Source organism: Glycine soja, chromosome 11, assembly GCF_004193775.1.
Source record: "Glycine soja cultivar W05 chromosome 11, ASM419377v2, whole genome shotgun sequence".
In the NCBI taxonomy this organism is placed as follows: domain Eukaryota; kingdom Viridiplantae; phylum Streptophyta; class Magnoliopsida; order Fabales; family Fabaceae; genus Glycine; species Glycine soja.
In genome coordinates this window covers 44,821,165-44,965,343 of record NC_041012.1, presented here as the reverse complement: position 1 = coordinate 44,965,343, position 144,179 = coordinate 44,821,165, and the positions used below count along the sequence as shown (strand labels likewise).

The 144,179-nt window shown below is 31.3% G+C and overlaps 13 protein-coding genes and 1 non-coding gene across 18 annotated transcripts; 5 read left to right on the top strand and 9 right to left on the bottom strand.

Annotated features, from left to right (window-relative positions):
* Window positions 1–4,987: 4,987 nt before the first annotated feature.
* LOC114374517 (tRNA dimethylallyltransferase 9) lies at window positions 4,988–11,640 on the bottom strand. Its single transcript, XM_028332173.1, has 11 exons — window positions 11,341–11,640; window positions 10,658–10,711; window positions 10,478–10,520; window positions 9,618–9,726; window positions 8,816–9,014; window positions 8,195–8,426; window positions 7,907–8,001; window positions 7,092–7,186; window positions 6,001–6,076; window positions 5,416–5,555; window positions 4,988–5,308 (listed from the first exon to the last, which is right to left on the bottom strand). Exons 1-11 carry the CDS (start codon window positions 11,578–11,580, stop codon window positions 5,245–5,247), a joined length of 1,347 nt encoding a protein of 448 aa, XP_028187974.1. The 5' UTR covers window positions 11,581–11,640; the 3' UTR covers window positions 4,988–5,244.
* Window positions 11,641–12,836: 1,196 nt separating this feature from the next.
* On the bottom strand, window positions 12,837–15,025 carry LOC114376678 (multiple organellar RNA editing factor 8, chloroplastic/mitochondrial-like). Its single transcript, XM_028334903.1, has 4 exons — window positions 14,556–15,025; window positions 14,150–14,247; window positions 13,983–14,048; window positions 12,837–13,772 (listed from the first exon to the last, which is right to left on the bottom strand). The coding sequence occupies exons 1-4, from the start codon at window positions 14,933–14,935 to the stop codon at window positions 13,111–13,113; spliced, it is 1,206 nt and encodes a 401-aa protein (XP_028190704.1). The 5' UTR covers window positions 14,936–15,025; the 3' UTR covers window positions 12,837–13,110.
* A 1,776-nt stretch (window positions 15,026–16,801) lies between these two features.
* On the top strand, window positions 16,802–19,110 carry LOC114376046 (ABC transporter G family member 10-like). The gene has a single exon (XM_028333956.1). The coding sequence runs from the start codon at window positions 16,970–16,972 to the stop codon at window positions 18,842–18,844; it is 1,875 nt and encodes a 624-aa protein (XP_028189757.1). The 5' UTR covers window positions 16,802–16,969; the 3' UTR covers window positions 18,845–19,110.
* A 538-nt stretch (window positions 19,111–19,648) lies between these two features.
* LOC114376047 (protein DJ-1 homolog B-like) lies at window positions 19,649–23,060 on the bottom strand. The gene is made up of 7 exons (XM_028333957.1): window positions 22,640–23,060; window positions 22,083–22,232; window positions 21,806–21,991; window positions 21,085–21,165; window positions 20,700–20,900; window positions 20,478–20,618; window positions 19,649–20,065 (listed from the first exon to the last, which is right to left on the bottom strand). The coding sequence occupies exons 1-7, from the start codon at window positions 22,985–22,987 to the stop codon at window positions 19,859–19,861; spliced, it is 1,314 nt and encodes a 437-aa protein (XP_028189758.1). The 5' UTR covers window positions 22,988–23,060; the 3' UTR covers window positions 19,649–19,858.
* Window positions 23,061–28,993: 5,933 nt separating this feature from the next.
* LOC114374845 (increased DNA methylation 1-like) lies at window positions 28,994–39,166 on the top strand. 2 transcript variants are annotated; one of them, XM_028332552.1, is made up of 9 exons: window positions 28,994–29,342; window positions 30,999–33,672; window positions 35,453–35,576; window positions 35,856–35,938; window positions 36,793–37,034; window positions 37,206–37,292; window positions 37,559–37,658; window positions 37,906–38,098; window positions 38,172–39,166. In XM_028332552.1, the coding sequence occupies exons 2-9, from the start codon at window positions 31,198–31,200 to the stop codon at window positions 38,798–38,800; spliced, it is 3,933 nt and encodes a 1,310-aa protein (XP_028188353.1). In that variant the 5' UTR covers window positions 28,994–29,342; window positions 30,999–31,197; the 3' UTR covers window positions 38,801–39,166. The 2 variants fall into 2 exon arrangements, with proteins under 2 accessions (XP_028188353.1, XP_028188352.1); XM_028332551.1 differs by having other exon boundaries at window positions 28,994–29,360.
* An 853-nt stretch (window positions 39,167–40,019) lies between these two features.
* LOC114374169 (probable beta-1,3-galactosyltransferase 13) lies at window positions 40,020–44,485 on the top strand. Its single transcript, XM_028331779.1, has 7 exons — window positions 40,020–40,677; window positions 41,448–41,600; window positions 41,680–41,762; window positions 41,884–41,983; window positions 42,894–43,007; window positions 43,749–43,891; window positions 44,065–44,485. The coding sequence occupies exons 1-7, from the start codon at window positions 40,346–40,348 to the stop codon at window positions 44,148–44,150; spliced, it is 1,011 nt and encodes a 336-aa protein (XP_028187580.1). The 5' UTR covers window positions 40,020–40,345; the 3' UTR covers window positions 44,151–44,485.
* Window positions 44,486–49,825: 5,340 nt separating this feature from the next.
* TRNAS-AGA lies at window positions 49,826–49,907 on the top strand. Its single transcript has one exon. It is a non-coding gene; the product is annotated as a tRNA-Ser (tRNA).
* Window positions 49,908–67,801: 17,894 nt separating this feature from the next.
* Window positions 67,802–71,498, top strand: LOC114376632 (TPR repeat-containing thioredoxin TTL1-like). The gene is made up of 7 exons (XM_028334834.1): window positions 67,802–68,987; window positions 69,317–69,512; window positions 69,747–69,931; window positions 70,014–70,347; window positions 70,431–70,635; window positions 70,719–70,825; window positions 70,963–71,498. Exons 1-7 carry the CDS (start codon window positions 68,089–68,091, stop codon window positions 71,113–71,115), a joined length of 2,079 nt encoding a protein of 692 aa, XP_028190635.1. The 5' UTR covers window positions 67,802–68,088; the 3' UTR covers window positions 71,116–71,498.
* Window positions 71,499–75,497: 3,999 nt separating this feature from the next.
* On the bottom strand, window positions 75,498–79,656 carry LOC114377198 (ubiquitin-conjugating enzyme E2 35). The gene is made up of 8 exons (XM_028335615.1): window positions 79,499–79,656; window positions 79,104–79,131; window positions 78,810–78,896; window positions 77,619–77,677; window positions 77,071–77,112; window positions 76,538–76,611; window positions 75,934–76,031; window positions 75,498–75,822 (listed from the first exon to the last, which is right to left on the bottom strand). Exons 1-8 carry the CDS (start codon window positions 79,532–79,534, stop codon window positions 75,785–75,787), a joined length of 462 nt encoding a protein of 153 aa, XP_028191416.1. The 5' UTR covers window positions 79,535–79,656; the 3' UTR covers window positions 75,498–75,784.
* Window positions 79,657–81,840: 2,184 nt separating this feature from the next.
* On the bottom strand, window positions 81,841–83,068 carry LOC114373746 (olee1-like protein). The gene is made up of 2 exons (XM_028331266.1): window positions 82,840–83,068; window positions 81,841–82,360 (listed from the first exon to the last, which is right to left on the bottom strand). The coding sequence occupies exons 1-2, from the start codon at window positions 83,003–83,005 to the stop codon at window positions 82,029–82,031; spliced, it is 498 nt and encodes a 165-aa protein (XP_028187067.1). The 5' UTR covers window positions 83,006–83,068; the 3' UTR covers window positions 81,841–82,028.
* Window positions 83,069–85,675: 2,607 nt separating this feature from the next.
* Window positions 85,676–89,538, bottom strand: LOC114377052 (14-3-3-like protein D). The gene is made up of 6 exons (XM_028335428.1): window positions 89,337–89,538; window positions 88,242–88,548; window positions 88,046–88,133; window positions 86,818–86,927; window positions 86,597–86,745; window positions 85,676–86,083 (listed from the first exon to the last, which is right to left on the bottom strand). The coding sequence occupies exons 1-6, from the start codon at window positions 89,410–89,412 to the stop codon at window positions 86,022–86,024; spliced, it is 792 nt and encodes a 263-aa protein (XP_028191229.1). The 5' UTR covers window positions 89,413–89,538; the 3' UTR covers window positions 85,676–86,021.
* Window positions 89,539–96,691: 7,153 nt separating this feature from the next.
* Window positions 96,692–101,649, bottom strand: LOC114377353 (dol-P-Man:Man(6)GlcNAc(2)-PP-Dol alpha-1,2-mannosyltransferase-like). Its single transcript, XM_028335826.1, has 10 exons — window positions 101,219–101,649; window positions 100,329–100,416; window positions 100,086–100,245; window positions 99,675–99,892; window positions 99,202–99,497; window positions 98,174–98,288; window positions 97,943–98,078; window positions 97,300–97,496; window positions 97,103–97,192; window positions 96,692–97,024 (listed from the first exon to the last, which is right to left on the bottom strand). Exons 1-10 carry the CDS (start codon window positions 101,479–101,481, stop codon window positions 96,893–96,895), a joined length of 1,695 nt encoding a protein of 564 aa, XP_028191627.1. The 5' UTR covers window positions 101,482–101,649; the 3' UTR covers window positions 96,692–96,892.
* A 1,168-nt stretch (window positions 101,650–102,817) lies between these two features.
* Window positions 102,818–109,236, bottom strand: LOC114375715 (phosphoenolpyruvate carboxylase-like). 3 transcript variants are annotated; one of them, XM_028333565.1, is made up of 12 exons: window positions 109,106–109,167; window positions 108,852–109,001; window positions 108,564–108,764; window positions 107,536–107,927; window positions 107,337–107,421; window positions 106,912–107,134; window positions 106,709–106,812; window positions 106,521–106,614; window positions 106,176–106,330; window positions 104,985–105,983; window positions 104,128–104,514; window positions 103,251–103,547 (listed from the first exon to the last, which is right to left on the bottom strand). In XM_028333565.1, the coding sequence occupies exons 3-12, from the start codon at window positions 108,729–108,731 to the stop codon at window positions 103,251–103,253; spliced, it is 2,904 nt and encodes a 967-aa protein (XP_028189366.1). In that variant the 5' UTR covers window positions 108,732–108,764; window positions 108,852–109,001; window positions 109,106–109,167. The 3 variants fall into 3 exon arrangements, with proteins under 3 accessions (XP_028189364.1, XP_028189365.1, XP_028189366.1); XM_028333563.1 differs by lacking the exon at window positions 108,852–109,001 and having other exon boundaries at window positions 102,818–103,547; window positions 109,106–109,236; XM_028333564.1 differs by having other exon boundaries at window positions 102,916–103,547; window positions 108,852–109,172.
* A 13,375-nt stretch (window positions 109,237–122,611) lies between these two features.
* LOC114373874 (protein LIGHT-DEPENDENT SHORT HYPOCOTYLS 10-like) lies at window positions 122,612–125,010 on the bottom strand. Of its 2 annotated transcripts, XR_003658485.1 has the most exons (3): window positions 124,273–125,010; window positions 123,601–123,686; window positions 122,612–122,964 (listed from the first exon to the last, which is right to left on the bottom strand). XR_003658485.1 is itself a non-coding variant. In XM_028331432.1 (2 exons), the coding sequence occupies exon 1, from the start codon at window positions 124,875–124,877 to the stop codon at window positions 124,296–124,298; it is 582 nt and encodes a 193-aa protein (XP_028187233.1). In that variant the 5' UTR covers window positions 124,878–125,009; the 3' UTR covers window positions 122,621–122,964; window positions 124,273–124,295. The 2 variants fall into 2 exon arrangements, 1 of the variants encoding a protein (XP_028187233.1); XM_028331432.1 differs by lacking the exon at window positions 123,601–123,686 and having other exon boundaries at window positions 122,621–122,964; window positions 124,273–125,009.
* Window positions 125,011–144,179: the final 19,169 nt, after the last annotated feature.

Genomic DNA, 144,179 nt, shown 5'->3' with positions numbered 1-144,179 from the left:
TTTTTTATAGAGATCTTATTTATTCTATTTTATTTTTACATTGTTATTGGTTGGTATAAAATATCTACTTATTTTAATAATAACTAATTTTTGTTAAAAAATCTACTTGACTATTTTATGATGTGAATTTTTTTAATCATATTTTTTTATTTATAAAAATTTAAGTGAGTATCAATTATGTTAATATTGAAGTAATCTATTTTCACTTTTACCATTTTATATTAAAAAAATATTTAGAAGGAAATTCCTTGACATTCATTCCCTTAATTAACCCAACTCCACTAATACATTTGTTTTTAAAAAAGAACATTAATAATTAATTATTTTTTAAGTGTGATTACCGTCGCTATAAATTTGGATTAATGAGTTTTGACGAGAAGGAAATTGTCCTAACAAAAGGTTTGAAGATTACCGTCGTCATTAATAATTTGGTTGTATTTTAATAATCAATAAAATATGTTTTCACATTAGTGGTATTTGGATATATTCAAGTTTATGGTCCAATAGTCAATAGTCATCATTAATTCTTCCGAAAGTCAATGTGTTTTTTACTCGTTCTTTTCAGTTGGAGGTTGTTTCATGACATTAAGAAATGCAACTTATTTTTTTAATTCTTATCCTCTACTTAATTGATACATTGATTTTGAAGTGCCACACCACCTTTTTTACAATGACAACATTGAGAGATGGATAAATACAACCAAGGATAAGATCAAAATAATGATAATAATACATGCATTCTTAATCTAATAGCAGGATGACAATGCAAGCTAATAGTTTATAGAGTTCAGATAATTTTGTAGTTCAAAGGTAAGTGGCACAGTTGTGGGACGGTTATCACAAAGCTTTCTGAATGACACTATTTTTCTTAATTTTCTGACAGATTAAAAGTAAAATAAAACATTCTTGTATGAATAGTGCTCGAAACTAACGTTGCCTTGCTCGTGTACTACCTTAATATAGATAATCTTTAATATATACATTATGCTATGTACATCAAACCTTCAACTAATATATCCACTATGTTAAAAGAAAAAGAAAGCATTTTCTATTCCATGACAACTTAAGTAATGATAACAAGGCAATCCTCATTTCTCATGGCAGTTATTATATTAAAAATGTAACAGTATAGGACTTGTTTGTCTAAAAAAACATGGTATTCTATCATATAATAAGAAATGTAACAATAAGACTTGTTTGTTTGTCTATACATAAAAGAATCTTTCACCGTCATCTTGTTCAAAGTCGCTGTTAGCCATCATGTTTATTGTTTTTCAAGATACTTGTTGGTTGTGAGGCCGCCGCCATCTCTCTCTGAGGCTTAATTTGGCCATAAATATCAGTTTGTGTAAATGTATATTAAAAAAATGCCTTAATTATTTTTTTAAAAAATACAAATACAAGGTGAGGCTTATCAGAGTGTATTTTGTTTTTATTATAAAAAAAAAGTAAAAATACGTTGGTTAAAATTTAGAAAATATTTTTAAAAAAAAACTCAAAACTAAAAATAACAAATCAATCAATGTTTTCAACATTTTCTAAAGAAGTGAAAACACATGATAACATGATAAATATTTGTTTTATAAATCAAAATAAAAATATTTTTTAAATCTATAAAAACAAAAAATAAACACTCATGACAACCATCACCTAAGTTGTTTAAATTCTTTCCAAGAATTAATTAATCGTGTCTAGTGAAAAAGGAAGAGCCGAAAGTAAAATACCAAAAACAAAAACTAAAAAAGAAATTTTATAGGGACCAAAAGTTAAGTAAAAATAGTTAGCTAGAGACCGAAAGTAAAATACGACTATATTTGGAGATTAACATAAGAGATGATAATGGAATACTCATTATGTTGGCAAAGAAGAGTGGTGTTAATTTATAAGGATTAAATTGTATATCTCAACACAATGTAATACTTGCATCTTTCAATGAAGGGGAGTGTAATTTAGTGCAATGTTTAGATAACATTTCCTCATATTTTAAGTATCAAATTAACTTAAACATGCAGTAAACACTTTTATTAAATAAAAATAAATAAACACGAAAAGTTGATTTAAATAACTCGTGTAAAGTGAGTCAAAAGAAAAGGATCCAAACAGAGGAAACTCATGAGATTTTTATTCTGAATTTGCTGAAAGCTGACTTGGGACATCTTGAAAAGGGTCATTTTGATGCATTTTATCATTGGGCCGCATCCCATTTTCCGCTTCAAAAACCCAAGGGACGAATCAACAATGTCAGGAACCAAACAAATGATTACGCCTTTAACAAATTAATCCTGTAATGTAACATGTGATTTTCTGACGTATGACAAATTAAGCCTAATAAACACCTTGTTGGATTAAGCCATTTCTGACGTGGCCATGTGATTTTCTTTTTATCAAATTTTCCTTTTTAGAAGTAGTTGTGGCCATGTGATCGTGGAGCATAAGCATTTCCACGGCATAGATGCAAATTAAGGATTTCGGTTGGTCTAGAGAGAATTTTGTCTTTATTGCTTTCTTTGCTTCTTCTGAATTTAATCAATAGTATAAGGTTTTTGATGAAGAGGACAACATAAGATGAATCGGTTTGGTCGGCTTAGACATTCATTTATGTTTGAGAGGAAGAACCAGCCAAATTAACCTTAATCCCATGAAATTAAAACATTAATTATACATTTGTGATTCAATTGAACTTGAAGGAACTCAATTGAAACAAGACAAGTGTATCTGGGATATTATAGTTATCTAAACCTTAATTGGAATTAGGAGTATAAATAGGCTTCCCTTGCTATCTACTTCACTCACATTGCTATATTGTACTATATTCACATAGGTATTTGAGAGCTACTTGTTTTCTATCCATAATTTGAGTTCTTGTAAGATCATGATGACTACGTCAATGATGTCAAAAGTGTTTGTTGTTCTCTTCCTAATTTTTCTTCCATTAGTTGTTGTGAGTTCAGAGGCAAGACTCTTGCCTAAGTTTTCAACCATGATGAGTAAAAAAATTAACAGTGAACTTCTTTTACGTGAGATAGTAAGTAACGTAAGAGTTAGAGAGTATCACCATAAGAGGTCAATGCTTGGAGGAAGATTGGAGAGACTATCACCTGCAGGGCCAGATCCTCAACACCACTAGTGGGACAATATTGTTTATCGTTCGAGAAAACTTTGACTAAAATGTTAGTTGCATACTCTTTTGAGCGTATATTTTATTATTAATTAAAATTTATTAGAAATTACTAATTTTGGTGAGTTTCATTTATGATTGTATGAACCACTCTCCTTATTTTGTAATTTTTAATAAATTTTAACTAATAATATAATGTATTATTATCAACACACTTCTTTCTCTTTATCTTTTTTATTTCAGAATAAAAATATTATTGATTAGATGCTTAGATGGTTTTTCTTGTATGAAAGAATATCCCTGTAAGCATGCACAAAGTTTTATTAAAATAATAGTTTTCAATATTGTTTCTCTTTAAGAGTAAATGTTCATTTTAGTTGTTAAAATATGGATCGTTGATTAGTTGATATTCCATTTATCAAGTGATTCTTCAATGTCAGCGGTTGGTATCAAAAGTAACAATTTAATTGGTCTTTAATAAGAAAACACTTGTGATATTGACTCCTAACTAATTAACAAATATCTTTTCAATATTTCTTCCTCACATTAATATTAGAGAGATCTAACACTTGTAAATTGAAGAAATATTTATTAAGTCATGAGTCAATTATACAAATAAATGTGATACCTCAATAAAAATATTTTTATTTAGTGGGATACTTTTTGTGAATCTCCTATATGTATATAAATGTGTCAAAGTTAGATTATATATCTCTTAACTTTTACATTGTCAAAAAGACTATCCACATCCACTTCTGCCAGGACTTAATGTTTGTCTTAATATTCATGCAATTAATCTACGGTATGTATTTGACCAACACCAACTACTTCTAGTTTTATGTATGGAAGCATTAGAAAGTGCTAAAAGAAAAATAAACATGCACTTTGAGCGATATCAACCGTGGGTGCTCTTGAAAAGCAACTCAAACAGCATTTGTCTATCGTTGGATAGCAACTTATGTTATAATACCATACAGTACCGGCTGCTAGTAAGAGTTTCTGGTGCTTTTTAATATGGGTTTAATTTACAATGAATTACAAACAGTTAGTCTCATTAGAATACATCTATATTGAGACACATCCAAGTTCCATTAGAATATATCTAAAACCTTATCTAAAATGCCAATAAAGATAATTGTGGGCAGTTGTCTATCATAAACCTTTTCCACGAAAATGTTTATTAGTATAAGTATTGTTTGTTTCCTGTTTATTAGAATATATATATATATATATATATATATATATATATATATATATAAATAAATATAAAAGACATATCAAGTGAGATGAATGTTTTATTATGAGAGGTGAGAGGATTAAATATCAACCCTTATATATAAAGGACTTATTATTCATATTTTTAATATTTTGAACTAAAATGTTTGATATGTAACTAATATTAATTAAGTACGACAAAATTAATGACTAATTTAAATAAAATATTTGTTTAATTTATTAGAATATTATAATTTCATGACAAATGTGATTTATGTTGTATGTTAGTGAGGTATTAATTTATACATAATATAGATTAAGTGAGTAACACGTCTAGGATGACTAAGATGCATTACTATCATAAATTATGAAAAAATAAATAAAAAATAAAAGAAAGACATGGATTGACTAAAGCTTTTGAATATTTGACTGAAACTGTGAGTCAGTTATAGTGGTGCACTTGATATGGTGCCTTATTTTTCAACTTTCCACTATAATATAAAGCCCATTATGCATTATTCATTTTTTAATTCAATTAATGGGAGCTAAATTCCTTTCATTCTCAGTGTTACCTATTATTCACTTCTTACTTATGAAAAAACAAAAACACTTTTTTAATGTAAGCACTGTTTATGTATTAAAAGAGAAAAAAACTTTAGAAACAATCTCAAATAACTTAACATCGAGAGACAATCTCGTATATATATTGGTTTGCAGGTGAAAGGAGGGGAAAGAAATTGGCTTACAGATTAGGTTGTCATTACAGTATTCTATCGAAAAGACAGAAGGATGTAATCAAGAAACGGCAATAAGAATAAAACTTTCTCTTCAACCTGAAAACTTTATATAGCCGCCTAAATAATTCCAAATTTAAGGCCATTTCAAGGGAATGCATAAAGAAAGTATCCATCTCACCTTTGGGTCTTTCTTATCCAGTTCAGAATATGAGTACAATCTTCCCCGTTCACGAAATGCCTTCATAAGAAAACAACAGTTAAATCTTTTTGCAGCAAGGAATATAATCAATATTGTGACTTAATAAATTTGTACCTACATTCTGTACCCCGAAAAAAAAAACGTACCTATTTCTGGTGCGGTAAGCCTTAAGTTGTGCAGCTTGTCGGTGATTAGAAATATCTCTCGACATTCTTAGGTCTTCAGGCACAAGAATACTTCCATTCCAATCATGGTATGCGCCATGAATGAAGTCGAGAATGGTTTCCTGGCATTAGTAGTTCATTTCAAAATCAGCATACATAAGATAAATAAATAAAAAATGGATTGTGCAACAGAACAACAAACATTTTCAAGTTAAAAAAAGCTTTAAAAAAAGACTAAATACAGAAGGAAACCACTATTTAGGTTTAATAAAAGGACTTCAATAAGCAGCTTCTTCAAACCCATTAAAATAAAAAGTAAAACTACTAGCAAGGACATTAGCATTGCTAGTGTAACTATCTGAGCAAAAACAATTTAAAACATTGTAAAATGCAGGTAGAGTTGTTGGTATGTAGGAAGAGGGTGAGCCATAATTTAAGGGTTTTTTTTTTAATTCTAAATGAGAGACCAGAAGGTTGTTGGCTTTAGAGTATTATCAATATGAAACTACAAGAGATAACCATATTGCACAGGGTAACAGCCAGTGGCGAAAGATTCAATTGTTATACCAGAGGTTTAGAAGCATCGAGCCACTGGTATATGTTTTCATTACGAAACCAGGTCAACTGCCTTTTTGCAAAATTCCTGCAGATAGTATCAAAAATAAGATCATTGTTAACTAACTGAATTACACTTCTGTTCAATAGTAACAAAACATGGCAAGCATCTAAAACCAAATAAATTTGAAGTCCAGTGGAAACAAAATACCAAACAGCCGAGATAACATTGTGATGTGTTGGTGGGATAGCACTTCAGGTACTATAGGTTTCTTCCTAAAAAAAAAAATTTCAACATAGCAGCATGTATTTTCTGGGTATAAAAGATGGTAATAATCTACGTTAACCACATCAAAAATGGTAGCCCAAGAACTAGAAAGCAGAAACATGTTCCACATAAACAGAATGGCAAAGCACAAGCCGCCACCATTGGAGGATAACTTGTCTTAGTTGTACTTTTCCTCCTTTCTTTATAATTCTTTTTTTTAATTTATGAGGAAAACAATCAATTACAAGCTTGGAGTGAAGCAGGTGTGTAAATACTGAAGGCAATCTAAAGTAACTATCGATGGCCTTTAAGAAAAGAATGACTACAACACAATTATCCAGAACATTAACAGAAAAGCCCAATCAAAGTTTTGGAGAATTTGATCTAAATTACAATTTTTGGAACGAACCAGCATGGAAAAGTTCCTAGAAGAGGCAACATTGAGAATTGAAGCAGTGCTTCCTTTTGCACCTCTTTCAATTGTTGGTCCAAGTGATCTCCAATGGTTATTAGATACGAGAGAGAGAACATCCTCTTATGGTCTTAAAAGTTCTCAAACTCAATGGAAAGAACATGGTTTGTACTCTATATTTCTCATTTAATGCAATTTTAAAAACACAAATTATTCATGAACAAAGAAAAAAGAAACATCTTCTATATAGGATAACTTTTTATCAGTAGGAACATTTAATGAACAAAGATTTACTCAAACAAAAATTATTTAAAGACAAAATATTAAATTTTGATATACACTGAAGATTTTAAGTGAATAACTAAGGAAAATTAAAAATGCTCTGCTACCTTTATCAGTTTATACTATAAAAAAATGGATTACCGTGATGCTTTTTGAAATTCAAACAAGAATTTGTAAAATTCTTCAACAGAACTGTGACCCCCTTGCTCTCTACATCTTTGTAAGTACTCCATGGCCTGAAAGAAGTGAATCACATATACAAAATATAAGTAAATTCATTTCAACTATTTATATAGAAAATATAATGATCTAGTTAATAGACATTCTTTAGGCCATCAACTATTTTAAATCGCTATTACCCAATCTATCATTACAATATACATCCAAATTTTAACTATAATTTTATATTATACTTAAACATTAAAAAAGGGGAGAATTGGAGTTATACTACACTTGGAACATTATAGGCTAAGAGAGTTTGGTTCCCTCATTTTAATTTTTGGTTTCAATATGATCCCCTAAGTTTAAAAGTTTCACTTCAGTAACGTTAAAGTGTCTCTGTTAGACCAAGTTGATCATTTTGTCAGTTTATCACACACTAATTTGGTCAACTTGGTGACACGTGACAATCTGTGAGAGATACCACGTCAACCAAAATTAACACCATCAATGCAGAAATCTAACAAAATGACCAATTTTGTTGAATAGGCACTTTAAGGGACTAAAGTGAAACTTTTTAAACTTAGGAAACCAAACTGAAACTAAAAAACAAAATGAGGGAACAAAAATCTATTTTAGCTGAAAATTATACTATAATTTCAACCAAAAATATTTCTTAAGGCATAAAGAACTTCTTGCTGTACACAATATACAGATCGTTCAACCAGATATATTTCATCATCTGAAATTTGCAGATAGTAAAAGTGAAATGTAATATAGAAAATATAAAGGTATACTTGTCTGTAACCAATTGCTTTTGTTGCAGAATTGGAGTTTGGATGAAGACCTGTATCAAGAAGCCATTGAGCCTCAGACAAAATCCCATCCCTTCCTGCAGTTGAAGTGAACCAAGATTTATTGCAATCAAATATTCATGTACTATTGACAGAGAGCTCGGCATGTATTGTTATAACAGCAAATACAAACAGGTATGTGCAGTGCCCATGCATACACATGGAGAAGAATGTTCTAGAAAATGTATGGGATTCATATACAAATTGAGTGTTTCCAGTTCAGGATTATACCTAACAGCATATCTTCACACCGATAATCAATTGATTTATAGAGGTCAAGTCTGTGGCTAGAAAGGAAAAAGCACATAAACTCGTAGTCTAACTCTGATGAGTTGGTTTTTTCCATTGCATCACCATAAGTATTCATATCAGACAACTCAGAACCATCAGCAACACCATATTCGCCCTGTTCCCTGAAAGAATCATATGGTACCCGAAAAGCAGAAGGAGGTGATCCACTAGACTGCCATTCCAAAAAAGTATAAACAAATGGTGAATTTATAAATATATTTCAGATAATTCAATAAATCGTGAGAATCATGCATTTCAGATATATATCCACAGAAAAAATACAGGTATATACAGCTAAAGTAATCAGTTAGTTACAATTGAAGTGCATTTAAAAGAGATAAAAGCACCACGATCACATTGCCAAAAAAGTTAATTTTTGGACATTTTCATTGTGGTTGGTATGCATATTTGCACCAATGTGCAACAAATGAAAGAGAGAAAAACAGGTCAAGAAAGGATATTAAAATGTCAACATAAAGAGAGTTTTTTTAATCTTTCAGTAAGGCTAGTAGACAAGATAGAATTTAGAGTTATGAGTAACTTGAAAAATTGCAAGCATACCTTAATAATCTCTAGGCTACGTCGTAATCGGTACCAATCATTCACTGCTAGAAATTGAGCCTTTGGATCACCTGCTTTTACCACCAACTGCACAGCTGTATCCCAGTCATCATTCCTCTGCAGTTCAGCTAACTCTTGATATGCTTCAGATACAATCTCTGGAGAGGCTTTAGGTACATCTGGCTTTCCATATATGAACCTTATATTTCAAAATTCAAACAAAACTCATAGGTATAGTGTCCCACATTAGCAGGTCAACAACTACATAAAGAAAATAAACTCAATAATGGTGTGAAAAAAAACACTGATAATTCACTAATACAGTGGATGCCCATACAGCTTCCTGCATTTGACAGAAGTTTATTATATTCTACAAAGCCAAACTAATAATAGGACCTTTAGTTGCTTATCCTAGTGTAAACTGAACAATAACAACGATTAGAAAATTACCACAACATACTAAAAGTATATTCACATCCTTCAAGAAATTATGCAATGGCAAAACACTCAGAAAACCAAGTCTGCATCACTTGTTTTCTGATATATGATTATTTTGTCATTATCTTAATGACCAGCCATGCTACTTTCACCCGTTATTTTCTTTGTTAAGGATATAAATATAAATAGCCGTGAAATAACTAATGAAATGAATGACTTCATAAGCAGGTTGTGGAAACAAAACAAGAAAAGTGGATTTCATTTCCTATTTATGGTTTCTTGTATTACAGACTACAATTAAGGAGTTCCATTCAAAAGAATAAGTAGTAAACAAAGTCAAAATAGGTAACTGTAAAAGACATACCATCTTAAATACAATCCAGTGCCTCCAACAACTATGGGAACACGGCCATTGTCAAGAATACATCCTGTAGCTTGCCTTGCATCCTCAAAAAACTGCCCAACAGAATAGTCTGATAAATAATAATTAGTTTTAATAGGTGAAAATTAAAGTTCTTCAAACTTTCAATAACAGAAAAATCCAACACGTAGCTATGAATGACAGACAGCTCTTGTATTTAAAGTGTCATAGTGTCAAACACATTTTCAATATGAACACATTTTCAGACACATCTTATTAGGAATCCAGCTAAAAAAATATGTTTCAGCTCAGACACTTGCCAACACTGCATGGAGAGACTATTATTAAAAAAAAATCATTGTTTAACTTTTAGAAAAGTCTAACTTAAAATATAATACAAATTATTAAACAAAATGTCTCAACTTTTTTTTCAGACTCGTTATCATAGAAAAATTGTAAAACTTAGCATGTTTGTTTGAGAAGTTAAATATACCTTAGTTAAAAGATATAATTTCATCTTCTTAGTTTGGGATTTTCTTTTCTGAAGAGACCAAGAGCTTGCATTGTAAAATAAATTAATGTCTCTTAATATTCTCTTGTGAGGCTCACCATCATAGACGAATGGTGAATATACTAGAGTTTATAAATATTGTTTAAAAGTTTAGATCTTTTGTTATGTACTTAAGTTGCTCATATTTCATTTCATTTGTTATGTGGTATCTCAATGTCCTATATTTTGGACATTAGTCGTGTCAGATTATTTGGTGTCCGTGTCAAAGTTTGTGCTTTATAGATACAGAGATAATTGTGTATTATAAATATTATTTGTAAAAAAATATAGCTCAGTCCAACATAAAGTATACCTTCAGATGGGTGCAGTATGTCAACCAGATGATGTGGTACCTCCTAACAAAAGCAAACAAAACAAAAGTATATAAACTAAAATCAAATGTTCCAAAAATGATATATCAAGCAAATTAGGAAATCCAAAAACGTATAGCATAGACTAATGTAAACCAATGCATTATGACACAAACACACACCTTTCTTTCATTTGGGGAAGGCTTTGCAGATCCAACATCAAGCCCCCGATACACCTGTGGCACAATACAAGCCAATAAAGCCACTTAAATAAAGAGTTTATTTTTTATACACTATTAGCATAAAAAAATTACACTGTCAAACAATTACAAATCATTTTAGATATAACTTTCAAAGTATTTTTTTTTTTAAAAAAAAAAAAACTTTCAAAGAAATTATTACATAAATCAATTAATCAACAATTTTCAATTACGTGACAATTTATGACGGGATGACAATGTAAACAAACTTTTACACTATTGACGCATTCCAATTAAATTCATAAAGAAAACAACAAAACTCGTTCATTTACAAGATATATACATAGTTTCTATTTCTTTTCATGAAAAATCAACCATGTACATACGCATAACTGATTTATCACTTCGCAAACAACTGTCCTGCAACAATTTAAAGCAAGAACATTTTTCCTCATGAAATAACAACAACCACAATAATAATTTATCAGCAGCTAAACAAACTTAACTATCCACAATTTGGCTCAACAGCAATTTTAGTCGAAATTCCGGACAAGGGAACCTAAAATTAAAATCCTAAAACCCTACGAGTACCACTGCCACCTCATACGCAATGCAAAAGCACAAGAAGAAGCTGAATAAAATGTTTGTTTGAATGTGCATATTACCTGGACGGAGTCGGCACTGACGATTTCGCCGTTGAGGCGCTTTGCGAGTTCCAATGCGAGGCGGCTCTTGCCGGAACCGGTGGGTCCAGAAATCACAATCACCTTCTCTTTCTTCTTCGTTTCCGACGCAGTCACCAGAAACCGCTGCCGACAGCTGAACAAGCGCGGAGGTTCTCGGAATAGTGGTCTCGCTGGGAAACGGAGGCACGTGCGGAGAGTGCATACTCCATTGCTAATCATGCTCGGAGTTTCAGTGAGTGAGGCGGAAATGCGCGATAAGCGTGCCAAGTTCAAACCAAGGAGTATATAAATATTGGAATATTTGGATTAGATAACATGGCGATATTTCCTTCTCTCTTTCTTTTTTGTTTTTTTAAGTAATTTTAGAGTTCGAAATTTATCAAGATAATAAAGAGTCTTGTCAAAGAATAATAATTGACAAATTAATAAATAAAAATATGAACCAAAATTTATAATAGGATTATATTTAAAAAAATCATGATAAAAGTACATTTATAACACTTTTTTTATAAAAAAAATTCTGTTTATAATTCCTTCATTAATATCTTGGTTAATATTTATTAGCATTTTTATAGATTACAAAATATTTAAAATTATTTTGTCTTCTTATTTCATATTAACTAACTTATAAAATTTCTACGAGTAATCAAATAAAGGGCCTTTATTTCTTCCTTTTTATACACTTCTTTATTAATTTTATAAATAACTAAATAAAAAAATTGACCAGGTATTTGTAAATTTTATTTAAGTTTTAATTTAAACATATTTCAGACTAAGTAAATTAAAAAAGTCAGTTTTGTCAAAAACAGCTAACATCATTTTTATTTTATTAATCTCAATTAAAAATAAACATATAATCATTTGAAAAATAATTCTCTACCTATGTGATATTATTATCATTTGTAAAATAATTCTACCTATAGCCTATTTGGATATCAAAACCATGTTACTACCAAATAGTTTAACTTCTTTGTTAATTTTGTTTACTTTTTTCTGGACAAAGAAGCTACACCCACAATTCTATTTTATTTTTTGATGAATAGGTCTCTCATTCAACTAGCGGAAAACAACCACAATTCTACAACCGCTACGAATCACTGCTGAAATAATCCCCACTATATCTCAGGTAATGTAGATTTTTCCTAACTACCATCAACTAAACAAATATATTCTCGCTGCCTTTCAACAATTTCGTTCACCACTAGCCTACCCAAACTTCCACACATCATCAGCTCATTGGACAAATCTTATTTTTTTCATAAGAATACAAAAAATCAATGGGGGAAAGGGTGAGGAGTCGAAGGCTACCGCGAAGCTTTTCTCTACTAGGATATTCTTAACGACTAGTGCTTCTAATAGCATGGATCTCCACTAGGATATTACTAAACTGTAGGTGCTAATAGCCTGGATATGAATGACGGGTTCAAGAATAAGAGACAAACTTCTTTTTAATATACTAGAACCCTAAACAGGTATTATTACTAACAGTTACTTTATATAATAAGTCTGAAAGGCAACCTCAATCAGATAACAAATTAGACCGTCAACCTCACAAACAATAGAAACAAAATGATCGTATCTAGCATCAAAAAAATTGAACTTCGGATGCACAACATGCAGGTTCATTAGAAAATAGGAGTAACACGTAAGACTAATAAATTCTAATTCCTTGAGAAACATAGCATAAACTCTGCTTTCTTGGGCACAATTCTTCGTTATCTACATTGGCTAGAAAAATCTGCAGTGATCTCACCCAGAATATGGGTTCCCACCAGGTGGTCCTCCCATATCCCTGCTTGGCACATCTCTACTGGGAGCATTGTTCGACCATCCTGAATTTTGTTGAAACCCTCCCATGTTCTGGTTTGATGGTGGCCCTCCCATGTTCCCTGCGTAGTTATTCTGAGGCACACCACCACCAGGACCATAGCCACCACCTGCATTAGGAGGGTAACCTCCTGCGGCGTTCGGAGAAGAATATCCAGCTGTATTTGGAGGGGCATAGCCTGCATTGCTCGGAGGGGCATAGCCTGCATTGCTCGGAGGGTACCCGCCTGCATTGCTTGGAGGGGCATATCCTGCATTGCTAGGAGGGTACCCGCCTGTATTGCTTGGAGGGGCATATCCTGCATTGCTAGGAGGGTACCCAGCTGCATTGCTTGGAGGGTACCCAGCTGCATTGCTTGGAGGAGGACCGCCCACATTAGGGCCAGGATTTGGCGAAGGAGGCCTGCCCTGCATGTCTCTGTTTACCACATTTTCCCTCCTCCTCTCAAAGTTTCTTGACCTGTCAGCATTACGAGGCCTGTCATTGCGCCTGTTTCTCTCATTGGCACGAGCATTGTTTCTAACCCACTCTTCGTGATACTTGGGATCATAGGGAGCAGCTTGCCCGTTAATAAAGGGCTCACCTGGTCAGGAAAACATAAAAGTTAACAAAGCACGAGTTATAACCCATCTGCAGCAGGACATGCTATGCTAATGCAATCCAACAACATTCATGGATTCTTGAGCATGCTATTCCCTTTAGATGGCAAAGGCACACACAGTCAAGAACAACCATACCTCAAAAGTACTGAATGAACACAAAAAGAGCCAGGTAACAGAACAAGAGATTTTACCTCCATAATCCTTTTCCTTAACATTCAAGTAAGAATCAGGAAGCACCCACCGAACTCCAGGCAATTCTGCAATTCCAAAAAAACAAAAACTAAATTTTTTTTAAGAAAAAACTCACTAGCACAAAACATAAACAATACCCTAAGGTTGAAAACCACCACACATATACCTTTAATCTTGTAAGAAAGCTCTTCAGACACAAGAGCCCCAAACGCAAAGTAGTGCCTAGTCGAGACCGAATATATCTTCATTCTCGCCTCCTCTTCACTACAAAAACCAAACCAATCACACCAAATAATCAGCCAAAAAACATACAATCAGGTAGGAAATGCACCTCCAATAACCTCCATATAGCTCATTCAGGCTTATATTATCGTAGATTACCAAGCTAAATATCAAAATTAAAAATAAGAGTTTGATCAAGCCACTTAGCATACCCATCATATTATTCAAAACAAAGATGTAACCTTTTAATTTATTCTATTATAACACTTAATTAAACTAATTAAAACACATAAAACAAGAAAATAGATAATTAAATTGAAATTATGGATAAAACAAGAGGAAGTTGTTACCTTCCGATGACCTTGGCCAATGTTTTGATGTAGCTATCGATGATGTCATCGCGTGTGGGGTCTCCCTCGGGCTTCTCCATGACGACGAGCCAGTGTTCGAAATCGCAGCCGTCGAGCAAGATGGTTTCTTTCGGGGGACGGTTGGACCAGTTAGGGTTGGGGTCGTTGAGGGAGGAGGTAGTGGCGCGTGTGGAGAGGGCGCGGAGGGAGGGAGAGTTGGGGAGGAAGGCGCGGTGGAGGGAGGGGTTGGCGGCAACGGAGATGCGGCGGAGGAAGGAGAGCGCGGAGAGGGAGGGAGGAGAGGGGGCGGTGGAGAGAGAACGGGAGAGGAAGGGGGCTAGGGTTTTGGGGAAGATGCGAGAGAGGATCTGAGTCGCCATGTTAGAAGAGTGAGTGGAAGGGAAATGGAAGGGGTTTAGGGTTTTCTATCTGCCTTATAGAGTGATTGTGATTAGGGTTCTAGAATAGTACATAATAGAATGTTTGCCACAACAAAAGAGTGTAAAAGTAAAATATCTACTTGTGCCCTTTAATGGAATATCTTATTTTTCTACATTTTATTTTTGTCAAGGATGTGTTTGTCGGAAATAAGTTTTTTCATCAAATAAATGTTTTATGAGAATAAATAAAAAATTTGTTTGACTCGTCGTTTAAATCAGATAATTTTTTTAAAATAATATTTTTTATCATATTTTATAATTAAGTTATAATATTTAAGAATTAATTTAATAATTAATTATATTTTTAGATAATCAATTTGATATTAAATTGTAAAATTTAAAATTTATTTATTATTAAATTATTTATAAGATTAATTTATCATATTTTTTATATATTTATACACTAAATATAAATTTTCATCTTTTAAAAAATAATTTATCAGCATCTCATATCTTTAAAAGAAAAAATTAATTATTTATCCTACAAATTATTAATTATAGTCCACTAAACCTTTTGCCCAACGAAACTCATTGGACAGAAAATTATTCATCTTTTTCTCCTTTCTCAACATCTAATATCTACTGCATCATTTTTCACAAAGTAAAATTCAAGCTGGGAAGTTTTACACCGCCATTTTTATCTTACCCATATTGTATATTGTTTTATTTCCACGTGAAGAGTTTATCACTGCCTAAATTAATAAATGTTCTCAACTGCATTGCCTAAGCAAATTGAACCACTTGGACACAATTTGGCTGCACCATCATTACACTCATGAGAATGAGTGAAATCAAATAGTACAGTTTCTATTCCTCTATTCTCTAGTGTGCGTGAGTGTTAGATAGCAAATTTTTCTCATTTTTGTTTCCGCAACATGAGTCTAGAGTGTGAGGATTTTAATTTTGTGTCCCACTATTATCAGTTTGGGAAGGAGTTTCTCCGAGAGATATAAGATTGGATTAAAAAAAAAAAATAGATCTTATCATTTTCTTATAAGAGATGGTGCAGAAACAATTGCAGAAATAAAATAAAAAACCCTAAATCTAAAAAGTGGACAAAATTAAAAAATAGTAAAAAATAATGAAAATAATATATAATTATTTAAAAATTTGTGTATAAAAAAAATCTAAACAACTAGGTCTAATTTTAAATATAATTGTTCTAATTTTATTGGGTCAGATGAGATGGGATTGTTTAACCCCAGTTTTGATTTGGTTAATTTAGACAAATCCTACAAACCAATCCGTGAATAACATGGTTTAAAATCTAGTGTTAGAAAACATCACTTGATGACTCCAGCATAAGAATGTTGGTTATACAAATTATTGTATGTGTATCATTTTCTTTTTTCGGAAGAGTCATTTATTACAAGCACGAAAAGGACCCTTTTATTTGACTAACTGATGCTGGTCAAAACAAAAAACTAAGACACTGATTAAACAAATTTGATTGGGTTTTTACACATTCACGGCATAGTAGAATTATCAATCCATTAAATTAAGAAGTACGCAATGTTAAAATTTGTAGAGAAAATTCTAAATCACAGTTGAAAAGAATTGCAGTTAACTTGTGAAACTGAATTTGATAATCTTGATCTTACACCAACTAAACTCTGAAGCTACCTCAGCATGTGGGGGAAGATATGGTGGGGCAACCAAACACTAACACTGCACAGTCAAATATTCAGCTCACCAAAATGAAAACTTTCTACGTATGCATTATCTTTGGTTTTCTTGAAGCACTAAAACTCAGCCAAACTCTTTCCAAATCCCACACACTTGTAGAAACACAAGAGTACACCAAGTCAAGTCCCTTGTCCAAAGTCCAAACTTTCAAACCCCATTTGCATAATTACAAAGCCTATGTTGTTGGCTTCTTTATTAGCTCAAAAACTAGCATATAGTTTGGTGTGTTAGCTCATCTCCCTATATCTTTCTCTCTTTCTCCTCTTGTTCACATAACTTGGCCAATACATGCCTTTCTTCTCACTTTTGCATGCACACAAACACACAATGGAGTCACCATTCAAGCCCATCTCATGCACCAGAAAAACTCCATACAGAATTGAAACCAAGAACTTGTCATACAAGTTGTGCAGCCAGCTTGATGAGTGTAGAAGCCTTTGTTTTGGTTCCAATCCGGGGAGAGGTGCCAAGTTCATTTTGAAGGATGTGAATTGTGAGGCAAGGCCAGGGGAGATTACTGCTATTGCTGGCCCTAGTGGAGCTGGAAAAACCACACTGCTTGAGATTCTTGCTGGCAGAATACCACCATGTAATAAAGTGTCTGGCCATGTTCTTGTCAATCATAGGCCTATGGATGTGAACCAATTTAGAAGGACATCAGGGTATGTCACGCAAGATGATGCTTTGTTCCCATCACTGACAGTTAGAGAGACACTCATGTATAGTGCCATGCTGAGGCTTCCCGGGGGAAGAAAAGTTGCTGCCATCAGAGTTGAAGATTTGATGAAGGAGCTTGGATTGGACCACATTGCAGATTCAAGAATTGGAGGTGGATCAGACCACAGCATATCCGGCGGTGAAAGGCGTAGAGTTTCCATTGGTGTCGACTTGGTTCATGACCCTGCAGTTATTTTGATTGATGAACCAACTTCAGGGCTGGATTCAGCATCAGCTCTTAGTGTGGTCTCATTGCTTAGGCTTGTGGCATTTAACCAACGTAAGACAATTATTTTAACCATCCACCAACCTGGTTTCCGAATCCTGGAGCTATTTGATGGCCTCATTTTGCTGTCTGATGGATTTGTGATGCATAATGGATCATTGAATCTTCTTGAGGCTAGGCTTAAGTTAGCCGGGCACCACATTCCTGACCATGTCAATGTCCTCGAGTTTGCTCTTGATGTCATGGAATGCTTGGTTATACACACTTCAGAATCTGAGGACAACCAGTTTCTGCTCAAAGAGAACCAAGATCACAGAATGAGGATGCAGTACTCTAAGGTGGTGAAAGAAAAGGCACTTATGTACTCAAATTCTCCAATGGAGGAGATTTCAATCCTAGGACAAAGATTTTGCTGCAACATATTCAGAACCAAGCAACTCTTTGTCACCAGGGTCATGCAAGCCTTAGTAGCTGGTTTTATTCTTGGGAGCATATTTTTCAATGTTGGCAGTCAACAAAGTCATGTGGCATTGCAAACTAGAAGCGGCTTCTTTGCTTTCAGCCTTACCTTTTTGCTATCATCAACAACAGAAGGCTTGCCTATTTTCTTGGAGGAGAGAAGAACTTTTATGAGAGAGACCTCAAGAGGAGCTTATAGAGTTTCTTCCTATGTTTTAGCAAACACCCTTGTGTTCCTTCCTTTCCTTCTATTGGTTGGTCTTCTGTATTCTACTCCAGTGTATTGGCTTGTAGGATTAAGGAAAGACATTGATGGTTTCCTTTACTTCTCCTTAGTGGTTTGGTTGGTCCTACTCATGTCGAATTCTCTTGTGGCTTGTTTCAGCGCTCTAGTGCCAAATTTCATCCTTGGAACCTCAGTGATTGCAGGTCTAATGGGGTCTTTCTTTCTGTTCTCAGGGTATTTCATATCAGAGGAAAAAATACCAAGTTACTGGATTTTTATGCACTATTTGAGCCTTTTCAAGTATCCATTTGAGTGCCTTGTGATAAATGAGTATGGACGAGAGCAAGGGAAAATGAGATGCTTAGAAATTAGCAATGGAAAATGCATACTATATGGAGCTGAATTCTTAAGACAACAGGGTCTGAGAGATTCACAAAAATGGACCAATTTGGCTGTAATGTTGAGCTTCATAGTGGGGTATAGAGTGCTTAGCTTTATTATTCTTTGGTTCAGATGTTACAGGACCAGAAAATAGATCAGATTTACAACAGATTTAGGTACTCGTTACAGTCCTTTCACGGAGTTTCATTTTTTTTTTTCATCAATGACAATGCATAGTTCATACTTCATACTTACACGCGGCAAAAATCTATTACTATTTGTACCAATAAAAAAAAAGGCTATCAATATTCTTCTGATTCTTCTGAATTTTCCATGCTGCTATGATCTCCTTCATGTGTAACTCTTTGCACGCAATACTTATAGTGCTTTGTATGCAAAGACAAATAGTGTATACATTAACTCAAGAAGGAGATTTTTTTTTTTTTTTGTGAATACTTAGGAACGAGAATGATAGAAAATAAAAAGGATTATTCAGTTTCTTTTCCTCCTGGCAGAAACGAGTTCAGTTACCAACAACCGGAATGTAACCGATGCATTACAAAAATGTAATTGTAGACTATTATTAACAGAGCCAAATAATGGCATCAGGATTGAATATCACATCATGGGTGGGAGAAAATCCAGTGACACAAACATAAGTCACAAACCCACACTTGCTATCCTCAATTTCAATTAATATAGAGGTCACAAAAACGGCAAGTATATCTTTTTTTATGAAGATTATCGGGGGGTAACATCCATGCGCAGAATCTGATTTTTTTTTCCCCCTCTTTTTTCCATTGAATATGCAAGTTATGGAAATAGAATTTTTCTTAAACCAAGTCCAGCACTGGAGAATAACCATTCGTACACTTCCTACCAACAACACCTTATCTTAATTTATAATACAAAAAGTAGATATAAAAATAAAAAAAATAAAAAAAACACCAACACCATCTTATCTTACACAGCATTATAACCATAGCACCCTCCTTTCATTTAAGTAATTTAGATTCCACGGCATATGGAAAGCAACTACCAATGAGATATCAAAGTTATTGGCAACCACTTATCTTCGTGATCTTTACAACTCAAGGTTCAGATACACTCAATTATTCATACACATAGCTATAGTGCATCGGTACAAAAAGCTTCGCGTTCAAAAAGCCTAAGGGCGTGCGAACACTACTGCATTTGCAAGTTCTAGTGCTAACTTGCGTCCAAACAGCTTCTCCACAATCGCTAACGCAAACTCAATGGAAGTTCCTGGGCCTCTGCTGGTAATAAGATTGCCATCAACCACCACCCTGTTTTCTACTTCACTCTGATCTGATAACTTGTCGCACATTACAGGAAAGGCAGTGGCCTTTTTGCCCTGTATTGAAGAAAATAAAAAATCATGTCTCAAATTAACACCATGGTGCAAAATAAAGTCATAATCATTGGAGAAGCATGGATTGGAAATCAAGTTTAAAGAAATATTTAGGTCTAGCAAGCATTTTATAACACCAGAAATAATTAGAATGGAAACTCCACAGGGAAATTAGCATCATCAGAGCGTCTTCAAAAATAATGAACTTGAACCCTACTGTACAGTTTGTCATGCATGCTTTTCTAAATCTTGCTGATTGCAGAATGCAGACCATGTGGCCAAGTTGATTACAGAAAAACAAACTAAATGAGCTAAGATCAAGTTACGTGCAACTAAGAGAACTGAATGTATATTATTATCATTTTACTGAAATCTTGCTCTATAAGGATCACAGATTGCCCCAGAAAACAAATACCTTCAGCAAGCCATGGGGCTCCAAAACTAAAGCCGGGGATGCACAAATTGCCCCGTAATATTTGTTTGATTCTCTTTGCTTTTTCAGCAAACTCACCAAGGTTTCTGAGTTTGCAAAAGTTTGGGCACCACCAAGTCCACCCTGTAGAAAATTGAAATATATACACATACTAAATACCATGTATTGATTCATTACTATGAAGAAAATAAGAAGCCACCTTACAGGTAACACAATAAGGTCATATGAAAGTTTGGTTGCTTCATCAAGGAGCATGTCTGCCTCCAGTTTAACTTTGCGCGATGCCACAATCTCTAGTTTATCTTCAACAGATGCAACCACAACCTTTGCCTTTGCTCTTCGCAGAATATCAATGATAATAACAGCTTCCATTTCCTCTGAACCATTGGCAATTGGTACAAGAATCTGAAAAGAAGACAAGTGCAAAATACCAATACATGTTAAAGTTACAAATCCAGTGACAAATTATCTTTGAAGGGTGTAGACAAATTCCTACCAAAGAAATTCAAAATAGCGATAGTCATGCTTCCTTTCTGAGATATTCTTGTCAATAAACAGAAATTTTACAGCAAAATTATCAAAACCTCACCTTGGGCGGATTGTCAGATGTCCACTGCACTGAGTTGAACTCCTTAAAAGTATGTTCATCATCATGATTGGAACGCATGACCTGAACGTTGAATTACACGAGAAACTGATGAGAAAAGGTAAAGTAATTTACATCATAGCAAGGATCTGATATCATAAACCAAAACAAAAATAACAATAAGTAAATGTCACTGTTGTAACTTGTATGTCAAAATTTCAGCAGTAGAAAGCTGAATGCACCCATGTGCACCAGTTCACTCATACATCCCAATTCCAAAAGCCTAACACATACCCATTTCTATTTCCAGATATCACAGAACATGTCAGTGACAGTGAGGGTTTGTCATAAAGAAGTTCATTAAAATAATCCAGAAAGGCAGAAAACACCCACAAAAACCAAATTACCAATTACCAACCATATTAATTCCCAGATTATTCCCGAATACTGACAGACAGATTAAGCATATTATCAGTTATAAGTAAGCACCACATTTATAGTGTGAGAAGAGAGATGAACTAATCTTGACCATTTAATTTCACATGGATGATGAAGATCAATTTCACTTCAATGAGTTCAATCTAATCTGATCATCCACATATGATTGTATAGTTTGGACTAGTCCCTCCCACCAGCACGTGATATGCAACATGCCGGTGTATGCTACATTTCTCTGCTTTTCAAAAACAACTAGAGTTATCATGGCAGTAAATGAAGTCCTCACCAATGGACCTGCAACTTCATACGCTTTCTCTTTCCCAATTAACTGCTCAATCAGAGCAATGGCAAACTCCATGGTAGTTCCCGGCGCACGACTGGTCACAACTGTGCCATCCACCTGCACCCTAGACTCAGAAGTAGCGGCTACGTAAGCGGCCAATTTCTCCATCAATGCAGGATAACAAGTCGCCTGTCCAACAACCACACACACACACACAGTCACCAAAACCATCACCATTAGCAACACAACATCACAAAGTGGATTGCAAAGCAAACTTTACCTTTTTCCCATTCAGCAAACCCCAAGGCCCAAGCACTACCGCAGGAGCAGCACACACCGCCGCATAAAGCCGTCCGTCCTCAACATGCTTCTTCACCAACCCTTCAAGAACTTTACAGTCTCTCAGATTCTCATCACCCTGTAAACCTCCCTACACAAAATAACAAGAAGTAAATGTCAGTGTTCACTGTTTAGTCTCTGACTTTCTAAAAATAGTTCCACAGTGTCAACCAATCAGAAATCATTATCTTTCACTGCAGTTTGTGATTCAACGAAGGTGAAAAAAAAATGTTTACAAAAATGCCAGTGCCCCAGTACAAGCATTATGTACTTTTCTTATAAAAATGACACTCTTCGTGAACCCAAAGATGGTTAAAAATGCACTTCCATGGACTGATTAACAAAAATTAACCACTGAATGAATCAATTCGTGATGTTCCGATAATGATTTACAACTAATGACCAGTCAATTAATCGAAAACGTCTGTAATTTGGTGATTAACAGATAAACGCAATCTCTCGAAATAATTTTAAAATAGAGGAGAGATTGCGAGGTACGGGGAGAGCGACGAGGTCAAAGGCGGTGGCGGCGACGTCGGAGACGGAGGCGTCGGCGATGATCTTGACGCCGTGGAGAGCTTGGACGGCGAGGTTGGCGGAGGAGGAAGCGACGGTGACGTCGGCGCCGGAGCGGCGGAGGACGTCGATGATGATGACGGCCTCCATGGGCTCGGTGCCGTCGGCGATGGGAACGAGGACCTTGTGAGCAGTGGCCATGAGTGTGGTGGAAGAGAGAGAGAGTGAGGAAGTGAAGAACGAAAAACGGTTACTGTTATTGAGTTTGGGTTTGGGAGTGAGAGTTAGAGGAAGTGTGTGAGGGAAGATTCGTAAATGACGCAATGCCATTTATGCTTCTGGAAGAGATGTCTGTCTCGCTGTGTTAATGTGTTCCATCTACGTGTCTCCTTCATGTGCTTCGTCTTCTATCTCCGCTATCACATGCTATTTTTCTTTTCTTCACTAGGCTACTAGTACTATTTTAGTTTTGGTCCTAAAATTGTCAAGTTTTCTTATAATAATAGTTTCTAAAATTGGATTTTGGATTTTTTTTTTAGGATGAAATTGGATTTTGTTAGTTACTAATATATTAGTAGTTTTTTATGCCCAATTTTATTGAAAATAATACTGATAATAAGTTATAAAATATAAATATTATAATGACATTAAAATGTACATGTCATGAATTAAACCTCAAGCACCTATTATGAATTAAAATCAAATTTCAGCAATTATTCTTTTTACTGACTAAAATAGTTGTTTATTCTTTTTTTAAAAGGGATATCACATTTATTATTAATATTGTTTTTAAGGGACGAAATAAAATTGTCAAAAATTATTTGACTTAAATAATGTGTGGAGATGCGGAATCCACATTAATTTTTTAAAATTTTCCACGCAATTTTTTATCACAGTAAATCAACCAAATAAAGGGTTAGAAATACCTCGCGTCCTACAAAAAAGTCAAAACCATAATTACAGTGGTTAAAAAATCATTTCCAAACATACTTAAACTTTAGATACTCTATTTGTTTATTTGAGAGGAAAATAATGATGGAAAATTATTTCAAATAATATTAAGTTTTTTTAGAAAAAAATATAAAGTTAGAAAATATAATTTTTTTCAAAAATAAATTAGTGTTTAGGTGTATTTAATTGGATTTTTGGTTCTTAAAATATTATATAAAAATAATTTTAAAACAATATTAAAAATTAGGAGTAGAAAATAATATGTACAAGAAAATTAAGTATGGTATGATTTGATTTGGTTTGATTTACATTATTTATGAAATTTGAACTAAATCAAACTAATCTTTTACAATTTTATTTGATTTAGTTTTTGTAACTTGAAATTTCTATTGGTAAATATTAAAAAATGTTCAAAAAAATTGTTATAATTAGACAAAACTTGAATAATAATTAATTTAATAATCAACGGTATAAATGATCAATTTCAATCATTAAACTTAAAAGTAAAAAGAGTATGTAATACTTACTTTCAAGTTTCAACTATTAAACTTAAAAAAATAATAATAATAAGCGTTGTCGTCGGAAAAAGTCATAGCCACAAACATGGAGAGAGAGATTTTAGATTTTTAGTTTAGGATTTCACAAGAGAAGAGAGAGTGAAAGATTGGATGTTAAGTGTTTTAATCTTAAATTTAGAATAAATATAATATCACATTGTTGTATATGTATATAATTAATATGAGTAAGTGTATTAAATTAAGGGGTGTGGTTTGATTTGATTTGGTTCGGTTTTCGTGTGTCAATCCAGAAACCAAACCAAAGTATACAGTTTAAGAAAAATAAAAAATCAAATCAAATTGATGTCTTTAGTTTTTTTTGTGGTTTACGATTTTTTGAATTAATTTTCAATTTTATGATGGATTTGGTTCGATTCTCAACCTGGCTATTATATCTAACACCAAATAGAATGAAAAGAGTTATTTTTTTGACAAAAAATGAAAAGAGTTCCTAAACTTAAAAACTCCGAGTAACATGTGACAATTCCAATGTTCAAGCTTTTTCTTACTTTTAATATTAAATTTTGATGTATTATATTTATTTAATAATTCCATTCCATTATCTTATAAATTAATTACTTATTATAGATAGTTTTTGAAAAACTAATCCACTTATGTTTCCTAATAAATTAAAAGATCTTTCTGTACTTGTAGAAAAATTAAAAGATCTTGTAACGGAATTGTCCTTTTTCACTTTAAATATACGTTTCCTAATAATGATAGAAAGAAAAACACGTAGACTGTATGTAAAAAATATTAAAATACAACAAAAAAAAAACATCTATTATAGAATGGGAGTTTACGTCCACCTGTTGCGCAAGCCAAATTTTATGAGTATAACTTCCTAATATTTCCTAATAATATCGATAGAAAGATAAACACATATTATATGTAAAAATATAAAAATACAACTAAAAAAACAAAATCATATATTCTAGAATGGGAGTTTTTGAAATGCACTCAGATAAATCCTCCGGCCAGATGATTTTAATTCAGCTTTTTAAATAAGATTTTAGATTTAATCAGTGATGATATTTTTCACCATAATGTGACTTGGTTGACTCAAGATTTTTTCCTCAAAGTTTAAATAACACCAACATAGCCTTGATTTCCAAAATTGAGAACTCTCATTCTATGCGTAGATTTAAGGCCTATTTCTGTATGCATCGTGCCATATAAAATTGTATCCAATGTGCTTGCCAACAGGTTGAAAATTGTTCTTCCAAGTCGTATTTCAAAAGAACAACCAATGTTTGTTGAAGAACCCTCTATCATGGATAATGTACTTGTTTCCATTGAGACCATCCACCACGTGAAAAGTTAAGTGAGAGGTGAGGAGGGTGAATTTTCTCTAAAGGTTGATTTTAATAAAGCTTTTGATAAGATTGATTGGACATATTTATAAGTTATTCTTCACGAAATGGGTTTTGATAGTAGATGGGTTGATTGGATGATGATGAGTATGTGATCAATGGAGTTTCATGTTCTAGTAAATAATAAGAAAGTTAAACCAAATATTCCAAGAAGAAGACTTAGATAAGGGATCCATTATTCCCCTATCTTTATATTTTTATTATATGTATGGAGAGACTAATATCACTATTAGAAAATTTTGAGGCAAAGGGATCGAGAGCTTCACATTATCAAAGTGTGTAGAGAAATCCCTCTTCTTACATACTTATTTTTTATTGACGACTACTTTTTATTTTGCAAGGCATCATAAAAAGAAGTTGATCTTTTGAAAAGTATTCTTGATGCTTTTTAGACCTCATCTGGCCTATCTATAGGCTTGCAAAAATCAGAAACATTTTTCAACAGGAACACTCGGGCACCTCTCAAGAATCATATTTCAGGAGCATTGGGAATTTTAGAATGTCTTGGCAATGGAAAATATCTTGGAATGTCGTCCATGTTGGGGAGGAAGAAGAAATATTTTTTTGGCTACTTAACAGACAAAATATGAAAGAAAATTCAACATTGGTCAGGAAAACACTTATATAAGGTCGGTAGAGAAGTCCTCATCAAATCAATGGCTCAGGTTATTCCCTCTTACTATATGAGTGTCTTTCTTCTTCCCTCAACCTTGCACATGAGATTCAAAAGATAATGAATTCATTTTGGTGGGATCACAACAAAAGTTCTAGAAAAAGGTATAAGTTGGCTTAACTGAGATCGCCTAACCATCAGAAAGGATAATGGAGGTATGGGTTTTATACATCTTTATGTTTTTAATTTGGTCATGCTAGGACTTCTAGCAAGATTGGAAGTTAGCTTCTGGCTAGGATACTATAGTTTCACAAGTGTTCAAGGCAGAATATTATCCTAATTGTGATTTATTGGGTTCCTCTATGGGATATAATCCAAGCTATACATGGCGTAATATCCACACTTTCGGCTTTAGTCAAAGATGGCATTAGATGCATGGAGGATTGCTCGTGGATGTCTCCCCACTTGAGAGAAACTTGCTACTAAATGAGTGCAATATCTTATTTTATGCCCTTTTTGTGAAGATCTCAATGAAAATGATTGGCATTTATTTGTAAGCTGCTCACAGGTACAAAAATTTTGGCTTGAGTTTTCACTACTCCAGAAGGTGAATGAGATTGCTTATTAATTTGGTACATGACACCAAGAGCTTTCTATTTATTGCTCTTCAACAATTAACACAAGTCCAAACCGATGACTTCAACTCAATTTTGTGGTAAATGTGGAAATATAGAAATGACTAAGTTTGGGATGATGTTCAAAAGCCCATTGTTGTTTGCCTTCAACAATCAGTTCAATTTATTCAAGACTGGAAAGCCATTCAGCAAAGCAGAAGGATAGCTCCCCACTCAGCCAAATCACTTTATTTTCAACTATAGTTATACTCTATTTTTCTTCTATTCTCTTCTCACCTATTTTCTTTTATTTTCTTATTTTATCTTTTCACAACCAAACATACCATAAGAGATCAAGTCATATGTATTTTCAAAATCAACCTTGAAAAGAAGACATTTTTTCTTCCTTCTTTTTACTTCATCAATTGCCTCATCTACTACTAAGAGGCTACTATGTAGCAAATATCTACCACCAAGGAAAATATTTTGTCTTTGATCTATAAATGTAGGAAAGATTTTCTTCAAATCTATTAGCTAACACCTTAGTCACAATCTTATACATGCATCCCACTAAATAAATAGGCCTAAATTTACTAAGGTCATGTGATTTTTCAACCTATGAAATCAAAGAGATAAAGGAAGCATTATTATCTCTTAGAAAAACACGTGAAATTTATTGACAAATCTAATCACATTTCCTTTCAAAACATCTCAAAAAGACTTGATGAATTTGAAATTTAGAGTTTAGACCATTTGGGTCCAGACTTTTTAAATTCCCACACTCCTGTACCTTGCCACCAACATGACATTATCCTTGTGTGAAACTTGATCAAAACACACACCATCTGATTGTGATCTATGCCAAGGCTATTCACTATTTGTCTATTGTCCTAACCAATTTTTATTGGACATGTATTTAACTTTTTTAATTTATAAGAAAAATTTAACAACACTTGGTTATATGTTATGAAAAAATCAATTGAAATTATCTGATTATGTGATTTAAGACTGCTTAATATTTTTTTCAGATAAAGTATATGATTAGTTTACTTATTATTAGTTAAATTTTTATAATTTATATATCACGTAGGATTACTTCAGGCAAAAATTCCATTGTTGCAACTTTGACATTTAAAAAGAAAGTAAAATTTTCAACGAGAAGCTCATGCTCAAATCAGTTTTCCAAAACTAATTAGGGGATATAATACAATTGGTTGAGCATATATCTAAGTTATTGTAAATTAGTATCTATTTTTTATGCCGGATAAAAAAAATCACTTCTACAAATATTAAACAACTTAAACATGCTTACAAGATTTTATGTTGGGAGATGGAAGATAACAACCTAGCTTGTATGTAGTGTCACTTAACATTAGCAATAGCTACCTGGATATATATATATATATATATATATATATATATATATATATAATCTAAAACCACGACCACATGTGAAAAATTCTAAATAGGACGTTAAACTCATGGTCAAACCTCAAAACTAAATGAAAAGTTGTTACTTACTTCCATCCATACGTGTCTCTCAAATAAGTTGTAAAAAGCTAAGTGATGAGAAATGACACACGTGCATGTTTGTTTCCAATGGAGCCACGAAATATAGTAGGTAAAAACATGAATTGAAATAGTCATATCATATCTAGTATTATTTGCCGCAAAAATATCAACACAAAATTCTTCTAGGCCCTCCCTAGCCGAATTAGTGAGCGTAACCCTGTGTCCCTTCCTTAAGACAACCTTGAACTCATATTGCATAAAACAAAATATGCCATCATAAAGAAGGTAACGCCTAGGAGAAAGACGAATGAACATAGAGCATTATAGACTTATATATAGTTAAATTGAAAGATACAAATTTGGTTTAATGAAACATAAATTGAGAAAAAATAACTTTTAATTGAGATTAATATAATTAAATATGAATAACTAATTTTAGGCAACATAAATATTTTTTTCTTATATTTAAGATAAAGTAACGGGATCATTATTTTATTGTCTTTCATGTCATGTCTTTTTTTTAAGAGATAATCCTCTTTATGACATAATTGAATACTAAATATAAATATCGATCGTACCAAATATTTGCATGTGAGAGATTAACCTCCTGCTACATCCAAACCTAGTTGGTATTGGTACTGGAGTGATCATTTATCCCATGTAATTCCCTTAGTGGGGGGCCATTTGGGCATTTTCTATATATAGAAACTCGATCTCAATTAGAGAGCGTAGGTGCTGCTTCATTCGAAAGGGGTTTAAAAAATGAGGCACAAATGGACAAGGCCTAGTGGTAAGGTAATGCAAGAGGGTACAACTGTACATACATTTAAGTAGTCCATGACATAGATACAACACTCACATGGTAGATGCTCCTAGAGAGAGAAAGTGTGTGTTTTTTCTTTTCTGTTTGCCATCTGCTGCAGTGTGGTAGCATTGTTAGGTTTCCCAAAGCTCTTTCTACCTCTGGTGGTGAGGAAATGAAGCGAAGGAAGATGGCAATTCGTGCTTTCCAGCTCAGAAAATGTTGAAGTGCTTCTGCGATTTTGAGGAACCCTAATTCTGGGGGTGAGATTTTTTACTCTGGTGGGTGGCTCTGAGATTTTTTACTCTGAAAAGAGTTTCTGGGTCGTGTTTGTTTGTTGAAAAGTTTGTTTTTTTGGCGGTTTTTGATGATGGGTTGTGATTTTTTTTTCTTGAGAATCTGAGATGGGTAGGGTAGGTTGTGATCTGTGTTAAAAGTGAGTGTTTATTGGTTTGGATTTTCGGTTTTATCATCCATTTCTGGACGTTTGTTCTGTTTCCCAATGCTGCTTCTCTATTCGTGCATGTGGATTTTATGCTTCAATTTTGTTCACGAATTCAGGGCTTTCCCATCTCTTTCAAGTGATTTGCTCAACTAATGTGTTTGTCGCTCTTTTATTTAAGAGAATGTTAAGTATTTAATGAAAATGAGGATATTTTTAAAAATCTTTTGATGTTGTTTCTTTGTAAATAATTGAAGGCATGCAAGGTGTATTAAATTATACTAGTACTTTATTTAAAATTTGGTGTCTTACCAAATGTTCTTAAAATTTTAGCTTTTGAAGTTTGATGACAACTTTCGGTTTCCCTAACTGTTCTATCTTGAAAAAGTAGTTGTGTTCGTGCAAACCATAAACTTCGTAGGATTGCATGTACATTCTGATTAAAGCCAACCTTTGCATTTGCATTTAAGGAAATATTGACAAAATTTGCTAATATTGTTATGCTAATAGCAGAAACCAGAAAACATTATTTAGTAATTATTGCCTTTAAAGACGATTCTCCTTCACTTCTATGTGGAGCTTAAATTTTTTTAATAAGGGAAACATGATGAATATTTTGAAGAAGAGTGTAATGAGGCTTTTTCAGTTAATGATTTGGAAGAGTACTCACTATAGTACTAATACTAGATCTGCAAACTGCAGGGGAAGAAATGAGACTCCCTCTGTTGAAAAACATTATTGCATGAAAAGTATATTATTTCTGAATTCCGATTCCCTATCCCTTGGTTATATGCTATATGCTGTTTTTGTCCAAGGAGAATATTTCTCTTGAAGAAACTGTTGCATGAAAGACAATATATGCCTGATCCCCTATGCCATGGATCAATAATGAAAAACACATGTGAATTGTGGGCAAACAATGGAAGATGTTATTGCTTTGCTTGGTCTTCTTAGGCAGTTAGGCAACATGCTGATGCATCAAAAAGAGTATTGATGGTTCCATATCTAGAAGATAAACTGGAAGTTATCTTATACCCAAACTAAAAATTTCCTTATTTAGGTGTTTATATGCTTTAGTTATTTTGGTGGCTTCTTGTTTGTGCATAAATATAGTTTACCACACCTTTTTTTACTTTACATTTTTTCTATTAATGAGATAGTAAGATATTCATATTTTAGTGAAGAGAGAGAAAGAATCTTTTAATGCATCCTTGTGATGGATGCTCATGGGTGCAAAATTGATTGTGGCTGTTGCCTGATAATCTGTCACCTCATTTACTTTCAATTTTGTATTTAATGCAACTGTGACTCTGAGGGAAAATGATGCCAAAAAATGAAAACGATACTTACATGATTCATGATTATTGTTGTCGAATGATATCTTGCAAAAAAAATTTCTTTCGATAATTAATTAAGAAGCTAAAGCATGTTTTGAATTTGAAGACAGTTTAATAACATTCCTCACTTTCTTATGCAGATTCTAAAGCCTATACCACAAGATTTTATTGTATTAATTGGGATCAGCAGTGATGAAGTTTGTCAACCAGTAATGTAGGGCTGAAGAAATGCTTTCTTCATAAATTGGTTTACAATATGACAAAGTAGCTTTTTGTAATGGTGCCAACATGTAGACCAGCAATAGAAATTGTATTGTGAAACCGCACTGGTCAGCAGAGATGTTGATCAACAAAGAAACAGAGGATTTATGTGATGATAACTTTGAAGGATCTAATGAAGAAAGACAGATTTTTTCAGAGGTCTTTTCTGGTAATGGCATTTTTCAGTCTAATCAGAAGTGTCTTGTTCCTGTAGCTATCAGCTTTGAACATGAATCCGCTAAAAACACATTTAAATCATTCTGCTCTAGTAATGAAAACTCAGTTGTATTGCATCCCTCATCTTCTAGACTTACACACCCTGAAGAAGAGGACTTTAATGTAATTCGGCATTCCAAAGAGGCTGCTCTGGGGTGTGTGCCAGAGAGTTTCATTTGTGAAGACCAGAATGATGAGGATGTGAATGTCAAACGTATGAAGTTTTCTCCGCATGAACTTGCTTGTAGTAGATCTGATTCAGAAAAAAATATGAGTTCATCACGACTTTCAAAAGTAGTAGTTTCTAACCTGTCTTGTGCTGTTACGAGCTGTGATAGTGAATCTATTACATTTCGTTTAGTTGAATCATCTAAACATGGTGTGATATCTGGCTGTTATCTATTGAACCATAACAAGTTAAATAAACAAGCTGCCAAGGATGATGTAGATGTTAACTCAACAACAGCAGATGAAAATATTGCAAAAGAGGCGCGTGTAAGTAAAGCAGCTGCTTCTCCTGTTTCCCAGGAAAGCTTTGCAAACAGGCTTGTAGTTACAAGTCCGTCAACCACTGTTGTGAAGAAGTCTGGGTCTCCTTTAAATCCTGAGGAAATGCCGGTATCTTCTAATGTGGACATCTCAAATGCATTCTCAATGCTAGAGGAAGAGGACCCCCGTACTATACTGCAGGTTCATATTGTGCAGTTGCTTAAGATGGCAGGATGGTCTATTGAGAAGCGTCAGCGGCCTAGTAGGCGTTACCCAGAGTCAGTTTATAGGACACCAGAGGGAAAGACTGTTCGGGAGTTTACAAAGGCTTGGAGATTATGTGGTGAGCTATTGTCTGTTGAAAAATGCAATTTTATGTGCAGAGATTATAAGGAATGGACTGATATTAGTCAATTCTGGTCTGATCTATCCAGTGCACTGATAAAGGTTGAAAAAACAAAGATGCAGTCAGGAGACCCTGCTGCTATATTGGCTTATCAATGGTGGCTTTTGGATCCTTTTGTAGTAGTTATATTTTTTGATAGAAAGATTGGTGCGCTGAAAAAGGGAGAGGTAGTGAAAGCAACTTGGAGTTTAGTTTCTAGCAAGTATAAGGTGGCATGTGCTCCCATTGGTTCAAGCTCTGGAAATTTGAATCAGGTACCTGGAGGGTCTAATGTAAATGCTGTTCATCAAGCCAAAATTAGAAATTCCGAAAGTGTTGATAAACAGATTTCAGAAAACTATCTGGAAACAAATAAAATCATTGATGGAGATGTGCCAATGGACATGTCAGAAGAAAATAATGCATCCGGTGTGAGCCATGACCTGGTTCATTCTCATGACTCTAGGGCTATGCAACCGTCTGAATGTAGTGAGGAAGAGGGTGGCAAAATCTCAGTAGATTCTGTATTTGGGAGGGATAACAAGTATTCTGCTTCTAATGTTATTCTTAAAAAGAAAATGCGGAGGAAGTGCAAAAGGGTATCTGAAATCAAATTGAGTATGTTCTACCATGGTGACATGCTGGGCTCAACTGTTACTGACCAGGTGCAGTCACTAGATGGTGAAGCAAGTGGGTTGGAAGAGGTCCAGGATTATCTAGTTGACAATGCGAGAAAGAAAAGAAACTGCAGAAAGTTATCATCTGTTGGTGCAATTCAGAGAAATATTAGGAAAACAAACTGCCCCACAGCTGGAACAGATAAGTCTAACAGATGCCTGATTAAAGACGATGATTTATTGGTGTCTGCAATATTCAGGAATAAGGACTTCAGCCCAAAGACGATCCGGGGTAATTCTAGTGCTAAATCCTGCAAATCAAGGGGTCAGAGAAAGTTTAAAAGCCAAAAGGGCCGATGCAGGTTGCTACCAAGGAATCCCTCTAATGCAGGGAAGCACAATAAGGACGGCAATAGGTTTTATTTGGGTGCAAGGACTATATTGTCCTGGTTGATTGATAATGGGGTCATATCTTTAAGTGATGTGATTCAGTACCGAAATCCTAAGGATAATGTTGTCATTAAGGATGGTAGGATCACCAAAGATGGTATTATTTGTATATGTTGTGGTAAGGTGCTCACATTATCAGAGTTCAAGTTTCATGCTGGTTTTACACTGAATCGCCCCTGCTTGAATATTTTCATGGAGTCTGGTGAGCCCTTTACACTGTGCCTCCTTCAAGCTTGGTCAACTGAATACAAAGCCAGGAAAAGCCAGAATCAAGCTGTACATGCTGATGAAAATGATAAAAATGATGATTCGTGCGGATTGTGTGGCGAGGGGGGTGAGCTGATATGTTGCGATAACTGTCCATCTACTTTTCACCTAGCTTGTTTGTCCACTCAGGTCTGTCTGCTCTTAGGTTTATGTTAGTTTTTTTCTTTTAATTTGTTTTGGGAATTTGAACATGCTATCAGAATTAACTATGAAGTGATTGATTTAACATGCTCCTATGCGATTCCTAAATATTTACTGTAAATGTAATAATGTATATATGCCTTTACAGTAGCATAACACTTGTAATTTTGTGGTCTGTAGTTAGGAGTTATTGGGAAAAACCCAGGTCTCACATCGGCTAAAGATAAGTCAAAGATAGAATATATAAGTGGTGAGTAACTCTCATCCTATGAGTTAGCTTTTAGGGTTAAGTTAGGTCAAAACCCACATTCTAAGATAGTATCAAAACTTATCCTAGATCCATTAAAAGGGCCACCCACCATATTATCCACGCACCAAGCCCAAAAGTGTCTGGGTGTGACTGTGTGAGGTGGTGTATTGGAAAAAACACAGGTCCCACATCGGCTAGAGATAAGACTAAGATAGAATATATAAGTGGGGGAAACCCTCACCCTATAAGCTAGCTTTTGGGGTCGAGTTAGGCCCAAACCCACATTCTAAGAGGAGTCTTTATTCTGATTTAGCTGATTACTAGAAAATATAGAATATGGTAATTAGGACTTTCTATAGTAGGTGAGTGGGTTCACTTCTGTGAACATGAATAAATGATCGAGGGCGTGGACTGTAATTTAACTTGCTTTTTAATTTTTATGTTGTATGAAATGAATTGATGAACTTTGTGCTTAGTTTAGCTGTGGTTTGATAAATAGGTTCAAGTGAGTATATCCTCTCACTTTATAGACAACTAGGTAGCCGCCTGTGCATTGCATGAGTGCTATAAATTTTAGAAGTTATGAAATATGGCTTTCTTCATATTTAAAAATTACAGTAAACCCTTTTTTATTTAACAAAGTAATGTCAACTAAATCGTTGATATGGCAGCATAATAACCTGCATATCAAAATATATTTATTATAAATAGATTGAAAATAAAAGTGTAAATACTATTAAAAAAAGCACAATGAAAAATAATCTATGATGATAGTGTTATACTTGTTAGCTCCTTAATAGTTGTGGAGACTCATATGGACATTACATAACCAAAATACTATTACTTTATTGTCTCTAAATCCATTACTAACAATATGTCTGGATCATTCTTTCTCACTCACTCATGAATATAGAGAAGCATGGTAGTATTCACGTAAGGTTTGTAAAGTGGCATATTAGGTTGCTTTTGATCACAAAGTCAATAGCAAGAGCTCGGTACAAATATCTCAAGGGATATTACTTGTCAAGCAGCAGGTTATCTCTTCCTATGGTAGGTTAACTTTTTGTTACTTTTAAAAAAATAGTAATAAAAAAATGATTCATTGCATTGATCATTTCAAAAGAAACACATTTATGAGATAATTACTTATAATTTTTAGATGTATTAGTACCTTCCATTCCTACACCTAAAAATAATTGTAATATGATTCCTCTGTAGCTAGACATGAGAAATTAGAAATAACTAATGTGGTTTAATAATAGAAAATTTACATGCTCTATGACTCGTGGTTCAGGTTTTATGTATTATAACCGATTGATGGTATGGATGAGTTGCTTTTTGTTAGTGTTACCAGCATTTGCACACATTTATTTATGACTCTACTATATGTTTGCATTTGGCAATAAATAAAGTTTTTTTATATATAGTTTGTATTTTTGAGGATGTGATTATTATTAAGGTTTTCTTACCCAATGTTGGAAGAATGATACAATTTTTGTTTTTACTTTCATACATCAGGAGATCCCAGATGGCGACTGGTACTGCACTAACTGCACTTGTAGGATATGTGGAAATTTGGTCATTGACAAAGACACTTTAGATGCGCATGATTCATTACAATGTTCACAGTGCGAACATAAATGTAAGTATGCCTGTATGATCATGTTGCATTATGGCATAATCAATGCTATATTTAAATTATTGTTAGTATTTTGGAGGGTAGTTTGTGTACATCTGAGTCCTCCCTAATGCCATAATAGTGGGAGCCCCATGATCTCAGCTTCCCTTATTAATTTGTTATAATAAGTAATTACTTAATTTGATTATGAATAAAGATTTCTTTGATCTGAAGTTTGTGCACTTGTTCCCTTTGTAATGCTTCAATGGTTCCATCTGACTATTATGATCTTGTAATAAATAGATCATGAGAAATGCCTTGAAGATAGAGATAAACAAGAAGGAGCAATTTTGGACACTTGGTTTTGTGGTCAGAGTTGTCAAGAGGTACTATACTACAATTTCTCAAATTTCTAGACTTCCATTTGAAATGGATTTCTTGAATTTAGCAAATGTTGGCTAATTGTCTATTATGTTGCATGATAATGTAGTGGCTTGTAATGTGAGTTGGTCATTTTACTGTCCATAATTTGAGATGTTCAAAACTTGAAGCTTTGGTTTATATTTCAAACTCTGTACCAACTTTTGGAACATTAAATGATGATTATCTGATTAAAATTTGTATAAGGTGGTAAATATACTTATAAAATGTTGCATTTTTCAGACAAATAAGTTTAAGATTAAATTTTTTAAAAATGTAGTCTTTGATATAAATTGTGTGAGGTTAGCTAAACAAACATAATTGGTAATCAATACGTTAGTGGTTTACTTAAAATTCTTCTGCCCAAATATAATTTTAGTGGTTATAACTTATAACAATTGAGCAATATAACATGGAAGCTTCCATGACTGTAATTTTTTTTCCAAAAGCAGATCAAATTTGACAGCTTTTCAAAGCCATACAGAATGTGGAAGCTTCCATGACTCTGAATACTATGGTTAATGGTGTATTAGGGTGCATTATTCTTTTTTTTTTGTGCTTTTATTATAATGAACAGCATGAATTTCTTATTGCACTGTAGTGCCAGTTAACAATTTTTTTTTTGTGGGCAGGGAATACTATTATTTTTTTGTGGGCAATGAACACTATATTATTATATGAGAATGTGTTATGATATTTTGACCTAGTACTCCTATTTTATATTACTAATAATTAGGCTAAGTACACACTACTAGCATAACCTAATAACACTATAATACCCCAACATCTATTCAATGACTTGAGACTCTGGTTTGTGCAGGTGTACTCTGGACTCCAGTCTCAGGTGGGGTTAGTTAATCAAGTTGCTGATGGCATCTCATGGACCCTTCTTAGATGCATCCACGATGACCAAAAAGTTCACTCTGCACAGTGGTTTGCCCTAAAGGCAGTATGCAATACAAAATTAGCCGTTGCTCTTACTATCATGGAGGAGTGTTTTGTGTCAATGTTTGATCCAAGAACAGGCATCCACCTGATACCCCAAGTTTTATACAACTGGGGGTTAGTGCCTCTTCCCTATGAAAAATTTCCCTCTTCTTTTTGTGCACTTTCTTATTTACAACTGTCTTAATAATCTCCTGCCCCTCATACTCTTATTTAAATCCTTTTCTTTTTGTTCCTCTTCTCTGTTTGTATGTTGATTTGAGAGGCTTTATTTCATATGATTTCCAGATCTGAGTTTGCTCGTCTAAACTTTCAAGGGTTTTACACCATCGTGTTGGAGAAAGACGATGTGTTAATATCTGTAGCATCTATCAGGTAAAATTTAAAATGATGTTTTCCTCATGAAATTTATGATAGAAATTGATGTTTTTAAAATCCTTTTTCTGACCTTTATGTAAATGGTTGGATTTTAACTACTTTTCTAATATGTAAAGACAATTATTTAAATGTCTTTCACTGAAGCTTAAGCTTACCCTTCCAGCTGATTTGTGAATGAATTAGGTTACAGTTACGTTTATTTTGACCTATACAAGATGCTATGTATGTTTTGTATTGTTCTCAAGCCTTTTACATCTTTACAGAGTGCATGGAACTACAGTAGCAGAGATGCCTCTAATTGCAACTTGCAGTCAGTATCGTCGCCAGGGAATGTGCCGACTCCTTGTGAGTGCTATTGAACAGGTATAATGTGGCTGCATTTTCATGTGATTGTCCAAAAAATTGTAGTCAAATAAATGGATCGGAAATATAGGGCAGTTTGCTCATGTTCAATTACTATTCCCTTGTCCATCAAATTAATTATTCTTCAAAAGTTGATTTAGACCTGCGCTTAGTGACTTCTTTCCTATAATCTAGTTACGAGTTTAAATGTTTCCACACTTGCTTCATTTTGGCCTTTTGTGTTTCTAAATTTATCTGTCATTAGCAGGTGTTAATATCTTTCAAGGTGGAAAAGCTTGTGATATCAGCCATTCCAGATTTGGTTGAGACGTGGACAAAGGGCTTTGGATTTATACCTGTTGATGACATCGAAAGGCAAAGATTGAATAAAATTAACCTGATGGTTTTTCCTGGGACAGTGTTACTTGTGAAATCCTTGCATTGGAAAGAGAAAATTGAAGGTATTTTTGTTTGGTGTATTTTATTAGCATACTAATATTGTTAAATACTTACTAAAATTAATTTTCTTGTCAGCTCAAACAGGACTGTGTGATCAATCAACTCTAGCAACAGATGAATCAATCAAAGCAGGCATCTGTTCTGAAGGAATGGCCATTTCTGAATCAATGGCACAAGATATTGGAAACATAACTACCAACAAAGGTGAAGCAAAGTCAGAACATGAACCTGTGGATGGAAAAAATCAATCAGACTATGAAGCTGGCAGTGAAACCGGCAGAGATGACAAAACACAAGCTGTTGACACTGCATTAGAAGCCAAAGAATCAACAGAAATAAGTAGCTTTTCTAAAGAAGAGAAGATCTCCTACTTGGAAGTGTCAGGTGGCTCAGAGAAATCTATTGAAGAAAAGAATGTGAAGGAATTGAGAACAAGCAATAATGCAGAAATGGCAAATGAATCAGTACAGCAATCTAGTGAGAATTGTGCTGACAAAGATGGTGCTGAACCAGGTATTAGTATTGTTGAGGACAAGAATATCAAAATAGGTGAGGATCAGCAAAATGCTTTGCAGGGCCATTTTTCAAATCTGTCCTGCAAAACATTTTTAGGCAGCAATTTTGACACGGATTCCAATATTGAATGCTCAGTGATGTATGATGAAACAGCTTTTTTTGGGACTTTTGCAAAGTCTGCAAGCTGAATCGGAAGTTGAAAGAAAATAGATGTTTAGAGAGACGGTGTGATGCTCATAACAAACTTGTAGGGTATCTTAGGACTTAGGGAAACTAACTGCAAAATATGGAAGCATAAAATGGGTTCAAGACTGTTAAAGTTAAAAATGTGACACAATGTGTATAACTAGGGACTAGTGTGTACCATAAGATGGAGGCAAACTAAAATGTTTATGGCCTTGCCTTAGTTGGTGGTAAGGAAGATAAGATGTCAAAGGAGGTTGTGCTGGTCCAGACTAGGCATTGTTGGGATGCCTCAAATCACTTTATATTATGCACCTACAACTACAATTGCCATCATAATCAATCTTTTAAGAAAAAGTTGAACATTTCACTAAGTGGTCAGTAGTTATAAAAACTAATATCTGCTTTTACGGTTTTACCTAAGCAAATATTTATTATGGGGACTGCAACGTGATGCAAAAAAAAATAAATTACATGCTGCCATTTATGAATTAAAAAAAAAAAAGAATTCCAGTTTTTTGAAGTAATTTGAACTGTGACAAATTGATTGCACGACAATGTACAACAACTCCAGATAACGAGATAAAGAAAGTTACTCATTACTCATGCAATAGGGGGCATGCATTTCAGGTATAAAATATCAAAATGTTATATCGTATCTGTTTTTAATTTAAACTTACTTTCGGATCTCAACGTAAGAAAAAGGACAATCTTCTGAAGATTTTTAGTAATTGAGTTATTGGTTAAGAAGTTTCTTATTTAGAGGTCATTCTTGGTGATTTAAGGATAATTAATCTTGGTGATTAATAGGATAGATTGATCGTTTTTAATTGGAGAGAGGTAGGTCCTAAAGGATCTAGTTTTTTTATTTATAGAAATTGAATTTACATATGGAAGAATTTACAATAATTCATTCTCATCAAGCTAGATAGATTCCTTAGTATTGAAGGATTTAATTTGATATTAAAATATGTCTCTCTCTCTTTAGATGATAAATTTATTAACTTTTTTTATTTAAAAAAAACTACTTTAAAAATTATCTAAAATGATTAATTGACTGTGTAAAAAAAAAACTGCACCTATAACACACAAAAAAAAACACTTATAATAAAATTGTATGTAACAAGAAAATAAAGAATAATCATGAGTCCCAAAGATATAAAATCATGGAGAAAAAACTCGAATTCGAGCGTAGCTAATAATCCTGCGTTAAAAACAGATACCTTTGTCGTCTTTAATTGTCCTACAAGAGGGCAGAGGGTACGCATGCATGGTCTATTAAAAAAAATGAGGTGAAAAAAGAAAATAAGCATAGAAATAGAATGATAGAAACATTGGTTATTACGTAAAATGGTTGTTTTGTAATGAGATGGAAGATGATGCTTGTTTGCTAAGGCATAAACCTCTTTGTGTCTCTCTCTTTCTTTCTATCACACTCATCTTCACCTTCACACCCTTTTAACCTTTGTTCCATGCCATGCCCATGATCCAAACCTCCATTCCCACACACCCGGAGCTTCTTCCAGTTCCGGGCCTCCATTCCTAAAACCATGCCTCCTTTCCCCAAAACCTTCTACGCTCGCCCTCCACCTCGCAGAACCTCCTTCCTCGTCTTCTCATGCCTCTTCCTCTCCCTCTCCCTCTTCGTTTTCTTCTTCGCTTTTCTCAGACCCCTCCGGGACCCTCCCTGCCCCAACCGCGTCCCCAGATCGGTTAAAGTTCTCTGGGATCACCGCCTCTCCGGCGACAGCAACAACGCTCCGGTCGAAACCCGACACAAAGTTATGGCCTTTGTGGGAATTCAAACTGGGTTCAGATCCGTGGGGAGGCGCCAATCTCTCAGGAACACTTGGTTTCCTTCCGATCCTCATGGACTTCAAGGGTATTTTTTCTAGTGATCTTTGGTATCTGTTTATAGATGTTGAGGAAAGTGAATGATTTGAGCAATCTTGTTGTGCAACTGTTATCACTGATCTGCTCTTGGAAAATGAGATTGCTTTGGAGTTCTCATAAACATACACCCTTTTTTCAAGTGGTTTAATTATGTTTTAGTCTCTCAAATTTTGGACCCGTCTTTTAGTCGTCGAATTAAAATTTGTATTTTTTAGTCTTTCAAATTCGCAAATTGTTTTTTTTTTCTTTTTTTAATCCTTCCCGAGGCAAAAAAAAAAAAAAAAAACCCACTGCAAATTGTGCATACAAACCATCTATATCTAAAATTGCTGACTGATGCGGCTGATGTAATACTAGTCTCAATTTTGTTAGAAATGCTTTAAATTTTATATAAAGCATTTCTATTTAGATTACATTAATAGAATAATGAATTCTAAAAAAATTATTCAAATTGACTGATATTAATACTAATCTGTTATATTTTCCATAGTCAGGAATTTTATGTTTCTTTTATGAATATGATACTTTTTGGACATTTCTAACAATATCAACCTTTATTTCTATTTTGGCATTTCTAATTTCTGGAATTATAGATCCGATGTAGTTGTATAGGCCACCGGTTAGCTGTATGCATGAACTGCTCAAACCGTTTTGTTGGTGGGTTGGGTAATTTGAGGGAATTTGTGTCTGAAAGTGATGTGATATAATGGGATTGTCTTTACTCCTTACTTTATCTGCAATTTGTTTTGTTGTTTGCAGCTTGGAAGAAGCCACTGGGTTGGCTTTTAGGTTTGTGATTGGTAAAACGAGTGATAGATCGAAGATGTCTGCACTTCAGAAGGAAGTGGCACAATACGATGATTTCATTTTACTGGATATTGAAGAGGAGTACAGTAAGCTCCCATACAAAACGTGTGTGCTTAGAATTAGTAAACCGCAACATTTTATGTCTGTAGTTTGTTGCTGAGAAGAATTTGGTCATTTATTACAGGCTGGCTTTCTTCAAAGCTGCTTATGCCCTTTTTGAAGCTGAGTTTTATGTGAAAGCTGATGATGACATATATTTAAGGCCAGGTGCCATATCTTTCAGGGTTTAACTTGGTTTAATATAGTGGTAAACTGTGCGTATGAGATTAATGATTACTACTATAATTATGATTTATGCAATCATATTCTTTTTTTTTTTTGGTGTCAGATCGTCTTTCATTACTACTGGCAAAAGAGAGATCTCACCCTCAGACTTACATAGGATGCATGAAAAAGGGTCCTGTTTTCACTGATCCCAAACTCAAATGGTTAGTTATGTTTAGATTAAGTATATTTTATCTCCATGTTTTAAATTTATGATAAATTTTTTAACATTGGCAGTGCATGCTAATTAAACTCCACCTTTATTGAGACTAAATTTCAAATTTGCAGAAGTGTGTACATCAATATATTGTTTTTGAAGGTTCTAATAAATATAAATATTTCTACTAACAAAAAATATGAAAATTGTAAAAATGATATCATTCTTTTATGGCAATGTCAAGTATACTGAGATGGAAAACTATCACCATTTCAGTAAGGGACTGGTTAAGTAATTTTAGGCCTTTGATGGACTGGATTGCCAAAATTGGATTTTTAGTGCATGTTTTTATGAAGGATAAAAGAGTAAAAGGGTAGACAAGAGAATGCTTTAAGTAAGCCTTCCATGTGTCTGGAAGTTTATAAAATAAAGGGAAGAAAATGAAGGATTATCATCTGAGGTCCTCTGTTATTTACTTCTATGAACATTTTCCATGGGATGAGGGTTGCCCCTTGTCTCTAGCCGATGTGGAAGTTGAGTGTTTTCCAATAGATCTAAGATAAACTGAACCCCAAAAGCTAGTTCATGGGATGAGGGTTGCCCCCACTTATATATACTATCTTTGTCTTGTCTCTAGCAGATGTAAGACTTGGGTGTTTCCCAATAATTTTAAAGTTTCTCAAGTTTTTGATGATTTTAAACATCCAATCAAAGGGAAGGACAATCAATATTCCACCTCTCATTCTTTTGTCATCTCTTTTCTTTCTTTTTCTTTTGGTTTCTTCCCTTTCCCTACCTTCCAACCATGAAAATATACCCTTAAGGATCAAAATGAACTTTTTGGGGAACCTGAATTGTTTTTTACATCCATTTGTTGGGTTGAAAATGCCATGTAACTATACTGATAAATCTTGCAGGTATGAGCCACTATCTAATTTGCTCGGAAAGGAATATTTTCTTCACGCTTATGGTCCTATATACGCTCTTTCTGCCGATGTTGTATCAAGCTTGGTAGCACTTAAGAATAACAGGCAAGTGTTCTTTTCTCCTTGATTTAATCGCTTGATCATTTAACCTTCAATGATAGTAGGTTCGCAAATAACTCGCGTGCATATATTAGGAATATATTTGTTTAAATGATATTTACTGTAGTAATACATCATATCAAATCAATCTGCATCTGCATATTCTAAAACACTATAATTTCATGAGTAAACACACTACTTTAGGACAATATCCCTGCTTTTGTTTTTCATCAGAGAACAACAATAGAAATTGTTGAAAACATGAAATTAGAGTTTTAGAATATATAGATATGTCCATGTCATTTGGCCCTTGAGTTCATAGTTTACACTTGTAAAAGAGGGCAGAGATTTTCATGCCATACAGTCCTGAGGTTCATTTATAAAGGGGGTTAAACTACTCATTTTCGCCCAGTTCATTTCCTTAGATCATTAATTCTTTATCACCGTCAAATGGTTCCCTTATCTTGTGGTCATCAAGTTGTGGATGTCTTTTCTTATAATAATATCTTCAAATGAATCATTGAATTTCTTGGAGGTATGAGCTTAGCAGATTTCTTGCTGTCTTTTTCTTCATTCAACTCATACAATATTAATATTATACTTTAGGCATTAAAGATTTGTTCTAGAATTTTAAATTTTGTTTCTTTCCCAGAGATGCACAAACATGATGATAAGGACTTATTTCAGTCCCCACCCCTTCCCAATTCCTATGATTTTAAATTTAACGTTCACATTTTTTAATCACAGTTTCCGGATGTTCAGCAATGAGGATGTTACAATTGGAGCTTGGATGCTTGCAATGAATGTCAACCATGAAAATAATCTTGAACTTTGTGCTCGAGAGTGCACATCCACGTCAATTGCTGTGTGGGACATTCCAAAGTGTTCAGGTTGGTATTTCTCCTTGGTCCAGAAGTTTGTATGATGGCATTCCCTTGAATATTCTGAAAAGTGCATAAAATCCATGCAGTTTGGCTCCCAAAATAATAATAATAATAACATAATAGAATAATTCAAAGCAAAATATTCTCCCTAATGATCCCGAGATTGTTTACCTACACAGGTCTCTGTAATCCAGAAAAGAGAATGTTGGAACTGCATCAAAAGGAAAGTTGTACTCAGAGTCCAACTGTGGACTCTGATGAATAGTATTTGTTTGTATATTTATGAGGCGAAGGTGAATTGCCTGCTCTTGTTATGTTTAACTTCCGTGAGCAGCTACCATTGCATCCTTTTCTATCCATTGATCTTTCTCTTTTTGATTCATATTTCTTCATGTCTGAAGATGCTTTGATGTATTTTCTTTTTTTTTTTTCCCAGTCAAATTTTTCCTTATATTCCTTTTCCTTTTTCTCCCTACCTTCTTTAGGGAGGAAGGCTTTATAGTTTATATACAGCATTAGAAAATAGATAGACTTTACGGATGATGATACCATTTAACTTCACTAATTTCCCAATTTTAATGTCATTCTTTTTTAAGATTATATGCAGCAGTAAATCGTGTCATTATTTTGAAGAAATGGAGCACTAGTCTTTGGTATGAACTAGCATGAGCTGTTCTCAGCAAAAAAAAAAAACTAGTGTGAGCTATGTGTTTGTTTGGAAGTAAACAGTGTAACTGGAAGATATCTTGACCATTTGTGAGGGGTAGGAAATTGTGATCCTATAATTACAAAGGTTTTGACAATAATTTGCAGCTGCAGATTATAAGGTTTATAACTTTACTACTTTGTTATTTCATTTTAATTCTTTCTTGTGGGTGCTCAATTCTATTCCAGATGTAATGATGCAATTTAAAATTCCATTTATTGCTTACAACTTTTTTTCTCTCCCCTTTGGTCCAAAGGATGAGTTAAACAAACAGACTGCCTTACTAAGTTACTGAGTCTACAGACTGCTAGACTGCTAGTGTTATCGTATTTAATTATAATAATAAGCAGAAGAAGAAATATCTCCATCTTGATGTAATTTTAAGACTATGTAATTACTTATACTGTGTTGTAATATTTCAGCAATTTACCATTCAGAAATTTATACTTGGCATCAAAGTATCAATATTGGTGAGAAAATTCAGATACAGATGACACCATAATATAGATCCAGCCTCCTGCATACACATAATTTTCTCACTAAAATACATGTAAGAAGCAAATCCTTGATTGGAATATTATGAATCATTCCAAGTGATGATTGTAGACCATGGTGTTTATAAAGGGCATGCCTTTTCCATTTAGGAAGCCAAACTTCTTTTCCCCATTAAGGGCTTGTTTGTTTGAGTTTTTTTTAAAAGCATTTTTTTAATGAAGTAAGCAGATTTCTGCTTTTTTGAAATGTTTGTCTTAACTGTTTTTTCTTTAAAAAAAAAAAGAAATAGTTTTCTGCTTTTTTTAAGAAGTAAATTCTCTCTTTAAAAAGAAAAAAGTTTAAGTAAATTGATCCTAACTCAACTCGTCAAGTGTGAACGATATCTCATTGGAAATAGGATGAAGTAAATCTATGGATAAGTAGCTAAATTGAGATACACATTTTTGAACAGTAAATTAGTCATGCAAGGGTAACTGTGAAATGTTGTTTTCGTGACTTTTCTATTATGCTCTTGGTGGAACTCGCTTTCCCAAAATTAATTTAACTTTTGTACTCGAGCTGAAAGCTTCAACTCATGCAGCTGGAAAGCAATATGGTGCCTGCTGTAATGAACCTTACAATGTTCAAACCACACATCATGGTTTGTGGGTTCCTATCACAAACTAATCGTTGAAATGGTTAATCAACAATTCTGGAATTGAAATGATACTGAGTGTAATCTGGTTCTGTTGACAATGAGATTGAAAAGGAAAAAATGGCTTGGTCAGTTTCGTGTATAATGATTGAGTTTCAAACAACAGCGCTGTCATTGTCAAAGTCATGTAATTGAAGAATAGTGATTTGTTAATGAACGGTGTTACCATGGCCAAAAAGACACAAGGAAGAAACATGCAGTTGTTCATCTAAAAAATCATGAACAAGTTTTAGGCTCCATACTTGTAATATGCCAACTTGTGGGAGAATTTTTTAGTTTAGTTTTTTAGCAATTGGGCTAATTCAACACAAAAAATTATATTAGGTTAATGGAATTCTAAACTAAGTATATCACATTGCTAGCATTACCACATCTCAGGTAGCAGGTTTATCATAGGCATTGGATAATAAACATTCTTACATTTTAGAACCCTCGACTTCCCACTAAGGCTCTGTTTGGTTTCAGAGACGGAAATTTATTGGCGCATACGGTAATAGGTGAGCTTCATCTGTTATAACTTATAACAGATTCAACAAAGAATTAAGTTTAAATTAGGTGGGCCCCGAACATTAAATTTCTTATTTTATTCCTATTAAATAATTTTGATATTGTTTCTCTTCTATTTACCATTTATTTCTCTTAAAACAAACAACATAATATATCATTTTATTTTTATTATATTTCTCTCTTTTCAATTATTTTTCCTTTTATTTCTATCATTTAAACCAAATACAATCTAAGTGCATGTTTGATTTATCATCCAACTTGTTGTGCATGAGTTCTGATACAAAATTCAATGAATCAACTGAAATTGAAGGCAAGAGGGTGTAGATGCTTTTGCTAACCTCCTTTTACTACCAATTTCCGTTTGTACGGTTACACAAGCATACACTAAAGTTTTGTAAATTCTGACAACTTCAGCCCCTAATACATAGAACACGAAATAATTGACAATTTTACTATTTTAGAAGTAAATCTCAAACCTTTCCATACACAAACAAACATACCCTAAAATTTGTGATGAGAATCATGAAACTGGCCAAATACAGGCTAAAGGCCCAAGTGGAGAAGGACGAAGGCCCAAGTGGAGAAGGACAAAGCCCCCGAGTGGAGAAGGATGAAGGCCCAAGTGGAGAAGGATGAAGGCCCAGAGGCAGAGACACTATCAAGACTATTAATTGTTGCTGAGGGCCCAAGTTAAATATATTTTTTAGTTATAATTTTTATTTATTGTAATTTTGGCCCAAACTATTTAGAAGGCCCATGTCTATTTTTATCTTTTAGTTCAGATACACTATAAGTATTGGTTTTTGTTTTGAATAAAAAAAAACTTTTGACATTTGATAAAATTTGGTGAGAGTTTCTCTCTGAGTTCCTTGTTGAACCAATCTCAGACTTATCAAGGTAATCCTTGTGGCGTCTACCCTGACTTATCTTCCTTCACCGGAAGTGGCGTCATCCAAACCTCCGTAGCCTGTATCAAACGATCCACTCCTACTCAGGTTCACATCATCTGGTATCAGAGCTTCGGCTCTTGATACAGGTTCTATCTTATCCTATTATTTTTCTTTGTAATTTGTCCTAGTTCGTGTTTTGTCCTTGTTCTGTTATTTGTTTTTCTTGTTTGCGTCTTGTTGCGTTCTTGTTTGTGTCTTTGTTTCGTTCTTGTTCTTGTCACGTTTGTGTTCTTGTTGTTGTTCTTGTTTCTAGTGTCTTTCAGACTTTGTGTCATAAAAAAAAATTGTTTTGGTTCTGTTTCAAGTAAAAAAAAAGTTGCAGAAATTTTGAAGAAAAAAAAAAGAGAAGAAAAGAAGAAAGAGAAAAAAAGAGAAAGTGGGTGTTTGATCTTTCAACACGAAATTGAAGCAGTTAGAGGCTTTTTTTTGGCAGAAAATCGTGTACCAAATCCCCTTATCTAGATTCTCCTCTGAATTCTGAGCGTTTTGATATATAGTGGGCCTCAAACGGACAACCGTAGCAAAAGTTATGAGCATTTGAAGTTTACTTGTCATATCTGTTATCTTATCTGTTATCCTATCTGTTATCTTATTTGTTATCATATCTGTTATCCAAATTAAATCTAATTTGTTATCCAAATCTGATCTATTATCCAAATCAAATCAAATCAATTTTTTTTATCCAAATCAGATTTGTTATCCAAATCAAATCCAATCTGTTATCCAAATCAAATCCAAGTTGTTATCCCAAATCAAATCTGTTACTCTGATAATTATATTGTCTTTCCTTTTATTTTATATTACCTTGTGTGTCTAATTCGATCCATCCAGGAACTTAAGAGGGAGTGAGTGGTAAAAGGCAAGAGTGAAAACATCACACAAAAGCCTATATTGAGAGCATCAAACACGAGTGAACTACCATTAAAGAGAGAAACACGTGAGTAGAGTGTGGTGAGGTCCTGAATTTTTTTTAATTTACTGCAAAATTCTTTGTTCCTTAATCATGGCAAGAGCTGGTGACAATGGTGGTGTATATCATCAACTGGATGAATCTCAACGCTTATTTCTGGACGCGTGGACTACACAAATGCAACGTTTGTTGAACCGTAACAAAGAAAAGCCCTACAGACGAATAGTCAAATCTTCCTCATTTACTCTTAAACCTCTATCCCCTAGAGAAGTGTGTGATAACCAAATCAGAATGGGAGAAAAGAGAGAACAAGAGAAAGAAAATAGTGAGGCACCACAAAGGAATATGAAAAAGAAGAGTGATACACCCGAGGAAAAGAGTGATACACATGAGAGAAAATTTAATTATTTTGCAGAGGCGAGTGAAGTGAGGAAAGTGTTACCTGCTCATGAACCACTCAATCTACAGTATTGCAAAGACAGTAAAATTTCTAGTGATAATTCTAATGAGTTTACTATTTCTATTTCTCCTAGTGTTCAACCATTATTGCAGGAAATTAAAAATGTCTTTCCTAAGGAGATTCCTCATGGACTACCACCTTCAAGAGGCATAGAACATCAAGTTGATCTCCTCCCTGGAGCTTCATTGCCTAACAGGCCAACTTACAAAAGCAATCCCCAAGAGACTCAACGTAAGGATGCACATGCCAAAGTTGAGTATGTGAAAAGATTGTATGACCAAGTGAAGGTGCAAATTGCAAAGAAGAATGAAAGTTATGTCAAGCAAGCCCACAAGAAAAGGAAGGAAGTGGTACTTGAACCCGGTGATGATCCTGAACATTTGAGGACAAATGTTTTCCAAGAAGGAGGGAATGATGAGAATCATGAAACTGGCCAAATACAGGCTAAAGGCCCAAGTGGAGAAGGACGAAGGCCCAAGTGGAGAAGGACAAAGCCCCCGAGTGGAGAAGGATGAAGGCCCAGAGGCAGAGACACTATCAAGACTATTAATTGTTGCTCAAGGCCCAAGTTAAATATATTTTTTAGTTATAATTTTTATTTATTGTAATTTTGGCCCAAACTATTTAGAAGGCCCATGTCTATTTTTATCTTTTAGTTCAGATACACTATAAGTATTGGTTTTTGTTTTGAATAAAAAAAAACTTTTGACATTTGATAAAATTTGGTGAGAGTTTCTCTCTGAGTTCCTTGTTGAACCAATCTCAGACTTATCAAGGTAATCCTTGTGGCGTCTACCCTGACTTATCTTCCTTCACCGGAAGTGGCGTATAGACATGGGCCTTCTAAATAGTTTGGGCCAAAATTACAATAAATAAAAATTATAACTAAAAAATATATTTAACTTGGGCCTTCAGCAACAATTAATAGTCTTGATAGTGTCTCTGCCTCTGGGCCTTCATCCTTCTCCACTTGGGCCTTCATCCTTCTCCACTCGGGGGCTTTGTCCTTCTCCACTTGGGCCTTCGTCCTTCTCCACTTGGGCCTTTAGCCTGTATTTGGCCAGTTTCATGATTCTCATCAATTTGTTTCTACATAATTTCTCCTCATTGTTATGTAAAAGTAAATTTTTCGTTCCTGCATAGCTTTATGCAATGGTCTGCGCCATTGTGAATGGTTAGTAATTAAATTTAAAATTTAGGTTCCAATCTATCATCATGGTGGACATGCCGGAGTGGTTATCGGGCATGACTAGAAATCATGTGGGCTCTGCCCGCGCAGGTTCGAATCCTGCTGTTCACGCTTTTTTTCTTCTTTTATCAATAACCGAAAAGAAGGTTGTCACGTTTCGTAGAGAATATAAAAAGTATTATAAAGAATGGAAGACGAAGCCTTTGTAGGTACAAATTGTAAATGAAGGATTACAGATAACTTAATAACATTAAGGAGAAGTATAATTACTCATTATGTAGAATATGGATAGCACTTTCCTTTAGATATTCATTATTCAATAATTATTTATAACACTTTCCTTTAGATATTCATTATTATGAAGGAATAGTACATTATTATTTAATATGTTATCTAATATTGCCTTGTTAAAAATCTTGTAAGAAAAATTCAATGAAAGATATTTATTTTTTCTCTCATGTAGACGACATTTTTAGGACTTTATATATCAATTGTTCAAAAGTTATCTTTGTTGTTATAAAGAAATATACTAGATCTATTGAATGTTTTTAGGACTTTATATATCAATTGTTCAAAAGTTATCTTTGTTGTTATAAAGAAATATACTAGATCTATTGAATGTTTGTTTGTATTATGGTTCATTTAATGATCTATTGTTTGTATCATAATTTCTTTAAAGATGATTAAATTTTTTATAAAAAAAATGATTTATTTTATATTCTTTTGCGTATCTTTTGAAATTAAGCAATACATACACCATTACTTCACATACAAAATTAGGTCCTAAAATTCTTCACACATTTTTAACAACCAGCAATCTTTGTTCATTAAATAAATTTGCATCAGTCATTATGTTTTAGAAAACTAACTTAATTGATAGGAAAAGCCCGTTATAATTTTTGTTTACTGTGAGTTGATGGCGTTACAAGGTATGATAGGAGCTTCTTGTTGCTTGGTTTGCCAATGCTTCTAGCCCCTCCATGTTCATAAAGGCAAAATACAAATAAGAAGTGGCAAATAACATTATGAATGAATATTATTGACAGAGAGAACGTACCTAAAGCAATGGAAATTGGACCCCATCATATGTTAGTGTAGTGTGCCTTAGTGGAAGAGACGTAAACTTAGAAATTTAATTTTTCACATTTCCCCCCAATAGAAAGTGGGTATATCACCTTTCGTTGAAGTCAAGCTTGTTCTCCCTTTTATTTTAATATTAATAGCATCTTATTTGGGTATTATTGAATTTCTTCCAATGAATGGGTGTGAGAGACAGAGTTTCAGAGTACTTCCTAATAAGTAGTGGGAAATATGGGCCTTCAATGATGGACCCATTATTGGGCCATCAAAAGTCAATCATGCTGGGCCAGGGTTCTAATTCTGGAAAGCTTTTCAACGGATCAGGATACAGAGGGACCCATGTGGCCCATCAAACACATACCTTTCTGTTCCAATAAGTAAAAACAAATAGTGAACTTGCTTCCTGCTGATCTGGAGCTGACACACTTTGCTACCTGCTAGGCTTAAACCTATGGTCTATGGACAACCAAAATCAAATATTTATATTTATGAGAGGAGTAATGTTGCACACATAATGGTTTATGCAAAATTAAAAGCTATGTTTTACCTGATTTGACATGAAAAAATAATAATTGAGGCATGGCTTGCTCCTAATGAATAATTTCTTTTTCTGTACGATTTTTTTTTTTGACAATTGTGCATAAATTACTGGCATGATTGTATAGTTTCATGGAATCTGATTTTTAAAAAAGTAAAATTATTTAAGGTGAAAATAGACTATTTATTAACGGTGTAAATGAGTTTTACACTTTCTCAACTCATAAATTGTGATCTACCATAAGTTTCATAACTTTTATAATAATTATTTATAAGATTATACTAATAATATTTCTAAATGGTTGGTAGTATTTCAAAAAAAAAATTTGGTTGATAGTATAGATTTTTTAAAACTGACATTGGACAGAAATTAAAAAAAAAATTATATTATATTTTCATTAAGTATTATGTATACAATTTGCGAGAAAAGCAGAACACTGTCAAGAGTTAAGTTACTTATGTTACCCAGACATAACTTAGATAAAGAAAGTGGGATTAAGATTGAGTTAATAATTTAGCTTTCTAGATTTGGGAAAGAACTTTACCAAAATAAAGAAAGAAGGAAAAGAAACAAAAAGTAAATAAAAGTTGTGTTATTGTGTCCAAAAGAAAATTTCAAACTAAACAATGATATTTATAGCACAACAGCATCTTTGATCCCCTTCTAAAAAATACTTTGTGGAGACCTGATTCAGTAATTTTTTATTACCTTTAAAATTTTAAATTTGGGGGGGGAGGGATGACAGAACATAATTATGTTAATCATTACAGTATCCTGTGATTACTGTGTTAATTGTCTATCATATATAGTGGTTTTAGTGGCCTCATGATATGGACTGTGATTCAGACAGCACTACCTAAGTTATGAAGAAATGGGATGTGTCACAGAGAAGGAACAATCATTATGCCATATATTAGGTTTGAAAATAAGGAATGGCTCGTGATCAATAATTTCATAACTCATAACATTATGTTGGTATAAATATACCTGAGAAAAATTATATACTGTACTATTTTTTAACTTTCATTGTATGGCTTATCCATTCAGAACAAAGTTACCTAGTATAAAATATTGGAACATGACTGGTATTTAGAGGACTCAATAACTCATACTTTCAGGTTTATTTTCTCAGTTGAAGTTAATTGGTTTATAGTCAAAATTATTTTACTTTTAATTTTACAAATTTAGTGTTTTGTGTTGTATCAATGAAACTAGTTCATTTATGTTTTTTCAAAGTACGAAATAAATTCAACTATCAGTTTGTTTCAAGATAGTAACAAAAATAACAAATCACTCATAAGTCGGTCAGACCATTATATAGTTACACAGTTGGAATTAATTTCTATATGATTTTATATTTTACAATATGCTTTTAAAATTTATAATTTTAGCCAACAAATGTTGATCCGTTTAATAAGAATCGAATTCACATTCCATAGGAATAAGAATGTAAATTTAAATTCACTGCTAATATAAAAACCTTATTGATAGATAAACTATAAATAATTTTATAAATGTTCCATGAGTTTTAAAATATATCTTAATCAGATGAGCTATGGAGACTTAATTCAACTAAATTTTTTTGTTATCTATTAAAAAAAATTATAATTTTATGTGTGCAGTTGAGTTATCATATATACATGATGTAGAAAATGATAAAGGGAAGTACCAGGTACAAACGGACTTACTTAGCAGGCTGCAATTGTCGGTAACCAATGAGAAGCCCTTACTGTTGAATTTGGATGAAAATGATTTTGCTGTACCATATTATACACCCCACCTCCAATTTTAAATGTTTTTCGTATATAATAATAAATACATAATAGCTGAAATTCTTACCTGCAAATATGAAAAGGAAAGTAAAACTTAGGTCTTTTTATCAGGATAAAATTGTGATTTTATCCTCTAAATTTAATCTGAGTTTTAAACTATTTTTTAACCTTTTATTTTGTTTCACCTTTAAGTTAGCTTTCATATCAACATTTTTTTAATGTTATTGTTTATTCTTTTTTATTTTAGTTAATTAGAAAATGTTTAGATATTTAATGTAGACATGAGTTTATGATAAAAAATGGTTACCAGTTATAGAGATAAAGGTATGAACTTTAGTCAATAATGATCATTTTATGTGATATTGTTGAGTGTCTAAAATAGAGAATAGAGACAAGATGGTCCAGATAGCAGATAGGGGTAGTTTGTGCATGACAATGGTGCTTTCTAGTAGTGGTTTTTGAAGTTTTGAATGGTGGTTTAAGGATTAAGTATGAAAGGAAGAAGAAATCCTTATTCAAAACGTTGTCATTTTAGAAACTTTCATTAAATTGGGACCGGAGACAAGTTAGAAGGAAATAATAATGCCATTAAAATAACTCTGAAGATTAAATTAAATTAACATTAAAAAATCACTTAAATGACTACATTGAATAATAAACAAAGAATTAAAGTGAAATTTAAATTAAACTTATAGGATGAAAATTATAATTTAATCATAAAGAAGTTCTAAGAAAATGACATGTAATTAAAATGTCTTAAGCATTTAAAAAAAAAAGGTACCAGTAAGGACTAAAGTATATTAGTAACTCCAACAAGATTAAGAAAAAGTTCAGAAAATCGACTAGTGCCTTACATTTATTGTTCTTTAATATTTCAAAATGAAATAGAGTTAACAATTTAAACCTATTTAGATACGATATTAATTTTTACAGGCAATAATTTTGTGTATATTGATTTTAAATTTGGGAATGAATCGTTCCTTTTGCTGATAAAGCAACCGAACAAACAGGGTAGAAAATGACATTTGTCCAATATAAAGCTAAACTAAAGTAATATTAACAATAATGCACAACATAAACAGTCTTAATCTTAGGAACCTTATCAAAAAGTATTATTGCAAAAATCATACATGACATTAATAGGAGTCAATCAAATCACCATACGGGAAAGAATCTTGAAACCACTTTAAATGTACATAAAATTTCTTCCTTCAAAGTGCTAGGTGGAATAACCCAGTCACAAGAAGTCCTTCCCATTTATTTATTTATTTCTTCTTTCTGGCCATTGCAGCATTTACCAGTAGTCCAGTACTGTGATAATTTCTCTTAATTCCTAACGGGCATCACGTGCCGTTGCAGTTCCTCAACTCTTCTATTTAATTTCAAAACCAAAGAAGGGAAGGGAATGGTGATAATGAACTAAGACAGATAGAGACACACATGCAAGTGGGCTTATCCCAATTCCATATAACAAGGATCAATGATAAATAGTTGTGTTCTGACACACTTTCCTCATTTATATGCCACTTTTCCACTCCATATTATTTATACTATATACTTAATTTAACTACAAATTAATGTAGAAAATAGTATCTCTATGTGCACAATAACTTAGATCCAAAGCATGTAAAAAAAAATCTAGTTGAGGATAAAAACAAAGACTGAACACACACAAGACAGGACAACAGAGACCTTCCCTGAGAAAACTAATTAGCCCTATTATTTTTGCCAGTCCAAGAATCCTATGTAGAATGGCCCTAATTTCAGCAGACACTAAAAAGTTCATCCACCTCTTCCCAATTATAATTGCCATGTGCCCTATACCTGTTTCCGCACACAACCAGTGCCCCCCAAGAACATGTACAAACGTCTTGTAACATAAAGGCTATTCACTCATTTCATTTTCATAGCCATGCCTATATATATGGATTTTGTGTTCTTAAGGAATTAACATATCTAAAACAAATCATAAAGTTTTTCTAGCTCATTCACTAATTAGGAAATGCTCTATGCAGTATTAATTGTACAATATATAGCATATTGTTTACAATCATGGTCGATGATTTGATTATTCATCTAAGGACATGGGACCTAAAGAAAAGCGTGCCATTTAGTTGCCTGTTTTTTTCTTTGACAAAGAACAAGACATGAAAGCCTAAAGATAGGTATGTCTATGCCTATTAAAGAACTATAACAATCGATCAATATAATGTTCCTGACACCCATGATTATAGTGTCCCAAAAAATTTCCTTGAATTATATAAACCCCGTACTAATATAATTCGAGGTTACTTCAGACAACATTCCAAGTTCCAGCCCCATTTCTTGCAAGCTACTCAAATGACATTTTATCCTCTTGGAAATTACCAACTTCAAATATGCCTTAAAAATGTTTTAATGCCATCGGTGGTTTGGTTTGGTTTCTAATTTTCTGTGGGCCAATAGTTTCAGTGACTTTGTTTATTTTTATCAAAAATTCACCAAAGACGAAGCCATAATGGTTTTTTTTCCTTTTCTAGCTTTGTAGTTGACGGTGAGTTACTGGATTGGGGGGAAGGAGTTGAGTTAATAATGTGTTGAAGATTGTGATTGTGTTGCCTTGTCATGATTTAATTTCAAGGAAGATGAAGAGATCAAGGATAAGGATAGAGGAGGATAAGAAATGGTGTAGTTCCTTTAGACAGATACAAAAGCTAGAGAAAAGGATTTTACACTGCCAAAGTCCACCTAAAGGTTTATGATTTCTCTTCCACTACCACATGGCCTATCACGTGTTTTTGTAGCTCCATGACAAAATCTTCTTATCCACACTACAATTGTTGAGACTTACAATTGATCATGTAAAGGAGTTCCTATATATAAACTCATCTGATACTAGCCTTCATGGAACAGCGCCGTTAGCTTTGTGCAACATTTAGTAATGACTAATAATTCTAGCGTGACCCTTAATTTGTAATCACAAAGCAAAGTTACAAAGTTTAAGTTTTGGGACTACTAAGAAAATTTAATTCAATTAATTAAACAAGATATATGAATTATTATTAAACTTCTGGTAATAAAAAGATATATTTAATTCTTATAAATAAATAAATAAAAACATTAATTTTGGGGCCAAGAAACGGTACTATCTCATTTTGCATCTGCACTGTGACAAGTGAGAACAAAAGCTAAAAGCTAGAATAATATTAGCATTTAACACCAGTGGCTGATGCACAATGAGGGACAAAGAATTGAACAGCAATGCCAGGACGAAATTTCATCACCTCTTCCTTTTCCCAAAGCCCCAGAATTTCCTCTCTCTCATGTGATATGTATTGCTGGATCTGACACCCATGATTGTTGGGTCTCAAAGGCTCTCAAATGACCGTATCTTACAAACTGAGGTTTCAAAGTCCTAGACATTCTAAATTTGCAAGCTCCCCAATTCATTTCTATCACGTGCAAGTGCAGCCGTGGAGCAGGAGGAATAATCAAAGTCTCATGCTGTGGGGGAAGTAGAAAGAGGCTTAGCAAAAGCTAATTTGGTTGGTTTTGAGTCACCTCTATTATGTATGTATTTATAGGTCAATTCAACCCAACAATCTTTTCATACTCAGTCAATTGTCAAGGTTTTGTACAAAGTTTTAACTTCTGAATGTAAATTATCTAAGTATTCTTTCATAAGTTTTTTATATTTATTTGGTTAATTTATGCATAAAACTCTTATAGTTGATTTGATTGGACTTTTAATACGTTTAAGAAGTGTCAGAGCATTGTATGCTCCTTTTTAATTAAGTATTTATAAATAATTTTTTATAATGACAATTAGACACAAGATTTAATTTTAAAAATGTCAAAACACAGGCAAGTATAATTAATTTCAAATTACACTTATAATGAATTATAATTTGATCTTGTATATTTGTGCTGTAGGTGTAAAAAAACAAAATGAATTATAATTCAATCCTATATATGCAATAATAAACATAAATATTATAATAAGTAAATATTTGTGTTTTTGTTTGGTTTGATTCGATTTCACAAATGTGAATCACAACTCAATTGAACTATTTGGTTTATTTGGTTTGGTAAAAAAAAATAATCCAAACAAATCCAAAAAATATTAATTTTGTTTGGTTTTTAGACGATTTTCAATTTTTATCTTGGATCAGGTTGGATTTTTTTTGTCCTAAGTCAGAGATCACAAGTGTCTCTTAATTCACTTGGTCATAGTTTAATCATATTTACGGTGCATAAATTATTCAAAAAAAATTTACACAATAAAAATTGAATATAAATTTTCTCATAAATAAATTATTCTTATTCATATGAATGCAACAACCGCGTCACTATTTCATTATTTCATATAATAGTATACCATGGGTAATCATGCTACTGTCCTCAATATGTCATTTGAAATACATTATCGCACAGGCAACTCACCCAATTATGGCTCAAAAATTAATTACAAGCGATTGAGAAAAGAAAAAGCAGATCACTACTAGCGGAATGAGCATGAACAAGTAGCAAACACGAGTGCGAGAAAATGAGCTAGTACAATAAATGCAAAAAGCGAGCATAATTTCACACATTTTTTGTATATTGGCATGTATATAATTTTGTGTGGGGCTCCTTAAATTTCTCTACTTTGTTGTTATCTCTTTACTAAACACATTCAGCTTCTTATTTCTTATATTTCTTTTATCTTCATTTCATTTCTCTTTCACTAAAGACTAATGTTTGAAAAAATTCTAAAAAAGATATTCATATTTAGTATCCAACCAAACAAAATTACTTCCTCCATGAATGCTTTCAAAGAAAGTAGCTGTGGGAAAAAAAACAAATATTACCGATCATTTAAACACATAATAATAACTGCAGTGATTGCTGTTTCTTGGGATCTCACGTGCTAGTTGTTTAGTTAGCTTATTGAACTTAATTAATTCATGTGTATGTGACAAATTTCCCATTTTCCTTGAAATCATGTCTTTTGGCCGAATGCTTTACCTTGAAACATAAGAGTGAATCTGGGGTAAACCATTAAATTAGACTAAACAGAAAACAAGTGTTTCTGATAGCTAGAAAACTCCCTCTGATTTTTGTCATAATGATAAACCTTCAACGTTACTCTTTTGTGAGTTGACTAAATACGATACATACACTCCCAAGCACGCGTTGAACAGCAGAAACTTTTGTCAAGCTGTCATAAATATCCCTCGTTTTTAATCAACGGATGAACAGTACTGTACTAGTATAAAACTCGTGTTTTTTAAAATTTCCTAGAGATTAATTTATTAACTTTAAGTCCAAATTTAAGAATCAAATTATTACTTTCTTTGGATTCCATGTAGAAGATGAGAAGAAATAAAAATGATAAAAAAAAGGAACTTGGTTTTTAGTATATGAAGGAAAAATAAGTGAAATAAAATGATCAAGTTTCTTTCTTTTTATTTGATCAGAGAAAAGATAAAGAGAAAGAAAATTTAATGAGTATACAAATAAATAGATAAATTTTTTATTTCATCAAAATGTCTTTCTCTCTACTCTTGGAGAGAAGTTTTTTATAATTAGTCTCACATATTATTTATTTATTTTTCTCAACTTTAAAAAATATACTTTTCCTACTAACTTCTTTACATTTTATTTAAAGACGTACTCTTGTACTTCTCTGATCCAACAGCAAGCACCAATTGTAAAAGGTAAAGAATAAGAATTTAATTTACCACACCATAATCAATTAAATTAATGGATTCATACATTCGTTTTTCTTTTTTTGCAAAAAATGAGCTTGTATATTCCAACATCATGTCAACAAAATTATGATTGATATGATAGAGTAATTAGTTATAATTGATTATAATTAAAATTTAAATTATAGATAAATTTAAATTTAAATTATAAATAATTTTAAGTTGTTATTTCTTTATAGTCTCTATATTTCTTGTACACTCACAAAATAAAATCTTAATCATTTGATTCTTTTAATATGATACCAAAGAACGAGAAGCTTAATAATCAAATTTATCTTTTTTTTTTCTTTTTTATGATCACTTAATATTGTTTCGAATCTACCCATTAAATATAGCTTATACGAATTATCAAATGACTTATTTCCTTGAAGTTGGAATTTCTTGATGGCTATATAATGAGGATTACATCATGTTATTCATGATGGTTAAACTTTCTTGCTTTCATCATTTTAGATGGTTAAGTCATTTTTGCTTATACTACCTTTTTAATAGTTAAGTCATTTTCTTTTGCTTCATTCTTATAGGTGGTTAAATTATTTTTTGTTTTTATCTTTTTAGATGCTTAAGTCATTTTATTTCTTTTTTTTTTTACGTGATTAAGTCATTTTGTTTCTACATTTTAAAGTAATTAAGTCTTTTTATTTTTGTCTTATCACGGTTAAGCTTATTTGCTTATTTTAAGAGGCTAAGTCGTGTGTTATCATTTATGTTTAATGATTAAGTTTGTATGTGTTGGTTTTAATTAAGGTAGGACCTTTTCTCCAAAGATCTCACATTTTTTATCACATTTTTTATCCCAAATTTATGTTAAACAAGATTAACAATGTATTGTCACCAACATCTTATAAGACGTGTTGAACTATTAATAGGATGGAATAATTAATTACAAATGATTACACTTTAAATTCAAATTATAAATAATTTTAAGTTTATTATTTCTCAGCATTCTATATATATTTTTTATACACTCACAATTAAATACGAAAAAATTTATAGTTATTTCATTCTATCCATGTACTAACATACTATGTCATGTGATTTTCTTAACTGGAAAGCACAAACTCTGTCGCACGCACGTTTAACTACGAAATTTATTAATCAAAACAATGGCAATTTATTACTCTTGTCTTGTCTGAGTAACAAAGATTAACTCTCAGTAAATGCCATCAGTTAGAACAGTAACTTCTGGTTGCAAAAATGCAGACAGATTAATTTCAAAGAATTAAAGTAGGTTAGATTAATTTTAAAAGATAGATTTTTTTTAAATAACAGATACCCAAGATTAAAGATTTTGTAATGCTTGCAAAATATTATTTTTAGGATATTATTAATAATTTAAAAAAAATATTAAATTAAATAAAATATATTAAATTTAAATATTTGTATTTTTATCATCAATTTTTTAAAATTCAATAATAATATTTTAAAATTAGACTAGTATTAGAATTTAGAAACATGATATTAAAATATCATTTAAAATTTAAAAACAAGGGCTGGGGGTTATTATTTGCTTTTGAAAACGTAACAATATAAAAAATTCAATGAAGTTTTTTTAAGAAAAAAATTAATGAATGGATATGATTTTTATTATTTTTTCATTTCATAATTTATTAAAAAATATCTGTAAAATAATCGTTAGAATGGGAGTTTATATAATTTTTTATTAGCAACTCAAAGGATAGGAGGTTGACAAGTTAATGCAAAGCTTTGACTCTTCTTTAGTCAATCTCCAAAAAAAAATTGATAATGAGTTGATGACTATTGAACCATATCCATTATTTTCACCAGAATACGCGAATTGCATTATTCATAGTATTGTCATTTTGCACAATAGAATATGCTTTTTCATTCTTCTTTTCCACCTTTCAGGTGATGAATTATACTATGACTTATTATTAATCTCTGTAGTCTATAACCGTAATAAAAGCGAGAGGTTATAGGAAGATCTACCATACTCCAACGGTCGAGATCATAACTGTTTAGTTTCTCAGACATTATTGTCAAACACTCTTCAGCGTGATAAAGCCTCCTACCTAACCTAACCCATCTGCCAGAATAAGAGTGAAAGAAGAAAAAACAATATTACAACAGCACCAATCAAAGGGAGCCTTTTAATTTGGAGGAAACTAGCACGGGCGGTTGGAATTGGAACCATTTGGCAAACAATCTTACTATTTGTAGATTTTATAGCATGCATTAGTGCTTTTGCTGCTTATATAAATTTTAGGACTTGAATATATTTTTTATATATGAAAAATATGTTGTTTTTAGATTATCATTTTAAATTTATTTTTTATCAATTATGTATCTAAAATAAGTTTATGTTTCAACATAATATTTATCGTTAGTTTCATTCCATTAAGTGATGACATGACAGGTGGAGTGTGATATCAAAACTAATCACTAACATATTAGTGTTACATCATTTTTTTATTTAAATTATTTTAAAAAATCAATTCTCCTTCTTTCCCTTTTCCAAAGAAAATAATCCCATGCCACCAGTGTCGTCCAACCCAACACCACCACCGTCAATCACGCCATCGACTTTGCCCTTGGTGCTGACCTCGACCTCCCTTTTTCCTTCGGATCCTAAATTTTCGTTGACAAAAACGACAGTGAAGTTGGTAATCCTGGTGGAGGATCTGGACCAGTCTATGGAATCAGAATCGGAGACAACGACAGTGATTATCGCGTCGAGAATTTAGAGCTTCGTGGACGAGATCGTTAGCGCGTGTTGCAGTAAAGAGAGGGTGATGGTGTTCACGATGAACAACAAGGAGTGCGTGGACCCAAACTTGCTGCGGCCGGGTCAGGTCGACATTCACATCCATTTTCTAGTGTGTGATTTCTCGACGTTCAAGACGTTGGCGAGCAGCTACCTCAACGTGAAGGTTGGATGACGACAATGGTTTTCGTCAGAGAAGAGGAAGAAAAAGAATTAATTTTTTTAAATAATTTAAATTATAAAAAATGATGTGATACTGATTTATTTGTAATTAGGCTTGATGATGTGACACTCTATCTGTCATGTCATCACTTAATAAAATAGAATTGACGATAAGTATTACGTTGAAACAAAAAAATTCCAAATACATAATTTACTAAAAATAAATTTGAGGTAATAATATGAAAATAACATATTTTTTAAATATAAAAAACATATTTAACCTTAAATTTCAAATTATGAAACCAGTGTGAACTTTAATATACCAATAAAGTTGCCCAATTCTTATAGTGGTACCAATGTCATAAATTGTGTCAAAAAGTGGCCAATCAATCACCCCTAGTGCATGCATATACACAAATTTTGACTATACGGATCTTGTATAGCACCCAAACTATCTTAATGGTAGTGTCTTGGTACCTTGTGTCTACTCTAAATTTTTAAAAAAATTATACACGATAAATCAGTTTTATATTATCATTCAATCACAAATTATCATATATAATAAATTTATTAATTTTTATAATAAGTATTTTAAAAATCATATCAACAATATATTTTAATTAGTTATGTTACATTAAATGCATAATCATTCAATTTTAAAATATATTAATAAGAGCCAAAGTTAATTCACTTGTTAACCATATCTATGGCTAAACTCTTTTATATAATTAATATAATAATTGAAGAAATGCCATAAAAAAATGCCTTGCACTCTAGCTTTGTTTAACAAACCAATAAATGATAATAGTTATTTATTTTGGGTGAAAGTAACAGAGTAATTTTACATTATAATATGATACATTACCCCAAGTAGATGCTTTCTTAGTGTCTACTACATTGAACTTTCCCTAGAATACCATATACCATTTTGTTGTGTATTGCTTAGGAAAGATTGGTTCTTTTCTAATTTGCACCTTTTAATTCTTCTTTGGTCCTTGGTAAAGGATTCTCGATGGAAAAAAAAACCCTCATTTAATTAACAACAATACAATAAGATCTACATAGATGAGTGGACTGCCAGAAGGAAGCTAAGGGTATTTTATTTTACTTTTTCAAAATATCATATATACTATTTACATTAAGTAAAGGAAGTTGAAGTTTCAACCATTTTTGGTAGAAAATAATTGAAGTGGAGCACCCATTCGCAAGCACATCGTCGAATTAATTGCTTGAACTACTCATTTGTCCTTCCCACATAAAGAAGAGAACTAGAGATGCATATGCTATAAAACAATTCTATATATAATATACTATCATGTATGCGATACGCGCATTTTTATTTACTTTTTACTTATATACAATACGCGCATTATATGGAATACGATTCTTACTAAGCTTTTCTTTATTGAGGGGGAAAAGGTGAAGAGGTTGTTCCATAATTAAAGCATGATGCAGCTTAATTAATGTCTAATAATGAAAATTTATAAAATTCAATCGAAGACTTTTGTATGGCACACTTAAATCTTATAAGCCAAGTCAACTTCCATTAGCCATGAAATGTGGAATTTGTATTTACTTTGTTCTTATAAGTTAAAAGAAACGATAAATAAATATGATTGAATATTTTATTATAGTATTTAAAACAATAGTTACAATATTTAAATAGTCAATTTTTTCAAACATTTATCTAACATTTCTTCTTTCTTTTTGTTTATCCTTATCACATCATATCACATATAATAATATTTATATTTTTTTCTATTTTATCTCTCTTCCCCTCTCTCATTAGATGTTAGTTAGTATTTTCTGAGTTTAAGTGATATTTTTCACAAAACAAATGTTAATTGGCTTATATGAATTTTATTTTTTAATGGCCATCATTATCACTAAATAATAATGTGACATAACATCTATTTATTCATTTTATGTGTTTCTTTAGTGATTATTTCAAGACAACACCTTTTTTTTCGATAATTAAAACTGTGGAGGAGAACTTCAAAGTCTCGGAGGATGGAGCCACACCGATATTCCCCTATCGAAGGATATGCTTCTCGCAAGAATTGAGCACATCTTTGTAGATTATTCATGTACACACTTTTAAGATAACACAAACATAAAGACATGTTCAATTCATATTACATCATTAATAATGAATAATAAAAAAATATTTAACTTTCACCGATACGACCAAAATTGTTTTTAAATGAAACTTAAATATGTTTAAAAAATAAAGGTATAAAATTTTCTGTTTGTTCATCTGAGTCTTTGATATATTAAATTTTTTATTTCAAATTCTTGTCATCACATAACTTAGTATGTGTTACTTTACAAACTTAATCCTACCGATATTATTAATAATTGTAATAAGGTGATATCATCACTTAACCGAAATAATAACTTAATTTTTTTAATATATTAGAGACTAAAAAATAATAATTTTTATATTAAAAGTTCAAAATAAAATTCAATTGTTTATTAGGACTTTAAACATATTTAAACCTTGAACTTTAAAATAATAAAATAATAAAATAAAACTTAAAAAATAAGTTGAAAGATAAAATATAATTAAATTGCATAAGAAAGTGAAAATAATCTGGACAGTTCAGGAATCTAGGATGAACACACCACGGTCGAACCAAGAAAAAATGTGAAGTGCAGTGCTATTGAATAGAATGACAAAAAAATGATTATTGTTTTATTTGACTTTTTAAATCACTTTGATGAGTTTCAATAGCATTTTTCATAAACTTTCATCTTTTAAATTGATTATAAGATTAATTTTGGATCGATCTAAAAATTAATTATAATTAAAATTCCTCATCTTTCTATTAATATATTCTACATGAATAAACTCAAATAAGTTTCCATAAACACACGTAGAATGTAACAATCGAAAGACGAGTAACATTAATTTTCCACAAACTCAAATTACTCCCCTCAACATCAAATAATTTTCTACACTTACTCTTTTCCATTGATGTTATCAGGGAAGCTACATTGGTTGGACTTGTTATTTTATTTGATTATAAGAATAATTATTTATAAGCTATAGTACTGTAGATGAAATAAAATATTAAAAAAAGAGTAAGTGTAGTGTGGTCCATGGGGTGGTGGTCTGAATTCTCAAATGAAGATCATGCTGATGTAGTTTGGGAGAAACAATGAATTTGGAGGGGGAGATTGTTGTTCTAGGGTTGATTTTGATGCTGCTGTGGGGCCCACAGCCACTTCCTGTTTGCCACGTGGTGTAGGACTTGTTGTTTGTTTCGGGATGATGAATGAGAGGGAGAGACTACACTTCTCATTCTGGAATGCAATGCCATTGGCAGCGGCTTATTAATTGCTGGAACACTTTTTCTTTTAACATCAACAATCAAATACTAGTGCTTATAAAAATATTTTTATCCATTATCGACTAATAAAATCTTCATATAGGCATTAATATCTGAATAATCTGTTTATCAAATGGACCAATTTTTATTATCGAGTCAGATACCATGAATATTTAGGATTTGTTTGGTTTGAATTTTTAGTTTTTGTTTTTATTTCTTATTTTCATTTTTTAAAATTATTTTTATTTTAAAAAGATTTAAATTTTGAAAATATGTTTGGTTTGATTTCTTTTCTTCTATTTTTAGGAAATAAAAGCACTGAAAATTTATGATATATGGACTTTTTTTTGTATTTTTAGATTTGTTTAAAATTATATTCTTTTTTATCGCATTTTTATTTTATTCAAAATAAAATTCATATTTTCAACTGAAAACACGAAAAAACAAGATTATATTATTTTTATTTTTTGATTGTTTTCTGTTTTCATTTTTACTTAATTTTTTTTTTCAAAAATCCAACCAAACATATTTTCATCACCAAACATCATCTAGGTCTATATTTCTAAAAATGCCTTATTTGGACTTTGGGGCCTTAATTACACTTCAATTGCCGTTGAACGCATGGATTAGTACTAATTTTTGTTTTGTCAACGAATTTCATAAGTAGTGACCATGTGAATTTCCTTTGAGTTAAGCATGGTATTTAATTCGGACCGTATGGTGAAAATTGAAGCAATTACTAACCCATAACATTCCAGGGCAGGTTCGAAACTTATCAGGCTCTTAAAATCTAGTAATTAAAATAATTTTGTGCTTCTGTGGTTTACGAGGAATTAGAAGCAGTGAATCTACATAATGAATTTCAAGAGTTTAGGAATTTAATGAGCGTCTTCATGGTGAAATAACATTAATGACTAATGAGTTATCATTGTTGGGGGCACGAGAAATGAAATTCATTGAGCCAGTTTGGCAATTTATCCCAAAAAAAGATTACTAGTATAATTATTGAAAAAAGTAGTAGGGGACTTATCTACTTTGCTAGAGTAATTAAGAAGGAGGACAAGTGGTAAGTAAAATAGAGAACTGACAGGGAATGAGAAACCTGGCTTTGGCCACAAGGATGAGATCAAGAGAGTGGGTGACATTTACCTTAAGAAAAAACAACAAATAAAACGAATTGTAGAAGTAAGAAAATTCAGAATAAAATAGAGCACACTTTATTAAAATAAATGTGAGATACATTAATTAAATAAATGAAATAAATAGTTTAATGCACATAAATTACCACAGTAAAAAAATTTACACTCTCGTTTAATTAAAATTTGTAAGGCAATGATAATAAAGCATAATTAGTGTTATGTACAATAATTTATCATTGGATAATATTATTAATACTCAAATAATATATGAATTATTTAATTATAAATTATTATATATAATAAAAAATTTAATTTTTATAATAAGAGTAAATAAAACATTTTTAATAATGTAAAAAATTCTAACCATGTCATTTCCACCAATAGTTAACTATAAATTTATTATGTTTTAGGATAATAATTATTTAAAGATTAAATTACTTATTTGATTTCTATAGTTTCATGATTCTTATTTTTTTAGTTATTATAATTTGAGAGTGATCTTTTTAATTTCTATAGTTTACATTTCAATTCTTTTTTAATGTCAGTAATTTTGAAAATGATTTTTTTAGTCTCTATAGTTTCATGATTTTTATTTTTTTGTCCTTATAGTTTTCAAATTATAGGGACTAAAAAGAGAATTAAAATATAAATTATAAGACTAAAAATAACACTTTTAAACTACAGAGAATTAAAATGTAAATTAAAAAGTCCACTTTCAAACTATAGAGACTAAAAAGGTAAGAATCATGAAATTATAGAGACCGATTAATTTAACCTTATTTAAAAATCTTATTAACAATTTTTTTTCTTAATTTAGAATATATATTTCTCTATATTTATTATACATAAAAATTTATTTCTTAGAGAGTGCTTGATATAGGAAATTTTGTTAGTTTTTCCTAAATCTTAGATTTAGAATTATCATTATTCATGTTCGGTAAACATTATCGAGAAATAAGATTTTTTTAGAATGTTTTTTAGATTAGTTTTCCCAAACACTTTTCTATAGAAAAAAGTATGATTTTATTTTTCCAAGTTAAAATTTTCTTATTATAATAAAAATATCATATTATTTTTATTAAATAATTATTTAATGAAATAAATAATTAAAATAACATGATTATTTCAAAAAATTTACCTAAATATTTTCAAAAATAATGATAGACAACCGAACAATTGTATTTATTACATAGTATCAGAAATCATGATTATTCCACATGAAAAAACTTTTCTTTTAACAAAATCCTCTTATTGCAATATTTTTTTTACAGAATATAATAGTTATTTTAAAAAATATTCTTAATTAGTTAAGGGCATAATTTTATCCTCAAAAGTATATACCAGTTAAACTCGGGTAGTTTATCCTAAAATGAATTGAAAGGAGAGCAAGAAGCAAACTAAAACCAAACCTTGTCTCGTGAAGCAGCAGGTGAAGGAGGAGGAAAAGAAAATAAAAGTTCACTCTTTTTTTTTTTTCTTTCTTTTCCTCCATCCTTCATTCTTCCTTTCTCTTCTCTCTCACACTAAAAAAAAAAAAGGCTTATTTTGATATTTTTCCACTCTCTTTCTAGAATTTCACCACCAACAGTGACTCACACTCACATTCATTCTTTGCTTGCTCTTTTTATATATCACGAGATCCCCATCCCATCTTTCTTTCCCCTCCTCTCTCTCATTCATGTCTTCTTCTTTGGTCCTTCCCAATTCTCACTCCTCCAACACCACCACCCATTGCTAACACACACTCTCACCCAGAGAGGGAGGAGAGGGTTCGTTCATCAAGCTTGAATTTTGAACCACCCCTTTTGTTCCGCAATGTCGCATTCGTCGGGGAAGCCGGTTTCCGAGGTGGTCGGCATAGACGCCACCTTCTCCGATCGGTTCCGCGACGCCCTCACCTGCGACGACAATAACAACATTAACAAGCCCGACTTCCGAGAACTCGATCTGGGCTCGCCGGTCTCGCCATTGCGGACCACGCGCGGGCCTGCTGCCAGTAGCAGCTCCAGCTCCTCCGGTTCCTTTTCGGGCCGAACCGGACCCACCCGAAAGCCCGAATCGGCACAAAATAATAGCAACACCAACACTCACATTCACAGCAATAACAACAACTCCGGTGAACTTTCTGGTTCGAGTGAGAACAGTCCCACTGCGCGCAAGCCGGGTCACACGAGATCTGACTCCGGATCTGCGCCCGTTCCCTTGATATATTCCGGTCAGACAGCGACCTCGCCTGTGATGAATGTTCTTCCCACAGGAAACATTTGTCCATCCGGGAAGATCTTGAAGACGGGGATGACTCCGAATCGGAGTAGCAGAACTAGTAGAAGCGATGTGTTGGGGTCGGGGATGGGGAACTATGGCCACGGGAGCATAATGCGCGGCGGAGGGAAGGCTGAGCCGGCGAGTACTCGCGGCAGTGGCGGCGGGAATGAGATGGTGAAGAGAGGGGGACACGTGCGGAGTGTGGATCCGGAAGAGTTGAAGAGGTTGGGGAATGAGTGTTACAAAAGGGGAAACTTTGTTGATGCGTTGAGTCTCTATGATCGCGCGATTGCGATGTCGCCGGCGAGTGCCGCTTACCGGAGCAACCGTGCGGCGGCGTTGACGGGGCTCGGAAGGTTGGGTGAGGCTGTGAGGGAATGTGAGGAGGCTGTGAGGTTGGATCCTAATTATGGGAGGGCTCATCAGCGTTTGGCTTCTCTTTTCCTTAGGTGAAGATCATTCATCAAGTTCTTTTTTTTTTTTTTTGGCTTGAAGTGTTTTACACTTTTGTTGTTTTGATTTGATTTATGTTGAAGGTGTTACTTATTTATTAGGATTTGATGGCATTGGTTGATTTGGTTTTGTTTGGATAAGTAAGCTAAAATCAACTTGTGCATCTCAACTTTTGGAGAAGTTAGTGCATAAGTTGATTTAGAAGCTTAATTTATTCTACATTTGTACGTGTGGTTATGGAGAAATGTTTTTAAACAACATTTTGGTTGCTTTTGGGTGGGGTGTGGAATTGTGTTGATTTGAATGATAAGTGGTAATGTGACAGGTTGGGACAAGTTGAGAATGCAAGGAAGCACCTTTGTTATCCTGGGATGCAGCCAGATCCGTCTGATATGCAGAGGTTGCAAGTGGTGGAAAAGCATATCAGCAAATGTGGGGATGTACGGAGGGTTGGGGATTGGAAGAGTGTTCTCAGGGAAGTTGATGCTGCTGTTGCTGCTGGAGCGGATTCTTCTTATCAGGTATTGTTAATATTGTTATTGATTTTTCATGGTTTTAGATTGTATTGCAGTTGTGATTTTGTCGTGATCTTTGCTGACAAATGTGACTGATCCAGCTGCAATTGTAGTGGGGACAATGTGGCTGGAATTATCGTTATTTAAAACCTTGGTTGTTATGGTTGTTTTGTTATATGTTTTGGATATGTTTTAGAGGTGTGGATGAATGGCTGAACTGGTTGGAAATTGAATTTACAGCTCTTTATGTGTAGAGCAGAAGCGTTTTTGAAGCTCCACCAGATTGATGATGCGGAATCAATTTTGTTGCATATTCCCAAATCAGAGCCGCACACTAATTCCTCTTCTCAGGCAAGGTTTTTTGGGATGCTATGTGAGGCTTATTCCTATTTTGTCAGAGCTCAGATTGAGATGGCATTGGGAAGGTGAGTTCAGACACTATTAGCCTTCATTGGAATTCCTAAGATGGCAATTGGAGAGTGAAAATGGATGATGGGTGTATTGCAGGTTTGAGAATGCGGTTACAGCTGCTGAGAAAGCCAGTCAGAATGATTCCCGGAATGTTGAAGTTGCTGTTTTGCTCAACAATGTCAGGATGGTGGCAAGGGCTCGAGTGCGGGGAAATGATCTTTTTAAATCTGAAAGGTACACTGAAGCTTGCTTGGCGTATGGGGAAGGTTTGAGACTTGACCCTTCAAATTCCGTTCTATATTGCAATAGAGCAGCTTGTTGGTTTAAGCTTGGGCAATGGGAAAGGTCAATTGAAGACTCCAACCAAGCTTTACATATCCAACCAAATTACACCAAGGCTCTTCTTCGAAGAGCTGCATCAAACAGCAAGGTGAATTGATTTCTTATTCTTTATGTTACTGTGTTTTTGTTATGAAGGTATTTGATGCCATCATTGCTTGTTGTTAAATGCAGCTAGAAAGGTGGGAGGAAGCAGTCAAAGATTATGAGATCTTGCGGAAAGAACTTCCAAATGACAATGAAGTTGCTGAATCTCTTTTCCATGCACAAGTTGCCCTAAAGAAATCACGTGGAGAAGAAGTAACAAATTTAAAATTTGGTGGTGAAGTGGAAGAAGTCTCAGGTCTTGAGCAGTTTAGAGCTGCAATTTCTTTACCAGGTAATTGAAATGGTTAAAGAGGAGTCTTCTTCAACTCATTTTAGTCATTTTTCAAGTCTCCTGATAAATCTATAAATTTGCAGGTGTATCTGTTGTCCATTTTGAAGTTGCATCTAACTCGCAATGCAAACAAATATCGCCATTTGTCAATACACTATGTGGTCGATATCCATCTATTAACTTCCTCAAGGTAGCTTCACTTTACACATTAAATGAAGTCGTTGTTTTTTAACTTCACTGCCTGTTATTTTATTAATTTAGATTTAAAAGAGAGCAATATGGGAGTTTCCTAATGAATGCAATTGTTTTTTTTGTCTTTGATCAAAGGTGGACATTCAACAAAGCCCAACAGTTGCCACTGCAGAGAACGTTAGGATTGTACCGACCTTCAAGATATACAAAAATGGCTGCCGGCTGAAGGAAATCGTATGCCCTAGTCACGACATGTTGGAACACTCTGTGAGGCATTACAGCTTTTAGAACCTCATCATGACTTGTAATGCTTCTATGTTGTCTTCTGCACTTCTTGTTGTTTCCCCAAACCTCCAGTTATAAACTCTATAGTCTTTTGATCCCACCATAAAGTGATCACCTCATCAATACCTGTGACATAGTCAAAACCAGATAATAATCTCTTTAGCAGCCAATGCCATTGGAACCCTAGAGATAGTCTAGTAGTTCCTTTTGGAGTTTTTATTTATTCATTCATTCCTCATTGCTCTTTGTTTCCATGTTCCTCCCAAGCTCCCTTTTGTCGATTTTCTTTTTTCTTATCCACTCCTTTTCAGTTCACTAGGTCAGCTGTTCTTGTACCCCCCAGTTTCTTCAAGGTTAAAAGCAAAAAAAAAATTCTTTTTTTCTTATGTCTGTACAATTGATTTAATTATCATTTTAAACTACCTTTTAAGATAGACAAATGTAGACAGGTATAGAATGAAGGGAGGGGGAGGGTGTTGTGCTAGTTAGAGGGGGGATCTGTACAATGTATATATGTGATGATATATACAAGAGGGGGGGGGGGGGGGGTACCGACTGAGTTAGCAAAAGGAGGATGAAAATGTTATTATTATCATTGTTTTTTTTTTTATCCTTTCTTAGCCATTTAATCAATAAAAAGTTCCCATTTTTTTCATAAGAGTTTCCTCTTTGCTTTGTATGTTGTTGTTGTTGTTGTTGCTGTCTTTAAGACTTAAAACCATGTACCATAATAACTAAAGAGTGTTGTTAAGAAGGGAATTGTCATTTATGCATTGGGCCGAGGCTGCAAAAGCTAACTCGGTCTTGGGATTGGAAAAATAGGCGGTTATTTATGGCATTTAAGTTGACGACCTTTTATTGGTTATGCTTGACATCTAAAGGCAAGGGACATGTGTTTTAAATGAAAGGGGTTGGTTATGTAATAGAGGGTGTGGTCTCGGGTGGTTGATACGATTCATAACTCCATCCATGAACTTTGTAATTTGATTGGGCGGTGGACCACTAAGTCATTTTTAAGAATATACCCAGCAAATCTTAGTTTATTTTTTTAATATTTATTTACCCTAAGATAATGGATGAAAGACAGAATAATAGTATAAAATAATGCATTCCAGTGCGCCTTCGTGGTTAAGGTCACATGTGGGCATTTAAGAAGCTGCTCACTTTCAAATGGGGGCTCTCTCTCTCTCTCTCACCTAACCCTAAAAAGAGTCCAAAAGGTGGTGATGGTCGGTGTTTGATGTTCAGCTGTTTGCTGATCTGTATGTTAGCTGTAATATGGGTACTCATCCTAATTAATTGGGCGTTGGTTTGTTGATTGCCATTCTTTGTGGACCTCTAGAAGGGGCCATGGCCACGAGTCAAGCTTTTAGATCTTGTTGTGATCAATGATCAGAGATTCAGAATTTACTACCTAACTAAACTTGTTGTTTTAAAGGTAGATGCTTTTCACCAACCTTGGCTCCAATTCCAATGTGGGATTAGTGGAAGGACAAACACAAGAACTAGAACTTGCCAATTGCCAAATACTATAAAATCGAGGCCATAGCAGAGTTTGGGTTAAAGGGCAGAATAAAATAGCAGTATTTAAGAGGGTGATCAAATAAAAAAAAAAAACTTGTGAGAACGAGACTTTTCCAAAAGAGGGAATTTACCATTTTCCAATTTGGATTAGGGGTTGATAAGTGTTCCAATTCCAATGTTGTGGAATCTTGTTTAACCTCAAGCGGGTGTCGGTGTGTCCAGCCGTTAAAACCACCGGCATTCACGTGGGCCACACGTGTGCTGTAAAGGGAAAATAATAAAAGGCACAAAGCCAACAGAAAAAGACCACCCTATGTCTGCCTAATGTCTAGCGCCTAACATAATTTATTATTATTATTATTATAAGCTTAAATGGTAAATTTGGTTTCTGAAAGTATATGATGGTTTCAAGTTTGTTTATGAATTTAAATAAATTAAAAAAAGACCTCGAAAGTAGCTTCCATTTTTAACATTTGTCTTTCGATTTAGATAAGATTTTATATGTAATCATTAAAATGTAATTTACTCATTGTATTTTAATGTAACATGCTAGAATCTGTCTGAAATGAAAGACGAAAGTGAAAGATGAAAGTTATTAGTTTTTCTTTTAGTTTTTGTTAATCATGTTATTAATTGATCTTATTGATGATTAATCTCTAATTAACCACTTTCAAATCATATTTTTTTATCCCTAATATTCGAATATAAAATTCTGTTTAAGAAAATTGAGTACGACAACATAATTTAGAGCGTTGCGAAGCTGAAACAGGGAAACGCAGGCGATGTGGCTGAAGATGCCGCAGAGAAAAGGGTTCCTGTCGTCTGTCTACTGACTCTTATTGTTTTGAACAATGAACAGGATGATGCTATTGAAAGTCGTTTACTTGTTTGGTTTCTTCTTTCTTTATCCTAATGATGGCACGCCATGCATTATTGCATTGCATGGATAGTGAATATAACTATCGTCACACAGTGTATGCCACTGATCATGTTACTTTGTCGTAGACCATTGGACTTTTGCCTCCAAAACACTTAGGTACCGTTTGTTAAACGGAAGTTTTTACTAGAATCTTAGATCCAGAAACTATAATTTTCATATTTAGTATGTATTTAATAAAAAAAAAATTGTCAAGAAAATTATAATTTTAAAAATCAATTTTAATTCGCCTTTCTAGAAAACATTATATAAGTAGGGTGTCAGGAATCTAACTATTTCTAGTTGAAGAAATTTTTTAATTATATATTTTACATAAATCTGCAGCATAGCTGTTTTCTTAGCTCTCACGAGTAAATATAGGAAACAAATAGAGTATTCTTCACGCAGCTAATAATTGAGGGTCAATAATGGCTTTGAATTAACGTTTTATTTAATACTATTGGGCGAACAAGTGAGAGGAACAAATTTGCTTAACGCCAAAACCTACTAGAATGATTGATTACTCAAGCGGAGCTTTGCCCATTAAGTTGTATTTCACGGTCTTCAATGTAAAATGATGTTATTGCTGAATGCTGATGCATATATAAAGATACGGATACAGCTTGCACAAGCAAGCTACACACACCACCACAGTTCCGTACCGGAAGCACGCCTTACCTTACTAGTACAGTAGTACGAAACCTAAAACTACTAATCCTAACACACAATTTTGAAGTAAAAAACATGTAACTGAACAAAGTAACGAACGATTGGAAATCAAAGAGTTTAGGGGAATTTAATTTGTATATTAATTTGACACGTAACAAATCCTATAAATGGGTTTTCTTAACGTATGTGTGAAGAAACAAAATAATATTTTTATTTGTAAAAATTAAAGACATATATTGAGATATTTATAATAACTCATACCCTTTATTCAACCAACTAAGACTATTTGAAAAATGCAATGACACTAACACTAACACTAAATAAGATACAACTACATTTCCAAAAAAATAAATAAAAATACAACTAAATAAGAATCTACCTATGTTTCTTGTAAACCCTTTAACTAATTCATAAAAAAATTAGTAAACATCAAATTTCCTAAAAAAAAAAATCAAATTTATACTATTTTTCTAAAGGTACTCTTAAAATTATGATGGGTGAAAATTTTATCTTATTAATTTCATATTATAAAAGCAATTTCATCTTTCCAATGCTCACATGATAAAAGCAATTTCATCTAGTTAAATTTGTCCCGTTGACTAAAACTTAAAAGGCAATTAAAAAATATTTTGATGAAAGAATAACTATTGCAAGGGACCAAATAAATTTCTGAAAACTTCCTAGAAGAAAGTTATATAACTTAGAATAAGGTTTTTTTTACTAGTATTTCATACTAAAGAAAAATTATAATTAGATCCCTAAACTAAAAGGATTCGTATTTAGTTTTAGGTCCCAAATCTTCTAAATTTTTATTACTAGTATTATTTAGGTTCTTTATATCATATGCTATGCTTTTTTTCCCGGGGTCAAAATGTTTTGCTTAATTTTAAAAAGAAAGAAAAGAGAAGCTAAGTCAGACTGAAAAATAGAGGCCGAACAAATAAAAACAAAAAATGGGGAACAACACCTAATAAAACATTTGGGCCCATTGGCCGAAGTCTCCCAACCCTAACCTTTCTTTACCAACACTAAGAGTGTAAAACCCTACCCTAAGACCAGGCGATCGTGTCCCCCTCAATTTGTCGCAACTTTGCAGTGACAAGGAGGACCCCAACATATCTAAAACTAATTAGTGTTAAACCTAAAACTAAAGCATTTTTTTTCATGCGAAGATCTATTCCTGGTTGGACGAATGTTTATGCGTTAAGCTCTTGATTTTACACAACCAAACAAGATATCTATGAATTCATCGAAAAGGACACAAACCAACAGAAGCTTATTCGAAATTTTTTACTATTAAGTTTGAGGATCCCAAATTACTCAGGAGTTGGGAGATGAAGCATGTTTAAATTTGTCACAGAAAAGATCACATATTTTTCATACAAGTTCCAAGATAATGCTTCCAGGAGAAAGAAAGTAATTAACAGGTAACCGGAAGCTACGGGGAATATTAACTCCAAAATAGTTTAGACAATTCCTCCAAATTTCCATTTCAATTTGACAGTTATATAGCATACACTCCCACACTATAGTTATTTGAAGCCAAAAGTTTCCACCAAAGCATCAAGCGCCGCTAGCATATAACCGGGTCCATTCCTTGGCTGCAGGATTTCAACACAACAATTTTCATAAGATGCACATGAAATGTTTGATGCCATCATTAACAAATAACAACCAACATTTATGTAATCGTACAAGCAGAAGAGACATACCCGTTTCAACTGCCTCGGCCTCATTAGATTTCCAATGCTTGGCAATGTTCTCAGAAAGCGGATCATCTGGGTTTGGTGCACTTAGAAGAGCTTGAATACTGGAAAAGGGTCCACAAAGAATTCACATTATAACAATACTGTTCACAATCAAGAGCAGGTTAATATTTTTCAGTGATTTACAGTACATTATGGCCACACCAGGGGGCAGGTAGCTCTAGTAATCAAAACTAAGATCCAGATAGACTAGCATATACAGACTGAGTCGGCATCCACAAACAATTTTCATGTTTATTCTCCGCTATAACATATTTACTTTCACTATTTGTGACCACTTGAACAACATTCTTTTCTCCAATCTTCTTAACAAAAAATATTCCGGCAAAGTGATTAAGATACATAAAAATTAAATTTAAAAACTATTTTCAGACCTGGTAATCTGCATGCATGCATATCTCTATTTCTCTGCGTGTATCATTACATCTTATAGAAGTGAAACACAGGTTGATACTGGAAAGCTGATTGATGTTTACTACATTTCTTTAGGAAATGAATAGGTCTCTTTAAATATACATCAACTAGAGTAAAAGATGAAAGACAAATATACCTCAAAAGTACAGTGCGAATCTGAAGGGCAGGACTCCACTTATCTTTCAGAATGTCAAGACATATCCTGCCAAGCTGCAATAAACTTCATGTAAGATAAATCATTACAGAAGAAAAAATGAAAATATAAGGGAGTGTTTGGTTTGACTGTTTTCTGTTTTCATTTTCAGTGAAAATAGAAAATGGTGATGAAAATGCGTTTGGTTGGATTTTTGAAAATATATTCTCAAACGAACCAAAAACTGAAAACAATAAAATCTCGTTTTCAGTTGAAACCAGAAACCTCATTTTGGGTAAAATGAAAATGTGTGACAAAGAATGTAATTTTAAGCAAATCTAAAAATACATTTCCTTTTGAAAACACATTTTCAGTGTTTTTATTTCTTGAAAGCAGAAAATAAGAAGTCAAACTAAACATGTTTTCAGAATTCTAATCTTTTGAAAATGAAAACAGTTTTCAGAAAATGAAAACAGGAAATGAAAACAGAAAACGAAAATGTAAACCAAACACACCCTAAGGGAAGCAAGGTGTACCTTATCAATGTTTGGATGATATATTTTTGTCAGAAACCTAACCTGAATGAAAGAAGCAATGCGTGATTGAATTAGGAATAATTGGATAATTATTTTATTAAACAAATGCACAGATTAAATCCATTAGCTAGGTATTATCATCATTAAAATTAAACCTAAATTAGCCAACACAGTAAGAAAAAACTGTACAATCACACAATTATGAGATGAATAGATATAATTAAATTATCCATTTAAAGGGGGGAGGGGAACCCTCTAGACTCCCCCTTGGGTAACACAAAGCCCAATTAGATGCAAGAGCTGCAAGTACACACCTTCCTAAACCTGTCCTGGAATTGGTAATGGCTTCAAAAGTATGGAAATAAGTACCCTAGTTCAATCTCCTCATGAAATGCCAAGACTTATGCCATTGCCATCCCAACTCATGGAGAAAATATTTCATATTTTCAATTACACTAATAACTAAATATGGCATCAAATTCAAGACCTATGCTAGAATAACACAATGTATTTAAGAAAAAAAAATAAGCAGCAACTAAATTAAGTACCTTTGGAGCAGCCATTGGATATTCTTCTGGCAAAAATAATTCCAACTTGAAAACTCCCCCTAGTAATACAAATAAGAAAATTGCATATTAGCAAAGATGAGACACTTGATTCTGATATAGGGGCAATCACAATATCAGTATTAAGCTAGCCATAGGATATCATCACGCCTACAAGTAAGGAGGGTCTGCACTACAAACAGGAGTTCCAAATCTCACCCAGCTGACACAAGATGACATGAAACACTTCTGCATTATGTTCCAACTGCAGGGCATACTACTGTACTTTATAGTAAAATGCAGAATATTAACTGTTAATGCTAAAATGAAAGTTGTCCTATCATATGAATGATTAGTTGTACATGTTTGTATTCTATAAAAAAAAAAACATGAGCAGATGATTTTCAATTCCAGTATCTAATGGAAAGCATCCAAAGGTATCTAAGTATGTGATCATTATAGCAACCATAAAGCACTGCCTATAAAGTGAATGGCATTGAATTTAGTTTGGTCATCAAAAAATGTTTTTTTGTAAAAAGGTAACTGTTTTTAGTTATTCTAGCAGAAAGTGAACCTATGCAGGCAGATAGAAACAAGACATAAAGCAGTTTCTTCATGAACAACGGTGGCAACCTATAGAAATTGATCATATATATGATGTAAACTGTAAATATAATGTAAATAGTCTAAAGAATTCTTAGGTCAGTGATAAACATAACGAAAAAAACAGGGGACCAAGATAATGCACTTAATAGAAAATTTTCCAAGATTCAGGAGTAGAATGGGGCTTGAAATTCACCATAACAAGATAATACAATATAACTTCAAGAAGCCGAAATTCTATAGTTATTAGCGATTATAACAATATGGCATAATACTTCAATTTCCACTTCATCATTCAGATTGCGACAACGAAGTAACCTTTCTGAAAGGATGACTGTCATATTTATAGCCAGGCCATGTGTAGCATAAGATTGCTAGTATAACGACAGATATAAAAACGAAATTTTCATGGTAAAAATATGACAGTCAACCTTTCAGAAAGGTTCGCAAAGTACATTCAATTGTCCGATTGTAACGCATAATTGTTCAGAGAAAATGTCAAAAACTGGAAATAATTTCCTCATTTCTCGTTGATACAACAAATCATCAAGCATTTCAAGATAAAAACCAAGCTGTTAAGTTCATTACTACCTTCATAAGGCGACTGAGTTGGGCCAAGGATCATCACATTGAAATACCGCATATTGTCTTCCGAAGGGGACGCACTAATTCCAGGTGCTGCATCATCAGATCATCACACAAGACACAAACAATTAACTCAGTACGACAAAACACAACAAGGACCGAATTCTTGCGAAAGTCCACAAGGCAACACTCAAGGTATTTTACAAATTTAACAAAAAATAATAGGCACAACAAACACTACCCATTTAACTTAGCTTGAGCTTCTAAAGCACTAAAAAATTGCTCGAAATTACAACTTACCTGGCTCACTGAGCAAACGCTGCGTTTCCTGTTGAGATCACACAAAGCAGAGTCACCAAAACATTCACAATGATCAAATTCAAACACAGAATGGAAAAATATACAGAACTAAAACTCGATGCCAAACAAGATCAAAGCAAAAAAAAAAAAAAGAGGGAGTCGAAACCCCCGATTCAGCATCACTGAAATTAAAGAATGTACAGTGAAAAAAGAAACGGTTATCGAATCGACCCTAAATGAAAATAGCAGTAATTTGTTCAATCAAGCTCTTGGGTCACGCGATACTAAAAAAATCGACAAAGCAAGGTAGCACGAACGGATTTCGAGTTCCTTTAGTTTTTGGCATCGATCAATGAAATTGAAATGGGGATCTTAACGAGGAAATGGATACGAACCTTGATGATTCTTCGAGGGAGGTTACTGTTGGCCATAATCGGGGTCGATTGCAAAGCACGCAATAGGGTTTTGAGTCTAAGAGAGAGAAGCAGAGAGAACTTTCTCTCACTAACACAAAAGAGAACAAAGCTCAATGAAAATCCTTTATCTCTCGTCGCTATTTATATAATTTTTGCTTCCTAAAAAATATAATAAGGAAAAAATAAAGAGTAAATATTACATTACATGACTTGCCATACAACCACAAATCATACCAACAATCATTTCTAAAATATTAATAGTGTAAATTTTTTTACATTAATGATATATAGAAATTAAACTCGATTTGTTTTTCACGGAACAAAAATTAAACTCGATATAAACCTAAATATTGAGTAATTATAATTCATGAAGTTAATTATTTATTATATAATATTATTGTGATGTTCAAGCATGTTGAATTTTAAATAAATTAAATATTTATGTTTATATATGTAATTTAATAATTAATATTCATTTGTATTTAAAAAATATTTTGTGTTAAAATAAAATTGATTAATAAAGTATTTAGTAATTTTTAAATTATATGAAATTTTATAAACAAAATCTTAATGAAAATCCTAATATATGTACAATTTAACATATTAAAATTTTACCTAATTATAGAAATAATAAAGTCTACATGTACAAAAATTATTAAGGGATTAAGTTACTCTTTTAATTAATAGATCTTTTTATATACACGATTTTATACTATATATAAGGTCATGGATAAATATTAGAAATTTTTTGTTGATTACAAAAAATATCAAACACTCATTGCTTTATTTAAAATCAAAAGATCGTCTTTTTCACATATGGATGAATCTAGGGTTCCTACCAATTGGGACCTTTGTCCTTTTAGATTTCTAAAGACCTGGTAACACATGATTGCTTTTAAACATTCATTAAGAATCAATGATGATTGACAAACTCAACTGGTTATGTTAAACCAAAATCTTAGGATATCAAATAAAAATGTATTGGGGGATATTATAATTTTTTTTTACAAGAGGCTTATAGGTATTGATGGATGCTTAAAAGACTAATGTAATCTTTTTCTTATTTGACTAACCACATGATGATCTTTGGAAAGAGTTAAAGGACATCATGTATCAGGTTTGCTCGGGTTCCAAAAATCTTGATATAAGTGGATTAAATTTGGTGGTGATTGTAGTTCCAGGTGTTTTCATTATACAACGATTGTTCATTATAAAAAAATGTAGTTATTAGACTCAAGGAAGAAATGAGTAATTACATATCTGATAATGATCTTAGAAGAATATTATCACATTCTTCTATAAGAATTTATTCAAGGATGACAATGACTATGGTCCCTTCTACCTCATGTAATTTTTCATCTCCATATGAGGCATGTGTAGATTTGTTGGGGAAAGATATTTCAAATGAACATATTGGGCATATTAAGGGTTTGAGGATTCTTAATGAGGATGGATTCTATCTAATTTTCTATAAGATTCATTTTCCAGTTACTAGTGGTTGTGGGATTATTTTATTATGTTTATGATTTTTTTGGTCAAATAGTTGAATTTTTAAAATATTATGCAAGTAAATCTAATGACATAAATTTCAAATATCAAATTAATCAAAAAATAATTTAAAATCGTGTCCCAAAATCGAAAATAATTATGTTTTCTAAAAGAACCAAGTTGAACCAAATTTAAAGCACAAAGGATCAAAACTTAATTTTCTAAAAGATAAAACAACAAATTGAATCTAGACGAAAATATCTTGATTAATAGTGTATTTTAAAAGCACTGTATTATAATTATTCAAGAAAAAAATTAACAATAAAAGGCTGAATAATAATATTTTATATGTGAATATTATATATAACTTTTTATTTGTCTATTTTTTAAGAAATAAAAAAGATTTTAAATTAGTTCAACCTAATTATTTTTTATCATCAGTATTAGATGAATCAAGCAATTTCATCTGTTATTTATTTAGGAATTGTTATAAATATATGCTTAATTTTTCTTTCATCTCATTTTTTTAATTAACTTTTTTCATTACATTATTTATTACATTTATTATTTTAATCAAACAATGTGAGGCCCTTTTTCTTGTTCCTTTTTCCGTATATGAATAACAAAAAAAATTGACCATATATATTTATATTTGAATATGGTTATTGTTTTGTTAGTGGTTTAATAACAACATTTAAAGTCTGCGTTGGATTAACGCTGAAGTGTTCAATTCTCCCATCACTATTATAATTAAGTTAACCCCTTTTCAATTTTGAACAAGCTTTTAACACTTAACACTTAAATAAAAACTGATAGCTTAAACATAAGCTAGCAATGCAAATAAGTCTTATATTCCAAACTCCACATATTATTATATTTCATTAGAATGTAACCTCCAACACACATTGTGGAGAATGGTTAATTAAATATATGATACAGGGCAATTGATCCAACATGAATACATATATATATATATATTTTGTCTTGGTGGATGGAGTTTAATGAATTATCTCTGTTCCAGTCAGTTATCAAGTTGGTCCAATCCCAACTCTTGGACAACAAGATTGCATTGTGTTGCATCAATTCCCTGTGTCATGAACCCAAGGGGATTGACATAGCGTGCCATGGAGGAGACACCCATGTTTTTTGTGAGGACGATCCTATCGGACTTGTTTGGCATTGCCTCTTTGCACTGACCCTCAGTGGGTGAGTCAGCAACAACTATGCAAATCTCATCCTCGTGATCACCATGGACAGGGATGCTGTATTGCCCATTTGCATCAGTTTTGCCCTCCTTCACATATGTCACGGTATCATTCTCACTCCTCAGACATTGCAGGCTTACCTTAACACCTACACACATTTAAGATTAGTTAGGAAACAACAATTCTCATCACAAAACAACTTGTCCTATTTGCCTTGATATTAACTATTATTTTAATTTTAATTTCTTGTAAAATTTATATAAATTCAGGTCTGAAAAAATGAGTCAATTTGGCCTCACTTAGACCAACAAATAATCTGCACCTAACAAGAAATTTGGCCTAGTCTAATCCAAGTTCACACCCTCAGCCTCGTGAAACTGGATCAGATCGAATAGTCTGATTTGTCACCTCTAACTAAATTTCTCACTGATTCATTAATTTCTTACAAAGAGATTATGGTAAAGATTAATGAGTGGCTATACCATTTAGATCCTATAAAAATTACTAAAGAGATATGGACATTAAACTTGCACATGACTTGTTATATGTTGTTACATGTTATGTTTATATGTAGCATAGATGCATTGATATAATGTTGGCTAGAAAAATGTGTGTGGTGATTATTACCTTCCAAGGGGAAACTGAGCCTGGACTCAAATGCGAAGTGGCAAGGGTCACAGTAAATCTTGCCCTCAACGAAGAATTTATCAAGGGCAGGTGTCTTACGAGCCAAGATAGAGGAGAAGCACAAAGCTGAGACAAAGAGAGCAACAACAGCAAAGTACTTCCCCATGGTGATTAATGTATTTATTGGTTATTGGTTAATGATAGTGTTCCCCTTGTGATAAGAGAATGTGGGTGCTATCGAATCCTTTTATAGGTGCATGCATGCATGGGGCTTTGTTCCTATAATTTATTTGTGGGGTGACTATGTGGTTTGCTATATTTGGAGTACGGAAGATTTGCTTGCTCCCTGTGGTTTTCATTCACCCCTTTTGTTGACATTTACTAACTAATTGAGAGAAAACTTGGGAGTCTTTCTCCTAAATTGAGTAAATACACTATGTTCAAATTTGTTTAATTTGTTACTTGGAAAAATGAATATCGTAATATAGCATTGTCGAGGACATTTTGGCATTATGTTCATAAAATGTTAACCAAGTTTTTTACTTTTTACCCCATGTAATTAAGCTAACAAACAATAAGCACGCGATTAATTGCCTTTTGATGTTGAATTATTCATTTTTAAATTAAAAAGGTGTGTAATTATAAAATTTTCAACTCTTAAAGGTATTTTTTTTTTGTCTGCTGAAGTTATTTTCGAAAATATATTTTAATAAATTTGTTTCGGGATGACCCCTCAATAGACTATAGTTTCACCCTTTTGCTGAAAAAAAGGCGTAATTCTATAACATGACTCTCGCTCTCTTAGAAGTCAGGAAGATCACTAAAATATTAAAACCAAGTAATAACGCGATTCATAGCTGAGTAATTAATTTATTGTGGCTAAAATATTAAAATATAAATTACTAGCATTCTCTGGATTTGGATAAGAATAAAGGGACTATATCTTACTTTTTGAGCTTAAATAGGGTTAAAGTTACTGATAAATGATTAAATTTTATTTTAGATTTCTAATTAATAAAATTGTGTTGCTTTGAATACTTAATATATTAATATTTTATCTTAAATTTCTGTCGTTATCAGTTGAGAAGTGACACCACCTTACAAGGATTAAAATTAAAAAATTGAACTTACATGAACCAAAAATAATAAAAACATTAACTTACTAGAACCAAAATCATATTTACACATTATATTAATAATGTTTATCTTGATATACTGTAAAATATATCATAGCATTTAGTTATATATTTCGTTAATTTTAGAATTTAAATATACATTATTTATAGATAAAAAAGCAAGGTATTATAAATTAGAAAGAAAGTGAAAGGGGCAGCAGAAATGAGCCAATCAGCCAAGGTACAGGTACAAACACATAATACACAGCAAATGGCAGCTTAGCCATGACTTAATACCAAGCTAAATACAGAGACCCAATGGGCCAAAGACCCTACAACAGACACGTGAATAACAACAGACTACCATCCATCACATTGCAGATTAATTTCTCGACGTGGAACTGAACTTAAAGAAATTATAATTATAATTATAGATGATCCAACGTGAATCTTAACTGGAACTAAAACTCGTTTTTGTTTGGACCCTTGTATTAGATGATCTTAAGATGGGAATGTTCACTTTATATAGTACAAAACAAGAGCAATTTTCTCTTGACTCTTCTGGGTTGTTTAAGGCGGACCTTGACGTGTGTTTACCACGTATATTGACTTTCTCTTTATGAAAATTTCCGAGTTATTTCACTCCATGATCTAGAGGTTGCAATTTATAAACTTTCCAAGTAAAGGGTATCAACCACAGTCCACAGGTTCAATTGTCTCATTAGCAATTTTTCTGTGCTTTGAAAATTAAGAATTTGCGTATGTATACTTAATAAGAAATTTATATTTGGTCTTGTTTAGCCAAATTAAATTTAAGTCTGATAATTTGAACAAAAGGTTGGTCAGACAAATTGTGTGGACAACGAGATCAAGATCTTCTTGAATTGGTTGCGTGCCAACTTTTCAAATCCCCCACCCTTTAGGAAAATTCAGAGAAAAAGGAAGGTATGGGGAAACCAGAAATGTAATGATTTGAGAAGTAGTATTACTTAAATTGGAATTCTTCATACAGCATCAGGTATATCTTCTAAGATGATTTACAGGGTGAGCCTTTCTGGTGGGATATTATAATAGACCATTCTGGTGGTGTATTTTTACAATGAGAACTAGTTCCTTATAAGCTAGCTTAAAGTCATAATGCTTGCAGCAATAAATAAATAATGGACCATTTTGAAGATAAATGGCATGCTCATTGATCATCAGTCTTAGGAAAGGAAGAACTTATGGTTATGGAAATAGGGAAGCAAAATTTTGCAAGAGTTTTGTAATTGAGAATATGGATGAGTGGGGACCATTAGTGATCAACACTCAGTATGCACTATCTACAAAAGAATAAATAAACTAAATTGTTCATAAAAAATGAATGTGAAAAGTTAATAAAAAAGAGATAATCAGATAAGTTACCAAGACAACAGATGTAATTTAAATATACTTCGAAATTGTTACTTTTTTATTAAATAATGCACAAACGCATCCTAAATTCCTAATATGGAAAACCTGAAATTTTAGAAGGAATATATTTTTATTGAGAAACCGACACATGCCATAGACTTTCCTTATAATGGATTTTGCTTAATCAACTGTATAGATAAATCCAAGGAAAATGAAAGTAAAAAAAATGATTTTTTTTTTGTTTCAAATTTCTTATATTATTGCTTTTATTATTACCAATAGTACTAGGAGGGGATTAACATTAACCTAATTTGTCTGTCTTAATAAAATGAGACTTAACAAAAGTCTAAATATTGCAATATTACAGTGGCTCACATGTGATCAGTTCTTGAAAGGCCAACCCAAGAACAGATCTTAACCATAACAGGATACAAATAGGGAAATTATGCATTGCAAACCAATGGTGTTTTTGTGTCACAAACACATGAATAAAACTACTCAACAATAGCATAAAAATGAAGTAGATGACTCAAATAGGCCATCACTCAAAAATAAGAATGACTCAAAGTTGATGAGGTGCAGTGCACCATTCAGATAGAGGCTTCACTACAATGGAGAAAATATGATTGAGAAAAATTAATGCATCAAATCTTAGACATATGACAGAATGATGGGTTAGCGGCCTAACTCATCTTCTCCTTGATCAACCCTGGCTGCGCTTTCCATTTTTAGGTCCTCTGAAATAGAAAATTAGATCCTTAATCAGTTAAAAACCAAGGAATTAACATTGGAACTGGATTTAGCTCCTCTAAAGTGAGCAACCAAAGTGGGTAACCTCAGTTGTTAATAAGAAAATCAACAGTTGATTTTCTAACGCATCCACAATTTGTTATGAATGTGCACATAATATTGATCATTGAATTTTTCATCAACGATGTTTGAGATTACTTATTTTACCTCATAAGATGAATTGTTCACTTTATTTTTGCGGACAGATCTAATTGGAACTTTAACTAAAAACTAAGATATTTGGTTTGGGCAGCTTCACTCTATTTTTGCTCCAACAAATATCATACAACACACAAGGAGCAACTGAATCTTGGGAACAGAGATGATGAAAACTGAAGGAATGATTTTCAGATGTGAAGAGGAATAGGCATACAAGTCAAGAGATGAGCTGTCATTGGAATCTTAAGATCCTATGAATTTTAAAGAAATAGAAATTGTATCATGTGATCTCTATATCTTACCACCCTCTTCGGGGATATCAGAAGTCCATAAAGTAAGGTTATCCCTCAACAGCTGCATAATCAAGGTACTGTCCTTGTAAGAATCCTCATTCAGGGTATCCAGCTCCGAGACAGCATCATCAAAGGCTTGCTTTGCAAGATGGCAGGCCCTGAAAATAAGTTACATGAAGTAAGGATCTGTCTCAACCCTTTCTCTCATTAGCACAAATATTTCCACATACCTTTCAGGTGAATTTAATATCTCATAATAAAACACTGAGAAATTTAGAGCCAGACCCAAACGAATAGGATGTGTAGGTTGTAGTTCACTCTCAGCAGTGGTAGAAGCTGTCTGTAAATAATCATAGCAGTTTAGTCTGAGCTGGAAATTTGAGGTTTTCTATATAGCACAAATAACTTAAAATACCACAATATTGAGGAATAACAAAATAAACAGTAGGAGAGAAGCATAACATGAAAACATGGTACAAACTCCAACGACATATTATTGGTCATAAGGAACAGATGTCTCTGTACTTTAGAAGCAAGAAAGATAATTCCTTCAGAAAAAACAAAAGGAAACAATGCAGAATAGGGCCATCTAATGGTATCCCTCTAACCATGTTGCCACTTGCCATGAAATTGAGATCATAATACTCAACATACTGCAGAGGAAAAGGCTTTGCCAGTAAAGTGCATGTACCTACCCTTAATTTAACTTAAAATTACATCATGATTTTAACTAACTAAAATTTAAGGATGAATACTCCCTTGTGCACTTTACAGACAAACTCACTTTAGAACAGCTTTTTCCTACCACGGGGAGCACAAAATTGTTAAGCATCTAATGAAGGATATCGCGCTTCATGGAGCATAGAAGTATTTGTGCAGTTAATCAAGCCCTCATAAAGCATATAGAAAAATGAAAATTTCACTCCCTCTTTCTCACAGAATTCATCCAATTTGTGTTCTGTTGAACATATAAATGGATATAAATCACTGGTAAAAAAAATAGTATAAAACCTGATGAAGTTCCCGTATGGAGGCAAGAATCAAACATTAATAAAAGGTTCAACATAACTTCTAATGTAGTAATGTACAGAAAAGGACTAACTCACGAAACAGTTTATTAACATAACTACATAAGACCTAATCCTATAAAAAAATACAAAGATGTTCAGATAAACTTCTTAGGCCCTAATGAAAGTCATGGAAAAAAGGTTATTCCTAAGTAGCAGCATCCAATCAGCCAGAATTTGGATGAAAAGTGAAAGCTTCTCTACCTAACCTACCAACACATAGTTATTGAAGGAAGACAATTATCCTGTTATATTATTAACAGTTGATGTCCTTCATCTAATAAATATTATCTACATTTTCTGCTAACATTGAAAGCAGCAAGTTTGGCATATACATAATATTCGGCAAACTCATTTTACAGAGGTAATCCTTGTTACCTCCAGCAAATACCTGATATGCTTTAAGTGACTGATCTGCCACCTCTTTCTTTTCATTGCCAGCTTTAAATTCTGCCAAATACCGGTAATAGTCTCCTTTCCTGCGTCCAAGTCAAAACTCCAAAAATGGCTTAAAAGGCCAAAAAAGCATGCACATCACAAAAAATAACACTTCAAACCCCCACAAAGAAGAAAACAACAAAGCATACATCTTATAATAAAACACTGTGGACTCCGCAATATTAGTGGATGGAATAAGATGCTCATCTAAAATTATCATAATGTCACTGCAAATGTTGGACAGCTCCAACTCCACCTTGTTCCTGTAATCCCTGATATGCTTAACATGCAACTCATTCCCTTTGGAATCCTCTTTCTGCTCTATCGATGACAAGATTCTCCATGAAGCTCTCCGTGACCCCACCACATTCTTGTACCCAACAGAGAACAGGTTCCTCTCTTCCACACTCAACTCAACGTCCAGCTTCGCCACCTTCTTCATGGCATCCACCATTTCTGCACACCACACTCCACCACTCAAACACATCTTGAATCAAATTCCAAAACACAACAAATAAACATAGAGTTTAATTTTCACACCCTCATCCACTCAGAAATCATGTCAGGTATGACTTTTAAAGTAATTATCATACTCCACCCCTCAACACTCTTGAACCAAAATACAAAACACATAACAAATAAATATAGTTTAATTTTCACGCTCTCATCCACTCAAAAATCATGAGGTATGTATGACTTTTAAAGTAATTATCATACTCCACCACACAGCACTCTTGAATCAAATTCCAAAACACATAACAAACAAATATAGTTCAATTTTCACACTCACTCATTCAGAAATCATCTCAGGTATGACTTTTAAATAGTTATTATACTCCACCACTCAACACTCTTGAATCAAATTCCAAAACACGTAACAAATAAAATACAAAGTTTAATTTCCACACTCTTTCAGAAATCATGTCCAGGTATGACTTTTAAAAACTTAGCATGCAATGGAAATATCCTACTACAAATCCAAATTTTACTCTTTTTCTTTCATAATAATTTAGATGGTGAAATGGGCATGTAAAAGTAGAATAGCAGTTCTATGCAGAAGTGAAAAAGCAGTGGACTTTTATGGAAAAATTGAAACTTTATCAGAACAAATGTCTGTTATAAGGAAAAAGAGAAAATGGGTAGCTGCAGGAGATGATGGAAACGTGATTGAAAGTGGAATGCAGCTAAAATGAAGGAACCAGAACGAGTGTTCACTTCACAGTGAAAATCGAGAGAGAGAGAACCATCATAGCGTTCAGCTTGTTCAGCTAACTTGGCAACGTATACAAAGTTCTCGCGTTCCTTGGAGAAGGTAGCCATGGCTGGTTCAGTGATTTGAGTGTTCCTTCCTTCCACTGTCTCCCTCCTCAGTGTGGTGTGGAGAGAGAGAGAGAGTGAGGAACCACAAGTGAAGTGAAAGGTAGATGCGGTTTTTTTTTTTTTGGTTAAGGTTCTGAGAATTTATAGGTAACCTGGTATTGCCGGTGACAGGTTTTTCTTTTTATGACAGTGACTGGAAAGTGGGACCCATGGGCGTAGTTGTGCCCGTGTGGGCTCATGCCATGCACCCATGCCGAGTTGCCTACTACACCTTAGATATCAATCATCAATCAAATACAGAAATATACAATTAATTAATTAATTAATAGTAAATTACACGGATGATTTTTAAAGTTTCTTGAAATTACATCATTTTGGCCTTTTCCATATTTATAGTAACTTCTTTTATTAGCGAGTACAATATAATATTTTTTTAAATAATTAAAAAAAGTTAATTGAACATAATTATCTCCAATAAAAAATACTTATAGTCTAAAAAACATTAAGAAATTAGTATAATATGTAAGAAGTATCAAGGTATATTTTTTAAAAATTAAAAAATTTAGTGTAAATGCAGGTAAAAATAAGTAAAGTTTGTGTAATTTTACAAAATTTCAAGAGTAATTAATTTAGTTTACTAATTAGTTATTTTTACTTTTTACTTTTTATTTAATAGAAGATAATTTAATTAAATAAAAACTACATAATATTAATTTAAAAAATTCATGCATTTTATTATTGATTTTTTATTTTATGAAATATAATTGTTTTACATTACTTTAAAATTTTATTTCACTTATTTTTTTCATAACTTTTTTATTAATTCATTTTTTAACATATTATATTATACTATATTAAAATAAAATGTAATTATTAAGCATTCGAAACTAACCTCGAACTAATATATTATAAAGTATAAACAGGTGTTTTCATAGTTTTGATAGCTATTCAATTTTTTGTAACAAAATAAAAAAGCTATTCAATTTCTTTGGGTTGCTGTTTTTATCTGCTAGTGTAAAACAAGTGACGCTAACTATCGTTGATTTTTTTTTATACTTAATATTTCTTTCTTTTCTTAACATTACTTTGATCTTCATTCATTTATAAAATTATATAAGAAATCAGAATAAGTTTATATTAATGGAAAGAATATAAATCTTAAAATCTTATATAAATTTTTTAAAAAAATGTGTAGAACAAAACCAAAAAATAGATTTTTAGTATTTAATATTTAATTTCAAATATGAATATTTCAAATTTTTATATTTCATTTTTTCTATTTTCTTCTATTTATTTTTCTTTTTTTTAGCTTTACAATTTCTAATGAAATTTTATTATTTTAAAATATTAATTGAAAAAATAACGATGAATGGTTAAGCGTTTGAACGGTAGTTGGAACAAGCCAATCAAGTAGAGCCACGCAGGATATCAATCTGTCTATTCAATGAGTGTGATATTTCTTGAGATATTTGGAGGTTGCAGTTGGACTTATTTGGTTGGTATCAAAACTATCCTTCAACTATTTTTTTTGTTTAAAGTTCCTTCCTTAATGTTTTTTTTTTTGGGTATTTTCACCCAAACAATATAACTAAGTTATAAATATTTATCAAAAACATCTTTTAATTATTTCGTTACAATATCAATAAGGTGTAACATGATAAATAATTTTATTAATTAAATATGTAATTATAAATTTAATCTCTGACCCATACATTTGGATAAAATTTGTTAAAAATTAATAAATCCCTTAAATAAATTTTAATAACTTAAGTGGTTAATCATTAACTTTTGGTTAAACTATATCCTCCTTAAAGTAGGAAGGGGTGGTTGTGACATCTATGCCTTGTATGTTTTTTTTTTTCTTCTCAAAAAAGTGGAATTACGTCAACCGTGTAACACACCACAATCCAATCAAATTCTTCCAATCACGTAACACATAATATCATTGCATTTGATATATTTTTGTCGTATAGTAATGAAATAAATTAAGGGTTGGTTTGGAAGGAATAAAAGTAAAAAGAAATAAAGCTAAGAAGTAAAAAAACACATATTACAATGAATTTTCCTTTATTTGATTAAATAAAAAGTGGAAGGAAAACAAGAAGAAAAATTAATTTCTAAACACAATTTTTTTTATAAAAAATCCTTCTACTTTTTCTCCAATTTTTAAATTAAATTTTTTTTTCTTTCCCTTCTATTAAACAGAAGATAAGGGTGTTTTTTAGGGGGGAATAAAGTATATTTGATAGAGAGAAAAAAATATAAGAGATAATAAATGGAGTGTGTCCGAAAGATTGAAAATAGAAACAAATAAAAATTGTTTAGCTGAGGACATTTTCTTAAAGTTTTTACATTTTCTGTTATTTTAAAATTTTCATATATGAATATCACAAAAAAAAATATTTTAGAAGGAAAAAAATTTGACCGTTCATAGTTTTTTTTTTCTATTTCACCCTTTTTTTTTGTTTCTTTCAAATCAAACAATCCTAAAATTATTCTATTTTGACCTATTTTTATAGGCCCTGTTTTTTTCTTCTTTATTTTTATCCATTCAATTTATTTTTCTTAGTTTTTAAAGTTACATTATTTAAATAAAAAATCATGTCAGTTAATTTGAAAGGACTAATAATCATGATTGATTCCCAAGATTCTTTAAAAAATAAAAGAGGAAAGAGGAAAGAGGGTTTGGTAACATTTTTACTTTTTAGACACCCTGTCACCATCTTTATTTTTTATTTTTTGGGACGGAAATCGGTTGTCACCACGTCACAAAAATTGGTTGTCCAATTGAAAGGATAAAATGTTTTTAATATAATATTAAAATGTGTGGCTGATGAGAATTTAGCAATAATTTTAAAACACATCAGGAAAATCCCAGCCATCTTTTCTTATACCTATGATAGCTCTGCAGTCCTTCTATATGATGCTACCTTTTTTGAAAATCAGTTAAATGTTCATTAACCAACATTAACATGAAATTGACTTTGTAACTTGAAAGAAGAACAGCATATACGGACAATTATATTTTGAAATTCACATATCGAATTAATTATTTTTAAGATTCAATATTCAATTTGAGTTTAGTTAGTTATTGGAGAAGAAAATTAAATTATTTGTAACTAAACTTTATGTTGCTTTTTATTGTAGAATAGTGTGACGGGTTTACAACACTACTATCTTCTCTTAACCCTTTGAGGATTTTCCAAGGCTGCTAAGCCTCAACTTGTAAGTGAATTCTATGATAAACATAGCATCTCATAGTTTTGGATGTAATTGATGGAACTTTGATTTGTTACGTTGATAGTTTAACCTTCATTCTTCAATGATCTTGTCCTCTCACAATTGAATAAAAAAGATATTACATGAATGCAGTGTCAACTTCTCTCCAGATTAAATTGTATTTTTTTTAACTGTTTCGTAATATGTTTCAAACAACATAACTTTGGCCATCATAGATCTTAGCACCAATTTCAGACAACAACTACACATCTGCTTTGTTTGTCTTAATTGCATTGCATAGGTGTATTGATGTACACAATGAGGCAGGTTACGTAATGCAAAATGGAATGTCTTAATGTGGTGGTCTTTAATCATTGTTCTATATATAAGAGGTGATGTTTCTACCTACCATATATTCCAAAGATTTCACAATCAATAATATTGTACCTTTCTTTCTTCTTTTATTATTAGTTTTTGAACAAAGGAAGTGAGTTGGGAGACAAAACGATCAAGTGAGATGTTAACTTGGGATCAATCAAGCAATCCCCCAAAAAGCCTTGATAACACAAGAACAAAAGCTCTCTTGGGTATGAACCCTAACGTTTTCACATGATGAAAAATTCATTTCATATCACTTTTATTTTTACACTTCCTACTTACACTTTTATGGAGTGATGAAATGATAGGTGATGTAAAAGAGAGAAAAAAACAACAAAAAACAAAGAGCGAGGTCTTTTTCAAGGACTGTAAAAGGTGTTAAAATAATGTAAAATTAATAATCATGATTTATATTTTTATATGACACCGATAATGGAAGACACATAGGATAGAATAATTAATCCAAGTTTTACTCAATATGGTAAAAGTGTAATTAGTACTAGTGTGTCCAAAATCGGAAGATGAGAGGGAGGTCTCTTGAGACTTCAATTGAACAAAAGCCATACTTTACTTTTATACTTTATGCTCTTTTTTACAGTTTTATTATTGAATGTTTGGACTAATGGCCAACCCTATAATTTTTATCATTACCTAATAAATTTTGCATCAATACCTTCCAGGTGATGAGAATCGATTGCCATTTTCCATTGCATGTTTTGGTTCGTTTCATGACAAGTGCTGCTTGGACGAGTATTTAAACAGCATGACAAATGACTTTATGCAAAGAACAAAATTTAGAAACGGTTGTTTTTTTCTTTCTATTCTCTAATAACCTAAGTTAATCTATGCTTATATTTGATGCAAACCGTTATCATGCAGGTTATCAAAGTGAAATTTTAATTATGATTGAAAAATAATATTAAAACACCTAAGATTTTTTTAATCGTAAATGTTAATTATTAATATCATTTTCACAAAATATATTTAAAGAACACCATAAAGTGAAAAGCAAGTAACCTAAAAGTTAATTAATTATATATATATATATATTCTTTTCCTTTAAAAGATGCTTAAATTACACTTTCTTTTCCTTTTGTTTAAATTATATTTTCAGTTTGTTTAAGGTTACTTGTTGAAATAAACATTTTTTTAATAAAATAAGTAATTTATATTTTTTTAGTGAGTTTGTCTAAATTGTTTTTGCTTAAAAAATAACTTTTTTTTTGCTTATTTTGAGAAGCAAAATTTATCTTGCTTCTTAAAAAAACACTTATTTTAAATTAATTGTTGTAAATTTAAATAAACTTATAAAAAAATACAATTTTTTTTTTGTTTTATCTCAATTTTTCAACAATAATAAATTTAAGGTTTAATTCTAAGTTTAAAACATGACTAAAAATACCAAAATAAATCAATAATAATAGTAATAAAATCACACAAACATAAAAGCATCCAAGAAATATCCAAGTACAAATTAATATTACATATTACACAATAAAAATAATAAAACTAGCATAATATTATAAGTCTTCATACAATAAATTAACAACATTATACCGAATCAAGTCTTCATACTTCCATCCAAGTGCAATGAAACATCTTCAACATCAAACCTACACAATGAAACATGTAAATATGTGTTCAAAAAATATAAAAAAGTCATGAATTAATATAATAAAATTTTCATACCGTTGGCGTTGGTGTGTCTGCATCGTCAACTATTGAGCAAAATTTCATCTTTGATTTTAAGGAACCTAATGACACAATTATACAATCATTAAAATAAATTAATTGCTACGAAGTTTGAATGTTTGATGCAGCGTTTTAGGGTTTAGGTAGTGTTTGTGTCTTTGTGACTTGTGAGATATCACTTATATATATGATAATTTTATTTTGTAAATTTTTTACTAGTAAAATACTATATTAACACTTATATTTATGTTATACATATTATAAGTTAAAAGAGTATATAAGTAAAATTATATATACGCGGGGATACGGGACCCTGCGGGGCGGGGAGCATAGTCCCCGTCCCCAAATTAGTTGCGGGGGGATTTTTCATCCATCCTCGTCCTCGTGGGGAATTTTTCTCCGACCGCAGGGCCCCGAATGGGGCAGTCCCCGTGGGGATCCCGAGTTGCAAGGAGAATTATCATGCCTAACCGCAGATGATAAGCATATTGACTGGGATGCTAACAAAAAAAAAATACACTTTCCCTTTCTTCTTTTAAAATATACACTATCATTTTCTAAAAAATGAATATTAATTATAGTGGTCAAAATTATGAATAGAAATTATTTTTTTTGACAAAAAAATAGAAATTAATTTTAAACATTCTATTATTGGTTTTAATATATTTTAAAAGGTAAAATGAAGTTTTAATTTCTTTTATTATCCACAATCAAATATCATCTAAAATAATTATTTCACTTTTAAAGATCCCAAAATTGATAATAGATGTTCAAACTAGTTGTCAATCATGTCAAAATAAAAAGGGGGGAAAGTCTTCAAAAAGTGGATAGTGAATTAAAAGCTTTATCATGTATATTTATCTTTCAAAAGTGGGGAGCGCATATTTTAAAACATTTTAAGAAAGGAGAGTTCAACTATCTTTTAAGAAAGGAAAATGTCTGGTTCAGTATTTTTAACCTCAGGTTGACTTCGAAAAAAAAAACACAGGTCCACATTAATATATGCACTCTCATTTGTTATAGATGCGGCCATTTTAAGATTCACATAATGGCTGCATGCACTTCCCAGTTAAATATAGATGCTTATAATGCCTTTTTTTAAGATTCCTAGGATATGGGGAATGGCTGCATGCATGTCTGGTTCAGTATTTTTAACCACAGATCCACATTCAATTTGAAGCAAGCTTTTATGTTTTAATATGAATTTGATGTGAAGATTAAAAAATACGCACGTTCAAATTTGAATCTAAACACATTATTGTTCATCTACTTTGCTGGCCTAGGTGTAGCAAATTGCAAACAGTCATAACATGTCTAGAAACACGTTTTGCATTTTGCAAACGAGGGTAAACTCAGCTGTGATCTGTATTTATCATGATGTTTGTAAAAAAAAAAAATTTAAAAAATATAAAATTTGAACTAGGATTGTTTATAAACCCTTTTGCATTGAGAGAAGTCCATACTTTCCAACGCATGAAAATGGGAATTAAATTTGTATCTTTTCCATTGAACTTCCCTTTGCAGGTTTGTAATACAAACCAAACACACATTTATTAATTTAAAATTGAAACATTACCCTTTTATAATACCAAACTTTTTACCACAATCAATTTTACAAAATTAAGCTTATTCAAAATCAAGTTTTTAAACATCATTAATTTGCTGCAATAACATCAGCTAAACACACTTCTAGAAGCTCCATAAGGGTGTATTCGAGATATTATCACATATGTATGGAAAAATGTTAGGCCAATGTTTCACACAGGAGAAATTTGTAAAATGTAATTCTATCAAAAACAACTTTTATATAGCATTTTTTATGGATTGAAAATTGTACACTAGGCTTCACTACAAGTTTTCTTTTGAAATAAAAGATTTTAAACATAAATCACTTCAAACTCAATTTTAACCAAAACAATTTTGCAAAATGAAGATTATCCAAATCCAGTTTGCAAATACTCACCCCAACACACACTTAATCCGTAGATGATTAATAAACTGAATGCTTCCGTGGGAAAAAGACATCAGACAACACTCGGGGAATCTAAGAAGATTAGAACTAAATCAAATATTCAACAACAGATGAGGGAAATCCTACAAGCTTACTGTCTCTAACAAAAATGGTTTTGTTGTTAATCCACCACCATATTCTAGGACAATCTAATGCCCCATCCCCCGCCCAAATAGAAAATCAGGTGGTTCTTCTTTTAAGCAGCTTATACATTCCAAAAACATTCTTCTCTTGCCAAAGGTAAGGAATGAAAAAGGACCTATACAGTGCCGGTGAAAGCTCCCTGTCCAGATAAGGCAATGCAGCAATAGGCTGAAATACAAAAAATATCCAAACAATTAAAATTAAATATTAGAATTCAATATGAGAAACTTCAAGAATGACTTTTACCTCCCATGTTGACAAGTCACTTCCACGAGTCAGGTAAGGCCGCTCTAGCTGCAGCTCGACAAGGAAAGTACAAGCATCAACATCATGGAGCTGTCAAATCAATGTTAGTCACTAGTCAGTTGCCTTCCAACAAAAACTTATAAAGAGCAAAAGTACAAGCAGTCAAGCACCTATATATGTAATTAAAGAGGACATACATATTGCTTGTCTGATGCCATGTTTTTATTGTTGAAATATGGTGGTGCTGATGCAGTCCCCCCTAGGGTAGAATTAAATGGGATGGGAAGAAGACCTCGGAATCCATCGTCAATCCATCGAACTTGTCCCACATAATCTGGGATGAAAAATGATGATGGAAAGCGATGCCATTCACTTCCAACACAAAGTACAGAATCTGCAACACAAAGGAACATGCAAATTTAGGCAGCACAGCAGCCTTAGTTTCTTTAAGTACCCTATGACACATTGTCAGGAACCCATAAAACAGCTTCTCAGTTTTCAGAGATGGTTGAGAAAAACAGAAAGAAAAGGAGAGCATGCTTTGGCAGTGTTTACTAAATTTCAAATGAAGAAGTAGAACCTAAGGAGAACATTCTCCTTTCAAGTGTTTCCCCTTTTACAACGGTTCTTTACCCTTTCTACAACAGAGCAAATGCTCAGTTTCCAAACAGAATGCTCTACCCCCATATCCTATTAAAACTAATTCCCTATCCCTACACCTTTAATCACTGAACTATTTCAAATAATTAAAAACTATCCCAATTACTCCATTCAATCACATTTTTAAAAAAAAGGCCATTCATAAAATACAGAAACAAAGCCACCAGATGTTTGACTTACTGTTTTCTGCATCATGGTGTTCCAAGATCTTGTAAACCTCTAAGGGAGCGGAGTAACCATTGATCAGAGAAAATGTACGGGCATGAGAGGCATATAGTATAAGGCTAAGAACCACTGGTCTCATAACTTTGGCAACCTGCATTTAGCATGAGTAGAATTCAGAATGTATTTATTGCTTCCATATCGGATATATAAAGATCTATCCAAATCTCAAGTAAATTGGTATCTTACTGTCACTATTATAGAGCGATCATATGGATTATATTTGCTACGGAAAAGATCAGGGAAGCTCTCAATAACAGCTGAAGCAGCAACACAAATAAGTGGATATACTGGATACAGGAACCTGCATGCACAGATGGAGAAAAACAAATATTATCTGTTCCAATGCAACCATAGATTTTATAATAACACAATCAAATACAAAACTCATAATTAATTCACTCAACTGCACAAGCTGAAGGAATAATACTAAACAATTACCCTGTGCACTATTATTTCTCTTCTGAAGAGCACAATTATCTTAATAGTTACTCTACATAAATGTAGAGGATAACTAAATCATGATAATTAAATCCAATTTACAGTGTCTAGCTTAGACTTATCCAAAGGGAGGGAAAACTGAACTCTCTTCAGAAGTGAAGAATTGGGGATGAATTCCCTTAATGAACAGCTAATCCAGACAATATGCACAGAAAAGGGGTTTGAGAAACTGATTTTTAATTAAGGATAGGCCCAATAATATAATCAAGATCTAGAAGACATGCTTTCAATAAATTGGAGATTCCTGTGATACTAACTCAAGTTTTCCTTATTCCAAATTTCTTCCCTTAGTTTCTGAATGCACAAAAGAAAATTTGCAATACTGTAAATATTATGGAAATTAACTTCACTCCAACTTAAAATTGAGTGCCTTATTCACTATAAGCTAGTCCACCAATTAACAAGGTTCTGTGTTCTTAACTATAGGTGAGTGCACCAATTCAAAGGCAATACCTGACTTTCTAAATCTAAACAAAACCATCTAAGCTCCCACTTATAAAAATGAGCCTATATTGGAGATTACAAAAAAATATAAGGTCTGTGGACTTGTATAAACCAAAAATGTAGGAAATAAGAAATTGATATCCATTTCAATGTCATAGCATAAAACATAATAATATACATGGTGTGTGCATTGTGCAAGTGTTTGTCTCAAATAACATCATATGACTAAATTTAAATTTGTAACAGAAGACCAGGTAAAAATTCAGCCAAACCTTTCTTCTTTGTGTGGCTGCAAAGACATAAACCCCAGCCAAATATATATAGGTGATATCACAATCAGTAGGTCTGGTGCATATTTCTTCTTTGCAATAGGCAAAATCCCCAAGAACAGCAGAGCAAGAACAAAACAAAAGTTGAAATTGTTAAATCCATTCCTCAGATAATAAAGAGGCCCTTCAGTCCCATACAGATGGCTTTCACCGCCTCCAGCTACATTGTATATTAAAAGATTCAAGACAGATGAAGTCCATTTTCCATAGTAGTAAAAGTCCATAACTATTGACAATGCCTGTAAACACAATTAAAATATGCTGCCATTGTAAAGGATATGAAATATGAAATTTAATAGCATAACAGGATGCAACCAAAACTATACATTATATACAATATTAGATGGTATAGACATAATTTATAGGCCAGAGAAGGTCAATGAGAGGGGGGGGGGGGGGGGGGTAGTCTGACTTACAAGAAGAAGAATTGATGTGACAGCCGCAGCAATAAATGCCTGTTTGAATTTTCTAGATAGAGAATATAGTGTCACTGGAAGGAAAGCCAAGATTGAGAATGGCCAGCCAAGTATTACACCAATAACAGCAACAGAAATTGCTGCAGCAGGTTTATCCAGAAGAAATAAACCTGATGCAAGAGATATTGCATACATAGAAAACGAACTCGGCAAGAAACCTAGAGATAATAAAAGTTTGAAAAAGAACATTAGTAAAACAGAGTCCCATATCTTAGACTGGAATACAGAATCATGAAACACATAATACTTGGTCACCCTTTATTTATTTTCAAAGGTAGGTATGCATAATGACAAGAGAAGATGAAGATAAGAAATCATTTTGAAAAAATAAAAAGCCAAAGGATCACTTACTAGTGCTAGCAAAGAAACAGCCACTGGTTAAGCACAGCATAGCAAGGGCATACGTAGCAAGTCGTTTTCCATACTTTCTCGAAAGAGCTACCACGAGAACAGTATCAGTCAAAACAGAGAGAAGACCGAGAAAGAATCTCACAGCATAGAACACTCTCACCTACAGCAGGAAAAGACAATGGTAACATGAAAAGCTCATCTAATCTGTAACAATTCAACAAGTAAGCACAGCAGGAAACTTACTTTGTCCTCACTAAACAACCATGAAGCTGGTCGACCCACTATTTCATGAAATAAAAGGTACGAATATGACCGAAGAGCAAACTGTGAACTGCAACCAAGTACACACCACTTGTCATTTATCAATACCATGACCTGAACTGAAACTAATGAACTTTTCTTCTCAGTCTTTTAAGTCATTTCTTGCAAGCTATAGATAAAACCTAATAAAGGCATCATCAAAATAATCTTTTTTCCTGTCATCTACAAGCTACTAAAGCTGCATTTGGAAGAATTTATTTACAACTAATTTGGGCTTATCTTACAACATTAATAAGCACTTACATAAATATTTGAGAGCTTACCAGACTAACTTATGATATGTCTACAAACTGTTTTCAGCTTATTTCAATAAATTTCCCACCATAGCTTACAAAAACTTTTTAAAACTTAAATGAAAACAGTTTAACTCCATTCCCTCTAGAAACAATTTATACATTGGCCCTGTTTGGATAAACCTCTACGTACTAGTAAGTACTTATAGGAGGAAAAAAAAAGGTAAAATGAATCGAACTTCTTTCTTAAGTTAATATATCAACTTATACATTTAACTTTTATAGATGTTCTTTCATCTAACTTCTCCAATAACTGAGCTGCATAAGTTGATTTTAGCTTATTAAAGAAGCTCAATTCATTTTACACTCTTACTTTCTTTTCTTACAAGTGCTTACAAGAGAAGTTTATGTAAACATAGCCATAAACTTATTCAACAAGCATTTAACTAAATTGCTTACCCAAACACACCCCAAAAATAATAAAAATCAAAACTTTCTCTCTTCTCCCTTGACCCATCATCTCCCCAAAACTGAACCCCAACAAAAAAGAAGAAGAAGAAGAGCAATACAGAACAGAACCTGTATTCCCATGTCTGGAATCCAGATTTGTAGAGAAGGAAATGAAGAGGCTCCCAGTAATTGAAGACCTCGTCGCAATCGTGGATGATGTTGGAGGTGGCACTCATGTACCTCAATAACCCAAGAGCCACGAACGGGAAAACCCACCCCAACCCTTCGTCTTTCTCCTCCGCTTTATCGGGCTTGTCCAGCTTCGTGTACGGTTCTGATGGCGACGGATCAGACGGCTCCGAGCGCCGCTGCCTCACGGTGGAGAGGGACATTGCGATCACGATCTTTCGAAATGAAAAATGGATTGGATTTTGAACCTTCTTCTTCTCTTCCTAGGGGTTGTACAAATTTGAAAGTTCAGAGCATCTCCTACTTACTTCCTCGCAAAGCAAATTCTTTACTTTTTTTTGTTGTTGTTGTCTCTGCTGCGTCGTTCTTTTCTCTTTTCTCTCTTATTTTTATTAATTTAATTAATTAATAAATAATTTCATAACTAATAATCGTTTTTTGGTTTTCATAAACAATATATCAAGTTCGAATAGTATGAATAAAAAAAAACGTGATCCAAAAAAAGACCCACTGAACCAGATTTTCTACCTATATTAGTCATCTCGTGAAGATGGAAGGACAATGGTGATAAAAAAAAAATCGTTTTTCCAACATATGAATAAAGGACATTCATAAGTTAGATAGTAATTAAGAAATGTTTAATAAAATGTTTTAATTTGTTATTTAAAATTTTAATTTTTTTATGAATTTATTTTTATATATTAAACTTCTGCATCAGTGTTGACTAATTAAAAACGGAAAAACCATTCTAAATAATCGGCTATCAAATAATGATAGAGCTTAGATAAAATATGCAAAATATTATATAGAAATGGGAATAAACATGAGTCTTATAAGAAAGTGAAGGGCAAAAAATAAGGAATTAATTTTTTATGGGTTTATTTTAATATTTTTTTTTATGAGTTTGATAAAATAAAATCTTTTGAACTCATGTTTTTATAGTTTGATTAGAAGAAATTTTACTTCTATAAGTTACACTTTTATCAGTTTATGAGATGTAATTAATCATGAGTTTTATTAAAATATAAGAGATGAAATAATTTTAAGGAGAATGTAATTATAATTTTGATTTCATGAAAATAATATTAACTTATGTGTTGCAAAGGTGACTTTATTTCACACTTGAAAATTTGAGCAAACAAAACCAAGTAAAATGTCAGAATTTTTTTTTTTTGTGACTTAAAAATGTTAAAAGATGGAAGCAATAAGGAATTGTTTTAATATGAACATGAAAACTTGTGTAATATAATTTTTTATTCAACACAAAAGTTACATACGATTGTTACAACACAAAATCAATTATTCAATATGAAACGAAATATTTATCTGAAATTAAGCTAGTATTTCAACTTGATTCTAAATGGACAAAATGTGTGTTTGATTCACTGTTTATCATGTTGAAAGCCAATCATAAGAGGAGGATTGACACATTCAATGTGCTTATGTGCATTGGAAAGTGGAATTTCATTTTTCCAAACACGCTCTAAGTAAATTTAAACAGACATTAAGAGAAGAAAAAAGTTAAACGGAAGAAATTGATTTTAACTTATAAAGAAATTTAATTTCTTTTACTTCCTTGTTATTTCTCCCCTCATATCATGAGACTAGTACAAACCCTCTGTTAGTATACATAGAGATAGTACTAAACACTCCCCTGATTTAATGATGGCAAACAAAACAAAACAAGACCTTCTGGAACGAAGATACAAAGAAGTACAGAAGAGGGTAGTAGTAGCAGTACTAAGCATAATTTCCGTCTTGAAACATAACACATCAATGGCATGCCTCATTTGTGTGGTAGCTGACTCTTTCAGTGCAGAAAGGTGGTGTAGCATAATAACAAAACAAAACAAAACAAAGTGTATCTGAGAACAAAACTAGAGCACTAACTTTCAGTGCTGCAACCATATTCATGCTATCTTGATAGTAATAAAAAAAAGGAAAATACAAGTAATAAATGACTCAAACAAACTTAACCAGTGTTCTGCATGCCAGCAGCAATACCCTTCATAGTGAGAATGAGGGTGTCTTCTAAACCAGGAGCATATTCACTTGTTGGGTTCAGTTTTATAAGTTCATCAGCTGATTTGCTTGCCTCTGCAGATTCCTTTGATATGCGGGGGCGCACCTTCACATTGTAGTTAGGATCACGGATACGTTTCAATGTGTAAGCTTGGACAATATTGAGGGTGGTAATGGGAGCATGACGAAGCCTGAGTCTTTGCTTCAAGTAAGGGTCCCCTTCAAGAATTTCCCTGTGTCCAGCCACCTACAGGTACACCAGAAAACAAACAAAATCATCTTGTGAAATAACTAATCGTCAGTCTTGTTTTTAGGTGTTGAAAGTTCAATATTGGCCAAAGAATTAACTGCAAAAAGACTGATTGTAGGCTATGGGCACATGTTAAGAAACATTTAGTTTGAAATAAGGGCCAGTTTAGTCCAACTCACTACCAGTGCTTTTAATTTTTCTAGCTTTAAATTTGATTTAAAGATAACCAGAGTTCTCCAAATTAAGTTTGAGATCAAATTTTTGTGAATAACGTGTAGGAATGAATTTTAGTAGATAATAATAAATTTTCAGAGAAAATATTTTACAGAACACATACTCTAATTGGATAAACTTCAAGAAAATACAAAGATAAAATGCATTGAGCTTTTCTATAAGCTGAAATCAGCTTATGTACTAAGTTTTGTAAAAGCTCTTTTTATTTAATTGTGCATAGTTAATTTTAGTTAATGGAGAAGATCAATGCATTTTATCTTCTTATTGCCTTTAATGAAAGCCCTTTTGGAATGAGTTCAAAACTATAAAATGTTGAATGTTTACATGGTTGAAGTGGCATTACCTGAAGTAGGAGTTTCTTAGTTTCTTCATATTTGTTCCTCAATTGATCCCCAAACAGCCACAGATCCTTTGAAACAAGGAGCCTATCATTCAGACCAGCAATTTTCGGATCTCCTTTGGCAAACACCATTTCCACCAAATCAAGTGTGACCCTAAAGAAAGGCCATTGATTGTACATCTCTTGCAGCATATTGAGATTGTTAACATTTTTCTCAATGACTTCTTTAAATGCTGCTCCAAAGCCTAGCCACACTGGAAGATGAAACCTTGTCTGAGTCCATGCAAAAATCCAAGGTATTGCACGCAGTGTTTCAATGCCTCCACTAGGCTTTCTCTTTGCTGGTCGACTTCCAATGTTCATCCTTCCATACTCCAACTCCGGTGTAGCCTACATGAAACAAAGTTGACAGTGATTGTCATCATTTAAATATCAATTTACTAACAGAGAAGTTGATGATTCAATTATATCTGGGGGCCTTTTAAGGACTTATTTGAGCTTATGCAGGTGGCTTACAAATTTTATTTTGGAGTTAAACTTTTATGCATTGTTGGTGTAAAAAAATTTACACTGTCAACCAGTCAGATATCATGGTAGGGTATGACTTTGAAAGTATGGTAAAATTCATGGACCAGTCAGAAATCACAGTATAGTAATATTCAATAAATTTACCATACTTTGTTAATTTGTGATTGAATAACAATATATAAACTCTTTACACTATCAATTCATGGACTATTCCTTTTGTAACTTATTTTTGCAAGTTTCACAATCAAGTTTTTGAATAAGGTCTCATGTCATCTGATAAGAACTTAATGAATAAGTACTTAATTAAGTTGTTTACTAAATGTGGTCCTTACCAGGCGGAAATACTCAACAAAGCGTGGTTCCTTGAATACAATGGAACGGTATTCCTCAGTAGCAATGACAGCCATCTGATCCATCAAAGCACGCCATTCTGGTTTTGGAGAAATCGGGGGGTGCATGCCATGTTCTAGAGTGGCAGCAGTGAAACGTTGTAGTGTTCTAAAACACAAGTGTTGTTCTCCAAATGATTGCTCAATGACTTCACCTTGGACTGTCACACGAAGTGATCCATGGATTGTGTCTGGAGGTTGAGACAGAATAGCAAGATGAGTAGGTCCACCTCCTCTTCCAACAGTTCCACCGCGACCATGGAACATGGTTAGCTTAATTCCAAATTTCTTGGCAACATTTATAAGTTCCTCCTGAGCCTTATATAGCTGCCATGCTGCAGAGAACCTCCCAGCATCTTTTCCTGAATCTGAGTATCCAATCATCACTTCTTGCTTCCCATTGATCCTATTTCTATACCAGTCTATCGAGAACAACCGTGCCAAAGCAGCAGGAGCAGCCTCTAGATCAGCTAGCTTCTCAAACAATGGCACAACTCTTAAGGGATGCTTGATGTGGCATTCACGTTGTAGAAGCTCAACTGCAAGCACATCAGATGGTGCAGTTGCCATTGATATGATATAGGCTCCAAAGTTGTCTGGTGGTAGTTCTGCTATGACATGAAATGTGTCCAAAACATCTCTAATTTCTTCGGTTTGGGGAAGGTCAGGTCCAAACAGAGGCCTTTTGCCACTTAACTCAGACAACAACCATTCCTGTCTTTTCTCTTCAGACCATTCCTGGTATGAGCCAATTTCCAAGTGTTTGGTAATGGCATCCAGCACATCAGTGTGACGATCTGACTCTTGCCTGATATCAAGCCTCACTAGTGACAATCCAAAAGTAGAGACTTGTCTCATGAAATCAAGAAGGCTTCCATCAGCAATTGCTCTATCACCACAAGCACATAGTGATCTATAACATAGTTCAAGAGATTCTAGGAACTACACAAATTAACTTTAGTTAGCGTCTGTCAAATAAAGATATCCAAGGAAAACATAAATTCATCCACGATCCAACCAAAAACTAACATGTTAAATAACTAAAAGTAAACAAAAAACATAGCTAGTAACAGTATATTAAAATCCCAACTGTGTTAATGGAAAAGTACAGGAAAGCAAAAATAATGGATGTACCTCCTCAACATTGGTGAAAGTGGCTTCCTCTGGAATGTCAGAGTACCCATTAGAAAGCAAATGGCGAGAACGCTCGCGAGTTTGATAGAGCCTATCCCTTACTTCACCAAGTACCACACGATATGGTTCATTTGGGGGAACCTTTTTCCAGAATTCTGCATCATGAAGAAAGAAATATTATCACATGAGTAACCAACCCAACATATTTTCACCATTTAGATAATTGACATAAGTAGACAACAGCTTGTTCCTTTGTGATGTGACCTTGTTTAGATATCATTGTTTATAGCTTCATACAAAATAAAGTAAAACACATTCCCCGAGTTTAAAGAGTGTCGTAAACACCTATATAGTGCTTTGCAACTTCATCTTTCTTGGAAGACCTGTGAAGTTCTTCTGCACGAACGCGTAGTTCATCATTGCAGCGCCACATAGAGAGCTACAGAAATAAGAAGGGAAATCAGCAAAATGATTCAAGAGTAATTAACAATCCACGATGATCATTTTAAAAGTATGCCAGAGCTATGGATTACCTCAAACATAAGATCTTCTATCTGGGAATAATACAAATTAGCAGCCATCATTCTAGCCAATAAGCAAACATCCCTTGTCACTTCAGGAGTTACTCTTGGATTACCTGTATCATATTGGAACATAAAATTTGCATATCATTCCATTTGTCCAGTATACTACGATAATATACACTATTTTTTAAAATCACAAATAAGACTAATACCATCCCGATCACCACCCATCCAAGAAGAAAATTGAATAAGGGGAGCATTATAAGGAACACGCTCTTTAATCCCTATATTGTTCAAAGCTGTGTCTACACGGCGCAGAAATCTGGGAACACCATTCCAAATTGTTTCATGGAAGTAGCTCATCCCTGCTCTCATCTCATCTTGTGGTGTTGGAGGGGTCCTCCTGATTTCATCTGTACGGAAGGCAGCTTGAATCTACATAGACAAAAGCAACAAAAGAAAATTGTTAACAATGTCGTTGACTCAATTGAGCCTTTGTTTCTTTTCACCCTTAAACATTTCTTCTTCAGCAGAATTAACTCCAAACGAAGGCATTGATGTGATGAAAAAAAAAGTAATGGTTACTTGTTGCAGTTTGGCAAAACATCAAACTAATCCTAAAGGTTTTGACACTCACCTCCCTTTGTAGAGCCTCATCAAGCTCCTGCTTATCATCAGGAGTGATGTCTTTGGCATACAATTGAGATAAACAATTCCTTATCCTGCAATGCAGATGAAAACCATAAAGCTCAATTTTGTTAACTATGCAACAGCTTTAAAAAAGAAAATACAAAAGTGAATACTGAAGCTGAAAAATACTATATTTTGTAACAAACCTTCCATGCTTTTGAAGCAAAGATCTACGAATTGATTGAGTAGGGTGAGCAGTAAGAACCAAATCAACAGTCTGGTTTTTCAGTGCATCAAAAACTTCCTGAGGAGACTTCTTCAAGCCAAATACAAGTTTTTTGAGAGTTTCTTCAATGTCTGATTCTGTAGTTGCGTTGTTCTCATCTGCAAAATCCCCTTTCTTCAACTTGTTTCTTCGGCGGCGAGAAATCTGGACCTCTTCAGCCAAGTTGGCCAAATTAAGCATGTGGGAAAAGGACTTAGCAACAAGAATAGAGTCCCCAGCATCCAAACTGGTTATCAAATTTCCAAGTTCTTCCAGTTTCTTAGGGTCATGCTTTCCTTCATACTCAGCTGAAAGTTCATATACTTCTTGGACCTGCACAAGAACATTTTATGTTCTTAACATCACTGCGAAACAGTTTTCCAGTTCATAAAAGTCAAAGAGGAATGCAAGAACACATAAAATCCAGTATATTATTAACTCAAGGTAAACTATAAAATCTGCCAAACATAAGATTTAACAATATATCCCCTGATTGATCCGTTTATTTTACTGATTACATATCTACCTTCTACGTAGTACTTGACATTCAATCAGCAAGACATAAAGTGCAGCCAAGTCAAAGTATAGTAGGTTATGTTTTGTATTTTTGTATCCTTAAGTCAAACACATATTCAAACTTGTTCGAGACTCCCACATAGTGATATGGCTAAACGTGTATATACTCATGAGATAGCTTTTAGGTTGAGTAGTAATATGCCTAAGAAAAAAGTTTATATAAGCGGGGGCAACAACTCTCGTTTCTATCAACTAACTTTTGATATTGAGTAAGGTCTGATTCCAAATTCTAAGATAACTATTTAAAATCTGTCAAAATCAATATTAGCCTTTCACAACAAATTTGAGACATGAGAAACCAAACAATGAGCAGCCAAATCAAATCAAAATCTAACAAAAAAGACATCAAATTAGGAGAGCCAAAAAAGAAAAGGAAGAAGAAAAAAAACCCACTGTTTCCTTCAGATCCTCCCCATGTAAATCTTGAAGAATATCAAGGAACCGATCCAACAGAAGAGCATCATACTCAATCAGTTTGTCATCCTCACTCACTTTGGCAGGAGCCAATTGCCTAAGCTGTGCATCGATGGATGCCATCTTTTCCAGGTTCCTGTTCGCCATTGCTACCTTTCAGTCGCTCACCTGTGATAAACTCTGATCATAGAAAAATAACCAATCACCCCACAGGAACAACAAATAAATAAAAAAGAGAGAGACACAAAATCAATGAAAACTATGAACCTAAAACCAAGGGGACGAATCAAAACAACATCCATAAATTCTTCCACAGCCCCGCAAATAATGATGACATTGACTTCTATGAGTTGAATGGATGACACGTGCAGGGTGATATTAATACTTCTTACAACAACAAGAGTGGGAAAAAAGTGCCTATTGGAAACACAACACGTAGGGAACCAAAAATCATGAAACATATGACTTTTTGTTTTGCATGACCCATGAAATGAGCAAGATATTGGAATCCAATATGGTACCTGTGTACGAGGAAGAGGAAGATCACAACGAATGAAAAATGGATCAAAAAGAGAGATAGTGTTGTTCTGATCTTAAAGTATGCATAAGGGTGTCTTTATATAGAAAAGTAGAGACATTTTTACGTGCCTAAAAATATTTTTTTTTGTTACCTTTTATTGTTTTCGTCGAACCTAATTATTACTGCTGATGACGGAATATGCTTTTAAGTTTCCAAGATTCTATCCTTCAGTCCAGTTAGTATACATTTTTCTGTTCTTCAATGCGAACTAGGCTGAATTATGTAGGGGCCAGATGGAATCTTCACTTTTTCCGTTTTTTTTGTTATTAAGAAACATTACACTAGATATTCTCTAAATAAAGACCTTCAACATCTAACTATTATTGAAATAAATTTATATCTTTTTAATATTATTTTGTATACACAAAGTCAAGAATGGAATCTTGATTAACATGATTCAACTACAGGCTTTTGTCTTTATTGGACAAAACAAAATTATATGGGCAATTATATATATATAAGTAGCAGTTTAATGTCATTAAAACCCTTTACATTAATGTTTTCATCTTTATTGATATATATTAATGAAATGTAGGTTATTAATTTTTTTTAATAAATATTTGGATTTATACAACTACCACAGTTTCTCATAAAAAATACTTTTCTATCTTAAGTATCCTTCCAAGTTATTTTATAGACAAAAGAAAAATTAATAATTAGATAAAATAGAATAATAATTTTATAAAATTAAACTTATTAAATATATGAAAGAGGATATTATTAGTAACATCGAAAAACTAGAGTAACAATTATTAGGAGTATTAGTGGAAAAAACCAATTAATATTACATTGAAAAACAAACATGACACTTAATTTGAAATAATTTTTTTCCTAAATGTGACACTTATTTTTTGATCGAGAGTATATTATCATATATATAAAAAATTACTTGTTTTATATATTATAAAGTTTAAAAAAAACTTAAACAAATAGGGAAATGATTTCTAACTTTATGATTATGTGAGTTACTATTTTTTTGTTATTAATTAGATAAAAGTGAGAATAGGTATGTCTTTTTTTAATACTTTATACCTAAGATAAAAAGTTGTTTTATGGTTTTCTAAGTAACAAAAATTTAAAATTTTATCTTGTCCTCACTGCTTAATTTGTATTGTCCTCGAATCATTTTTCAAGTGTAGAATAAAAATACTTGTCTTGTCCAATATCATGATTTTTAACTAATCTAACGGATTCAGAATTTTATTATAAGTAGTGCATGTGTTCATGCAATACACGGAAAAACTATGTGTGAGAGTAATAGTTTTTATTATTTTTAAAAATTAAATTTAAAACATAAAAAAATAAAAATTAACACGGTATTATAACATAAATTTATAGTAGCTTTCATGATCAAGCAACCTCTAACTCTTAATAAACTAATTATCTCAGATTCCACTTATTTTTTAAATTTTCTCTTCAACAAATTTGCATATTATCGATGTTTGACGGTGTAATTAGACAAATTGTAATAAAAAAATCTTTTAAATTTTGATTTTTAATATGCTATTTATATTTATGTATTCTTCATGATTATACTAAAAAGGTTGAAAGTAATAAAATCATTCTTAATTTTAATTAATTTTTCAAAAGCGGTAATCAAATTTTATTGTTTTAAATTAAATTTTAATATATTTTTATATTTATGTATTATGCTTGATTATACTAAAAATATTAACATTGATAAAATAAATCTTAATTTTAATTAGTTTTACATTTTTTTTGCTGGATTAAATTACCATCTAGTGGAACTTTTATTAATTAATTGAATTTTTGCAATTGATTAGACTTCATGATCGAGTTTTTAAAAATTTAATGTAAAACTCTTTGATACCTTTCAACGTACGTATGACTTTCACGATAGGAAAAGAACGTTGATGGAATAAAGCATTCCATTCATGGCACTGCATTCCATTACCACCACAAATATGTAACCCTTCTTTTCTAAAGACAAATATAACCATTCAACAATATATCAAAACTGTAGATGCTTTTTCGGAGTAGCTAACGTTGTTTGATGTTATATAGTATTTGCATGTAAGCTAATTGTTTCTATTTTGACGGTACATAATACTTCAAATTTGGATGACCTTTATACTTGATTTTGCCTTTATTCCCATTTCACATCATTCCACAACGAAAATGAAAACATTTACAATTTTATACTATTATTTATGAATAAAAGTAAAATAAAATAAAGACACTCTGTGTACTTTATTATTTATAATTTTGTTTTCATCTGTTTTAATTTTTTACATTTAACGTTTTGCAAGCTAAAACAGAGGAAGGAAGCACACAGTTTCACAAATCATATAGGCATAGGCACGGTGGGCATGCTATGCATCATGAGTCAACATACATTAACCATTGGGTTTTCTATTTTATTTTTAATTACAACTATTACGTTGGAACTGACAAGAACTAACTCACTATGAGTCACGAAGCATGTGAGGACAGACTAAAAAAAATTGATTAATCAATAATATGGTACCAATCGCGCATGCTTTTATGACGATCAACCTCTTGTAATTTAATGATGAACAACGGCAAGGATAGGAGCATATTTGCATTCGATTTTGGTTTAAAAAAAAGTAAAATCATTTTAATAAATTAAAATAGAACAACAATACAAGTTGGAATTCAATAAGAAATATGGAGATTAGGTAAAGTAGTAGCAGCTCGAACTAGCTTATGAGCAACTACATTTCTTTGTCAATTTAGAAACTCAATTTTGAATTAGTTTGGTCGAGTATGAAGGAGTTCTCTAGAGTGAAAAATGTTTAACTTTAAAAATACATGCAAGATATCAAAGCATTAGGGTTAGAAATAAATTTTCAACTTTGTTTCTCCAGCATGGGTAAGTTAAACCCTTAAGCACATCCTTCCATGTTCTTTTAACTATTAGTTTGTCCCATGATAGGTTATTCTGTTAATCCTTGGCCATTTTCAAAAAAGTTAATCTTTTGAATCTCATCACATGAAGACGAAAGGATCAAAAATGTTTCATCTTACATAGGACGATATATGAAAGATCTTACAATAAAGAACTCATTTCTTTGTAAAATACGTGACTAATATCATATGTGTTGCAAAGGCGTTGTTAGATTGCTTGAAAACTGTGTAAAGAGAATACATGAGAGGGATAAAAGCATATCGAATATTTATATCAGTTTGCCTTAATCCAAAACTACATTCAGTCCTTAACACACGTCCAAGAATTTTAATGATATTTAAGTTACAAGTATTTGTTAATCCAAGCCTTTTTAGTTTTAACACATGCAATATATTTTGACTTGTTTCTTCCTACAACAATTCAAAGTATTGTTTGCACACAAGTCTTTCTAGACTCAAATCAAGATTTCTTTGAACACATAACCTCTTCCGTCTTTAACCAGTTTTACTAAAAAAAGGTTGAAGGTAAAGGTCGACTGTTTCTGACTACTTCATCTTAGCAACAACGATATACAATAAATATTAGATCATCGAACAATGTATTTTTTTTATAAATGTGATTAAAATATCCATTTATAAAAGACGTTTTCACCTCAAGATGAACAAAGAATATATCAAACTAAAAAAAGTGACCAAATTTGTTTTATTTATTTTCTTACATTATCTTTTTCATTTAATGAAAGACTAATTTCCTGGAATATGATTCAAAGCTAAGGCATAAACCATTTTTAATAACATTTTTCTTTACATGTAATCTCAAGATTGGAATCAGAATTACATCTTCAGAAGAAAAAAAAAATTTTAAGGATCTAAAGATTTTAGACAAAAAATAAATATTTCTTAATTCATCTCAACTATTTTTTTTATAGGCTCTCACCTAAATAAATCGTAAAAAAAATCTTAATTGTAAAATGCTTCTTTTATTATTTTTAATAAAAGAAGTTTATTCTTCATTATCAACATCTTTATCATTTTATTTTAAAATAAAATTCATTGTCGTGGTTAATTAAAGAAAGTAATTTGTTTATGTTTTATTGCTAGCTTGACAATTGAATTTTCATATATATGTTCCAAAGTATCAGCACTATAGGGGTCTTTCAGTAACTAATTTTGTGTTTAGTTTAGAGGATGAAAATAAAAGATTTTTTTTAATTAAAATAAAGTGTAAAAAATATGAATTTTATATGAGACTCACAAAAATTCTCTCTTATTTCTCTCATTCCTTCCTAAACCAAACACAACCTACATTTCTCTTTCCCCTTATATTTGATTAACATTTAGACGTGAACTTTTCAACTTCATTTTTATTTTACTCTTCATATTTCTCTGTTTCTTAATTCGTCTCAACTAAACAAATTGTAAATAACTAATAATCGAAAAATGACTTCTTTTTTTCTATTTTCAATAAAAGAAGCTTATTATTTTACATAATCAACATCATTATCATTGTATAATTTGTATATTGATCAAGGTCAACCTAACACTAAGTAAAACCTAAAGTAAAATTTGAGAGATGTTGTTTTTCTTTTAAATAATAGGATTATATGCTCGGCTTTTTTAGTTAAATATATGCAAGTTTGTTTACTTTAAAAAATTAATACCAAAAATGCTTTTTGTTGATGGGCCTAATAAAACTTGGGCTTTGATTATTTGCCTTCAGCCTGGCCCTAATATTTATTATCCGACTATATTTGGAACAAGATTCTCTTGGAAGAATTTTGAAATTTTCAGGTAAATCATCGGTTTAGGATTTTCGTTATTATAGTAGACTTTTAGTCCACTGGGGAGAATTCTCGCAGTAGAAATACACTTGTGAAAAATAAATAAAACCATCATCATCAATGTTTTCAGAAAAGAAAAAGAAAAAGAGATCATTGTCAATCTTAATTAAGAAAAGGGTGGCCTGTTTTGGCTTTATTGGTTCACACTTGAAATTTGATGTGCTCGTCTTGCTTGAATGAAGCTTGAATCTGTTGACTTTCTGACATGCATATTTTTTTAAGGTTTCAAACTTCTTACCCAACTCTTGTGATTATTCAACTGCCTTACTCCTTCTCAAATCTCAATAATGATGCTTTTTTTTTCAACAGGCATGACGCACGGGTGATAAGCCATAATAGTTATAAGATAATGCCTTTCTCAATTATATATATGTGAATATGTCTATTATTTCAATAGCTTATCAGACCAAATATATATATATCAGTCGGTGTCCTATCAAGTGGGGCACTTTATTATTCTGTTATAATTTTCAAAGCATAATTAGGGGAGCCCCACCACCACATGGGAGCATGATGCATAACAAGTCCATAATTGAGAACCAATCTTTTGTTTATTTATTCTTCTCTCCCCGCAAATACAATTCTTCTGAATATATGCATATAAAAAAGGAATTTGTTATTATGTGTACATTGATGCAATAGTACAAGTGCATTAAAGACATTATATTATAGGTGATGATTATAGTGACTTACATTTGCATATGTGTATATTTCAGTTAGTAAAATGACCAATAATAGACCGTTTCTAGAATGATTTTTCTTTTCTTTTTAGGTCCTTGAAAATTTTGAGGATTTAATTGAAACTATTGTATTAAAAAATGAGCCCCAGTTCTTAGTTTTAGAGGATTGTGTTTTTAACCTCAATTGTTAATTTACCCTGTAAAAAATATAACGACTTTTTTTTTACTAATTTAATATAATTTTAAAAAAAAATATTAAACTAGTGTAATTAAAAAAATAGTTTTATAATACAGAACTTAAATGAAAATGGACTGCCAGTGGAAAAAAGTGTCTTCCAATTATAAGTTATCATATAATTAAAAATTGTTTATGCATTTAAATATTTTTTTAGGAGTCATTTAAAATAAAATTTAATTGGTTGATAATATATAAAAAATTATTATAAAAATACTATAGCAAAATTAAAAGTCATAAAGTAAATCCTTATATAAAAAAAGTTATAAAGCAAAACATACTCATAGAGTTGGACTTGTTTTTATTTATTTTAATGTAAGCAATTATTGCCATAAACATTTTGAGGTATAAATCCGGCCCTTATTCTCTTTATAGCAACAAGATAAGAAAGCTAGCTAGATAAACACACCTAGACTAACCAACGAATGGTATAAGATTGAAGGGAGGATAGCTAGGAATGTTTGGCCCAGCTTTCTTTTTAGCTTAACTTCTCCTTATAAGTAAAAATTAGGTCTAACACATATTATTAAAAGCTCATAAAAAAAACAGCTTTTTATAAAGAAGAAAAAATAAATTTAAGGAGCTTATTGAAAAGCTATTGTGACTAACTTATTAGCTTTCGGAGCTTATTTTACGGAACCCCACATGGAACCTTAATTAAAGCAAATAAAAGAAGGATAAATAATCACTTTTGTTCTTAATTCACTCACAAATGCGTTATTGAAAGATGAAAATATAAAATTTAGTCTCTAAAAGTATAAAAAGTGTAACAAATATATTTGACCGTTAACTTTCGATCGCCATTGTTAATAAAATAGCTTACGTGACACGGAAGAATAAATTTGTCACTCAAATGATTGTCAGCCTATGAGCATATTTGTTATAATATCTTTTTTACTTTTCGTCTTTTTACTCTACTGACAAATGCGTCCCTGAAAGATAAAAATATAAAATTTAATCCACGAAAGTATAAAAAGTGGGAAAAATATATTCAGATGTTAATAATAGATTGTGATTAATTATTATTATTATTATTATTATTATTATTATTATTATGTGTTTGTAATTTACTGCTCCTATTCGTTTAGTACTTATACAATATATTTTTTAAATTATCTTTTAATATATATTTTTAATATTTTGATTTCCTTGTCAAACCTTAATCTTTGTTGTTAAGAAAAAAAATTTAACTTATATCTTATAATTTTATCATTTTTCTATTAGATTTCTCACTTTTAATCTTTAAAATTATTTCATATCTCAATTCCAACTTAAGTACCTTTAGATTGAAAATAATATGTCAAAAGTTTTGAATAGAAAAAATATAACCAACTCTGGGACCAAATTTATTTATTTATTATTTTTAAAAAAAGAATTTAATCAACTATTTTTTTAAAAAAAAATTCTTACAAAATTTAAACTAGATAAAACTAGAGTGAAATTATAAGTCTTTTTTCTTAATCAATAAAATGTGTGTGTGTGTGTGTGTGTGTATATATATATATATATATATATATATATATATATATATATATATATATATATATATATATATATATATATATATAACTAAAATGTGAAAGAATCCTTTGGATAAACCTTATGTGCTTCCACTCGAGAAAATACTTATTATACATAATATGAATAAAATGAAAATAATTACTAACAAATAAATAACCCAAATAAATTTAAATAAAAAATACAGAGGTTAACTTAAAAAAAACTAATACAAAGATTTATTTTTTGCCTTTGAGACGTAGAGTTGTATCTCTCCCTGATCTAGGGGCTACAACGACCTTGCATTCCATTTGATATACTGTGACAGAGTATGTAATAAAGATTAATAATTAATTGAAGAAATAAAAAATTTAAAGAAATAAAATACTTTCATTTTTTTAAAAATTGTAACTTAACTTTTTTATATCATAAAACTAAAGAAATTTATTTTATTTTGGAAAATAAGTAGTTATATTGATTAATTAAAAAACTAATTAACAATTTGATAGATGGATAAATAATCAAAGTATAAGAGTTTAAATTTTAAGTTGTATTTTACTATTTTTTAATTCCTTTTTTCCTATCTTCTCTTCTATAAATTCATTATTAACGTCCGGATATATTTGTCGTACTTTTTATATTTTTGGGACTAAATTTTGTATTTTCATCTTTCAGGGACACATTTGTCGACGGAGTAAGAAGGCGAAAAGTCAAAAAAATATTATGACAAATATACCCCTATGCTGGCAATCCATGTTGTCAATCGTTTTAGTGACAAATTTATCCCTCTGTGCTACATAAACTATTTTATTAACGGTGACTGGTGGAAGTTAATGGTCAGATATATTTATCGCACTTTTTACACTTTTATAAACTAAATTTTATATTTTCATCTTTCAATGATGCATTTGTCAATGAATTATACATTAAAAAACAAAAGTGACTATTTACTCATAAAAGAATTGCATCATTGGTGGAGGCTACAAACACACCATAGAAGGAGTGTTCTTCTCTTCCAACAACCTACACCTTTTTTTGGTCTCAACCGCCTAATCTCATCTTAAAATTATTATATCTATTTTTTTTTAGAAAAAATACTCAAACAATGTTTAAATTTTTAAGCTTTTTTTTTTAACTTTAACTTAAAACTAACATAAATTTTAAAAAAATATCGGGCCAAACGAAAATTAATTGCTAATCCAACACTTGTTATGCTTCATTGACTGACCACCATCATTATTTTTGTCTCAAATTTGAATTGTCTAATTCATAAGTGTTATTTGCAATTATTCTCGATTAGGTGATCCAAGACATTTTTTTTTTATATTTTGAATTGATAATTTTGGAATAAAAAATATATGTTACGAATCACCTGATTAAGTATAATTGCAAATAACACTTCTTCATTAGACATTTCAAATTAGGTAACGAGATTCCATAAATCATTTTGATTCTGTAATCCATAAATATTATCAATAACATTAAGCATAAGACAATTCAGAATTGTCAAAAAAACCAAAGCATATATCATAGATTAAGCAATCTGTAACTCAACTTCAACGGTAGAATAACCAAATTCAAAAAAAAAAATATTCAGTAGAAAAAAATGCAAAACAAAGTTGTGCTTCGAATATTAATGTCTGTTGTTGGTCGTCGATGCGTGTACTATTGCAAATGTCGTCGTACGTGCGTTCTTGAGGTCATCATCGACGCGCTCTTCTCCATTGCACCAATAACCTTTGAATAGGGTAGGAGGTGCACGAGAAGACCAAACAAAATCAGGATAAAAAATGAGGTAGAAGAGAGGAAAAAGGGCATTCCAGGGTATTTTTGGGAATTCAATTTTGTTTAAAATATATAGGGTGCAGGAAGCAATGGACCTTTTAGGCTGATCCAAACCCTCCATGGGTCGTGCACCCTTTAGGCCCAACATATTGCCACCTATTTAAAGCTTGAAGCATGTGGGAAATTATTTGTCTAACATCTTTTTACTATTAATTAAAATTTGTTGGAAATTAAAATTTTTGGTATATTTCAGTTTTAATTTAATGAGTCTACCTCTTGATTTAAAAATGAGATCATCAAAATTTATGATTTTTAATAATTTTTTTGACAGTATTAAAAAAAATATTAAAGAAAGTATTGCTAACATATATAATAGGTTTTTTATTTTTACTTTTTTTTATTATATATGACACTGACAGTGATATATGATATTTTCATGTTTTTTTTGGATATTTTATAAATAAAAATCTATGTGTCTAAAATTAATTTAATATTACAATTATAAATACTACAAAATATATTGTTATCAAGAAAATCAAATTAAATTTTATATAAAAAACATTATATAAATATGTTCATTTATGTAATTTCATATTTTTCAGTTATTTTAAGAGATAATTTTACTAAAAACTTATAATTATATAAAATAAGATAACTATTAATTATTAATTTAAATTTTCAATTTTTGACTAACTTTTGAATTTGTCCAAGATGTGGCTTAGCTCAAGAGGATACCTCGCATGGCCTGCTACTACGTGATGAAGTAAGGAGAATCTAGTTTGCTTCTAACTTGTGTGGGCCATTTGGTTTGGTAGAAACCAATGGGTCTTCCATAAGAAAAGACTGGATGTGGAAGGAGAAAAATCAGTGGAGACAACCGCGGGAAGGAATCATAAAGGTAAAATTTCCATACCTCAGTAAAGAAAAACAAAGGTAATTGTTGAGGAGCATGTTGCTGAGACAGTAGCGTTTAGATAGGCTGCCAAAACAGCTATTGAGTTGTCTTTTGTTAGTGTTGGATCAGTTTGAAACTGATTGTCAGAGACAAATAGGGAGATAGATGTAACTCTCATTTTGCTACTTTATTACCTGATGGAATTTCTTTTAAATTATTGGATTGTGGAGCTTGTCTCGTGATGATCAACTGCTTCCTTTATTTTGTATCTGATGATGTAAGGCCTTTGGCCCTTTCCTTGGTATAAATGAAATCTCTTATCAAAAAATGCTACATTCTAGATATAACTTTATGTTCTCCTAAAAAAATATACTATATAACTTTATGTTTTGAGCCCATGTTCCGAATTTCACTAAACTCAGTCAATTTGGTACTTCAAAAATATAAATATTACGCATTTATTAATAGTTTATCATGACTCAATTTGTTTAAATTTATTTGTCGAAATAAATATTTACTTTAATTAATAAAATAAATAATTTTATTTTTAAGTGCATTTTCCTATAAAAAAATTATTTTAAAAAAATAATTATGTTTATTTTAAAGTTTTTTTTTTTAATTTAAACAAACTCACTCTATGTTCATAAATGTTAGGGTTTCTATTTGAGCAATGAGAAATCATGCCAGTGACCTAGCTAGCGTCAAGTTTATTAACATTCAATTAATATTTGCACTTCATTTTCTGGTGAATCGCAAAATTAATCCTTCCTTCCATAGAACGATGCAATGAATCCTGATGAACTTATTATACTGTTGTTTTGTCACGGTTACTAAAATGGCTTTTTATAAACAAAATTTATAAAAGAAGAATTGAAAGTTGTAAAACAGCAATCAGTGTTCTACGTTGTAGTTGTGATTTTGGCATTTTGCAGCTTTACAGTTTCTGAGAAATCTCATGCAATCATGCCTTATTTTAAATTAAAGGTTTGTTTGGGAGTATGATTTTGATAAACAAAAAAAAAAGGTAAGGAAGGGAAGGTAAATATTTAGTTTTTAATAAATATTTTTTAACTAAATAATTTTTTCAAAATCAAGAGATAAATTTAATAATGTCCTAGTTTTTTTTATATAAATATTATATATCTCTTTTAATTTAAAAACAACTATTTGTCCTCCTTTTTTCTTTTTCTTTAAATCCTTACTTCCAAACATATCCTAAAGCAACAAAAATCTAATTTCTGACACGATTGTAATATACAGAAGTAGAAAAATCTGAGCACGCATGAGGGCTTTGCACGTAAACATACGCATTGGATGCATGATATAATTTTTTTGGTAATAATATGGAGGCATTCTCCTAAAGCTTGTAACGTATACGTATTTACTTGTATTTTTATTTTTGTAATGTTAAACTTTAAAAAAAAATCTTTTCAACTGTTATTAATTTAAAATCTAGATCATCAACTACATATATCGCAATTTTTTTATAAAAAAAATACATATATCGTAATGCATATATAACCTAGCTAATTACCCCCATTAAAATGTAATTTGAAATTAAACTCTCTTAGGATGAAGGCTGATTTCTCTAAAACTCTAATCTTCTATAAACAGATTTGTAAAAGCTAAAACTAGGACAAATTGCTTAGCAATTACTACATAAGGAGACAGCTATAGATCACCATTTTGATCAACCCCTAGGCATGAGGACCAGCATTTCTTTCTATTTTCAATATAAACATACAACGTTGTCTCTTTTGCATTTGCTATAAAAGAACTATGCATTGAAAGCAAACATCACAATAAACCAAGGGCGTTTTTTCTATAATTTTTTATTTATTTTGTGGTTCTATAGGCCAAGGTTTTTAATTAGGTAAATATTGTGGTTTTAGGACCCACTCTAACTGCATTTTTAGAAATTGCCGCACCACAACGGCACAACATCTAATGGACCTACTTTAATATTAATAGAATTGCAATTAATGCATTAAATCATGGATCGGATCTTCCAACAGAAACCCAAGCTTAAGGTCCCATCAACAACTAATTCACTAGTGTCAATTGTAAAATTCTTATCCTCATAAAAAATTGCTCCTAAGTAGCCTTTCTGTTCATCCAACATATAGAAAAATCCTAATTAACTCAACCACAGAAATAAAGGTTATTATAAATTATTATTTTTCCATAATTTTAGATTCTCGATATATAATATCTTCCAAATTCCCAATATATAATATAAAAATCATTCACGTATCTTTAAGTAAAGGTTTAAGTTTTTGGGATAATATCAAAGTCTTTATAATAATTAAATGATCTAGAGAGTTTCTTTTTTACTATCTCTATTTTCTTAATAAAAAAAGTTTAATTTCACCGTAAGTTATAAGTGAGTCCGTTATTCATACTTTAAGTCCAAAACTTTTTTTAAGTTAAAAAAATATAATATATAAACAATACGCATCTTCGTTGAATAACTTAATATAAATTTTTGAAATACATAACAATCAATAAGCCAGTGCATACTTATGTGTAGAAGTAAGATGTTTACAATAGATAAAACCCTCACTCAAAGATTACAAATAAATAACAAGAGATTAGAAACTATAGAAATGACAAAGCGAAACAACTAATTAGTCATATCACAATAATGCTAGCACCCCTATCATTGCAACACAGTGCATAATATGTCATTCATACTAAATCTAGATATAATGTGAGTAAGGATTGAGCTAGCATAATGCCTCATATCCCCACCATTAAAGCTACATGTCATATACCAATTTCGAAAATATAAATAAGTAAATGTCAGTGGACGTTACGCTAATGATAATTGATAAATAATCAAACATATTTAGAATGTATATATTTAATTCTTCATGGCTAGATCCCATTTATATAGGATACTGATGTATTGGTTTTCCAGGCAAAACTTTAGTTTAGTTCCAATCTAGTCCCAATGAGAGTTCGACCTATAGATAGGATCCTTATTAATTGGACATATTTCCTCATAACATTCAAGGGATGGTAACAGTCATTGTAAAGTATAATTGATAATTGATAATTGGTTGGTGATTTCCATCGGATGGAGTACCAAGAAATGTGCCTAATAAGATATTAGGAGCATAACAATATTTAGTATCAAATCCATCTACATAATTAATCCTTTAGTAAAATGAAGGAAAATATATAGACGAATTAATCCTTTAGTAAAATGAAGGAAAATAGAAGGGAGAAAAAAGGCAAGGATCAAGTCAAAGATATTGATTAAACTGAAGAGGACTGCAGAGGTATCCGATGTTTTTCAAGGGTTAATTGACTTTCATTATATGCATCTATGTATATGTGGGACATTATCTTACATATTTGTGGGGATACCATCATGAATTGTGAAAAAGATGAGTCTCAATCTCCTTGATCTCCTTTTACTATCAATGTTTGTGTCACTTCTAACTTATTGGATGCCTATCTCATTATTCAAATATATGTCTTCTGTATGTATGAAAAGTAAAAACCAAAAAACTGTTAGAAATTAAAAAAGGATAACTAATCGTTCACGTACATTTTAGTGTTTTTTGTAGTTAAATATTATCCCGTGAAAAGTTCTATATGTATACGTACATATCAAATAGCATAATCATATCAAATTAGCTTCCCAGAGAATTAATCAAACGATACCAATACCATATGCAATATCATACACATTATTTTCATGACTATATAATATGCTTGATAGTGTAAATATATATAAGTAAATATAATACAGGGACTTACCCCCAATGTTAAACTTTTCGTCAACTTCATTCTAAACTCTCATTCGAAATAACAAAATACACTCCTTGACACATAAAGACCACCGAAGGGTTAAAGTTGACCCAGGGATATGTCCAGATAGTCAATTATAACCAGAATTCCAAGTTTGCAGCTGAAGTTATATCCAAGGCCTAGCAACAGATTCACGACTTTGAAACAATTTAGAGATATCTGAAATCAATTAAAAAGTAAAACCCAAAATTAAATAAATGCAAAGGAGATATATTATGTACTATAATGCCAAATATATGTATAGATCAATTACACATTGTGATTTTGGTGCTAACCCCTTGTTGGGATACAACTATATATATATCCAAGACTCAATGTATTTCCCTTAATTGTCACAGAAGATGTATAAAAAGAAAAATGTAGAAATGCAAGAAGATATAGTATGGTCATGGTGATTAATTATGTTGTCAAATGACTTTGCAGTGTGGAAAGACAATATATGTAATTTATGCGTACGAATGTCAGATATACTTATAATAACAGCACGAAAGAAAAGGACATTCATATGATGGGAAATGTGAAAAGAAGAAACAAAATTCGTTAGAATAAGACAAAAACTTTATGAAAGCAAGAGACCATTTTTGGTTCTAGCAAGCTATAGTACACCAATGAAATTTATAAACCACGACACCATGAGCAGACAAGACTCTAGAAACAGCATCTAATTTTCCCACAACCATGGATCTTGAACCTTTCCCCCCCGATATTTTTTATAATATAGTTAGCAACATAATATATTCATAAATCTAATTTTAAATTCTCAAATTTTATATCACTGTAATGGTTATAACTTACACCGTTTGTGAAAGCCACAATAAGATCGAGAGTACCAGTAACGAAAGAAGTAAGATTGTGCGGAAAAGCTAACATGTATATATAAGCTGCAAATTAAAATATGTATTATATTATATAATACATATAAAGCACAAAAGACATAAATACGAAATGTAGGAACTAACCATGATAACATTGTCTTCTTGCATGTGACTTGTGAGAGTGACAAGTAGACAATAGATGAAAGTGCATTTACCCAATATCCCTCTATTGTATGCTCATTCAGTACAATGTTAAAAAGAAACAAGAAACTGAGGCAAAAAGTACGTATTTACTATTAATACACAATTTGTAACATGTATAACTACATGTAACATACATACAATTTAGGGTTTTGAAGTCCATGATTAGGGTTTGTTATAGAATGAAATGCAAAAGAACTTATTATATATGCTTCAAATATGTAGTACTGTGTGCTGATGGGATATGACTGATGAATTTTCATTTCTCAGCGCTGAAAATTCAACCAGCAAACATTCAATACTACAGAGTATATAATTGTCCAAAAACTATAGCACCCAATTGTCAAAGCTTCAAATAGAATAATCATCCTTATAATTAAATTTCCATGTCAAAAACAGCAGCAAGCAAATCCACAGATTAAAACAGTAGTACTAAGCAAGAAAAATTTACCACATGCTCCTGTTTAATTATTATTACTGCATAGGCAAGTTTGAGGAGGAGGTGTCTCCGTTGGGCCTGATAACATTCCTCTTCTTCTTTTTCTTCTTATAAGGGATTCCTCTAGCCTTAGCCTGAGAATCTCTCACCTCTCTAAGATAGACTCTTATGGTGCCACTTGCAAAAGGATTGGTCTCAGGAAGGCCTCCATTTTCTTCATATGCAGCTCTCAATCTTCCAATGAGTGCATCAAGGCTCCCCCAAGCTTGTCTGAGAGGGCAAGTGCAGGGTCCTGGCGGCTCAGTTTGCCCAAAGAACAAGCACCCTTGTGAGTGCACTTTGGTCTTCCCAAACTGGTCCAAGTAGCGAAGGAACTCAAGAACATGGTTGGAGCTGCACTGAGAAAGTGCCACTGGAGGCCTTTGGTTCCTCAGGTACTGTCCAAAAGTGTTCCAATCCCTTCTCTTCTGAGACTCATAGCGACTCAGTGGTAACTGTTGTTGTTGTTGCTGCTGCTGATTGTGGTGATGATGATGATCGTCACCTCCATGAGAGGATCTTGTTGCTGTTGTTGTTGTTGATGATCCTTCTGCTATCTCCTTTCCCTTGCTGGACATGTTTGCTGCTACTGACAAATCATTTAGTATTTCTTTTTTGTGAAGTGTGAAAGGGAAATTTTGGTGGGGAAGGAAGAGAAAGACAAATAGACAAAATATACAATAGGAGTGGAAGAAGTTTTATATGTGAAAAAAAATAACTTATATGATTATGATGGATGCATTTATAAGATCATTTTGTATTTATATGTAAAAAAAAATATTTTATTTAATAAAAAAATTATGTTGGATTCTCATAATATAAAATTTCATTTGATGAACGATAATTATAAATTATAAATAAAATTAATATTTAATTTAATGGATTGAAAGACTATGTATTTTATAAATTAGAAAAAAATATTAAAAAAAGTAGATGTATAAAAGAAAATTTGGATATCACATCAAGGGGGTAGGGAGGGGACATGGGATGGGACCAATGAAAGTGCTTTAGCCCTTCTTTTTCTTTCGTTGCCTACATTATTTCTTGCTTTAATGGTGTACTATTAGTATTAATCATGCTTTATTTTTCTTCCTTTGTTTTTTTATTATTTGTGCTTCCATCATCAAAGCAATTATTATTGGGTGATTTAGCGTAATTAGCACTACGGTTAATAACTTAGTGTGACCATTTAGTAACACGCTAGGTCGTCTACACTTAGGGCCTTGTTTGCCACGTATTAGCAATTTTTGGAGATTAAAAGTTAAACTTGATAGATGGCTTCCGTAACCTATTCTATAACACTTTGACATGCTAGGGAGTAGTATGGTATCACATCTCTTTCACACGGTCACGAAATGTACAATTTTTTTTTATCAGATTTACCTCGTGCATTTTACTAATATAAGGAAACTAATGGAGCTGATTCAAGAGTAAACTAAAGGATGTTAAGTATTTTATTAGGATATAATTTACATAATCGAATTTTAGTTAGACTGTGTAGGGGTGTACTGTGACTTATCCTATCATTTTCCTCCTCCAATAATCTAATTGCTCTTTTCTAATTAAAAAAGAGCAGAAATTAAAAACAGAAAAATTAAAGAGAAAATTAAAAGTTTTCTTATTCTATTTTTATTTATGGCTTTCTTGATAAGAATAAAACTTGCATGTTTCTCCAACTGATAGCTTAGGGGGAGAAAAAAGTAAACAATCGTTTTAAGTGGAAGAATGGTAGTAACTTGCACAATTGCTCATAGTAATCCACAATCCCCAACCACGCGCTGGCACTTAATTACGTACACGCGTACTAATTAAGAATAATTTGTAATATATTAATGTTCACTTTTTTAATTAGACAGAGTCGTAAATTTGGAATTATTAGAAATAAAAATATTTTAAAAAAAATATTTCTTATATAAAAAATTCAAAAACTGCACTTAAGAGTTAAGAGCCATATTGTTGTCCTGTGGGAAAAACGAGAGCCATATATTGTTGTATTTCAACAATTAATGCATGATATAATATTAAGGCTGGAGATTAATTTTCTTAAAATGAAACTATAATATTGTTGATTAAAAAATTAATGGTCAAGATTGTAACAAAATTTATACACATATATAACAAGATACAAATTTGTTAAAAATAAAATATCAATCGTTAATTTTTTTTAATAAACATCATAAAATATCAATTGTTAATTCAATTGCTAAAATTATTTTCCTATATTAAGTTTACAAAACTTTATATAATTAAAAAAACTTTTTGATATTCTGTGAATTAACTTTATTTAATGTGTTTTTATTATATCAAGGAGATCAAAATCAATTAATTAAATATGCTGTATGAGCTGTTATAAACTCTTTAGTATATCTCTTCAATTTTTATGGATAAAAAAATTAATATATATTTATTTTTAAAAAATATAAGTAAATATATTTGTTGTAGGATTACATTCTTATAAGTGTTTTATTTATCTAAAATTTAATATTCATAATTATTAAGATATTATTATATTATTCAATACTCATTCATATTTTTATAAAATTCAATAAAGTAAAATTAATTTAAGAACACTTGTATTTAGAGTAATTAGTGACTCCCCATATCTATACATTTCATATTTATTTATTTTAATTGCATGTCTCGTTTTAAGTCTTTAATAATTAATTCACTTTTTCTTTAGTTTGACTAAAGGAAAACATTTGTAACAAAAAAAAACGCAAGTCATTGACGTTGGATTGTTGGGATTAAAATATTTACAAAAATAATCCTTGCAGTTTGCCGAATAATGGTTTCAAACAATACAGTTAAAGATTTATATTTTCCTTTACCAAGTTTGGTGTGTTAGGGCATATATTTACTAATTAATCTTTATATACTAAATCAGAATTTATTATTGTGAAATTAACATAACCCCTTCATTATCCTTTGAAAACGATAATATTATTGTTAACCTTTAGTTAATTTTCAATTTAAGTTAAAATGTTTTTGAGCAAATTATATATTTATATTTTATTTTTAATATAATTTTTGTTATATTTTATTTAAGCTTATATATGTTTGGTTCAGTTTATTTTTAGAGAAATAATCACTTGTTTCTTTCAGCTTCTTGAAAGAATTTTTTGGAAAAAAAAAGTATTTTTTTAAAAATTAACTTGAATTTAGCATGCTAGTAATGATTTATATTATATAATTTATTTTTTAAAATAATTTTAAGATTTTATCTACCATGCGGGAAATATTTGCAAAATGCAAGGTATCAAATTATCAACCCCAGCAACTAAATATTATTGAGTTACTTAGGCTTCAACTTCGCTACCTAAAAATAATTTGATTTTGACTCTTGTAGCAGAGAGGATGCCGACATATAATATTTTAAAATTACTCAGCTGGCCCAAAAGCATTTTTCACAATATATATTATAATAAGCTAGCCAATAATCATTAATTAAAAACTTAGTGAAAGTTAAGAATTGTAATGCCCACTAACAACTGCTAGAGACTAATATAAATTATATATCTCTTCCCACCAGCATCACCAAATTGTCCGTTCATGTGTCTTAACGATAGCTCCTTTACTGGGGAATTTTATTGCTATATGATTTGTCGCACTTCACTAGCACTATGACCCAACATATAATTCACCACTCTAATAAATCTCCTCAATACTAAATAATATCTATAAGATTGGATGGTGGCTTTTGTTGTTTCCCTCAAGTTTCCAGCATCTTTCCTACACTTGGACTTTACATGGAAACGTGTAAACCAACCATATAGCATTTGGGAAATACACTTTTGCAACCTGTTTCCATAATTCTAGCAACAAGTCAAATTGTCCAGAGTCTAGTATATTTGGTACATACAAGTCCTTGCCTGTGACCATCAGGAACCTTCATATTTATATGTATTTCTTTATTCCTTCTTCTTCTTTTTTATCTTTATATATTTTTGAACTTATAGTAATTAGGTCAAATTCGTTTTCATTTTTTTAAAGATAAAATTCATTTTCATTAGAACCGGAGAAAATGTCAATGGGTGAAAAATGCTTCATTTCTGTGTAGCCATATTTATTTAATAAGGTTGTTAAGAAAGAGGAGGGTAAAACGTATTTGGATGGTGCAGCGTGATGAAGTTCTAAATAAACGAACTCACCTAACTAGCTAGTTAGTGATAAGGTCAAATGATATACACATATGGGGAGAGTTACACTTACACCAACTACTACAATATTTAATATTTTATACAAAACTGATCACTATTAGATTTAAAAAGTTCTCCTTTCATATAAATTATGTTATATTAATATAAAATAAAATTGTTTAATTCCTTATTTACAAAATTTTATATTAATTATAAAATACAAACTATTTAATTGATGGTCTTTTTTATTATTAATGTTTATTTTTAACAGGATTTGACACAAGCAATAATATAGCATTCATTTTTTGTTAATTATTCTTAAGTAATTAATCATTTATAAATATTATTAATTATTATCCTTTGCAGAGAATTTTAATATATATTCCTTAGTAATAAAAGGCTTAAACATGATGAACCCAAAAAAGGCTTAAGCATGTATTTTTATATAGTTTTTTTTAAATATAATTAAATTTTGTAGTGAAGTGGCATGTAGTTAGATAAATTATGTCTGCAAGATTGCAACTATGTTGAAGTGATATATTTAAATAAATATCACGTAGCAATAAGTGATAAAAAGAGGTTATTTTCAAAAGTTTTAAATTTTACAAAAATTAAAATAACTACAAAAAATTGAAATGCTAAACCTAGATTTAACTATATCTAGAGATTAAATTTTTTAACCATAATAAAAACATGACAATTTTCTTTGTTTTGATAGTTAAAAAAAACTACAATATAAATTTTTCTAATTAACCATGCTGATTTAATATAAGAAAATTAGCTAAAAATTTCATATTTGACTCTTGTATATGAAAAGAATACAGTTAAAAATCTTAATTTACTTTCTTAAGTTGATCTATTCGACTTTGATTCATTTCACATTAGTCAAATCCTAAATTGTCTTTCAGATACTCATTTTTAAAAATAAAAAAATCAACACAAAAGGAATTATTTCTATTGTTTAAGTATGTACAAGTTGTCAAGTTAAGTTAGTCTGACTGTCTGACTCATTAGACTTACTCACTCAAAGTCAACATTATGTTAATCAAGTTATGGGCTAAAAAAATTGTTAATCCAACTAGTTATAAGATACAGATCGGCCCATACTGTTCTACTTTTCCTTTTTTTTTTCCGGTAAATTACTTCAAAATTAATAATCATGTGTATAACCTTTATATAACATTAAAAATATTCATTTGTTATCATATTCTAACATTATAATATTTCTGTACTTAGGTGCCCAATCATTTTTTTATTAAATTAATTGTAGGGTTGTTGATGTAATTAAGCATTTAATATTTTTTTCTTAAAAAAAGACTAAATTGTAATTTTGGTTTTTTTATTTTCTAAATTCATAATTTTGGTCTTCTTAATTTTTAATTATAATATTTGATCACCCTAATTTTATAATTTTTTGATTTTGGTGTCCCAGCTATATTATTGACTAATAGTTATGATTATTAGAGATATTAAATTAATTATAAATTACATAAAAATTATTAATCATTAAAAACTTTAATAAATGACTATTAACCATAATGTGGTGTTACTGTCGATGGAGTCATATGCTACAATGTATGTACAAGATGTGTTTGCAGAGAAGAAAAGGAGTACAATGTTATAAAAAATTAAGATTAATAATTTTTTTATTCAATTTTTTAATAACTAAGATTTTGATTAATCTATAATTAACCTAATATCTCAATTAATCAAAATTATTTGTTAATAATCTATCAAGAGGGTCAAAATTACCCATCAAAATATTATAATTAAAATTCAAATGACCAAAATCATAAATTTAAAAAAAATTAGAAAGACCAAAATTACAATTTAAAAAAAAAAAAAACTGATTTCTCTCTCCTATCCCATTTATCATGCACCATTATAGTTACCATTCTCTCTCCTCAATTGCGCATATATATGTTATGCCTGAAGATATGAAATAGGGGTGTTCTCTTGATAATGTAATTATCGGTTATGGAGGATTAATTATTTGACTTTGTAGGGGCGGGTGAATTTGTTATTATGCTACCAGGAAAAGAGGAGAAAGGGAAAATTCTATTACTATGTTCCATTTTTGGTTATATGTATATGGGTTGGGGTATTTTTTGCATCCTTTTATATATATTATGCTGATAAAAATAAAAAAACAAAAACTCAAACCGTTCTAAATCACATATCGATCCATTCATTTTTTGACAAGACTATATTAAATTAAAAATTGAAGTTGATTTAAAACTTAAGTCATTTTTTCAGACAAACTTCTAGCAAGAAAATAAAATAAAATGAACTTTCTTCCTATAAATTAAAATTAGCTTAGGTATAAGTTAACACTAAAAAAAAATATCCGTTTTAGCAACTGGAATTTGCGACCAAAGATATTGGTTGTCACAAATAAAAACTGATTCAGCGACCATATCTCTTCAGCCATGGATTTAGATATTGATAATTCAGTAGAAACGAACAAATATATATCAGTGACCATATTCGGCAGCAAAAATATTTTTTTACTAAATGCAATTATAGAATACTCTGCTACCGTGCTATTCGGTCGCTAATGTTATTTAATAATTGGCGACTGAAATATTCGGTGGCCAACAGTGGAAAATTATTAAGCAGTTAAAACAATATTATCACCGTTCTGACTTTGCAACTAACACTATTGGTGGCTACGTTTATTATTCAGTAATTTACGGTCGATGTCTTCAATCGCTAATCTATCTAAAATAAATCAATTCAATAACAATAAAATTGCGAATTTACAAAAATCTAAAATTTAGTATTTTACATATTTCCAATATAATTAAAATATAAATAATAATAAAACAATAAATATATAAATATTTTATTTTATTTTATTTCCATATTATAACTTTTTACATTTTTATCGAAAAAGAAAACATATTATAAAGAGGTTTACAATAGAGTTTAGTTTTTATTTTAAAATAAAGAAACTTAACATGTAGGTGTCTAATAACAATAATATAAATCAAAAGTATCAATATTAATTATATAATAAATATTTTATATATATATAACAATTCTATAAAGTTAGTAATGTAAAAAAGATATTTATATCTGTTGGAAAAAAGGGAATATAACAGTAGAAATATAAATAAGGTCTAAGGTTCATAATGTTCAAATGTTTAAGGTGCAATAAGGTTAAGTGTAACAAGGATGATTATCTAAGGCCTAATAAAATTCAAACATTACATTAATGATTGAACACTATCCAATAATGAGTTATTGTAATATTATTAATTAATCAATTCTCAATAAGGTCAAACTGTAATAATGATTGAGATATGTCCAATTAGATCAAAGAGTAACATAGATAATTGATTATGGTCAAATTATGATACTAATGGTTGAACAAAATTCAATTAGGCCTAACTATAGTATCAATTGATGAATACTCAATAAAGTCGATAATGTTATGACTTATAGAAGCTTTCCCACATATATTAGCATATCAAAAAGATAATTTTTAATTTATACATAAGTTAATTTTAGTTTATGAAAAAAAATCATATTTTTCTATAAGTGTTTCTAGATAAATTTACTCAAATAAGTCTTATATATCAAATTTATTTGAAACTTAGAAACAAATTGGGTCGATTGCAACATTTTATAGTAAAGTTAAAAGAAAGGCACCATGCGAGTTTAAAAGAGGTAATATATATTTTTAATGTCTCTAAAAAATTTTAATTCAGTTTTAGTTTTCCTATTTTTTTAATCTTATTTTAGCCTCTTAATTTTAAAAAGCATCATCATTTTATTCTGTTCCAGATAACATTTAATAGCACTTATAAAGTGTTGTGCACGAAAAAGTATCTTAATCTTAACATATATTTTCTTTTGTCCTTGTTATAAGATACTTTGAATATCAAACAAATATCAATAAAAATAATTACTTTAATTGATTTTATTAAATTTTAAAAAAATGTTACTAATGTACTAATTATGACCTTATTAATAATTATTAAGGTGATGTGAAAACATTAAAATTCAAGTATATTATATACCATTATCAATAAAAAAGTCAAATACTTAAAATATTTAATAAGGACAACTAATAAAAAAAAGATTAAACACTTCATAAAAATTCTAAAATATTTTATAAAAAATATCATCAATTATTTCTAAATTAAGTTATAATAAGGACCACAGAGTAAGAAAATACTATTTAGTCATTTGCAACAATTTCTCGTAGGAGTTTTTTGGTAAAAAAATGTTTAAATTTTTTAATTATGTATTAATATTTAGCGTAATTCAATTGATTGCCCATAATAGTTTTCATATCCGTTATGAGAATTTGTAGCAATCAAAGACATTAACACACAGTTGTTGCCACTACACTCATTAATTATATTTTTCAATTTTGTAGTCGAACCATTTTTCCCTCACTACCCTTTCACATTTCTAATCATCTTTTACTATTCCTGACTATTTGTTTCTATAAGATGTTTAATGATTATTGATGTAACTCATTTTATTTTAGTTGAGATCTTTCATTTGTTTCTCGCACAAAAGTGTATTCACTATGTTCTTTTGCTTCCAGTGATCACACTGAAAGGATTCTTTGTGATTGGTCTCTACGGTTCTATTATAGCAACGGTAAAGGATTGGTTTTCCCCACGATGAAAGACCTAAACACTTTCTCACCGTACGTAGCCTTCGTCCACAAAAAAGATACCCAAAACACTTAAATTAAAAGTTTCTTTTTTTTCGATACTTAAATTAATAGTTTCTACAACCATGATGAAAACCCCAAAAATATTATTCCCATTTTCTGTTGAATCAACACTACACCCAATTTTTATCCTTAAAAAATCAATTAGTTATGCATTATTTAGTTTTAATATCCCAAATTCAGAGTGGGCAACTTGAAAATCCAAAGACCAAATAAAAAATTTGTGTAATTCACACCGGAGTAAAACAACATAAATGTACAGAACACTAAACTCTAGAGAGAGAAAATACGATCAATCAACATAATCAACGTACGACAAGATTATATGGGCCTTTCTTGAATTACCCTTGTTTCCTTTCAACCAAACCCTCAGCAACCATCATTGGCTCCCTTTCCAACCAACCCTTTCATTCAATTAAAACCAAAATTTCAACCTGCAAGTTTTAAATCACGGGGGATAGAACCACAAGAAAATTGCTCATCGATACGACGAGTGATTGGTTGCTGATGATTTGGTGCTGTGAGTGTGCAATTTAGTGAGTAGTGCAGAAGATGGAGGAAGAAGGAGAGGGAGAGGGACAAGGGAAGAAGGAAAGAAGGAAGGTAATTCAGAAAAAGAGAGGGAAAACATTTAATGGTAAAGGAAAAATAATTTTAATTTATTAAAAACTAAATATCAAGTCATAACTTAAAGGAATAGCAAAGACTAAATATCAAACAAAAAAATAGTTGAGGGATCAAACTCAATTAAATATTAGTTGAGAAACTAAAAACAAAAATCATGAGAAAATTGAGATTAAAAACATATTTTATTCAGTGAAAATGAAGAGAAAGAATATATATCTTTCATTTATTAAGATTTTTTTATTACAATCATGTATGAATAATTGATCTCTCATAATAACTTTTTTTTAACATTCTTGTGATATACTATTTCTTGTTTTGACATTCTTGAAAGCACAAATCCACCGCATAGGTGGTAAGATCACGGACATCTAAAACATAAAATAAACAACAAAAAACATGTTAAAACATAGTGAGGTTGATTATAAAAAATAAGTATATAACCTTAAAAAGAGGATAATTTTCTAAGAAAATGAATATCAATGTTATCATCGATAGCCTTGGTCAAACTACAATTGGTAATACAATTGTAGATAACATTAATGGTCATTTTATGATATTTTGGATCACATTTATGAATACATTTTCTTCACGCAGGTGGAATAAAATACACATGTCCACATTTTAGGACACATCTAGTAGGACAATTGAAGAGTTTAGTGGAAAATTTGTTTGGCTCAAGTTGCATAAATAAATTATCATAATTAGCTTGCGTGAAGTCCATTATAATCATAATCATAACTCTAGTAAATTTTATCTCGTTCATGGTCATTACTCTTTTCTAAATTTTTACAATCTATATCAAAAAATTATTAATGTTAAATTCTGTTTGTAATGTTTCAAGAAAAATAGACATCAATTTGGCACAAAAATAATGCAAGGAAACTAGATTTAACTTCTTAATTAACAAAATTGTACACTAATTTCTTCTAAAATTTGGGGTCACACCAAGTTGACTTGTTTTCTCTTAGTAATAAAATATATACATATGCTGTAAGTCTAAACTAATAGTCAAAATGTGTATTGTGAGCCGAAATATATTTTAACATAATAAATTGACAAAAGGATAAAAAAAGCAAATATACAAAATAAATATAGAAAAAAAATAAACTATATGGAATAGGTCAAAGATATTATTAATTTTAGATTTTGATAAGATATGAAATATTTAAATTAGTTAACGTAGAAGTCAAAAGAAACTTCTTTTAAAAAAAGTAAAAAAAAATAATAAATAATGTAACCTTTTTTTCCTAGATTAGAGACCACAAATATTTTTCAATTCATTGAATTAGAGACTAATTTCAGTCGAACACAATTTTTCTATTAAATAGATCGTTCTTGTTTATATGAACGCAATAAAATCTTATACCACTACATCAACACTTTGAATTATAAAGAATGTAATCTAATCAAATAAAAAAATCAAGTTATTTTTTATTTAATTATCATTGAATAATTTTACAAAAGATTGAAATAAAATAAATTTATCATTATATATTTTATGCAAAGATCACAATTTTTTTCACACAAGACAATCCTACTCTAACAAAGCAAGACAAAAATAATTAATGCATGCAAACTGGATTTAACTTCTTTAAAAAATTGTGCATCAATTCCTTCCAATATTGTGTGTCACGTCAAGTTAATTTATTTTTTTAGTAATAAAATATATACATATATTGTAATTGTAAAATCAATAGTCTAAAGAGAAACGCGTATTGTGAGTCAAAATATTTAACATAATAAATTGACAAATGAATAAAAAGGAAAATATACAAAAAAAAAAAACTATATGGAATAGGTCAAGGATATTAATTGCATTGTTTTGGATTTTAATAAGATGGAAAATATTCAAACTAATTAATATAGAAATCGAAAGAAATAATGAAAAATGTAATCTAATAAAACAAAGAAAAACCAAGTTATCCTTTGTTCATCATTGGATAGTAAAAAAATTGAAATAAATAAATTTATCATTATATTTTTTTATGCAAAGATCCAAAGACGGATGCACCTTGTAATTTTTTTTACTTGAGTATTTTAAATAATTGTGATTTTTGCCCCATAAAATTAGGTGTTATCCCATAAGATATTTTTTTAAAAATAAAATAAAAAATAAATTTATACTATTTTTATCCAGTTTATCTTTTTAAACTTATAGGAATTTAGGTATTTTAATTTTTTTTATCATGAGATTGTGTATTTTGTAAAATCTTATAATAATTTTTGTCATTCAAAATATTATGGATTATTTCTTTGTCTCCACTAAATAAATTTTTTAGATTTATCACTACAAAGATCACAATTTTTTTTCCCACGAGACAATCCTACTTCAAGAAAGCAAGACAAAAATAACTAATGGATGCAAACTAGATTTAACTTCTTAAAAAAATGATGCATAAATCTCTTCCAAACTTGTGTGTCACGTCAAGTTAATTTATTTTTTTTAGTAACAAAATGTATACATATATGGTAAACGTAAAATCAATAGTCTAAAGTGTATTGTGAGTGAAAATATCTTTTAACATAATAAATTGATGAAATAATATAAAAAATAAATTATATAATGTCATATGTCAAGGATATAAATTGCATTAATTTAAGATTCTAATAAGGGAGGAAATATTTAGACTAATTAATGTAGAAATCAAAAGAAAGAATGAATAATTTTATATTTTTTATACAGAAAGAATAAAGAATGTTATATAATATAATAGATTCTCGTTTATTCATCACTAAATAATTTTACAAAAGATTTTATCCTAGATTAACATGGACGTAACGTTTCTTTTCTAAATATTTTAAATAATTATAAATTTAAGACTTAAATTTCAATTAAAATAATCTTATAATAATTAATTCACACGGTTTTTTATGATAATTTATCATCAAAATAATCTAAGTAAATTAAATTTATCTCATAAAATAAGTAATGGCAAAAATAAATAGCTGAATAAATAAAAAAGCTCGCAATGTTAAAACATAAAAAAAAATATGTGAATCGATTACTAACAAACTAGTAAAGTTAAACAAAAATCTAATATTTACATGTCATATTTTTTTAACAAATATAAAAATTTAATTTATTATGTTTACAAGTTTGGTATTGTATAGAATAACATTTCTCTTTTAGTCCTTTATTTTATTTATAAGTTTGATTCTTTTTCTTTTAAAAATTCAATTTAGTATTATAGGTTCTGTTTGGGCCTTTGGGTGATTTTTAGTTTATAGTTTTGAAATTTAAAAAAATAATAACTAGTTTTTAGTTTTAGTTTTAAAGTATTTTAAAACTAGTTTTAAGAATATGGTTAGTTTTTGTTTTCTCCAATTTTTAGGTTTAAAATAAACATGTTTTGAAAGTTTCCTATTATATTAAAATTAGTTTAAGAATATTTTTATAATGATAGTGTCAATATGATAGTTGTGGTGGAAACAATACTAGTGATGACGTTAACAAAAATATTAATGTGGTGGTGATAGAAGTATCAATGTTGGTGATTATGATAAGTAATGTGATAATATATGTATATAGTTGTGTTAGTGGTGGTAACAACATAAATGATCATTATCAAATGTAGAAAGTTTATATTTTTTTTAAAAGTAAAAAGTAAATTTACAAAACTTTTTTTTCTTTGTTTTAAATTTATTAATGTAAAAATATTTTGAAAATGAGTTGAAAACTATTTCAACTCGATTTTTGTCAAACATGTGTTTATTTAAAAAGTTACATTTGAGACTTAAAATCTAAAAACTCATAATCACATCAAACGAATCCTATGTTTTTAAAGTGATTTAAAATGATCATTCCGTCAAGCTAGTGGCCAGGTAATGACAATCATAAAAATACTAGTAATGGTGATGATAGTAATGATTTTTTTTTTAATCTTTGTCTTCTATTTAATTTTATAATATAACATTGATTATTTTTATTCTCATATATATATATATATATGTGTGTGTGTATGTGTTTATTTAAAAAATTACATTTGAGACTTAAAATCCAAAAACTCATAATCACATCAAATGAATCTTGTTTTTATAAAGTGATTTAAAATGATCATTCCAACAAGTTAAAATTAATAGTGACAAGATAATGACAATCATAAGAACACTAGTAGTGCTAATGATAGTAATGATTTTAAGTAAATTTTTTAATCTTTGTCTTCTATTTAATTTTATAATATAACATTGATCATTTTTATTCTTATTCTCATATATATATATATATATATATATATATATATATATATATATATATATATATATATATATATATATTGCATAGAAAATGACCATGTGCTGGATTAAAGGCCAAAGGCCCAAAAGTGTACAATAAAGATAAATCGTGCAAATCACACTTATTTTTGAAATTACCTTTTACATGTTGGAAAAGAAAAAAAAGAAAAAACCACAACTTATCTATACCGACTGAATCAAATAGACTATGGTGAGATTGGCCAAAGCAACACCTGAAAACTATAGGAGTTGTATTCAGGATAACATATAAGGAATGGCTACTCTCATTTTCTTAATATACAATTTTTCCCTGCTTTCCACAAATGTCTTTGTGGTCTTTTTGAGGAGAGACTAGCTAGCCATGCCAATAATTGAGAGAAAATGATGACACCTCTCAACTTATTGGCCTTTCTGGCTATTTGATTATTGTAGGGGCAAGTGTCGCAAAATGTTTTAGAATATATGAACAAAGAGATATTATCGACATCATGATCCAATAGACTTAATCACACTGATTATAATTAATTATTCCATTTAACATGGTGAAAGCTTTATTTTCACATCTGCTCCTAGCCAGGGAGGGTAATCAAGGTTTACCCTTATCACCCATATCTTTGAGAGATTGTGTAATGGGCCAAAATAATAATAAATGTACCAAAAGTTTGAAACAAGAAAATAATTGGGATTTGCAAACTAGGACAATTATCATCTTTAGCAAGTAATGGGAGAGACAATCTTGAATGGCTTCCAACTCGTAAATGTGCCTATGTTTTATTCCTTTATTTTATTTACATTATCAACTTTTTTATTCTCGTACTTTTTGCTTTGTTATAATGATGCAAGATCATGCATCAACATCAGTATCTTTTTTATTTTTGGGCCATTAAGAATCAATTAATTAAACATTGATAAGGAAAGGGCACTCTTTTCCTTGGTGTTTTGCGTTAATCTTTTTTCTCTTTAGGCCTACAAGAATCGAGGTTATTTATCTTCTTTAATTTACCTTGGAATAAGTTGTATCAAATGATACCTCTCTTATGCCATTTGTCTTAATTGAATGCTTTCCGCGAAAGATTATGAAGGAACTATTTATGCCAATCATCATATCTATGAAATATTTCTCCAAAGGACAAAAGTCTTCATTATCTATCTTTTTTAAGAATAAAATATTTAGGGGAGAAGATGTCGTCCCTTCTGTCAAAGGAATTCCACATACTCTCAACAAATACTTACTCTCTTTTTACTAAAACAAATACTAAGAATCTTTTGATTAATGTTGTTTGATCTAATTAAATAATTATTCAAGCAACTCTTATTGGGTGTCTTAATTATCTATATCATGTCCTTGGAAAAAAAAAATTATGCATATCCCTTTTTCCAAATTCGTAGTAAGATTTCCAAATATGATGGATAGTTAGATACTATCATATACATCCCCGTATATTTTAAGCAGCACAAACTGAGTTTTTTTTATTTCTTCTGAAAAATAAAAGCATACCAAACTAAAGTTTATGCTTTGACACTAGTAAATTTATTATTTATCGACCAATGTTGATAATTATTAATTTTTTGTTAGTGGATAAAGTCGAACCATGACCTCTCACTCCTTCTCTTAATTCACGGGCGACACTTATACACTGTAATGAGCTAATAAATAATTCAGGACATTTTCTATATATAATTATGTTTCCTTCTTTTCACTACAAAATTAGTAAGATATCCTATATAATAAAAATCAAACAGAAAAGAGGCAAACTAAGATATGCCTATGAAACAATTTTTTTCATATAAATTGAGAAAATATTGTGTGAATGAGACAGTAAGATAACGTTTACAATAAATAATTTAAAATAAATTAAAATTATTATAAACTATTATTTAATTCAAATCAATATTAACTGATACACCTTTATTTTCTTACTTTTAGATCGAAGAGTTGAAATCAATTTAGATGGATGATCTACATTGTTTTAATTCCTAATTAAAAATATTCTTATAACTCAAATGCATTTCCGTTCCTACAATAGAGGATATCCACAAACACAACCTTCTTCCAATTTGGAAGTTTTGGCTGCATGCAGGTTTGGTTTGTTTGTTTGTGTTTGGGGATATGCTATGATTTGCTGGTTTATGTCATGTTTTAATTTGTCTTCTGTGTCGGTTTAGATCAAGTGGTTTGTGTAAAGCAGTGACCATCATTTTGTTGCTTGTGTTCTGTATGGAGTGTGGACAGCAATATGTTACCTAGGAAATGTTTCTTTTTCGGTTCTAATAATAATTGACTGGTAGGTTCGCTTCTTTCTTCTTCTATAAATATTGCGTGTACGTGAGCTAGGTAGTTGACACAATGGACACCAATAAAATACCATTCTCACAATCTGAATTCTGAAGCCTTTATATTATATAATTAAAATCAAACTATAAATATTTTGAGGGAAAGTGATGTTATTTTTACCAGTTCAAAATAATTTATGAGAAATTTAAAATCATATTTTACAAAAAAAAAATTACACATTAATGGGTTACCAATGTCTCAACAATGTGATTTAACAATAAAACTACTTTTTTTTACAGAGACTAAAATAAAATAAAAATATTTAAAAGGGTAAAATAAAAAACATCCTAATTTATAGGACCAAAAGATTATTTAATCAATAAAATAATTTTAGTAGTCCCACAATGCCACAACATACTCAAAGAATCAATGCATAAATATATTCCAAAGGAAAAAAAAAATTTAAACAACATACATTTTTTTTTATTTCTACTTAATTTTGTTTCAAATTATAATAAAGATTTGGGAATGAAATATTATTATTTTTATCATTTTTTAAGGAATTATTTTTTCATCCTTAAGAAACTTTTAAACTATGTATTTTATCTTATATAAGATACAAATCTTAATTTTAAAAAATTCTTTGTCACATAAGTATGTTCCAAAGAAAAACATAAATAAGCAACTATATTTTAGAATAAGAAATTCGGCAAGTAACTAGCGTTAAAGATACTTTTAGCATATCAATAATTTATCATTTAGTAATGTTTATACCTAAAAAGTTAAATATAGTAAAATTAATTATTAATAAATATTTTTGGTTGAAATAAAAAAAATCTTTCAAAGTAAATTTTATTCGAATTGAAAACATTCATATACAATGCTATCTTGTCCTTGATGAATGGCAATTGCTCAGTCAAGTCCATAGTATAGACATGGCCATTCTCCGGATTTGGATCTTCGTACTTTTCCCAGCTTCCCTCTTTGGATTTTCATAATCTTGCTGCAAGCATTTCTTCCTGCATTCCACAAAGTTATCGTCTCTAATCTAAAAAATTCCAGATTAACGTTTTCAGAATCTAAAAGGGGTGGACGGAAGATTTGTGGGGTATACGAAATCTAGGCCCATATCTTGAACAGCGATTTTTTGGGCCACTAAGACCTTTTGGGAAAAAGGTTTATTTCTCATTAGTTGAGCTGGGCTGTTGCTTCCTGCACATTCCAACTTGATTCCTGCACTTTTTTCGAATTATTTTTTTTGTCTTTCAGATTGATCATTTTGAAATGCAAAAAGAGAGTGCAAGAAGCAAGAGCCATCGAGCTCACGCATGTCTGATGAGCCATTGATCCTGGTACGTTTAAGTGGATTGTTGCTTCCTGCACCTCTAATCAATGCTTGTTGCACCCCACTATATTATGGAAAACCAATTACATAATGTAAAATTACATTTTGGAATGGACTTTCTGAAACCTAATGGAGTGCAGGAAGCAATAATTGAAGGTGTAGGAAGTTTTAGCTGTCCAGTGATACTTTTGTGCTCATTTCTTGTGCGACTAAGATAATAAACCCGTACATAGTTGATATTAGTATATTACCATTCTTTTAATTTTTTACGATTTATATAAATTAAATTTTTAAATATTTTGAGAATACAAACATGCCATAATTTGTATTATAAAATTAAGATTAACCTATATTTAAGTTTGATATGAATTATGATTGCTTACAAATGTTGATTTTATTTTTATTTTATTTTCACTTGTTAGAAATGTCAGATTTCATTTATGGTTTATTTATCATTTTCCAACCTATCATTTACCTTTCTTTTTTATTATTGGACATTTTATATATTATTTTTTTCTTTCATTAATTTGGATATAATAAATAATTAATAAGACCTCAAATTTTTTAATTAAAAGATAATATAAACAAAAAAAATTCTAACCAAACGTATGTATAAATCCAAAACATTACTCTATGTCCTCATTACCATGTTCCATATATATTTGGGATACACCAACTTGTACTTAGCCTTTACATTCTTCTTGATGTAAAATTGACTTAATAAATGAGTTGAAATTAATCCAAAAAGAACTTGCATTGCATTCGATTATGTCTTTGTTAGTCATAATATTGAAGTGAAATATTAACTCTTGAAATTAACACACTCAATTTTTATAAATCCTAGGTGAACCTATTTGTTCACCTACTTTAAATAATTAGTAAATGTTATGCCGAATTGTTGGGTTAAAAATATACACTTCTTCATTAATCATGAGAAAGAATACACAATAATATAGAATGACAACACTATAAAAAAATATCAAAAATTTATTTAATGTAATTTGATCCCTTAATCATGCTTACATCCATTAAATAATTTATTATTTGGTTATAAATTATTAAAAACTACAACATAAAAAAAGACTCATTAAATAAAAAATAACACTATAATTTCTAATAAATTTTAATTAATAATAAAATGTATGTTCTTAAAATGTATTAGAAAATATATATTATTAACATTGCTCATAAATAAGAGTCAATACTCATGGACTTTATGTATATTATCAATCTTCAATGCAATGTGGCATTCAAAAGTCCAATGAAATTTAGATATGTTAAGAATATGTCTCTGGAAATATCGCACATCTCAATCCTTCTATGCTAATACGATCATGTTTCATTCATTTTACTAAATGTTTTTGTTTTTGTTTTAAGGCGCTTTTGAGAAACTCGATATAGTATTATATCAAGTTATCTTTATTTTGATATTTCAATATTAGCAATATCCTTCTTGACTCCATCATTTTCTTAATTATATTTACTAGCTAGCAATCATTTATCCTCGTTACTTATTTAATCAACCTATGCTTAATCCAATAATATTTCGGTTAAATATTTTACATAAAATATAATAGCTGAAATTGTATTAAAAAGTTAAAATAAATTTAATAGAAATAAAAAATAGTTACATTTTTAATTTTTATTTTCATTTTAAATTGAAAGATACAAAAATAGAAAAAAAAAAATCTTGAACATAATAATTATAAGTCAGAAACGGCAGCTGGGGTTGACAGGCATTGTTATTGCTCTAGTAGTCATCAACTCAAGGAGTCTATAATTAATGGATAAGGCCATTAAAGTAGATGGCATTATTGTTGGGTCATTCATTTCATTTTTGAACAAATCCACCCAGTGAACCAGGAGGCTATAATTAATGTACCCACATGCACTCTCATTGCTTCATGCATTTTCCATTCCGGAATTCGGAATACAAAATGGGAAACACATACTGGGAGTGGGAGTATAAGTAACAACAACTCTTATCGTTGTGATATGAATCCCTTTTCATGCATCACATGATAAAAAAATAAGTCATTTTATTATTTTTCATTCTTAGTAAAGCTAAGAAAAAATAATTGTTTTTTTATTTCTGTTTTACTTCTTTCTTTCCCATGAAGATATTGAATAGACTGAATTATTTTTTCTATTGATTAAAAAAATGAACGTTTAAATATCCTTAAAAAACAAATAAATAGATTCTAAAAAATATAAAATGCAATTAATCTTATTGTGCAACGAGCTATTATTGTAAAAATGGGTGAATACAACTAACATAATAGATAATTAATTTTTTCAGTATTTAATATAGTTGCGTATTTAAGATTTCAACTCAAATATTTTTTTTTGTTAAGAGAGAATAATTTAATATATTTAATCTACGTGTTGGTGATTTATACTCTTTTTTTTATTCTGATACTATTTATAATATTATATGTGTATATAAAGGATTGAGGTAACATATTGTCTAGTCTTATTTATTACTCATTTATTATATTTGGGTGATATCTGTATCATTGCAAGTATTCATCCCTCAGCTTACAATGGAGGATAACAAAAACTACTAAAACA

Coding starts and splice junctions, on each gene's coding strand:
- LOC114373874 (XM_028331432.1), bottom strand. CDS start 124,877: ATGTCCAGCAAGGGAAAGGAGATAGCAGAAGGATCATCAACAACAACA.
- LOC114377353 (XM_028335826.1), bottom strand. CDS start 101,481: ATGTCCCTCTCCACCGTGAGGCAGCGGCGCTCGGAGCCGTCTGATCCG. Junction 98,289..99,201: donor CAGCCACACAAAGAAGAAAG/GTTTGGCTGAAT, acceptor CTGTGCATGCAG/GTTCCTGTATCCAGTATATC. Junction 97,025..97,102: donor GTGACTTGTCAACATGGGAG/GTAAAAGTCATT, acceptor TTTGTATTTCAG/CCTATTGCTGCATTGCCTTA.
- LOC114377198 (XM_028335615.1), bottom strand. CDS start 79,534: ATGGCCAACAGTAACCTCCCTCGAAGAATCATCAAG. Junction 76,612..77,070: donor ATCATCCAAACATTGATAAG/GTACACCTTGCT, acceptor AGTTTATTGCAG/CTTGGCAGGATATGTCTTGA. Junction 75,823..75,933: donor GGCCGAGGCAGTTGAAACGG/GTATGTCTCTTC, acceptor GAAATCCTGCAG/CCAAGGAATGGACCCGGTTA.
- LOC114374517 (XM_028332173.1), bottom strand. CDS start 11,580: ATGATTAGCAATGGAGTATGCACTCTCCGCACGTGCCTCCGTTTCCCA. Junction 9,015..9,617: donor ACTGGATTGTATTTAAGATG/GTATGTCTTTTA, acceptor TTGAAATATAAG/GTTCATATATGGAAAGCCAG. Junction 8,002..8,194: donor GTGTGAAGATATGCTGTTAG/GTATAATCCTGA, acceptor CTTCAACTGCAG/GAAGGGATGGGATTTTGTCT.
- LOC114376046 (XM_028333956.1), top strand. CDS start 16,970: ATGCCTTTCTTCTCACTTTTGCATGCACACAAACACACAATGGAGTCA.
- LOC114375715 (XM_028333563.1), bottom strand. CDS start 108,731: ATGGCGAACAGGAACCTGGAAAAGATGGCATCCATCGATGCACAGCTT. Junction 107,928..108,563: donor GGGAGGATCTGAAGGAAACA/GTGGGTTTTTTT, acceptor GTTCTTGTGCAG/GTCCAAGAAGTATATGAACT. Junction 106,813..106,911: donor GATGGGTGGTGATCGGGATG/GTATTAGTCTTA, acceptor AATATGATACAG/GTAATCCAAGAGTAACTCCT.
- LOC114374169 (XM_028331779.1), top strand. CDS start 40,346: ATGCCTCCTTTCCCCAAAACCTTCTACGCTCGCCCTCCACCTCGCAGA. Junction 40,678..41,447: donor GATCCTCATGGACTTCAAGG/GTATTTTTTCTA, acceptor TGTTGTTTGCAG/CTTGGAAGAAGCCACTGGGT. Junction 43,892..44,064: donor GGACATTCCAAAGTGTTCAG/GTTGGTATTTCT, acceptor TTACCTACACAG/GTCTCTGTAATCCAGAAAAG.
- LOC114376047 (XM_028333957.1), bottom strand. CDS start 22,987: ATGGCATTGCGTCATTTACGAATCTTCCCTCACACACTTCCTCTAACT. Junction 21,992..22,082: donor GTTTGCTGAATGGGAAAAAG/GTAAAGTTTGCT, acceptor GTTGTTGGACAG/GCGACTTGTTATCCTGCATT. Junction 20,066..20,477: donor AGCCCCATGGCTTGCTGAAG/GTATTTGTTTTC, acceptor TCTTCAATACAG/GGCAAAAAGGCCACTGCCTT.
- LOC114373746 (XM_028331266.1), bottom strand. CDS start 83,005: ATGGGGAAGTACTTTGCTGTTGTTGCTCTCTTTGTCTCAGCTTTGTGC. Junction 82,361..82,839: donor GCTCAGTTTCCCCTTGGAAG/GTAATAATCACC, acceptor AAATGTGTGTAG/GTGTTAAGGTAAGCCTGCAA.
- LOC114376632 (XM_028334834.1), top strand. CDS start 68,089: ATGTCGCATTCGTCGGGGAAGCCGGTTTCCGAGGTGGTCGGCATAGAC. Junction 69,932..70,013: donor ATTGAGATGGCATTGGGAAG/GTGAGTTCAGAC, acceptor GGTGTATTGCAG/GTTTGAGAATGCGGTTACAG. Junction 70,826..70,962: donor CATCTATTAACTTCCTCAAG/GTAGCTTCACTT, acceptor CTTTGATCAAAG/GTGGACATTCAACAAAGCCC.
- LOC114376678 (XM_028334903.1), bottom strand. CDS start 14,935: ATGGCGACTCAGATCCTCTCTCGCATCTTCCCCAAAACCCTAGCCCCC. Junction 14,248..14,555: donor TTGGCCAAGGTCATCGGAAG/GTAACAACTTCC, acceptor TGGTTTTTGTAG/TGAAGAGGAGGCGAGAATGA. Junction 14,049..14,149: donor GCTTTCTTACAAGATTAAAG/GTATATGTGTGG, acceptor TTGGAATTGCAG/AATTGCCTGGAGTTCGGTGG.
- LOC114374845 (XM_028332552.1), top strand. CDS start 31,198: ATGTTGATCAACAAAGAAACAGAGGATTTATGTGATGATAACTTTGAA. Junction 35,939..36,792: donor GTGGTCAGAGTTGTCAAGAG/GTACTATACTAC, acceptor TGGTTTGTGCAG/GTGTACTCTGGACTCCAGTC. Junction 38,099..38,171: donor TTGGAAAGAGAAAATTGAAG/GTATTTTTGTTT, acceptor TTTTCTTGTCAG/CTCAAACAGGACTGTGTGAT.
- LOC114377052 (XM_028335428.1), bottom strand. CDS start 89,412: ATGGCTACCTTCTCCAAGGAACGCGAGAACTTTGTATACGTTGCCAAG. Junction 88,134..88,241: donor ACAGTGTTTTATTATAAGAT/GTATGCTTTGTT, acceptor ACTTGGACGCAG/GAAAGGAGACTATTACCGGT. Junction 86,746..86,817: donor ATATTAAATTCACCTGAAAG/GTATGTGGAAAT, acceptor ACTTATTTTCAG/GGCCTGCCATCTTGCAAAGC.